The sequence below is a fragment of the Hyperolius riggenbachi genome, chromosome 3 (genome assembly GCF_040937935.1).
Source record: "Hyperolius riggenbachi isolate aHypRig1 chromosome 3, aHypRig1.pri, whole genome shotgun sequence".
In the NCBI taxonomy this organism is placed as follows: domain Eukaryota; kingdom Metazoa; phylum Chordata; class Amphibia; order Anura; family Hyperoliidae; genus Hyperolius; species Hyperolius riggenbachi.
In genome coordinates, this window is record NC_090648.1 from 353,294,978 (window position 1) to 353,413,461 (window position 118,484).

A 118,484-nucleotide genomic window follows, 5' to 3' on the forward strand; every position below is an offset into this window, starting at 1 on the left:
TTTTTTAACTATTTTATTGTGTATATACAGTAGAGTTATTTTACTCTCAATTAGATACCTATAGGGATTGTCCGTTTGGATTCAGTGTTGCATTTGATTTCCCTGGTATACCCCTCGGCAAGTGTGTGGTAACTTAAGAATTTTTACACAGAAAATATTTATGGACTTTTTTGTATCACCGACATTTTATCGCACTTTACTGACCTTTAGGCCAAATTCACACTTGAGGTAACTCAACTCTCTTCACAAGAGGATTAGCTATAAATAGCGCTAAATATTGTTCAGCTAATAAGTGTTTTTAAAGGTCTAAGCCATGTTCTCTCTCTAAATAACATTACTTATTTTCAGTTTGTAGCCTAAAGGCAAAATTGTGGTGGAAAAAAAAACTGTTTTCTGTGTAAGTGGTTTATTTATTTTTTGCATATTTCTTTTTATAGTGGCATCTAACAATACATGAAATAGATCGTTTGATCATTAATTTATATGCTCTGTAATAGTGGAACATGACAGGAAGTGTGTGTTTATTCTAAACTAGTAGACCCAAGCCTGGACCCTCCCAAGAAGCCTGCGCAACCTATCAACATCCGATAGAGGTTGTTTCTATTGGCTTCTGCTCCTGTCAGTCATAGGTAATCAGTCTCTGCTTCTGTGAGTCCTGCATGGTTTCCGACAGAGGAGAACTGCCGGTAATGGTACTGTGTTTTACCGCATGCTGTAACCTTGATGAATTGACATTTACTGGCATTTGTTGGTGTTTACTGCACAAGCCGGTAATTTACCTCACAGCTCAGTAATTTCAGCTTTTCATGTAGTAACAGCCTTGATAAATTGACGGTTTGCTAAGTGCTCGGTAAAGTCAGCTGTTTTCAGCGTTACTGAATGTGGTAATGCTTGGTGAATTGATGCCTAGATAGAGCAGCAAAACATGCATTCTCTGCACAGTACAGTTTTAAATTTTAGTGCCTTTGCATTATTTTGCCTCTAGCTGTAGTAGAGTGTTAGGGAAATTAGATTGTGAGCCCCTTGGACTGACAGTGAGTAAAATGAATAGTGCAATATACTCTGCAAAGAACTGCTTAAAGGTGCACTATGTCAAAAAATTTAAAATATGTTCAAACATATACAAATAAGAAGTATGTTTTTTTCCAGCATAAAATGAGCCATAAATTACTTTTCTCCTATGTTGCTGTCACTTACAGTAGGTAGTAGAAATCTGACAGAACAACAACAAATAACATTTGTAAAGCGCTTTTCTCCCGTAGGAGTGCATAAGCATGGCTCAGACCATCATGGTAAAGAGGAAGAATTTTATAAGTCTGGAAATGCCAGGCTAAACAGGTGGTTTTTCAGTCTGTATTTGAATAGCTCCAGGGATGGTGCTGTCTTTACTGGGTGTGGCAGAGAGTTCCAAAGAGTAGGGGCAGCATGACAGAAGGCTCTGTCTCCAGAGTTTTTGAGGTGCAGAAGGACAGAAGCGGTTTTGGGCTAGTCTATCACTTCATAGGGGATTCTTGGGGGTTTATTTATTTTTAAAAGCACTTATTGAATGGCAGTGACTCCGTCCAACTGCCCAAAAAATATGTAGTGAGCAGGGAAGCTGGCCAGCATCATTGTTTAAATCCTTTTTAGGGAACATCTTTATAAAGAATAAAAGCCTTGCTGAGAATCCCTTATGAAGAGATGGACTAGTCCAAAACCTGTCGCTTCTGTCAGATTTCTACTACCTATTGTAAGTGACAGCAACATTGGAGAAAAGTAATGTATGGCTCATTTTACTCTGGAAGAAACATACTTCTTATTTGTCTAGGTTTGCACATATTTTAAATTTTACAATTTTTCACCATAGTGCCCCTTTAATCTGTCAGTACTATATAATGTATAATTGCGTTCTCTGGGTCACACTTTTAGACAAAAACACACACATACTGTAGAAAATGTATAGCATATAATCTTAGCCTCTCATACTATAAATTCACCTCTAGATGGCAGCATTACAGCACATTTGATTAAATAATGGCTTCACAAGTCAGATGTTGCTTAATAAATAAAATGCAGTCAGCTTTCTGTCAGACCATTACACGTTTTCAAAAAAGAACAAGAGCCAGAAAGAAAACACCGAAGCACTGTGATGTTTTTATATATTTTTGTTTTCTTAAAAAAAGAAATGTTACAAAGGAACAAACATAATAACCAGGCATTTTGGTGACATTGCAGCAGTGCAGTTAGGTAGTAGTGCCATAATTACAGGTACAAAGGCATCCAGCTGGCTGTCCTCGGAGAGCAGGAGAGGGGATTTCCTAATCCTGTTTAGTTAGGAGCCAGTTCCTCCCTCCAGCCTGCTGGAAGGACACTCAGACACAAGGTGACAGGCACTAAATGCACTCCCAGGAGCGTGCTACTCGGTGTTCTCCACTAAATCGGAGAAGGAGGTCACATTTAACTGGTGGGGAGTTGCATGTAACATGGTTACAAGTGATTGTGCTTCACTGCTTTAATACACAATAAAATGGTGAGGATTCAATTCAATGTGTTTTTCCTGAAAACAGAAATGTTGAAAGGCACAGTGCGTAGACACCCGGGGTCAGTTTCTATGGTGGCGACACACAGCTACTCTAAAGCACAACAGCAGGCAAGTCACTCATTACATACATGAAATATACAGAGAGGAACTTTCTACCAGCCCAAGAACTTGTATTGCTGGCCAGTAAGCTCTCCACCACGCTACACAGCCAGTCAGGGGGCACCTTTCTTGGTTAAAGTAAATCAGAGACACTGACAACGCAAGATTTAATACTTACCCGGGGCTTCCTCCAGCTCCATAAGCACCATTAAGTCGCTCGCCGTCGTCCTACTCGCCTCCGTTCAGCCCCAGTAACTGGCTCATTAACGTCAGTCGGGGGTCCTCGAATGCGCAGAGGTCCTGCACATGCACAGAAGACCCCAACTGATGCGACTTAGCCAGTTACCGTGGCTGATTGCGTCTGAATGGAGGAGCGCGGGAGGATGGCGAAGGACTCACCCGGGGCTTCCTCCAGCCCCATAAGCACAGCTAAATATCAAATCTTGCATTGTCAGCGTCTCTGGTACACTTTAAGCTTTGCAGATTCCCGTTACCATCATCTTCAGCAGACAAGAGAGCAGATCAATGAAAACCAATGTAAGAAAAACTGGTGTGAACATGGAGAAGAGGCTCAGAGTGACCAATCACAGTCCACTTTTGTATCAATGTCGCTTGCACTGGTTTTGACATATAAACTTCAAGTAGTCAGCACTGTTATGAAATTGAGGCCTCCTTCCCACTATAAGTGTTGCAAAACACGTAAGCTTAAAGCTCTCCCTGATCAATTGCAACACAATGTACATGTTTTTATGTACGTTATCCAGAAACACACTGTGTGGGCTAACAGAAGCCATGGCTGTGCAGAGATGTGAGCATGAGTGGCGTTATCAGCTTACTAGGATGGAGTAGGAGACTACTTACACCAGTCAACAACTGCAAGCAAACTATCCACCTCCTACCTTGGAAGTGGTAGTGACCCTGCAGGTTAATGGGTACCTGCAGACTTAAAACAATAATATACAGTATGCTAGATACTTTCTTTAGTAGGTGAGAGCCTCTGGATGGTCCAGACATTTCCCTGGTCTCCCTATACCCCTCAGCTACTAAGAAGAGGCCTGAGCTTGTGCTGTAGCTCTGTACTACTACACAGGCACGAGCCCACTGGCATTTGTGCTCATTTATGAGGGGAGCGTGACCGCGGAGATTAAGTGGGTCCTGGCCAGCAGCAGATGGGTCATGAAGCCTCTGGAGGTTCCAGGAACTTCCCTCTTCAGCAGTAAGTATCTAACTTTTTTTAATGACTACAGGTGTGTCAAAAGACTAAGTAGACAAATACCACAAAACATTTTCATTTAAACATTGGCATTGCTAAAGCAGTTGCTCACCTATAAACAAGGCCTTAGCAGCTGTGTTTCAAGCAGACCTAATCTGTGAGCTTCAAATTAGAAAAAACAACAAGAGTCCTTCTGGCTGATAATTCTCCCTCTTTCTTATGTAATGCAGCAGTAGCCAACCTCTACATTTAGCAGCAGGGAAGCACCGTGGCAGCTTTGGAAGGACTCATGCTGGGACTGGCACTGTAACTACTGTAGTTGGCACTCCCATCATCTTTCCACCTCTCTGTGACATCTGACTCAGTGATACAGGAACAAGCAAAGGCCACACCTACTGCTAAGATTCACCTCCCACCAGCCCCAGCAAGGTGGAAGGCCAGGATTTTGTGGCATAGAAGATTGGTATTTAAATATTTATGCTATTCTATTATATCTTCTTCTGCCAATACAATCGGCTTAAATTTTATTTTTACACTTTAGGCCCGTTTTAAAGGCAATGCAACAATGCTAACTCCTGTAGCTCTATCGCAACAATTTAATGTATTCTTCCCATAGAGCAGGCACTGATGAAAGACAAAACAGCTTAAAGTGTACCAGAGATGGTACACTAGGCTTAATTTATACTTACCCGGAGCTTCTTCCAGCCCAATGAGCAGTGCTGAGTCCCTCACCATCCTCCCCGGCCCCTCCATTCTTGCGCTACAACTGCTGGTAATCTGGTCAGTCGTCGCCAGTCGAGGTCTTCTGCACATGCACGGCTCGGCCATGTGTGCAGCTCCGTGTTCACGTCCCCTGGAGCCTTCTGTGCAGTAATACTGCACAGGCGCAGAACGATCCAGGGGATGGGAGTGCGAAGGGTGTGAGCGCAGAAGCCCACGACTGCCCAGATTGCTGGGAGTCATAGCGGCTTAACAGAGGGGCCGAGGAGGATGGTGAGGGATTCAGTGCTGCTCATGGGGCTGGAGGAAGCCGCAGGTAAGTATAAATAAGTGCTAATGAATTTTATGGCTTTGTACAACTCTAGCTGTGTTTTAAATCAGCCGTTCATCTGTCTCCTCAGTAAATGATCTGCATATTCCACTCCCTTTCCTCAATTTGCACATTACGAGTTTAGCTTCTCACTCCGGTGAAGGGGAAGTTTGCAAATACCTTCTGTGAGAAGACAAAACACCTTCATTTCTACCCGGGGCTTAAATGTGAGCTTTAAAAGTGCCAGTGTGCCACCACCATATGAATCCATCCCCTTTTATTTTTTGTGAAACCACTATTATAGTGTCTCTTGGTTGTTCCCATTACACCCAATGTGGCTCTAAACAATAATAAATTATTTGCGTTAAAATGACACATCTACATGCAGGATATGATCAATTTCTTCTAGAGCTATAGGAAAAATCACAGGCTAAGATAGGAACAAGAGACACAAAATCATGTGACCATGACCAGCCAATCAGGGAATTATATAAATGTGGCTTTGAAGACAGTTTCGTTTACCTCACAGCCGCTTTTCTGTCTATGAATGGTTGCTTGTAGTTACACCCCAAGATGTCATTTCCCATTCTTGTTTTATCTTACATGACCTCCCCTATAGGAAAACTGTAGGAAATCAATCATATCTGCTGAAAGCTAAAAAGTAGTATTTCACATATGGATTTATGTTAACATTCATTCAGCTTTACAGAACATTGAAAAGACAAACAAAATACATGCACGTGTGAGGTTTAACTTAAGAATGGGCGATGTTGGGCTATTCCTTTATGTATTGAAGTACAAAAAAATAAATTTTTAAAATAAAAAACATCTCTTAGCACAGGTAAAAAGAAAGGACTGTGTGAAGTATTGTGTGGTTTCCGTTGGCCAAGCCTTCCCCAGAGGCCTTTGCAGTCCTGAGGCCTATGGCAGCAAGGGAAGGTGTCCAGAAACCCGCGGGGGGCAAAACGCTGAAAAATATATATTCCTATATTTATAGATTTCCATTTATACAGAAAATATTTGGCACATTTCCTTCAGCAGTCACTCAATGAATGCGCTATTCATATAGTATTGTGTTTTTACTGCCTTTCTGCAGAGGAAATGTGTGGTAATAAAAAGGTGCACGAAAAAAAAATCCTAAACAAAAAATAAAAAAAAATTAAAATATGTAAACCTATTCCACTTCAAAGAATTTTGCAGTCAGGCAAAACTATAGACGAGTCGGCTCATCTTCACTGTCACTGCAGTTGCCACAACAGTCCTGTTAGGAGAGAAAGCAGACAGAATTAATGCAGAGAAAAGCCCCCTCACTACAGAAGAATGGTTTATAAGCTGAAAGGCTGGTTTAATAAGACAGCTACTTACTCAGAATAATCAACTTTTTACCTCAAACAACTACAGTAACCTAAAAGGCATTTAAAAGTGTTTGCTGAGCAGGGAGGCTGGCCAGCATCTTTGTATAAATATTTTTCAAAGAGTGTCTTTATACAGTATTAAAGGACCACTGTTGCAAAACTCTTAAAATTTAAAATATATCTAAACATAAACAAATAGGAAGCATGTTTCTTCCAGAGTAAAAGGAGCCATAAATTACTTTTCTCCTATGTCGCTGTCACTAACAGTAGGTAGTAGAAATCTGACATAACCGCCAGGTTTTGGACTAGTCCATCTCTCCATAGGGGATTCTCAACATGGCCTTTATTCTGTATAAAGACACTCCTTGAAAAATATTTATACAAAGATGCTGGCCAGCCTCCCTGCTTAGCAAACACTTTTTAGCAGTTGGACGGAGTAACTGCCATTCACAAAGTGCTTTTGAAAATAAAGAAATCCCTGAGAATGCCCCATGAGGAGAGGGGCTAGTCCAAAACCTGTCACTTCTGTCAGATTTCTACTACTTACTGTGAATGACAATAATATAGGAGAAAAGTAATTTATGGCTCATTTTACTCATATGTAAAGATGCACAGATAAGTGCATTTTCCCCAATTTTAAATTTTAAGATTTTTGTGACAGTGGTCCTTTAAGGTACCCATACACTAATGAATTTTACCTGGCAGATCGATGCCCCAACATAGCCAACTGATTGCAATTTTGTTCGCTTTCTGTCCTAAATCGATAGAAATGATCAATCAATCGTCTGAAGGCAAGATCTTGCTTGAAAAGAAGTGGAGGTACATTATAATTGTCTGGGGACCCTCCAGAATATTTATATTTTGTTTTTCTCCTGGTGTACTTAAAGTGTTTCAGGGCTTCAGCCACTTAGGGAGCGCTACACGGCAGCCAGGATCATTAGGGAGCCTTGTCCATAGAGGCCTTACTGGTTTAAGTACTGGCTTTAGCCGGGATTTGACCCCTGGTGAAAGGCTAAAACCCTACATCAAAGGCAACAGCTTCGAAGGACAACTGAAGCAAGAGGGATATGGAGGCTGCCATATTCCTTTTCTTTTCAGCAATATCAGTTGCCTGGCTGTCCTGCTGATCATCTGCCTCTAATATTTCTAGCCATAGACCCTGAACAAGCATGCAGCAGATCAGGGGTTTCTGACATTTTCAGATCTGGCAAGATTAGCTGCATGCTTGTTTCTGGTGTGACTCAGACACTACTGCAGCCAAATAGACCAGCAGGGCTGCCAGGCAACTGGTATTGTTTAAAAGGATATACATATGACAGCCTCCAATTCTTCTCACTTCAGTTGTCCTTTGACCAGTACACTATCCAGCTGACCATTCATTATTAGTGCTCCCTCGAGGCACCTGCGGAGTACTTGCAGCAGAGTGCACACGTCTGTCCGGCTGGCGTGCTCCCACCAGTCTGTGCACCTCTGTCACCATCTCCTCAATGCCTCTTCTCCGTAACTCGGCAGGATGCAGGTACATGCCACTGGGTAATGTAGAAGTGTCATTGTGGAGAGGAGGGAAGGACACAGGAGGCAGGGCAGCCACAGCTGGACATGTGACTGGTGTGTGCACTCCATTGCTAGTACTCCGCAGGGCCCCTAGAGGAGCACTATTAATTCGGGGGATACCTGGGGGGCCTGTCATCCAGCTCTAGGGCCCCAAAGTGGGGGTTATTACAAATGGGGGGTGGGGGGCAGCAGTATATGTATGTATATATATATATATATATATATATATATATATATATATATATATATATATATATATATATATATATATATCTCTACTAGTGTATGGTCACCTTAACAAATGGTCACAGCTACTTCCTCTTATGTGACAAATATTATCCACCACATCGGCTAATAACAAAGGCACACTAGAGCAGCTTGTTGCTGCAGCTCTGAAGGGGCCACATTTATTAGCAGCTACATTAGATAACATTAGCAGCAACTATATAGCGATTTCTCACAAAGACTAGCTGAAGCAACTGAAGGACCTGATGAACTAAAGGTTCTTCTAGACTGGCCTGGCAATCTTCCCCTGGGCCATAGTGAATCACAGTGAGGATTGCTGAAGGTGAGTGGTTGTGCGAACAGATCTCCACTGAGAAGTTTTCTACTTTTATCTTCACTGCAGAAACCCATTAGAATTGACTCATTTGTATCACTAATGTGTTTTTACATAAAAACAGGCTTTCATATGTAAAGTGAGACCTTAGAAAAGTTGTGGGAGCTTAAAAAAATGTGGTATTGGAGTAAGAAAAAAAAAAAAAAAACACCAAGCGCATGAAATTATGAACACGTTAAATATTAATGGTGTATAAGTGGACAAAAGTAGGGCCAAAACTTTATTGTGCAACAAACACCACATTTCCTGGCTCAAGACAACATGTGGTTGTCCTGGCAACCAGATGGTGACGAACTAGTGACTTCTTAAATGTTAAGTGTGTCATTTATATTTAGCATTTTACTGATTTTAGTCATTTAATTCCCTGGGTGTTTTACATTTTCAAGACATAAATTTTATGCTGCAGAAGCCTCTTTTCACAAGAAGTTAACACAGAAGTTTTTAGATAATAAATGTAATAAATAATACATGTAAATCTGTGCTTGAAGTTGGGTTTTGAATCCAAGTCTAGTTTGCTAACATCAAAATTCATCTTGCAGGTCTATGTGATAACGCATATTTAAAGGGACTCCAAGCACCTCTCATGGGCATGCCTTTAAGACTCTGACCAGTACTGCAAAGTACATAAAAGATGCACACCTTTCTGTGGCTTGTACTCTCCTCTTTCATTTGATGCCTGAATCGCCGTTCTACACCAAATAGTTTTCATTCGATTTCAATTCAAAAATTGCAGCTGCAATCTTGGCTATGTTATAACGTCCAGGTCACCCCTGTCTTCTCTGTTAGAGAAGTGCATCACTGAATGAAGCAAGAAGAGGAAGTGACACGCATGGCCATTGCAAGAGGCTCCTCCAGAGGGGTCATAGCACGACTTTGTTGGAAGTCGTCTGGCTTAAAGGCTTGCCCATGAGAGGTGCTCAGAGTCCCTTTAATTGCTTTATTTTGCTTTTTTAACAAAATTGTCAGATGGGAGTGCCAAGCCAGATGCAAATAACTTAATTAGTGCAGCTGTACAATGTGTGGCAAGGGCTTTGTGCAGCAAACTACACAAACAAAAAAAAGGACATTTGTAGGCGAAGCAGTTCATTTTGGCATGTGGCGCTGATCGACGAAGCTGGGTGCTGTCATAGCAGCAATGCTATGCTCGCAAGCCGTGTAATGGTAATTCGGGGCTCTGGCGGTTGCCAGACCCTGAATTACATCTCCCTCCAATTTGCTACAACTCAGAGGGGGGGATTAGTATGCAACGGTGCTGGGAGTTTAGCAGCAGCAGGGAGAGACGTCATCCGGCTTGCTCTGCGCCGCGATAAGATGTACTCATTTCTAATTAGTCCATATTTCAGGCTAGCCAGAAGTGCAATTTGAGTTTATATATTCAAGCCAGATGGTAAAGTTAAAGAGACTCTGAAGTCTCCCTAAAATGAGGTTTTTATTTTTAAAACCTCATTAACATTATAGACTCTCTTAAAACGCCACAGAACTGCGTCTGAAAACCCCCTCGATCATCCCAAACTCACGGGGGTACAGGGCAGGCAAAATCCAGCGCTTATCTCCGCCTCTCCCCCGCTCCTCTCATGGAAAGTAGACAGAGGGGCGGGGGAGAGGCAGCGATCCGCGCTGATTGACGCGCATAGAGGCAGAGTCGCGCTGCCTCTATACGGAAGTTGCCTGCGTGTACCCCTGTGAGTTTGGGGTGATCGAGGGGGTTTTCAGCCGCGGTTCTGCGGTGTTTTAGGTGGGACAATAATGGTAATGAGGTTTTTAAACTAAAAACTTCATTTTAGGGAGACTTCAGAGTCTCTTTAAATTGTAGGATCATTTTTATAAATGTTAAACTGTAAACAGACGTTATACTGATCTACTGTATATTTCTAGCTTTTTATTTTTTAAAAGTGGCACCTCATTTGAAGTAAAAAATTGCTTCTCTTTTTACCTGTCTGCTGAAGAGTCTTTGTAGCAGCCCTTTCTTAGGTTCTGGGGAAGGAAGACCTCTCCAGTCCAGGTCAGGCGGGACCGGTCCATCCATAGGTACTGCACTCAGTTCCGCAAAACACTCTGTCTCGATCATCTAAAGAAGGACATGCAGTAATATTAGATTGCAGCCGTTTATTTCCATCTTCTAAAGCAGTGCTGTCCAACTGGTGGCCCGCAGGCTGATTCTGGTGTGCGGATAGGTAAGAGCATGCATTGTAGCTTGCAGTGTAGTTCATGTAGCTGGGAGTGTAGTAACGGTGGCCATACACTGATCAATATGGTCAGCAGATAGATCCTATCCGATCAGATAATAAATCAGAGATGGATCTACCTGCTTGATTGCCCCCACACACTGCACACAGATTTTCAATAGATTTCAGCATGAAATCTTTGAAAATCTGTGTGTCTGCTAAGGTCTCAGCCCCCGATTCTCACCTGTCCGTTGCACCTGCGTGGTTCACAGTCTCTGCTGGTCCCTGCCAGCTGCTCTCGTCACTTCTTGTCCCCAAGCGCTTGTGTAGTGTAATGCAGAGGACAGGTACTAGGGGCGCTGTGAGGCCTAGTGTCTATCCTCTGCATTACGTCACACAGGCGCCCAAGAAGTGAAGACGACGCTGAGGCGAAACAGAGACCGGGACCAGCAGAGACTGGGCAGCGGACAGGTCAGAGTACCTTCTTGTTGCCTGACAAATCGTACACTGCTAGTGACAATTTTCTGCCTGGACCGACGTACCCAATCGAGCAATTATGGCTTGGAAATGGCACAATCAATGGACTGAGCAGGCCAAATGCTGCACCAATTTCTCACCAATTCGATCAGAGCATATAAATCGACGGGAGAAAATCGATGCCGTATGGCCTGCTTTAGTGTAGCTTGGAGTGTGGCGAGTATAGCCGGAGGGGGTTGGGGGAGGAGGGAAGCTGGGGTTAGTGCAGATGAGCAATGTAGCTTATATAGAGACAGTTGGGGGGGGGGGGGGGGCGAGGGAAAGTCCACAAGATGCCCTTGCACCATAGACTCCCCAAGTTTAGTATTTCCCCCCCAATGTTTGCCCTCTAATCCTAGGTGGTTCTTATAGTACGGAGCGCGTCTCAGTATACAGTATGTCTCTTGGTCGAATCTGCCCATCATCGCTAGATGTATGGCTAGCTTTAGACACTGTATAGACTTTGGCCTCATGTCACTGAGTTCGACTGCCTATACTGGGGGGCACCCTCTCTGGCCATCTAATACTTGGAGCTCCACAGGCAACTTATACTAGGAGGACACAGCTGGCTACATGTACTGGGGGCTCCATCTGGCTGGATACCTAATACTGACAGGGAGGGGGGCACCTCTAGCTGCAACATCACAACAGTGTGCTAGTCACATACAGTGCAGGGGTGGTGGTATTTTCCAATTATGCCCTGGCAGTTATTGGGCCTAAAAACTGCCCTGCAAAAGAGAGAGACAACCCGCCACTTGACAAGCTGCTGCTACAGCTCTGAGACCCACTGCTGCAGGAAGGAGCTGCAGACAAAGAGACCTGCCTCTTTAGATGCCGCAGGAGTAATGTATAATTTATTGTAAAGCTGTGGAGGCATGATATACTGGAGTGGGGGGGTGGGCATGACCGATGTAAAGGTGTGTACACACGCTGTATTTTTTTTTTTTTTTACAAACGACGGGTCCGTCAGACCCTCCCGCAAGGCGGTCGTTCTGCCGACAGTAGCACGTGAGTACAGGCTGTCGGCAGATTGATAAGTCAAAAACAGTCTTATCAGTCTGCCAAAAGCCTGTACTCACATGCTACTGTCAGCAGAACGACTGCCCCACGGGAAGGTATGACGGACCTGTCGTTTGTAAAAATACGGCATGTGTACGCGCCTTTAGAGGGCATTTTATAGATAGGTAATCTAACACAGATCAAAGAATTTCTTATGTATAGGATTCAAAAGATTTGACCTTTGAGAGGTTCAAAATATTGGAGAGCCTTATATGATTCGGACCCAGATTAAAGAAAATGTAAGATTTGTCCCATCTCTATTATAAAACTATCAGATGTTCCTTTAGCAACTCTTTATTATTCATTTCAACTTACCTCATTCTGCCAGGGTATAGGCACACAGCCTGTAGACACCTTGTGGTAAAAGTCACTGTCTGTTTGCTCTAGTTCCACCCCTTTCACTGTGGAGAACTGTTCTATATCCAGGACATCCTTGCAGTAGATTGCCTGAGGCTGAAAGACAGGAAGATAGATTTGAAGAGCTTCCCAGCAGGTCATAGAAAGTCCATCACTGACAACCACATGATAAGCAGAAATGTAAGATGCCCCACTGCCTCCTCCATAGGTGTGTGTGTGTGTGTGTGTGTGTGTGTGTGTGTGTGTGTGTGTGTGTGTGTGTGTGTGTGTGTGTGTGTGTGTGTGTGTGTGTGTGTGTGTGTGTGTGTGTGTGTGTGTGTGTGTGTGTGTGTGTGTGTGTGTGTGTGTGTGTGTGTGTGTGTGTGTGTGTGTGTGTGTGTGTGTGTTATATATATATATTTTATATTAAATAACAACAACAATAACATAGTTTTCTTACATCTGGTTTAAATGGGGGCTCTAGTATTCCAGCTTCAAGTCTCTTAAAATTCATATATCTGAATAAAGGGTGCCCTTTTACTTCCTGTGCGCCACCACCACAACATCCCAATCGCTGTTCCGGATCTTTCTGTAGAAGCTGTGTAAAAAAGAAAAAAAAAGTAATTTATGAACTGAGTTCTAACATGACACCCACTCATACAGAAACAAAGTATGGGTGTGTGGGAGGCTTTTTTCCTACAGTACACTTTCCATATCACTGCTAGGTTTCTAGTATGTCAAAGTATTTGCTTCTATTAGGGAATCAGTACAGTACATATCTACACTGAAGGACAACTTTGCCATTTTTTTCCTCCAAATTCAAAAGTCATCAAAAAAGCCATGATCACAATGAAAATGTAGGAGCTGAACATGTTAAAGTGTACCTGTCAGTCAGGAAGAGAAAAAAAAATGATAAAATACATATCTCAGTAGGGGGAACCCTCTGGATCAGCCATTCTCAACCAGAATTACACAGAACCCAGAGTTTCCTTGAGATCTGAGACCCTTACATGGGACTATATACTGTAGCCCTACTTCCCCCCCCCATAGCCCACGATGCTTGTATCGCTCACAGCGGCTGTCTGCAAGCCCTAGAGGGATCCCTGCTGCAATTCTGTAGGCAGGACAACATAGTCTTGTCCTCACATCCCTCACTGTGGCTGCAAGTGGTGGAAGGATTCCTGCTGGTGCCGCATCTCCTGAAGGCAATCCTGTGATTTTGTACCGCTGTGGAATTTCAAGCAGGACTGAAGAAAAGGATGCCTGCTGGTAAGGAGGTGTGTTTTATAAGAGAAGCATTCCAGGGAAACTGCTCAAAATGGGCCACAATTTTTTTTATAAGGGCCCATATAAACTTGCCGCAATTGTTTAAAGGGGAGCACGGGGGCCACCGTAAATTCAAGGGGAGCACAGAGGCCACCGTAATTTCAAGGGGAGCACGGGGGCCACCGTAAATTCAAGGGGAGCACAGAGGCCACCGTAATTTCAAGGGGAGCACGGGGGCCACCGTAAATTCAAGGGGAGCACAGAGGCCACCGTAATTTCAAGGGGAGCACAGGGGCCACCGTAATTTCAAGGGTGTTCGTAACTTGTTAAGACTTCACCAGAGGTGTCAGTAACTATCGTCAGGCTTACCGCTTGTTGAAGGCTTTATGAATTGAGATTTGCTGACAATTTACTGACGTGTTGGAGGCAACTACAGCCAAGTCGGCAATTTTCCTCACTGCTCGGTAATTTCAGTTTTTCATGCGGTAACAGCCTTTATGACACATTGCAAGAAATAATGATATAATTCATATAGTTGAAGAGTGGGGCTATTTCTAAAGGCGATAATCAGTTTGAAAAGTGTTGTTCCTTATGCAGAAATCACTCACATCACCATATATAAAAAGATCACTACATTTCAGACTTACCATCCCCTTTATAGGATTACCATTTTCAGCAATCACCACCCTAACAAAACCACAAAGACCCTATTTATAAAGTGGCAATCAGTCTGATCGCATAACAGCTTTTTCCCACTTGAATTGTGGTGTATGGCAGTGATGGAGGAGGGTGGTCATTTTTCAAGCGCTATTTGCTACTTTTGTCGCAAACGCCACATTAAGAAGAATGATACAGTGAAGAAAGAGCAGAGGGTCGGCATTTGATGCGACTTGGTCTGACGTATGAGGGATGTATGTTGCTGTGCCTTCGGCTAACAAGATCATACGTATCATTAAAGTAGAGCTTGAGAGATCCATGCACTTAAAATTGCAGACACCTTTAATTCAGCTTCAAGAAAAAGGCTAGATCTTGAGAAAAATACTGCATATTCAGCAGTGATGCATTGTGGGTAACCACAGTTGCCAACTTCAAGCTGAATTATTGCAAATACCTTCTGTTTTAAGAAGGCAAACTACATTCAGCGCTGCTTTTTACTAGGACTTTTTCGGCCTCAATTAGTCCCCCATACTTTCAGATTCAAATGCCCTAAATATAAATGGGCCAATAGGTCCTGGTAAATAATATTATCCAATAAAGTAACATATAGGCATGTTCCTTTTAGCTCTCATAAGATGCTAATCTTGATACAGGCAAATAGGGCTTTTGGGGACAACCAGCTTCTCAATGTATTCAGAGATATAGAGGAGTTTTGAGTCAGATCATCGAATAATTAAAACACATTTTATTATAAACACATAAAACATATTTAAGACCATTCACATATAGCTAGAACAGACAAGCTGATATAGCCATCACAGTAATCAGTGTTACATACAACAATTCTTCATACAATTTTTCGATATCTCCCCTGTATGGGGGGGCTTTTGAACGGAATTTGTTCCCAAGTAGTGACCCCCACTATATAAACTAAAGTGGGGTCACACTGGAATCAGTGTGTCCGTATATACTCTAATAGCAATAGATAAACAATGGGCGAGATATACTCGATGTCTGAGAGCGTTTCGTGAATAAGACGGTTGTATAATTAACTTCTTTAGGAGTAGCATATTATTCTCGGCTTAAAGCCACAAATACACTGTAGGCTGGTATCCCGTGGATTAAAAGGTAGATCTCATATTTGTAAGTCTCATTTATATTGCAAGTTTTCAGATGTCAAAATCACCACAATTGGAAGCAAGGAGCATGTTACTTGTCTGTAGGTTTTAAATCAGAAAAAAACAGCAGGTCCTGTCTGAGCAGTTCTCTGACAAAACCACATGAAGTGAATGGAGATTTCAGTGTGCGTCTCCTATACTTTCCTAGTGGTTTTGGGTCACCCCGAGTTGCTCGAGTATTCTGATAAAATTTTACAGAATTCTAAAATATATTTACAACTGAACAATGCTGTGCTTTAGGCTTCTTCCCCACTAAGACGTTGCGTTAGATGCTATGTTAAGGTCGTGCACCTAACGCAACGCATAGTGGGGTTGAAGATGGACGTCAGATCGAGCTGCGTTATGCGGCTCTTCATGCGTCCTGTGATGCCGTGATGCATACTTTTGAACGCATGCGGCATCACGTGGTCCCGCCAGCCAATCGCCGCACAAAGCGGCGCTCTAGGAAGTAAACACTGCACGTCACACCGTGCAGTGAATATTAAATTAGCCATGTGGCTGGCCGCGGAGGAGGAGGGGATACCTCCTCCTCCAACATCACGGAGCATGTGCAAACAGTCTAACGCGGCTTAGCGCTTATAACGCACAGCATGCAGCACTTTGTTTTTACCTGCTGCGTTACAATGTAACGCAACATGGGCACTGTGAACAGCCCATTCATTTTTCATTGCTGTGCGGTGGGGTGCGTTAAAGGCTGCACTAACGTGCGTCTGTAACGTCTAACTGTGAAAGCAGCCTAAGAAATAACAGGCCAGTCCACTTATTGTGTTATTTTTTTAACACTATTTAAATCATGCTAAAATAATCCTCATTTAAATCAGGCTTAAACAAGAAATAATCTAGGATTGAATATTTGATATAGAATGTAGATACTGCAATAATAGTGAAGGGCCTTGTAGAACTCTCCTTCCATTTTCCCCACTTTTATTTTAAAGAGCGCAGTGGTGATTTACTTCTTTGAATTAATTTTTAAAATAACCCAGTGTATAGCTTATTTCCTCAACAAAAGTGAAATTTCGTTTTAAAGTGACTCTGTAACAAAAATTACAACGTTTTTTTCTACCATCCTACAAGTTCCTAAACCTATTCTAATCTGTTCTGGCTCACTGCAGCACTTTGTACTATCACGGTCTCTGTAATAAATCAATGTATCTTTCCCCTGTCAGACTTGTAGGCCTGTGTCTGGAAGGCTGCCAACTCTTCTGTGCTGGTCTGTTACTCTATGCACACTCCAGTGCGTGTTTTATTTACATAAGCCAGCAGCTTCTATGCTATCTTATCAGTGATAGAAGAGAGCTGGATAAAAATCCTCCTCTGTTAGGCTGTGAAAGTAGCTGGCTGACACATACTGAGGAATTACAAACACAGGCACAGGCAGAGCTGTCTGCAGGAAGCCTGTAATGTTCAGTGCATGAGAAGAAGGGGACAGAAGGTAAACACACAAATGATCTTTTGAGATTCAAAAGGAAAGCTGTATACAGCCTGCTTGTGTATGGATGTATTTTCTATGTGTGGACTTATTGTACATCAATCTACTTCCTGTTTTGGTGGCCATTTTGTTTGTTTATAAACAAACTTTTTAAAACTGTTTTTGACTACTTTTAATGCGGCGGGGAGCGGCGAAATTGTGACAGAGGGTAATAGATGTCCCCTAACACTACGGTGACCATACATCCTGCTTTACCCAGGACGCGTCCCGCCTTCGGGGGGCGCTGTCCCAGGCTGCATGAGGTCCCGGGAAACGTCCCGCTTTTAGCAGCGGGACGTCCCGGCCTCGGGACTCTGGCCACCGTACAATGAACTAGCCGCAGCGTCTACTAGACGCTGCGCTAGTTCATACCCCGCAGCCCCGCTCCAGCCTGCAATGTTCTCCTCCGGCAGGCACAGGCAGAGCAGGGCTACGGGAAGATGGCGTCCGGAGGCGGAGCCCTGTATTGGAGACTATTTGTCTCCAGTACAGGGCTCCGCCTCCGGACGCCATCTTGCCGTAGCCCTGCTCTGCCTGTGAGAGGCTGAGCGGGAGATTGAACATCGTCCAGGCCAGGGGGAGCTGCACCTGAGGCACCAGAGGCCGGCTGCGTGAGGGGACGTCTTCTGCCAGGTGAGTAAATGCCTTTTTTTGCAGGTGAAGTGTTTGGCCGCATTGCGTGTATTTTGTACTGACATGTTTGCCCGCAGTGCGTTTATCTTGTACTGACATGTTTGGCCGCATTGCGTGTATTTTGTACTGACATGTTTGCCCGCAGTGCGTTTATCTTGTACTGACATGTTTGGCCGTATTGCGTGTATTTTGTACTGACATGTTTGCCCGCAGTGCGTTTATCTTGTACTGACATGTTTGGCCGCATTGCGTGTATTTTGTACTGACATGTTTGCCCGCAGTGCGTTTATCTTGTACTGACATGTTTGGCCGCATTGCGTGTATTTTGTACTGACATGTTTGCCCACAGTGCGTTTATCTTGTACTGACATGTTTGCCCGCAGTGCGTTTATCTTGTACTGACATGTTTGCCCGCAGTGCGTTTATCTTGTACTGACATGTTTGCCCGCAGTGCGTTTATCTTGTACTGACATGTTTGGCCGCATTGCGTGTATTTTGTACTGACATGTTTGCCCGCAGTGCGTTTATCCTGTACTGACATGTTTGGCCGCATTGCGTGTATTTTGTACTGACATGTTTGCCCGCAGTGCGTTTATCTTGTACTGACATGTTTGCCCGCAGTGCGTTTATCTTGTACTGACATGTTTGCCCGCAGTGCGTTTATCTTGTACTGACATGTTTGCCCGCAGTGCGTTTATCTTGTACTGACATGTTTGCCCGCAGTGCGTTTATCTTGTACTGATATCTTGTACTGACATGTTTGCCCGCAGTGCGTTTATCTTGTACTGACATGTTTGCCCGCAGTGCGTTTATTTTGTACTGACATGTTTGCCCGCAGTGCGTTTATTTTGTACTGACATGTTTGCCCGCAGTGCGTTTATTTTGTACTGACATGTTTGCCCGCAGTGCGTTTATTTTGTACTGACATGTTTGCCCGCAGTGCGTTTATTTTGTACTGACATGTTTGCCCGCAGTGCGTTCATTTTGTACTGACATGTTTGCCCGCAGTGCGTTCATTTTGTACTGACATGTTTGCCCGCAGTGCGTTCATTTTGTACTGTCATGTTTGCCCGCAGTGCGTTCATTTTGTACTGACATGTTTGCCCCCATTGCGTTTATTTTGTACTGACATGTTTGCCCCCATTGCGTTTATTTTATGCTGACATGTTGCCCGCAATGCGATTATTTTGTGCTGCAATGTTGCCCATTGCGTTTATTTTGTGGTGTCTGGGGTAACTGTTGCTGCATTTATTATTTAATGTTCATAGTTGGCTGTGTTTGCTGCTTTGGGGTTATGGCATACTATTAAATAGCATCACACAGTTTCTGCACACCTATGATGTGAATCCACGTTTGACCACATCACGGCGTAAACACTGCTTTCTTATGCCTCGCTGTTGCATCATTCTGTTAGCTCCGCCCATAGAATGTCATGACCACGCCCATTTTTCGCACGCACTGCAGACACCAAATTTTTCGGTGCGGCGCGGCACCCCCTATTTTGCGGCAGCCCCCCCCCCCCCTCCCCCAATTCACCCCGTCCCAGGTTGAGCCTACAAAAATCTGGTCACTCTACCTAACACACTGGTATGTTTACTTTTGTGCGATTTTAACAATACAGATTCTCTTTAAAGGACACCTCAAATAATAGGGAAGAGGAGGCTGCCATATCCATTTCCTTTTAAACAATGCAAGTTACATGGCTTCCTGCTGATCTCTTTGGTTGCAGTAGTGCCTGATTCACACTCCTGAAACAAGCATGGGGCCAAATTAGTCAGACCTCAGTCAGAGCACCTGATCTGCATGCTTGTTCAGGGTCTAAAGCTAAAATGTTTTAGAAGCAGAGGATCAACAGCCAGGCAATTTGCATAGTTTAAAGGTGAACTTCAGCCTAAACAAAATCAAAAATCCGATCATGCTTTGCACAGCATCAGGGGAAAAATGCCCAGGCAGTTTTCCTCTGTGCAGCTAAAAATGAGGCTTGGGTAAGAAAAAAACAAAGTTCTGATGCTGTGAAACGGTTAAAGAAACAGAAAGTCTTTTCAGTGCTGCTGAGTAGATTTTTAGTCTGGAGGTTCACTTTAAAAGGAAATAAAAGTCAGCCTCCATATTCCTGTTACTTTAGGTGTCCTCTAATCACATATCTAACAAGCTTGTGAGATGTAACTAATAGCTGGATTTCAAGAGCATCAGTAATAATTACAACTCTGGAATACACTAATAAATTTCCTTGTGTGTTATACACAAGTTACCATATTTTTTTTGGACTATAAGACAAAAGTGGAGGGAAAAGCCAGTGCGTCTTACGGTCGCCTTCCCTACAATCCCTATGGCAACTGCTTCAGATGTTAGGTATCTGCACTTAGCTGCGGATTGTGGTCTAGTTCCTGTATAGAAGCTGGGGCCTGCATTTGTGTCCATGGGCCACCTGCACCTGGGTTCTGGCGTGGTCGTTACCACGAATTTGCAGGGCTCTTTGGAGTGGCAATCTCAGTTTGTTCAATCTGTAAACGGTACAGCGTGAATGGTATTTTTTCTCCCGTGGGAATAAAGTTTATTATACTTACCTGGTGTCCTGATGTCTGGGCTTCCGCCCAGAGCTCCACCCCAGCAGATGCTTCTAACTCCACTCAGAGAAGCGCCTGTGACCTCTACCGCTAAGGAGCAGGGCTACAGGTGGCAGGCAGACACGGGGACACCCAATAAGTAGATTAAACTTTATTTAAATATAATACAATCAGCTCACAAATTGTAACAAAATCGTTTTTGAAAAGCTATACAAAAGTGATTTTTCGTGCCCGTATACTTTTTATTGGAGCGCTCACAAAGTGCTCACAAAATGATGCTGGTCATGCAACTGTGATTTGTTATAACAACAATTGCTCATGTTGGTCCCACCTCCATAACCAACATTGGCAAAGCACTATTTGGAGTTGATGGCGATTGAAAGCTATCAAAAACGCTGGCAAAAGTGCTCTAGTGGGTCCCAGTCCTAATCCTGATTGTATCACCGCAGCTGCTAGCTTTTTATGGTCTGATGCCATACAAAGGTACAAAGAATTTCGATTGCGTACTGCTCTGGGCGATGGCCCCTCCCCACCATCATATAGACTGAGTAAGGAACTGGCATTTTTGATCAACATTTAATTGGTATTTTTATTGCAATATGGATTGTAAACCCCACTTTTTAATAGATTTGCATTAGATGAAATACTAACATTGAATACAATGTCTAATCTATCAAGATTATTGTGTAGTATATGGGTACCTTTAGAGGGTTACTTTAAGTAATGGAATTGCTGACTCTAGTTATAGAGTTACTTTGGGAACAACATTTTTGTATTTCTTAACGATTTTGTATACTCTGCTTACACACTACAAAGACCTCTGCAAACAAGAGTCCAAGGAACAAGGTAAGAGACCTTCAGTATTGCATGACTACTTAAAAAAACACATAGAAAGAAGTTATTACTAAGTAATTGGTTATTTATTAATGTATACTATTATAAGTGCTCATCTACTTACACACTAAATCTATAAATTTGGGTAATTCTATTAGTATGTATTTACTACATTAGCACATAAACCACATGTTTCTTTTAATTGCTATTAACGATTAAAAAAAAAAGAAGATATCTTTAGCACACCAGTTTTTTTTAATGACATACATATAATGGGTCATTTGGAAAACATAGGAAACATACAAATCCACATGAATTTTAAGCATCTGTATAGTATTAGTCTGAAGTTAGATCTGATTACATGCTCAGGTGTGTATAAAGATAAGTATGCAAAAATATAAATCACTTTCAGCCCTGCACTCCCAACCAAGGGAGCGAGACGGTACTGTCATTTATGTACAGTATCAGAATACAAGTGTGGTGTACATGTAACAACAGCACTTTGGAATTTTGTTGTAAGGATGCATCAGACAGAATACTGGTAATGTTGCCAATATCTTACTATCACCTATCATAACTTAACTCTCACATTAATCCTCTCCTAACACTTACAACCTCCCCCTGCCTCTACTTTGTCCTGTTGCATCATGCTGAAATGCTCCTTGCCCTAAGATATCCACTGGATTTCACATGTGAAGTTAGAGAGTGACTGACAGTGCCACTCCCCCTTCACTTTCCCACAATTCCAGAGACTAATTGACAGGATGGACAGCCACTGAAAATGCACTAGAAGGCTCAGTCATTCATCAAGCATTTACTGCAGTGTCTGGGGAGAACACTGCCAAATACTATGCTACTAGGAGATAACTAGCTCTGAATTATCAGCAGCTGGGTGCAGTATCACTACAGGCCCTACATTTCACTATTGTACATACACGGCTGTAATCATAACTTTTGTAAAAAGAGAGGAAGTGGTGAGCCTTTAATTACAACTCGTGAGTGAAATCTAGGTCATGTCACAGGTTACAGGACCCACATACCTTCCTATTTTCTGTGGTATTCATGAGAGAAATCAGCCTACGTAAGCTGGAGCTTCCTGTCAGTGAGCGCTGTGCAGCTGCAGAAGTTTACCACACCCACATCTGTGCTAATCAAGTCATATATGAAAAGCACAGTGTGTTCCTCAGTACTTATTGCAGTCTCTCTCACTGCTCATTACATTACACAGACCACTTGTGTCAAACTCAAGGCTTGCAGGCCTAATGCGGCCCGCCTACCCATTTTATGTGGCCCTCGAGAGCATGTGCATGATTGTAAATAGTAAAAGAAAGGAGGAAATGAGGAGCACCAAGCTGTGTTGTATGCGTGCTCACAGGAAGCTGGATGTTGCAACACCGTAGGAGGCCTGGGTGCTTGTAACAGCAGCATCTGGGGTTACCTTGGGGAAGGTGGGCTGCAGTCGATGTATGCATCTTGTAACTTTTTGCCTTGTGCACATTCATGCAGGTTCCTTCCCCTTCTCCTGTTGTCATTGGTCATATACAGGTCCACAGTTAGCCTGCATGTGCGCGGAATCTGGGGGCAAGTGTTCTTTTTATGAACAATAGCGGCCAGGAGCTGCCACCCCCATTACTAACCTGCCTGGGCATTCTACAATAAAAACGTAACTTCCTGTTTGCTACATTTTAAGAAACCCGCAACAGAGGGTTTTTTTTAGATTTTGGCCACTTATGTGATTGTGTGACACCCCTGATCTGAACAGTGGGAATAATAAACATGGAGGTGTTTTTATAACAGGATCCCATTAAATTATGGGGCCATTAGTATGACATGATCAGCTATGTCTGGCCAGCAGAAGGTTATAGCAGGTGTAAGTTGTACCATGCTTCTCCTATACCCTCTACTGCATAAACAGTATGTCACTTACCATCGTGCAGATGGATTTTGCTTCAGGAGAGAACTTGGCTGAATACTCTTCCTGGCCTTCCTTTACTAGCCGTTCCACCTCCTCCCTCTTGATCTTCCTCTTTCTTTGCTGGAAGGGGGATTGTCCCTCAATCATCTCGTACAACAGACAGCCAAGTGCCCACCAGTCCGGGCTGAACGTGTAGCGTTCATTTCTCACCACCTCTGGTGCTGCAACAGAAATCAGTGTGAAAACCCTACCCAAGTCACTGGTTTTCATGGTCCCCTTCATAATCTTACTCACCCATGTATCCTACAGTGCCCACTCTTCCTTTGATGGTCTGCTCCGGAGGGATGTGTACAGCAAGGCCAAGATCTGAGATCCGGATGTGTCCTGTACCAACATAACAATCAAGTCAGCACACAGGAGCTGAACAGACTCCTACTCAAGTGTAAAAATATACCGTTGTGAAACCAGATAAATTATTGGTTTCAAGTATAAAAATAATCTTTGTAGGAAGTAAACGATTTTCAAATTTGCTTTGTGGCTTGCCATGGGGCAAATCATTTCCGATACATTTATACATATTTCTGTTAAATCTTTCTTTAATAAAATTAATGTGGAATGCAATATGCAGCTTTGGCATGCAGTTTGCAAAGAATCATGGGATATGTGATAATGCACACATGTAGCCCCTCTGTGTCCTCATTGACTGCTTCACATACAGTCCCTGCAGGGCCGGGCCGAGGCATAGGCTGGAGAGGCTCCAGCCTCAGGGCGCAGTGTAGGAGGGGGCGCACAATTCATTCAGCTGTCATTCCTAATTGTGTTTGAAGCAGAAAGAAATAAGAAAGGGGATACATAGCAGTGATTGCAAGCCAGATAACTAGATATTAAGGTGTTGGGGAGGTTGCGGGCCCTGTGGCCCTCTTAGTCTAATAGCAATCAGTGTGTGACAGCTGGGGCGGCAGGGATGGAGGGGCGCACTTTGGTGTCTCAGCCTTGGGTGCTGGAGGACCTTGTCCCGCCTCTGAGTCCCTGGTATTTTCATAAATCTGAAAACTGGCGGTTCGGGGGACAGGAAAGGATGGACAATAATACAAATTAGTGAGGGACAAAAAATTATGTACTTGTTGCCATACATGCCCCATCATACACCCTCCATCCCCCCAATAAAACCAAATGTGACTAAACAGGGGTTTAAGACTGATTATTTAAATGTGTTGAAGTGTGAGTGCGGTTCCCACATGCTCACTTTTCACCAGGAGTGGGAGAAGTTAAGCCAAGTATACACATATCCAGTCTTTATTGGACAATGTACCATTTTCATGTAGTATAATAGTTTACCTACACAATCTGCTCAAACCATTCAAAATAGGGTTAGGCATAGGTAAAGGGAGTGTTCTGTATGAGAGTAGGGTTACAATAGGTTAAGACATAGTAAAATATCACTAAAGATTACTAATATGTTACTATTGGAATTAAGTTGTAGAATATTGATAATTTTACCAATATTCTACTAGCGACAAATGCCTGGGCCCTTTTTTCCCCATGTACACAGCCCACACCCATTTATATTTCCTGTTCTATAGAGATATGCACAAGGCAAGTATTACTGATTTGGGGCAGTCGGCTGAGATACCGAGGCTGGTTAGTTGTGCAGGCACAATCTGATTAACCTTTTATGTTCAAGGGGAATTTAGTATTTCTGCCCACTACGGAATACACAGGAAAATGCAATGCATCTTTGCATGCCTTTTTATGCGCACTTTGACACTCCATTAATTTACTCTGAATCTCGAACTTCCATTTTGGGCAAGTTAATTTTAGATATTTTTATATTCAGGTGCCGAATTGCCTTTAAAGTGGACCTGAACTTTTGCACTGGACACAAGACAGACAGAGAGAAACACACCCAGTGTGTTTTTAGAGAGAAGAGCTCGTCTAATTCCCTCATCTGTATGTAATCTGAAGTGTAATTTGCTCTCAGCTGTGTCAGCACAGAAATTCAGGAGTTCCAGCAGACAGAGCTAATATGTAAACACAGGATGGACCCCTTGTCTGCTTCCATGAAAGCAGGAAGTAGTCACACTGCAGATTTACTGCAGGAGTTCTTTCTGTAAGCTGTAACAAAGAAATGTTTTCTTCTTTAAAGTGATCCCGAGCCGAAGCTCGGAATAAAAATAAGATACTTATCTGAAGAGAGGGAAGTGTCCGTGCAGTAGCCACGTGAGTGTGGCCACACATGTGCAGTAATACAGAGATCCTCGTACAAGAGCGGCTCTGGCTTACTGTGCATGCAGGCAGGCTAGCATGGCCCCAATATGATTAGTGACAATGCCTTGTCCCTAATCTTCCAGGCTGCCGTGCTCAGCGACGGGGGACATCAGAATACCGAGGGGCACTTCAATAGGATCCTGAGGCTTCTCTCAAGGCAAGGACCTCATTTTGTACTAGAGTTTCGGCTCAGGTACATTTTAAAGGCCATTATGTTGTTGCTTATCTTTTAGAGCAGAGGAGGAAGTTCTGAGTTCAGATCCGCTTATAAAGGACCTTATCCAATTAACTTTTTCTCCTAAGTTTTCTCTCAGGAGATAATTTTTTTCATTTCATTTAAAAAAAACAGTACATAGTAATTAAAAAAACACTAAAATAGTAGGTGACAAATGAATATCAAACTCATATTGAGTATTTTCTTGCATGGTGGGAGCTTTAAAAGTTATTTTGTTGGTATAGTTTGAAAATACCTCACTGGAGAAAACTCAGGGAAAATACGTTAATAGGACATGAGCAAAAATGTGTGTCCAAAATCATATAGTGGGAGCAGGCTACCATAAGGCTCCAGCATTGTGAATTGTATCTTAACGGGACACTGTTGGGGGGTCAGGGGAAAATGAGTTGAAGTTACCCGGGGCTTCTAATGGTCCCCCGCAAGCATCCTGTGCCTGCGCAGCCACTTCCTAATGCTCTGGCTCCGCCTCTGGTTCACTTCTGGAATTTCAGACTTAAACCACTGCGCCTGCGTTGCCGTGTCCTCACTCCCGCTGATGTCACCAGGAGAGTACTGCACAGGCCCAGTATGGTCTGTGTCTGAGCCGTGCGCTCCTGGTGCCATCAGCGGGAGTGAGGACACGGCAACGCAGGCGCAGTGGTTTTCAGACTTTAAAGTCTGAAATTCCAGAAGTGAGCCGGAGGCGGGGCCGGAGCATCGGTGAGTGGCTGCGCGGGTACAGGATGTCTGCGGGGGACCATTAGAAGCACCGGGTAAGTTCAACTCAATTTCCCCCGACCCCCCTACAGTATCTCTTTAACACCTCACTCCTGCTGCTGCAGTGGAAAACCAGTGAACAATATCTACATAAGTGGAGAGGACACCTTGCATAAATCTTGCTGAATTATAAAGCATTTAAGCATAACTTGCTTTTAGAAACTGCTGAAACAGGAAAGATATTCGCACAGGAAATGTTATGTTGCAACATTTGTTGCAAGCATCCTTTGCCACCTATTCTTAAAGCAGACCTGAACTCAGAACTTCCTTTCTGCTCTAAAGATACCCAACAGCATAATAAACTTTAAAGAAAAACAATTTCTTTGTTACAGCTGATCCAAATCCTGCAGTAAAACTGCAGAGTGTCTACTTCCTGCTTTAATGGAAGCAGACATATTGTTAACATCCCGTGTTTACAAAATTAGAAGCTCTGCCATGGCAGAGGAGATTCCTGAGCTGGCACAGCTGAAGAGCTCTAATTACTGTGGTGATTAGTCACAGATGAGGATGAATAAAGCAGGCCATACACTGGCTCGATTCGCGGCCGTTTCGACAGCAGATTCGATCCTGGGATCGAATCTGCTGCCAATCGTACGTGGTAAACGCAGCCGCCGATCCGATTTCCTCCCGAAATCGGATCGGTCCGTCGATCGCGCCGTGCGGGAAATTACCCTCGATTGCCCGCGGGTAAAGTGCGCGTCGCTAGCGGCGGCCGATCCGATCAAGTATACATTACCTGAGGCTGGCTCCCGGGCGTCTTCTCCGCGCTGCACGGCTCTGTTCCGGCTCCATCCATCCCGGCGCTTCCTGTGTCACTGCAGTGACCAGGAAGTTCAAATAGAGGGCGCTCTATTTGAACTTCCTGGTCACGGAGTAACACAGGAAGCGCCGGGATGGAGCCGGAACAGAGCCGTGCAATGCGGAGAAGAGGACCCGGAGCCAGCATCAGGTAATGTATACGGGGGGGGACAGACGGCAGGAGCAGCTCAGCAGATGGTGAATCGGTTTCAGGCTGAAATTGATTCACAATCTGTTTGCAGTAAAGGCAGCCATACGATCCCTATCTGATCAGATTCGATCAGATAGGGATCTGTCAGCTGGTCGATCTAATGGCACATCGACCAGTGTATGGCCACCTTTAGACAGGCTAAACTCTCTAAATACATACATGGTGCATTTCTCTATGTTTTCCTTCTGTCCTGTGCAAGATGTCATGTCCACTTTGAGTGCATTGTGCAGTATCTGTGCATATGAGGCTCTGTATAAGTCAAGGATATAGAGGCATCACATACCGTGGTCATCCAGCAAAATATTTTCTGGCTTTAAATCTCTGTCAAAAAAGAAGAATGAGAATCATGAACGTGATATATTATTTACAGTGTTATATAAAGAAAATATATAGAGACCGTACACATCAGACAGCCCTTTTTAGGCAGCTACAATCAGATAATCCTCTGTTTGCCAACACTGAGCTACAGAGACTTCTCACAGATCAATCTGCAGTCCCTAGAGGGAGCACAGGTGTTAATGTGATCCAAGTGTGCCAATTCTACCCTTGTGATTTAGCAGACTGTGGAGTACACGTTAATAGTCTCTGGAGATCAGAGGTGGAAATGGTTACCAGCCTAATGCATGTTCTGCAGCAGACAACACGCCAGAGGCTTCAGCACACACCGACACAAGTAAAGATGCTTCATCCCAATTCCCCAGCACTGCCATTTCCTGACTGGGGAGGGGGGTTAAAGGACAATTGAAGTGAGAGGTATATAGAGGCTGCCATATTTATTTCCTTTTATGCAATACAAGTTGCCTGGCTATCCTGCTGATCCTCTGTCTCTAATGCTTTTAGCTATAGGCCTTGAACAAGCATGCAGCAGATCAGGTGTTTCTGACATTGTCAGATCTGACTAGATTAGCCGCAAGCTTGTTTCTGGTGTGATTCAGACACCACTGTGGCCAAATAGACTAGTAGGACTGCCAGGTAACGGATATGGTTTAGACGACAATAAATATGGCAGCCTCAATATTCTTCTCACTTCAGTTGTCCTTTAAATACTTACCTGATCAGCCAAACTTTGTTCAGGCAGGCGTTTGCTCTGTCCACCACAGAACTGCAGACGTGACAAGTTTTTTTCAAAATATCTGCCGAGGCTCTGGCCATGTTGCTGCAGCCTGCCCCCAGCTCCGCAACCGTGGCTTAATTGGAGGTGGCTGAGCCTTAGCAACACAAGCGGAGGTTTCCGAAGAGTTTTGGCAGATCTTGGAAACATCTGTCATGACTGTGTTCTCGAGGGGGAAAGGAGCGTCACCTGTTTACCACTACGGTTCCCACCAAGTCTGCAGCAAGACAATGCCTGTCATGACAGGCTCTATCTTTTTATACAGGAGGTACTCTTAAAAGGCTGATTCATTATTGTCACAGGAGAAAAACTGCTGTTCCATCGGCTGATACATCACCTGATGTATCATTATATGATATGATATATGACCACAAAAATGAGTGGTGCAGCTCTGTACTGCGATCCTCGAATCCATCATGACAACTATGACTGTCTGGTTTGGCTCATGATCAGTACTAGAAAAAGGTGAGACTGCAGCGCATCATCCGATCAGCAGAAAAAATAAATTGTCTGTAGCTTACTATAACTGCAGGACCTTTAACAAAAAGTTTGGTTCTGTAACAGTTCTGTTGTATAGATCTAATCTTAGTGAGGCGGGGAATACAAAAAAAGTATACATGCCTGGGGCTTCCTCCAGCCCTCTTCAGGCTGTTTGTTCCTTCGCCTTCTTCCCAGGCTGCCTGGATCCTCTGCTAGGTAAGTCCTCCAGTCTGGGCGTACTGTGCATACGTGGCCTGGATGTGCGCGCCCCCTTCACGCTCCTGCGCCTGGGAGCGCGCAAGCGCAGACAGACTGCACATGCACTGACTGGCCTAGACTGAAGTAATTACTGGGCCGGCTAGCAGAGAATCAAGTCAGCCCATGAGGAAGGCAAGGGAGCAAAAGGCGTGCAGGGGGCTGGAGGAAGCCCCAGGTACGTATATATTTTTTTTGAGTCCCCTGTCTCAGGTACACCTTAATGTGAACCTGAAATGATAATATACTAATGAGATAAACAAGGGTATCTGTAGACCCAATCCTATTTAGGGTGGAAAATCTAGATTTTTTTTGCACATCTTTGTGACATAGCAAGTATTCCTCTACTACAAAGAGAAGTAATGACCTACTGAACTTTTTATCTCTATTCAGTAATTCAGCTTTTCTACAGTAACAGAAGTTTTATAACCACAAATTATTTTATTTATTTATTTAACCACTTGAGGACCACAGTCTTTCTACCCCTTAAGGACCAGAGCCATTTTCTCAATTCAGACCACTGCAGCTTTCACGGTTTATTGCTGTCATACAACCTACCACCTAAATGAATTTTACCTCCTTTTCTTGTCACTAATACAGCTTTCTTTTGGTGCTATTTGATTGCTACTGCGAGTTTTAGTTTTTATTATATTCATCAAAAAAGACATAAATTTTGTAAAAAACAAAAAAAAAATGTTTTTTTTTTTTACTTTCTGTGCTGACATTTTTCAAATAAAGTAAAATTTCTGTATACATTTTTGTTTAAATTTATTCTGCTTTATGTCTTTGATAAAAAAAAATCCACTCAGTGTATATTTATTGGTTTGGGTAAAAGTTATAGCGTTTACAAACTATGGTGCAAAAAGTGAATTTTCCCATTTTGAAGCATCTCTGACTTATCTGACCACCTGTCATGTTTCATGAGGTGCTAAAATTTTAGGATCGTATAAATACCCCCCAAATGACAGCATTATGGAAAGAAGACATCCCAAAGTATTCACTGAGAGGCATGGTGAGTTCATAGAAGATATTATTTTTTGTCACAAGTTAGCGGAAAATGACACTTTGTGACCAAAAAAAAAAGTTTCCATTTCTTCTAACTTGCGACAAAAAAAAATGAAATCTGCCACGGACTAACTATGCTCCTCTCTGAATACCTTAAAGTGTCTACTTTCCAAAATGGGGTCATTTGTGGGGTGTGTTTACTGTCCTGGCATTTGGGGGGTGCTAAATTGTAAGCACCCCTGTAAAGCCTAAAGGTGCTCATTGGACTTTGGGCCCCTTAGTGCTGCAAAAAACTGCCACACGTGGTATTGCTGTACTCAGGAGAAGGAGTATAATGTGTTTTGTGGTGTATTTTTACACATACCCATGCTGGGTGGGAGAAATGTCTGTAAATGACACTTTTTTTTTTTTTTATTATTATTTTTTTTTTTTTTTTTTACACACACAATTGTCCATTTACAGAGATATTTCTCCCACTCAGCATGGGTATGTGTAAAAATACACCACAAAACACATTATACTACTTCTCCTGAGTACGGCGACACCACATGTGTGGCACTTTTTTGCACCCTAACCTCGCTAAGGGGCCCAAAGTCCAATGAGTACCTTTAGGATTTCACAGGTCATTTTGCGAAATTTGTTTTCAAGACTACTCGTCACGGTTTAGGGCCCCTAAAATGCCAGGGAAGTATAGGAACCCCACAAATGACCTCATTTTAGGAAGAAGACACCCCAAGGTATTCCGTTAGGAGTATGGCGAGTTCATAGATTTTATTTTTTGTCACAAGTAAGCGGAAATTGATTTTAATTGTTTTTTTTTCACAAAGTGTCATTTTCCGCTAACTTGTGACAAAAAATAAAATCTTATATGAACTCACCATACTCCTAACGGAATACCTTTGGGTGTCTTCTTTGTAAAAATGGGGTCATTTGTGGGGTTCCTATACTGCCCTGGCATTTTAGGGGCCCTAAACCGTGAGGAGTAGTCTTGAAACCAAATGTCGCAAAATGACCTGTGAAATCCTAAAGGTACTCATTGGACTTTGGGCACCGCCTTAGCGCACATAGGCTGCAAAAAAGTGCCACACGTGGTACTAGGTGTGTACTAGGATAAGTAGTATAATGTGTTTTGTGGTGTATTTTTACACATATCCATGCTGGGTGGGAGAAATATCTCTGTAAATTACAATTTTTTTTATTTTATTTTTTTTATTTTATTTTTTTTACACACAATTGTCCATTTACAGAGAGATTTCTCCCACCCAGCATGGGTATGTGTAAAAATACACCCCAAAACACATTATACTACTTCTCCTGAGTACGGCGTTACCACATGTGACACTTTTTTGCAACCTAGGTGCGCTAAGGGGCCTAACGTCCTATTCACAGGTCATTTTGAGGCATTTGGATTCTAGACTACTCCTCACGGTTTAGGGCCCCTAAAATGCCAGGGCAGTATAGGAACCCCACAAGTGATCCCATTTTAGAAAGAAGACACCCCAAGGTATTCTGTTAGGAGTATGGTGAGTTCATAGAAGATTTTTTTTTTTGTCACAAGTTAGCGGAAATTGACACTTTATGAAAAAAAAAATAAACAATACAAATCAATTTCCGCTAACTTGTGACAAAAAAGAAAATCTTCTATGAACTCGTCATACACCTAACAGAATGCCTTGGGGTGTCTTCTTTCTAAAATGGGGTCACTTGTGGGGTTCCTATACTGCTCTGCCATTTTAGGGGCCCTAAACCGTGAGGAGTAATCTTGAACCCAAATGTCGCAAAATGACCTGTGAAATCCTAAAGGTACTCATTGGACTTTGGGTCCCTTAGCGCAGTTAGGCTGCAAAAAAGTGCCACACGTGGTACTGCCGTGCTCAGAAGAAGTAGTATAATGTGTTTTGTGGTGTATTTTTACATATACCCATGCTGGGTGGGAGAAATATCTCTGTAAATGACATTTTTTGAAATTTTTTTTTTTTTTTTTTTACACACAATTGTCCATTTACAGAGATATTTCTCCCACCCAGCATGGGTATGTGTAAAAATACACCCCAAAACACATTATACTACTTCTCCTGAGTACGGCGATATGACATGTGTGACACTTTTTTGCAGCCTAGGTGCGCTAAGGGGCCCAATGTCCTATTCACAGGTCATTTTGAGGCATTTGTTTTCTAGACTACTCTTCACGGTTTAGGGCCCCTAAAATGCCAGGGCAGTATAGGAACCCCACAAGTGACCCCATTTTAGAAAGAAGACACCCCAAGGTATTCCGTTAGGTGTATGGCGAGTTCATAGAAGATTTTCTTTTTTGTCACAAGTTAGTGAAAAATGACACTTTGTGAAAAAAAAACAAAAATCAATTTCCGCTAACTTTTGACAAAAAATAAAATCTATGAACTCGTCATACACCTAAGGCCCGGTTCACACTTGCGGTGGCCCTCCGGAATCACCGTGCCGGAGCCGAACCGCCTGCAGAACGGACGGAACGGACGCACGGCAAAGCAATTAAAGCCTATGCGTCCGTTCACATGGGTCTGTTCTGCAGAACCGGAGCCGGACCGGATCCGGGCCGGATCCGGACTCCGGCCTCCGTTCCAACATGCGCTATTTTTTCATCCGGCCCCTCCGGCAGCCGTATCCGGGGCGGAGCCGGACTGCACCATCCGGCCAATACAAACAAATGGGAACCGGAGGCCGCACAACACACTGGCTGAGAAATCCGGATGTTCTACCCCACTTCCTATGCGGATTTTTGCGGCGATATTGGCTGGGGACACATGGGCAAGCATTTTGGAGTGGAGCAGCACGAGCTGGAGGTGTTGGCAGGATGTTGGCAGCATGTCGGAGGTGGAGGTGAGTGCTAAACAGCAGAGGGCCTGATTCCACAGGTCCCCCTTCTGCTGACCTCCCAGACCCCAACATTTTTTTTTTTTTTACGTTAACTTTGCCAAACGGATCCGGATCGCATCCTGATTACCACCTGATGCAACCTGACCGGATCCGGATCGGATCCGGATCAGAACCGTACGGTTCCGATCCGGATCCGGTCCGGATCCGGTCAGGTCATCCGGTCCGTTTGGCAAACAACCGCTAATGTGAACCGGGCCTAACAGAATACCTTGGGGTGTCTTTTTTTCTAAAAAGGGGTCACTTGTGGGGTTCCTACACTGCCCTGGCATTTTACGGGCCCAAAACCGTGAGTAGTCTGGAAACCAAATGTCTCAAAATGACTGTTCAGGGGTATAAGCATCTGCAAATTTTGATGACAGGTGGTCTATGAATTTTGTGGAACCAGTCATAAGCAGGGTGGCCTTTTGGAGGACAGGTTGTATTGGGCCTGATCTGATGGATAGGAGTGCTAGGGGGGGTGACAGGAGGTGATTGATGGGTGTCTCAGAGGGTGGTTAGAGGGTAAAATAGATGCAATCAATGCACTGGGGAGGTGATCGGAAGGGGATCTGAGGGTTTGGCCGAGTGAACAGGAGCCCACATGGGGCAAATTAGGGCCTGATCTAATGGGTAGGTGTGCTAGGGGGTGACAGGAGGTGATTGATGGGTGTTTCAAGGTGTGATTAGTGGGGGGAATAGATGCAAGCAATGCACTGGCGAGGTGATCAGGGCTGAGGTCTGAGGGCGTTCTGAGGGTGTGGGCGGGTGATTGGGTGCCCTAGGGGCAGATAGGGGTCTACTCTGATGGGTAACAGTGACAGGTGGTGATAGGGGGTGATTGATGGGTAATTAGTGGGTGTTTAGAGGAGAGAACAGATGTAAACAATGCACTTGGGAGGTGATCTGATGGCGGGTCTGCAGGCGATTTGATGGTGTGGGTGGGTGATCAGATTGCTCGCAAGGGGCAGGTTAGGGGCTAATTGATGGGTGGCAGTGACAGGGGGCGATTGATGGGTGATTGATAGGTGATTGACAGGTGATCAGTGGGTCATTACAGGGAAGAACAGATGCAAATAATGCACTGGCGAATTGATAAGGAGGGGTCTGAGGGCAATCTGAGCGTGTGGGCGGGTGATTGGGTACCCGCAAGGGGCAGATTAGGGTCTGATCTGATGGGTAACAGTGACAGGTGGTGACAGGGGGTGATTGATGGGTGATTGACAGGTGATCAGGGGGGACAGATGCATACAGTACACGGGGGGGGGGGGGGGTCTGGGGAGAATCTGAGGGGTGGGGGTGAGGTGATCAGGAGTCCCCAGGGGGCAATTTAGGGATTTTAAAAAAAATAGCGTTGACAGATAGTGACAGGGAGTGATTGATGGGTGATTAGGGGGGTGATTGGGTGCAAACAGTGGTCTGGGGAGTGGGCAGGGGGGGGTCCTGAGGGGTGCTGTGGGCGATCAGGGGGCAGATCAGTGTGTTTGGGTGCAGACTAGGTTGGCTGCAGCCTGCCCTGGTGGTCCCTCGGACACTGGGACCACCAGGGCAGGAGGCAGCCTGTATAATACACTTTGTATACATTATAAAGTGTATCATACACCTTGTAGCGGCGATCGTGGGGTTAACAACCCTCCGGCGCTTCCGAACAGCCGGCGGGTTGTCGTCGCGGGTGGGCGGAGCTAGTTGCCGGGGAAGTGCGCGTCACTAGTGACACGATCAATCCCCCGGCATTCCGAAAGGACCCAACGCCGATGGGTGTATTGTGGTCCTTTCGGCGTCCACTTTGCCGCCGCCCATCGGCTGTGGGCGGTCGGCAAGTGGTTAAAGTGGATCCGAGATGAACTTTTACACATTGCATAATTGGGTTCCTTTCCTATTGTTTATAGGGCATTCCTCAAGCCAAATACTTTTTTGTTTTTGTTTTAATACTGTAATTCCCTATAACTAAACAAGCCACACCCACAGGTTTTCAGAGAGCAAAGGCACTTTCAGACAGTAGCAAGGGCTCATGGGAGCTCAGTCTGGGCAGGAGGAGAGGGAGGTATTACTAGCCAGAGATTTCAGAGGCAGAGGGGAGGAGGGGGATTAGTTTTTTTTGCTCAAGATGCAGATAATTTGGGAATGTAAATTGAGGAGCGGAAATATTTTACAAAGTACAAACAATAACTAAAGAGCTTATAAAGTAATAGTGTTAAAATAAGCAACTCTATTCATTACGCTATATTCAGTAAGTTTCTATAAGTGCAGTGAGTGCATACCTGTAGACTATTCTCTCTCGGTGTAGATCTCCAAGACCACAGCAGATCTCTGCAGCATAGAATACTGCACGCTCCTCATCAAATCCAGCCTCACCCATGTGGTATATGTGGAACTTCAAATCGCCTCCATTCATTAGTGTTAACACCAGACAGAGAGCGTCCTTTGTCTCATATGCATAGGCTAGGCTAACCTGCAAGCAAAACAAGGACCTTGTATATATGGGGTGTTCCATTCACCTTCATACTGCACCACACATGCATTTGTGTCTACAAGGACTAAATGAATACATGACCATATCAAACTTAATAGAAGGCAGTTTCAGCTAGACACGTTTGTGTTCTTAAAGATGTTTTATCACTCAGACAAAGAATCTTCATCAGTTCTAATGAGGTGAATGAGATACCAAGGACTTGATTAAATTTACACTGATCGCTAGGAATAAGAACTAGTGGTAAAAAAAAGGCATAAAAATATCCACACAATGAAGGATTAAGAAAAAAAAAAAACATCTGCAAGAAAGAAGCTGTCTTTAACGGTCAGATGATCTTCTCTATCGATGCCATTAAGGATTTCACCTCTTATGTAAGCCTTTTGAACCCTTACATGCATACATTATGGATGGATATGAAATTAATGCAATGACAGAAAGACTGGGTCTCCACGTGGATTTAGGCCGACTGGCCAGTTTATTGCAAGTAACAGTGCAGAGCACAATGTTTTGACCAGTGCGGTCTTTATCAATCACTTGATAAAGACCACACTGGTCGAAACTTTGGGCTTTGCACTGTGTTACTTTATTATTATTATTATTATTTATTGTATTTATAAAGCGCCAACATATTACGCAGCGCTGCACAATAGATAAATGGGTTAACATACAGGTAGAACATACGGAAACTCACAACAAAACAAGATCATGCAAATGATTTGATAACAATACAGTGTCATAGGTCAAGATAGAGACTGTTCGAGTCTACAAGAAGGGTGGTTGTGAGTAAGATTGCATAATCAAGATGGATACATTAGGGAGGATGGCCCTGCCAGAGGCTTACAATCTAAAGGGTGGGGTGGAGACAATAGGTGCGTCTTTTGAGAGGGGGTCTAACAGAACATATTATGATACTGGTGTAGGGGGGTATGCGAGCGTGAAGAGGTGAGTCTTGAGAGCTTGTTTGAAGGTATTAAAGGTGGGGGCGAGTCTGACGGCTGGTGGGAGAGAGTTCCAGAGAGTAGGGGCAGCCCTGGTGAAGTCCTGCAATCGTGCGTGTGACTGAGTTATGCGTGGTGCGACTAGGCGCAGGTCATTGGAGGATCGGAGGGGGCGGGCTGGTATGTGCCTGTGGACCAGATCAGAGATGTAGGTCGGGCAGGTCTTGTGCACTGATTTGTAGGCCAAGCACAGGATTTTGAAATTGATCCTAAAGCTGATGGGGAGCCAGTGTAGTGCTTTACAGAGCGGAGTTGTAGAGGCACTGCGGTGAGAAGAATGTATCAGTCTGGCTGCCGCATTCATTACCAATTTAAGTGGGTCAGTACGGTTAGAGGGGAGGCCAGATAAAAGAGAATTGCAGTAGTCTAGGCGGGAGATGACAAGGGCATGGATAAGGAGTTTAGTGGTGTCAAGTGACAGGTAGGAGCGGATCTTGGAGATGTTGCGGAGGTGGAAGTTGCAGGATCTGACAATACCTTGGATGTGGGCTGTAAAGGAAAGTTCAGAGTCCAGAGTAACGCCTAGACAGCGGGCTTGGGAGGTAGGGTGGATAGTAGTATTTTCAATAGTGACGTGCAGATCTGGGAGGGGTGCAGCTGTGCGGGGTGGGAATATTAGAAGCTCAGTCTTGTCCAAATTAAGCTTCAGGTACCTGGCAGCCATCCAGGAGGAAATGGATGTGAGGCAGGCAGAGACTTTGTCCATGGTAGAGGAGGAGATATCTGGGGTGTGGAGATATATCTGGGTGTCGTCGGCATACAGGTGATAATTGAAACCCATGGAGGAGATGATTTTACCAATTGAGGCAGTATAGAGTGAGAACAGGAGTGGTCCTAGGACGGAACCTTGAGGAACACCAACTGAGAGGGGTGTAGGAGCGGATGAGGAGCCATTGAAAAATGTTGTGAAGGAGCGGTTGGAGAGGTAGGAGGAGATCCAGGCTAAGGCTAGGTCCTGAATGCCCATTAGCTGCAGGGAGTGGAGGAGGAGGGAGTGGTCGACAGTGTCAAATGCCGAGGAGAGGTCCAGGAGGAGCAGGATGGAGTATTTACCTTCGGCTTTGGCAAGGGCAAGGTCGTTTACCACTTTGGTGAGGGCTGTTTCTGTAGAATGGGCTGTGCGAAAACCAGACTGCAGGGGATCGAGAAGGGAGTTGGAGTTAAGGAAGTTGGTCAGGCGTTGTTGGGCCAGGCGTTCAAGAATTTTTGAGGCAAAAGGGAGGAGAGAGATTGGGCGGTAGTTGGATGGCAGAGCAGGGTCAAGTGAAGATTTCTTTAGCAGGGGAAGCACAGTGGCCTGTTTGAATATGGAGGGGAAGATGCCGGTGGAGAAGGAGAGGTTGAACAGATGGGTGAGGACAGGGGCCAGATCAGAAAAATGTGGGCGCAGAGAATCAGATGGGACCGGATCTAGGGGGCAGGAAGTGGCAGGTGAAGTTGCCAGCAGCTGGTTGACTTCCTCCACCGTGACAGGATTGAAGGAGGTAAGGGAGGAGAAAGAGGCAGGAGTCGGATGTGGTGGGGAGGCGGGGGCGATAGAGTGGAGGAGAGAAATATCCCTCCGGATTGTTGTAATTTTGTTGATAAAGTAGTTTGATAGGTCAGTGGCTGAGAGGGTGGAGGTTGGGGGGGGAGGTGTGGGGTTAAGTAAGGCATTGAAGGTGGCAAAAAGACGACGTGGGTTGGAGGCTTGGGTAGCGATCAAGTGAGTGAAGTATATCTGTTTACTATCAGCGAGGGCAGTATGGTACGTCTGCAACTTGGTCTTGTATCCCAGGAAATCATTGTTGTGGCGGGATTTCCTCCATTTGCGTTCTGCAGCTCGTGTCTCATTTTGTAGTTTTTTTGTGAGGGCAGTGTGCCAAGGTTGGGGGTTGGGGCGACTGTTGGTACGAAAGGTCAGGGGAGCCGCATGGTCTAAGGCTGCGGAGAGGTTACTGTTGTATTGAGCTGCTGCTTCGTTGGGGCAGGTTAGGCTGGGGAGGGAGGAGGAGAGAGAGTGGAGGGGTGTGGCTAGTACATTGGGGTCAAGGTTGCGTAGATCTCTCTGCCAACGTCCAGTTTGGGGAGGGAGACAGGGGGTGCTGGATGGAGTGAGGGTGAAGGTGATGAGGTGGTGGTCGGAGATGGGGAATGGTGTAATGTCCAGGTTGGTAAGTGCGATGGCTTTGGAGAAAATTAGGTCCAAAGTATTACCAGCACTGTGGGTTGTGGCATTAGTATGCTGAGTGAGGCCAAGGGAGTTGGTGAGTGAGAGAAGCTGAGTGGCAGCAGAGGTGGTAGGCTCATCAATTGGAATGTTAAAGTCTCCGAGGATGATTGTTGGGAGGTCGGAGGACAGGATGTGTGGGAGCCAGGAGGCAAGGTTTTCTAGGAAGTGCGATATTGTACTGGAGGGGGGGCGGTATAGGACTGCAATAATGGCTGGGAGGGGATGATAGAGGCGGATAACATGGGCCTCAAAGGAGGTAAAGTAAAGAGACGGGGGAGGGGTAAGGACACGGAAGGTGCAGGATGGGGAGAGGAGTAGGCCCACCCCTCCCCCAGGCCTGTTATCTGGTCTTGGGGTATGGCTGAGGTGTAGACCCCCGTACGATAGGGCTGCAGCTGCAGGCAGGTCAGAGGGGGTGAGCCAGGTCTCGGTAAGGGCAAGAAAGGTGAGGGTTTTTGAGATAAAGAGGTCATGGATAGTTGTAAGCTTGTTGCGGATAGATCTGGCATTCCAGAGAGCGCCAGATAGCGGAAGAGATTGTCTGAGTATGGGGCGGATGGGAATGAGATTGGGGCGAGAATGTTCGTGGGTATGGGGAGGATGGGAGGTGCGGCAGGGAGAGGGGCTTGGTGGGTGAATTTGGTTGTGGTGGGTGAGGGAGGAAGTATGAGGAGGGGAATGGGGGGGCTGGGAGACTGGAGTGGGCCTGGGGTTAGGATGTGTGGTGAGCAGTGGACAAGGGGTCAGGGGGAGGAGCAGATGGAGCCAGAACATGAGGCACCAATAGGGCGGGTGATCAAGGGAAAGAGGTGGTATGAGGGGGGTCCGCATAATGATGTGTTGGGGATACATACTGTTGCAATGGGAGTGGTGGTGAAAATAGGTAGGGAAAATGGTGTAGCAGAGGTTGGAGGATATACTTGGTGGTGGGCTTACCTAGGGCAATGGAGCAGTGTTTAGTCGTTATCAGTACAGTTTGTGTTTATTTGGTGGGGTGGCTTGTAGGCTGTGCAGTTCAGAATCAAAGGCAGAGATAATCTAGATAGACAGCAATAGTGTGCTGCAATATAAGCAAGTTACAACAAAGTTAATGTTACCTTGATGTGGTGCTTATTTCTGCTGAATTACTGGTGAATTCTGGTAAATTCGTTGTTGCCCTTTGAAAACTGCCCTTAGAAAGCGAACCGACTTGTCGAACCGACAAGGCCTTTCTCCCTATATACACACAGCTATAGCATTAGCAATGTGTAATCAGGAAGGAAGGCCCAGTCAGCTGGCAGACAATATGCAAATTAAGTAATAGGGGTGGTCTTATTTCCTGCAACTTCAAACAGATCTGTATGTGATACAGGCTTTGATGGAAATTGCAGATCACACCTTGTTTTCTGGTGGCTGAACAAAAGCCAGAATTCAATAGCAATTACAATACTGTCTGTAAGGAACTCAGGTGCTAACACTATTACAGAGGAAATCAGGAAAGCAAAAAGTGTAGCAAATTAAAAGAAGGCAGAGATTACACATACACAGCAGATGCAGCAGGAAATTAAGCGTTTGCTTGCAGATATTTTCAGAGCAGTTCAGATTTAGAGATTACACATACACAGCAGATGCAGCAGGAAATTAAGCGTTTGCTTGCAGATATTTTCAGAGCAGTTCAGATTTAGAGATTACACATACACAGCAGATGCAGCAGGAAATTAAGCGTTTGCTTGCAGATATTTTCAGAGCAGTTCAGATTTAGAGATTACACATACACAGCAGATGCAGCAGGAAATTAAGCGTTTGCTTGCAATGAACTGGCCAGTAGGCCTAAATCCAGGTGGAGAGAGACACTCTTTCTGTCATTGCATTGGCGTTACACCCTAGGTCAGTGATGGCTAACCTTGGTACTCCAGCTGTGGTGGAACTACAAGCCCCATGAGGCATTGCAATACTCTGACAGCTCTAAGCAGAACTAGGGGAGGCAGAGACATGATGGGATATATTGAGCTGGACACACTACACTTTACGAGTCACTACCTGCGACCTGGATCCTGGCCCAACTGGATCCTTAATGCAGTGCCCAGAGCTGATCAGGCCAGCACTTCACAAAATCACTCAGTGCTCCTTGCAAAGTGGTATTTTCCCAGAAGAACTAAAGAAAGCAATCATAAAACCCCTCCTGAAGAAACCATCACTAGATCCTGAGTCTGTAACCAACTACAGACCTGTGGCGAACTTACCATTCCTATCAAAAGTTATCGAGAAAGCAGTCGCCAACCAGCTAGAAGCCAGGCTTACAGATAACAACATCTTTGATACTTTTCAGACAGGATTCAGGAAAAGGCACAGCACTGAAACAGCATTAGTCCGAGTAATGAATGATCTACTTACTGCAAGGGACAAGGGTGATTGCTCAATTCTGATTCTTCTTGACTTGTCAGCAGCATTTGATACTGTGGATCATGAAATTCTTATCCAGCGACTGAAGAATTACTGTGGCCTAAGGGGTACTGTTCTTAGATGGTTTCAGACCTTCCTATCTGGCAGGACACAGCAAGTATGTCTGGGCACACACTACTCTAATCCAGTGCCACTTGCCTATGGCGTTCCACAGGGTTCTGTACTATCACCATTACTCTTTGCAGCCTATATGCTCCCACTGGGCAAAATAATCCAGAACTATGGCCTAGGATACCATTGTTATGCAGATGACACACAACTGTATCTGTCCTTCAAGCCTGGCACCCAAGACCCATCAGCATCCATAAATGCGTGTCTAGTGGATTTACAAAATTGGATGAACACCAGCTGGCTGAGGCTGAACTCTGACAAAACAGAGGTGTTGGTGGTAGGTGGTCCACACATGATGGATAAAGTTCAAAACGCTCACCACCTCAAACTAGCAATTGGGGGAGATACTGTACAGTATAAAGACTCTGTGCGAAACCTTGGGGTGATCCTGGATGGAAATCTAAAACTCAGACAGCAGGTATCAGCTGTCGTCAAGTCTTCCTTCTTCCATCTAAGAAATATAGCGAAAATCAAACACCTTATCCCAGCTGAAGACCTACCTGCCCTGGTTCACGCATTTGTATCCTCCCGCCTAGACTACTGCAACGCCCTGTTCATCGGATCTACAGATAAGGCTCTGCGCCCCTTACAGCTAGTACAGAATGCTGCAGCCAGACTCCTAGCCAATGCCCCCCGCAGCTCACACATCACCCCAGTACTGCAAACTCTTCACTGGTTGCCAGTAAAATGGAGAATCAATTTTAAGATCTGCCTGCTGACATTCAAGGCTCTACACCACATGGGACCCAAATACATAGCGGATCTATTGGAACTTTATGCCCCTTCACGCACCCTCCGCTCTGCCAACAAGATGAAGCTGGTTATTCCCAGGATACACTTAACATTTGGTGCTCGGGCCTTTTCCTACGCAGCCCCTACTCTATGGAACTCACTTCCACAATCAGTACGAGAGGCTCCTTCTCTGGACAGCTTTAAAAAAAGGCTTAAAACTCACCTCTTTTCCCGAGCCTTTGAGACTGCATAATGCAGGGTCACAGCGCTTTGAGTCCCCAGGGAGAAAAGCGCTATATAAATATTATTGTTATCTGACCCTTCCTCAAGGAAGGGTCAGATGACTCGTAACATGTAGTGTGTCAAGCTCAATAAACCACAAACGCAAGTTTGAAGCCTGTGGGGTGCCTTTCTCTATATCGTTGGAGTATTTGGTTGGCAGGAGTGGTGTACCTGCAGGGAAAGATCACCTGCATACGCTACCTATATAAGTATAGCAACCTTCTGAGTACCAAGGTGTACACTGAAGCATGGTGGGATTTGTAGTTTTGTCACAGATGGAATGCCAACGTTAGCCATCACTGCCCTTGGTGGATAAGGGTGGTGACTAGTTGACTCCCTGGTGGTGGAAACTATTGGATTGCAGTGTTGAGACATCCTTTATTGCTTTGGATATGAAATTAAGCCTACTATCACTGTCAACGGTACAATTTTTTTTTTGCGATCTTTTGATGTGATCTGAATGATCAAAACTAATCTGAAGGTAAATATCGATTGTTCACATTTACAGAATGATTCTTTCTTCAAATTCGATCATAAAATCCCACTTTTGGATTGATTTTATCTTATTAAGCAATCGACCAAAGAATAGGTTCTTATCGATTTCCTTCATAAACTGCAAATTTTCGATACAATTCGGTCATTCAAATAGCATCGAAAGATCGCATTTGGTGAAATTTTTTTTTACTGTTAATGGGCACCTTTTGTGTAATTACTCCAACTACCACATACACATAAAAGCATTCCCATGGCTGTGTAATATTGTTGCAGTAAATCCTGAAAACCTGAATGGTATTCAGTTACAAAATGTTTTTATAGTGATGATATAGGTTATACATATGTACTACGGTATAAGCAACCAGTACATAAGTAGAGGGAAGCTGCTGGATGATCCAGAGACTTTCCATGCCTACCACTAGCCCACCGATACTCTCTTTACGGCTGTGCTCGTTGAGGTGTGTTTTTGCGTCCGCACAGCACCTGCCTGAGTTCTGCCTGCTCCTGGAACAGCTCATGCATGGAGGAAAGAGCACAGTACAAGCGGCTGCATGCTGCTGCACAGGCACAGACAGGACTCAAGCAGGCCCAGTGCGGCTGCGCTCGTACACAGGGGAACACGGCCATGAGAGCAAATCCTACAATGCCTTTAAGGTTCCAGCGCTGGACCAGTGGGGCCGAGGACAATGGGGGAAGCCTCGGGAGTATCCAGAGCCTTCCATCTACTAAAGGTAAATATGTAACTTTTACTAAAAATTTCACATGGATTACTTGCATATAGTGATGTTAGATACTCGAGGTTTAAATTCGGTAGCGTTGGCCGCAGAAGAGGGGGGTTAACTTACCTATGCTGCCACCTATAGCCGATGCGTTCCCACACAACGGCACTTCTTCCTCCTTCCAGGTTTGATGGAGGAAGTAGTGAAGTTATGTGGAAGGCATTAGCTATGGGCAGCGGCATAAGTAAGTTAACCCCACTTTGCTGTGGGCAGCGCTATCTAATGTAAATTTTGATTACGAGTAGCTGCGTACTCCTAGCCAGGGCTGTGGAGTCGGTACAAAAATCCACCGACTCCAACTTCTCAGTTTAGAATTCCACCGACTCCGACTCCTCGACTCCGACTCCTCTAATTTGCATATTACAATCTTGTTGATTGAAAGTATGTAACATAAAATTCGTCTCTTAACTGCCAACGCTTAGGAATTTTAAGGCCACTGAAGCGAGAAGGATATGTAGATTGCCATATTTATTTCCCTTTAGTCATAGACTAAAACTGGTAAGAGTATTTATAAAAAGGTACCGACCGGAACAAAGAACATCTATCAGGCCCTAGGCAATGTAACTGTGGGTACATGTAAGGGCTCGTTTCCACTAGTGCGGCGTGCGTCTGCACTGAGCGGGAGGGCGGGATCGCAGGTGAATCCCATGAGCCGTGCCATGCACGGCTATGGGATTCGCAGCCTCCACCGCGAATTCTGCGGGGGGTTCCGGCCGAATCGCTCCCGCAAGCGATTCGGCCGCGGCGCCGCCATCCCCTATGGCAGAGTTTCCCCGTGCGATTCATGTGCGGGGAAACTGCGGAATCGCGGCGGAAACCGCGATAGTGGAAACGGGCCCTAAGAGTGATGTGCTTGTACTCTGCAGGAGAATGAGGCGATTCTTCCTCTATCACACACTCTGCAGGTACAATCTGAACAAGGTTTATGGGTGACAGACAACACCTCTGTGTTCACTGTGCACAACATTCTCAGTGGACTCCCTGCAGCTCTGTGGGGAGTGCATATGTAGAGTATAGTACTACTGTGTAACAAAGTAAACCTGAGAGATGAAATTAAAGTTTTATACATTCCTGGGGCTTCCTCCAGCCCCCTTCAGGCTAATCAGTCCCTCACTGTCCTTCTCCACCACCTGGATCTTCTGCTAGGAGTCCCGGTACTTGATCCAGTCTGGCGCAGTGCGCATGCATATACGCCGCCGCCGGGAGCGTACTACACCTGTGCAGCACTATTGCAAAAGGTGCGCTGACTGGTTGAATTACCGGTACTCATACCAGAAGACCCAGGTGGCGGAGGAGGACAGCGAGGGACTGATTGGCCTGAAGGGGGCTGGAGGAAGCCCCAGGTATGTATAAAACTTATTTTCGTCCATCTCAGGTACCCTTTTATTCGTAGTCACCATCAAACCAAATTTTAACAACATATCAAATTAGTTGATCAAAGGGAGTGCATACATTTGCATAAATCAGCATCAACGCAGAATTATTTCCATCTCATTGACCATCTCTATTAGTGACACGGCTACACATCAGGCTTTATTCTTACAGCATAGATGTTATTTAGTATATATAAGAGATTACTGTGTACACATCATATATACTGTACAGTCACAATCAGATGTGTATATCTGACTTTAAAAATACAGGGAATGCTTTATTGAAGCAGCACAAGTAACACATTTTGATTGGTTTATTTCATTTTTGCGGACGAAGCACGGCTATTACTGTATATATAAATTATTTATGATGACTATTATCTGAGAAATAGAACATTTTATCATATTTTCTATTTTAATTACAGTTTAAATTCAGTAGGAGTCAGTATTTTTTCCCTGACTCCAGGCACCCAAAATTGCCCGACTCCACGACTCCACAGCCCTGCTCCTAGCTAACATCACTACTTGCATATACTGTATAAGTGGCTGGGTATTATTATTATTATTATTTATTATTATTATTTAGTATTTATATAGCGCCGACATATTACGCAGCGCTGCACAGTGTATATATATATTGTCTTGTCACTAACTGTCCCTCAAAGGAGCTCACAATCTAATCCCTACCATTGCCATATGTCTATATTATGTAGTGTAAGTACTGTAGTCTAGGGCCAATTTTTAGGGGGAGCCAATTAACTTATCTGTATGTTTTTGGAATGTGGGAGGAAACCGGAGTGCCCGGAGGAAACCCACACAGACACGGAGAGAACATACAAACTCTTAGCAGATAGTGCCCTGGCTGGGATTCGAACCAGGGACCCAGCGCTGCAAGGCGAGAGAGCTAACCACTACGCCACCGTGCTGCTATTTAGAACTGAAGATGTTGGTCTTCAATTGTGATGAGGCTAAAAGCTAAAAAAGGTGTCCAGCTAAGGGTAACATCTTTACTTTGAATAAACCAGGATCTGGATAAATAGGAACTGTCCCAGAAATGCTGACACATGAGTTACAACACACAAACTTCATATTCCCTTTAGACACACCTCATTGTAAAAGACTAAAATCTCAGTAGAAAAAACAAAAACTACTGGCTGTCATGGAATATTTTGGCCACTTGATTTGGTTCTGACCGCAGGAAGGCCTGCAGCTTCAAATCCCCCCTCTAGTCAGTTGCGCAGCCCATACTGCTTGGTCTGGCAGAGCAGGCATTACTATTCATGATCGTTTTAGGCAACAAAGACTAGTCTCTATGGGGCTTTAGTTATTTGGGTTTTCTTGCCTCACAGCCTCATGTTAGTGGTGTTTTTTGTATACATATAAATGCATACTTGTGCAATGTAAGCAAATAAGAAAATTGTAAAAAAAATAAAAGTAAAATGCACATACACAAGTCATACTTACCTCCTGTGTTGTCTACTCATCAATCTCTTCCTCCTCTCCTGCGTCTTGTTTGTCCACTGTGATCAATGGAATCCTCTGTCCTCCATTTTGAAAATGGCCATTACCCTATAACAGCTTCATGTACAGCACACTGATAAACTGTAATATCGCCCACTTGAGCCATAGAGAAACATGGACATTACTTTGCTCATCAGTTCTTTCAGTTAAAACCGACAGCAACTGATCTATAACTGACAGCAACTGATCTATAACTGACAGCAACTGATCTATAACTGACAGCAACTGATCTATAACTGACAGCAACTGATCTATAACTGACAGCAACTGATACATTTCACTTCTGAAAAAACCTTGTCAGAAATGAAAGGAATCGTAAGAAGAAAATGGTGAGCTTTTGAGAGGAACGGACGGTGAGGTAGGTATGTAATAATTTGCAGGTACATCACGTGTTTATTTTAAATACTGTAATTTTTCTCGGCTCAGGTTCACTCTAAGCCTTGAACGTTCATTCAATAAAAGTAATTTCAAACATTCACTAAATTTCACAGTTTGCAATGACAAATTAAAAAAAAAATGTAGCTAAACGACAAGTGACCGATTTCAGGTATTCTTCCCGATCCATTCATATGGATTTTGGGCAAATATGGTGTAATCAGCTGGTGTGTACAAGTCATCCAAACAACAGTGTGTGGACCCTTCAGTCACATCTGCACAAGCATGCAACCAGCGAAGTCACAACACCTGACCTGCATGTGCATTTGGGGTCAGTCACTCAAAAGATTTTAGAAGCACAGCAGCCAGTCAAGCCAATTCTGTTTGAAAACAAGGAATGGCAGCCACCATATTCATGTTTACTTTAACACACCCAGACAATCCAACCCCTGAACAATACCCCTGGACCTACAGATGGATCTGTACTTACTACAAACCTGCTGTTGACTCTCTCTAAGATCTGCTTCTCGTTTAAGGCCATGGATTCCCCTTTCCGCTTCTTAATGCGTTTCTTCTCCAGTTTCTTGCAAGCGTACATCTTGCCGGTTGCTCGCACTTGGCAGGCACAGACCTGGACATAGTAAATTAAAGAAAAGGAAATCAATTATTTTAAACTTTATTTAGCAAAACTCAAATGCAAGTCAAAATAAATCTCAGGACAAATCAATTTATTATCACATTATAAGAGAAAAGTAACACTAATCAATATACTGTAATTAAAAGGGCACTATTGCTAATTTCATATTTTTCAGACCCTTTAACATACATATGTCTTTTTGGAGTAATGTTATGGTACAGTATATAGTTTAATATAAATGTAATTGTTCACTGCCAAGAATGATTTATAGCCAGGCAGTCAAGTCAGCAGCTTTCCCTTTTCGACGCCAATGCAGACTATACCATCGTATAGTAGGGAGGCATCTGTTATTGATTGTAGAGCTGCCGTTATGTAAATCCCCTCTGGCCAGCTCATTTACCTTTTTCCACCTTGTAACTGCACTAGGTGCAGTTACTCTGCTCACTGTAGCCGCTGTAAAGTGTAGGACGCAGCCTCCTCCATACAGCGCTGGCTGTGTGTGCTGTGTGTTGATACGCTGCCCGGCCACCAAGGACTGCGCAGTTCAGAAGCCGGTCGGGTTGCCATAGAAACGGACAATAGGTGTCCGTTTCATTGCCAGCTTAGCGAAAGGGGTTCTTGGCGGCTGGGCGGCGTATCAATACACAGCCAGCGCTGTACGGAGGAGGCTGCGTCCTACACTTTAAGGCGGCTGCTGTGAGCAGAGTAACTGCACATTAGTGCAGTTACAAGGTGGAAAAAGGTAAAGGAGCTGGCCAGAGGGGATTCAAATAACAGCTCTACCATCAATAACAGATGCCTCCCTACTATACAATGGTATAGTTTGCATTGGCGTCGGAAAGGGAAAGCTACGGACGTGACTGCCTGGCTATAAATCATTATTGGCAATGAACAATTACATTTATATTACATAGCTCCCAACTGTCCCTTTTTCGGAGGGACAGTCCCTTTTTGGGAGCCCTGTCCCGCTTTCACCCTCATTTGTCCCCCTTTCAGGACTTTGTCCCTCTTTCTATGTAAATATATATATTTCTATACTAAAAATGTGTTTGATTGACTCTAAACTTTATTCCCAACCTTTAAATTGATATATTACTCATTTTAAAATGTTACTATGAAGGAAAATGAACCAGGATAGAAAGGACCAGTGTGGTTTGAATTATAAAACATATGTTTCTTATGAAATCTTTATGGTGAGTGTGTGGCGTGGTGAGCGTGGTGAGGGTGTGGCCAGGGTTGTGACAGGGGCGTGGCTTAAGTGTCCCTTTTTCTCATCTCAAAAAGTTGGGAGGTATGATATTAGACTATATACTGTGCCATAACATTACTCCAAAAAGACATGTATGTTAAAGGGTCTGAAAAAGATGAAATTAGCAATAGTGCCCCTTTAATTGTATGAGATAATACATTTGCATTAATAGATATGCACTGTGGTTTTACTGCACACAAAAATGTACAAAAAAACATCAAGAAAAGCGTATTTGCCAAAGGCAGCTCTACATTTATTGCACCTATTACAATCATAGCTGTCTATTCCATCCCTTCTATACAACTTCTACATAATCAAAGCTAAATGGTGATCTAACAAAATATTAGAGTGGCTTTTTTTTTTTTGGACACCCAAAATGAATGTTAATGATAGACAGTCTACCGTGCGACATTAGTGGGCTCCTCTTCATCAACATCCCACGCTGGAATCAGATACTTGCCTTGGTAGTGGAAAGTCTCTGGATCCTCCAGAGGTTTCCCTCGGCCTTCTCCAGACCACCACCCGGGACCCTCTGAAAGTTCACAGCCACGCTCCAGTCCATGATTGAGCACCGCCACACTGTGCAGCTGATGGCCCACACTTGTGTGCAGTAGCACAGAGCTGCTCATGAATGGCGTAAAAAGCCATGCATGAGCGACTCCATGCTACTGAGCAGGCCACCTTGCACCTGCACTGGTACACAGACGGTGGCATGGCGGAACTCTTTAAAGTGGACCTGATCTCTAGCACAGGACAGAAGGAAAAAAAGAGAGAAATGCACCCTGTATGTATTTAGAGAGTTTGACCTGTTTAATTCTCCCTCACTTGTGTCTAATCACAAGTTGTAATTTGACCTCACCCCTGTGTCACATGACTGCCAATGGCAGATAAGCTCATTTGAAAGCACAGGCTGTTAACAATAGGTCTGCTTCCATGAATCACGAAGTAGAAACAGTGCAGATTTATTGTAGGATTTGTATCGGCTGTAACAAAGAATGTTTACTGTTTAAAGCCCCATCTACACGATACGATTCTTTGTGCGATTGAATTACGATTCTATTTACGATCCGATTAAATCCGACATGTCCGATCTGGATTCGCTTCAATTCGATTTGCCATTGTTCTGCAATGGCAAATCGAATCCCGATCGGATATGTTGGATTTAATCGGATTGTAAATAGAATCGTAATCGAATCGCACAAAAAATCGTATCGTGTAGATTGGGCTTTAAAGTTATCATGCTGTTGTGTATCTTTTAGAGCAGAGAGGAGATCTGAGACTTCAGTTCCACTAACAAGCCCTTGAGGTTTGGGGAAGGGGGGGGTGGGGGGTGGCAGAAAGCTGGAACATCAAAAGGTGATAATCCAGAGGCTTCCTTCTTTTCAAAGCCCCATACACACTCAACAGCGGTCTTTAAAAGGCTCACAACTGTTCTTGTGAAACACCTAAAAAAATCTCTTGCTATTGTTCAAGCAGCAGTTAAGACTGATAAGGAGTCAATTCAACATTTGGATTGACTTATCAGCTGCTTGAACAATAGCAAGAGATTTTTTTTAGGCGTTTCACAAGAAAAGTTGTGAGAGCCTAATGCTGGATATACACGGTACGTTTTTGTACCGCTGAATCGAGCCGCTGATAACTCGATCGATAAAATCCGACGTGCCCGATCACCCGCCGGCTCCATTACGCACTCGATACCGCAGGCAGAACAATAGAAGAAAACGAATAGAAGATAAGAAGCGGGGACGGACGGGAATCGATCCAGGCGCCCGCGGAGACACGCCGGAATCGAGCCAGCGGTACAAAACGTACCATGTATGCCCAGCATAAGACCGGTGTTGAGTGTGTGTATGGGGCTTAAGACAACAAGTATTGTACTTGGGCACTTTTTCCCTACAGGGGTAAACTTAAAATCAGCAAAAAAAAAATATATCAATGTCTATTTACCACAATCTATATTAAAAACGATTCATTTTCAATACCTTAGCAGCACTGCAAAGCTAATCTCCATTTACAGAACATCTGGAGCAGGTCTGAACTCTTATGCACTATGAGTGTCCTGAGCAGCCAGCTGGCATAAAGACTTAATAGTCACTGGTGGTTCAGTGGTTGCATTAAAACCTGCATTATGAATGTATGTCTTTACATCTGCAGCTCACGGTTACAGTCAACTTGATTTGTGCAGCGACAGAGGCTTGCGACTCCCTTTGTCACAACAGAGAACAGACCAGCACCATTGTACTATGAATGATACTAACTTTATTATTAGTTATTCTGCACATTTCAGGAATATTGTAAATAAAACCAGAAAAAGACTACGAGGTCCAAATACCACACCAAACCACAAGGTAATATCAATATAAATATAATATTTAATAATCCATCAAGAAACAAAAAAACAGTTCTTTTTATGCATTAACCAGCACACTGGGTCGTCTGATGCACATGATTATAGGAAGAGGATAAAAGAATACTACGAGACCTCAAGTTCAAAAATTAGAAAAAAGCTTTATTTGAACCTTCAAAATGACACAGAACCACACTAATAAAAAGGTATTAAAATCAAGGGTTAAGCTCAACCAGACCTCTACCATTCCCATTCTGGGGTCCTCCATTCACACCTACACACACCAGCAGCAACATACACAACACATTGCTCATGAGCTACACAAAACCGGTTATCAATCAATCACTTGCATGCAAAAATTACAGCACTTAGTGTAACTAGCATCAATGAATGGATATACGACATTGCAACTCGTTGGAGCCTAAAAAAGAAAGACATGCAGTTCTTTGCAAATATTCCAAGGGAGCACCTCTCATACTCCACTATCATTAGCATTAAAGCCAGTCCAGTCATGTTAGTAAGCATTAGAGAGCTAACCGGGCAGCACGGTGGCGTAGTGGTTAGCTCTCTCGCCTTGCAGCGCTGGGTCCCTGGTTCGAATCCCAGCCAGGGCACGATGTGCAAAGAGTTTGTATGTTCTCTCCGTGTCTGCGTGGGTTTCCTCCGGGCACTCCGGTTTCCTCCCACATTCCAAAAACAGATAAGGATAAATTAATTGGCTCCCCCTAAAAAATTGGCCCTAGACTACAGTACTTACACTACATAATATAGACATATGGCAATGGTAGGGATTAGATTGTGAGCTCCTTTGAGGGACAGTTAGTGACAAGATAGATATATATATATATATATATATATATATATATATATATATATATATACACACTGTACAGCGCTGCGTAATATGTCGGTGCTACATAAATACTAAATAATAATAATAATTAGTAAGCAAAGTTGCGCCAATGTCCAGTTCCTGAAGGTTTTAGCTTTAAATTGTGCAGCACATTTAATTAGTGTTCATCAATAGGCTCACAGCGTTGGTGAAGTATAGTGACATGCAGCAGCACTCATGATATAGGCATGGCAAATCAGCTTGAGTGATCAAACATTGCTTGAGCGGGCAGTGTTTCCCTGTTTATACCCGCTCACCGCAGTCCAGCGATTGCCTTAAGTTATGCGTACTCACGCTTCCATGTGCGTCTGCTGGCTGTGTTGCTCGGGTAGGGGATCCCCTGTGGGTAGCAGTACTTCATCCCGCGATCAATCCGCGTTCTAACTGCTTCTCGCCGGAGATCAGCGTGGGACACAGCTGTGGATAGGTCCGGCGTCTTAGGCTCCGCCCACCTACATGTTTCGGCCAATCACGGCCTTCCTCAGGGTGTAGGGCCTGAGTCTGATGCACATGCCTCGTGTCTGTCCGGTTTGATCTCTGTGCTGCGCTGGTGGACTCTACTTACCCTGAGTAACCAGCATGTATGTGCAGAACATACCCGTCAGTGTGAGTATATATGATTAATACTGAAGCCCTTCTATACATTTTCTGTTGGGTATGTTATCTTGATGTTTAACAATTACATGCCGACTCTTAGGACTCATCAGGCACACTATAAGCGCTTTACTGAGCGCTTGTGATTGATTAGTGCTTTATCAGCATGCATAAAAAAAAAAAATAAAAAAAAAAAAAATCGCTCCCATTCACTTTAATTAAAATCGTGGTAAAAATAGCTACGATTTTCTCGTACAATCGTGGCGAGTTTTATGCAATTTTTACCGCGATTTTAATTAATGTGAATTGGAGCGTTTTTTAAAACGCGCTAATCAATTACAAAACGCTCAGAAAAGTGTTTATAGTGTGCCTGAGCCCTTAGAGCCCGTTCAGACTGCACGCGTTTCCAGCCGCGTTTTGGGAACGTGTGCAGGAGGCCGACACGCACGACATCAGACAGTGCATAGAGTGCACTGTCTGATGTTCACACTGCATGCGTTCCGGACCTGTGCGGTCCGGAACGCATGCTGCACGCAGATTTTGACAAAACGCGCGGCTGACCCATTCACTTTTCAGTGATCGGATCAGCCATGCAACGCACACAAACGCGGATGGCGTGTGTTCGTACGCGTTGTGGTCTGCACGCGTTCCGCACGCATGGCCATCCGCATTTGTGATCTGAACGGGCCCTTACTCATTACTTAACATAACTTAAGTTCGTACAATTACCATTGTACACCCTTATCATTGAGGTGATTCATCATTGCTTTAAAGGGAAGGTTCAGGGAAACCTTTAAAAAAATAAAAATCCATATCCACTTACCTGGGGCTTCCTCCAGCCCGTGGCAGGCAGGAGGTGCCCTCGCCGCCGCTCCAGAGGCTTCCGGTCGTCTTCGGTGGCCGACCCGACCTGGCCAGGCCGGCTGCCAGGTCGGGCTCTTCTGCGCTCCAAGGACGGGCTCTTCTGCGTCCCACGCGGGCGCGCTGACATCGCAGGCGCAGTAAAGCCCGGAGGACGTCCGACGACGTCAGCGCGCCCGCGTGGGACGCAGAAGAGCCCGTCCTTGGAGCGCAGAAGAGCCCGACCTGGCAGCTGGCCTGGCCAGGTCGGGTCGGCCACCGAAGACGACCGGAAGCCTCTGGGGCGGCGGCGAGGGCACCTCCTGCCTGCCACGGGCTGGAGGAAGCCCCAGGTAAGTGGATATGGATTTTTATTTTTTTAAAGGTTACCCTGAACCTTCCCTTTAATGCTCCACACTGAGCCCATCCAGTTCTCCCTCCACAGTCAAATGTACCTCTAAGGTTGCCACTAATTATCCAATCTTTTTCATCCAATCTTACCTGAAGTATCCATTCAGTATATGGACTCAATTTACCTTTATACTACATAGATTTGGTAAGATTGGATGAAAAAGATTGGATCATTAGTGGCCACCATTAGGCCCAGTCAGGAGAAGCAGCTGAGCATCTGCATTGCTATAGCAACACAGCGCTCTCCTAGCTCTGCTTGGCTACAGTTGCATGTTCGCTCCCTGCCCACTCCTCCTATTTTGCTTGCTTATTCAAACGGGCTTAAAGAGAATCTGTATTATTAAAATCACACAAAAGTAAACATACCAGTGCGTTAGGGGACATCTATTACCCTCTGTCACAATTTCGCCGCTCCCCGCCGCATTAAAAGTGGTTAAAAACAGTTTTAAAAAGTTTGTTTATAAACAAACAAAATGGCCACCAAAACAGGAAGTAGGTTGATGTACAGTATGTCCACACAGAAAATACATCCATACACAAGCAGACTGTATACAGCCTTCCTTTTGAATCTCAAGAGATCATTTGTGTGTTTCTTTCCCCCTGCATCTCTCATGCCTGAAGTTTCAGGCTGCTCAGTTCTTCCTGCAAACAGCTTTGCCTTTGTCTGTTATTCCTCAGTATCTGAAAGCCCAGCCAGCTCAGAGGACGATTTATCCAGCTTGTAAAAGATAAGAGAGAAGAGAGAAGCTGCCCTAATCTAAGTAATATACAGGCAGTGTGCATAGAGGGGCCTGGAAGGGGGAGTTCATAGCAGAACCACAACACTGAAGAACTTGGCAGCCTTCCAGACACAGGCCGACAAGTCTGACAGGGGAAAGATACATTGATTTATTACAGAGCCTGTGATAGTAGAAAGTGCTGCAGTAAGCCAGAACACATTAGAATAGCTTTTGGAACTTGTAGGATGATAAAAAACAGGATGCAATTTTTGTTACGGAGTCTCTTTAAGCAGGGCAAGAGCATGCACCTCTGATGAAGCCTTCTTGATGGCAATATGCGTTAGGAGGTGGTGTGGTTTGGTGTCTGGCTGTGTCTCCTCCTTGGTTAGCTCCTCATTCTATTGCAATCTGGCACTGTTTCTCCTCTGCAGTCTGACTTTTGTTGATTACTCAGGTCACTATCCCACTTTCTAATTTGCACTGCCCCTTTATTTTTCATGCTACTGTACTGTCTTGCAGGAATTCTGCAGTGCATTGTATGCAGCATGCTCAGGGGCGTAGGGGCCACGGTCGCAGCAGGCACCTGTGCGACTGGGCCCGCTCGTCCTCCCCACGTGCTGCCGCTGAGGGGTCATCAAATACTCACATAGCCACGATCCACGCACTGCATCTACAAATTTCTCCCTGTCCTGCGTTCCAGCTCACAGTAAGAACTCCTCTTAGGGGCCCCTAGGGGGCGCTTTTACTGTGAGATGGAACGCAAGAACAGTAAGTAGATGCAGCGCGTGGATCGCAGCAAAGTATTTGATGACTGCTCAGCCGCTGCTGGTCCGTGCCGCTGCGTCTCCGCCTGGCTCTGGCTACCTATACCGAGGCACCTATTCCTGGCTATCTATACCGAGGCACCTATTCCTGGCCATCTGTACTGAGGCGCCTATCCCTGGCTATCTGTACTGAGGCGCCTATCCCTGGCTATCTGTACTGAGGCGCCTATCCCTGGCTATCTGTACTGAGGCACCTATTCCTGGCTACCTGTACTGGAGGCCCATCCTGGCTATGTAATGTAAATTCCGCATTGGGGCCCCGAGGTTTGTAGCTACGCCACTGAGCATGCTACTGCCCTTACAGTGTGGTTCCTTCCACCCTTGCACTTTATTGAGCTCAGAAGCACTTTCTCCATTTTAATACCTCTTTGCACTCAACGCTGTCTTGCATAAATTATCATCATTCTCTGCAGCGGTATACCATTTTTACACATGCATAGACCACAAACACTTCATGCACTATATAATCCTGATTTGCTTTACCTAAGGAGGTTATATGTATAGAGGATTTTCTCTTCTAGTTGCTACAATGCGACTTCCTACCTGCTGATTATGGAGTACTTGATAGTTGTTTCTTGTTCTACTGATTTTTTTTTTGTGTGATTTTAATTGTTTTTATGTCTTGATGGATTAATAAACATGAATTTATACTGATATTACCATTTGGTATGGTGCTGCACTTGGACCTCTTGGTCTCTTTCTGGTTTGCAACTTCCTTGACTGATTGTGTCAGTAGGAGGATGCTGTGTGAACACCTTCCATGTTCTGTACTGGATGAGACCATGCAGACTTGCTGTCACGGCAAGAGGTGGGCAAGCAAAGGTCGGCTTCTCCTGCCCTTAAACAACATGGCCCTATTGTGATGGGGATGAGACAGAAAATAAATAGTTGTGGGAGTAAGAAAAACACAGAGATAACTGAATCATTCAGTCCATCACAGTAAAGGCACTTATTACTGCTATAAATAAAAACTATTTATCTCACTAAATAACATTTCTAGATAGAGCCCCCTGTGTACTGAGATTAGACTTGTTTTTCTCTCATTCACAGTTGCCCCATTAAAAAGCATGTCTTTTGATGTTTATCAGTGTATAAAGAAGCATAGTAAACACATGACAGACAAGGAACAGAGGCCTATTCATCTCTGAATCCAAAACACTGTTCACACCCTTCACATCACCTTTCTGGACTCCAAAGTACAATTTTATCTTCTTCAAACAGAAGGTTTTTAACACATTTCAACTCCACATAAACAATAAATAACATCCATACAGCAGCTCAGGGCAGTGAGTGAACATTCCAACAGTTTTCTTCACGCCCTTGAGAAGCCAGCCATGCATGAAAAACTTGGTTTATTGCACTCCTATATATTTTATTACTGTACTTTTTCAGAGCCATATAATCCCACTTGCAGGCAGCAGCTTCCTAACCAGTGAAAGGTACAGACCACATACACCTCCACTATGGGGCATTCAGTAGGGGCATTACAGCGAAAGAAAAGGAAGAGGATCGGGGGGGGGGGGGGGGGGGGTACCTGATTGGTACTTCTACAAGACAGATAGGGACTGCAGCTACATTCTTAAAAAGGGGACCAAGCAGCATTTTTATGATGAGAGGATCAAAACGCTCATAACCCCCTACCAAATCAACCAATTGGTGCAGGATCTGGGAAGCCAAGCCAATATAGGAATTTGCACAAAAGGATCCGCAAACCATCAGTGGTAGAAGAAATGCTGGTTGTTCTTTATTCAGATAATCCACATGGCAAAGGTAAAAAAATCACAAGGTTCAACTGACGCGTGTCGGGCTTACAGTCTGCCCTTAGTCATAGTTAAAAACTATGACTAAGGGCAGACTGTAAGCCCGACACGCGTCAGTTGAACCTTGTGATTTTTTTACCTTTGCCATGTGGATTATCTGAATAAAGAACAACCAGCATTTCTTCTACCACTGATGGTTTGCGGATCAAGCAGCATTTTTAGCACAAAAAAATGCATGCTAACAATTTGGCTTATTGATAAAAAAGAAAGCTTCCATCCTACCTCTTCTTTTTACATTTAAATGTTTGTTAGAGGCTTTTATTACTCTACTTTTGTGGACTGACAGGGCCTGTGGTCCCCAGAAATAGCAGGCAGATAAGAACAGCTGTAATTAGCAGTAGCAATGAGCAAACAAAAGCTTTCATCAACAGGGGGTGGGGAGATGGGACACTGTTCTTCAAACAGAGAGAAGTCATGCTTTGCTACCTTCACATCTTCTCTCTGGATAAGGGCAGAGTGAAGGGGAGGGTGGAAACTGACAGCTCATACAGCTATTCGAAACTACGACAAACTGCAGAAGAAAAACACTGTCATCTCTCTTCTCCCTGTATCTCTTTTATGTCCATTTGCCTCCAGTGTCCCACTCTGTGTTACCTCAGTTTTCCGTGCCTTCAATACCTCCCTCTATGCCACCTCTGTTCCCCCCTGCCCCTGTGTGACATCTGCCCCCATGTGCCTACAGTGTACCACAGCAAAATGTCATTTTACCAGCTAAGTATTTTAAAATAGATTTTCTCAAAAACTACAAGGTGTTTTTGAAAAAAAAAAAATGTTTTTGACTTGTTCCCACAGAATCAAATTTCAAATTTTCAGGCCGTTCGTATCAGCAAGTCAGTTGGATATTTGTAAGCCAGGGACTACCTATATTTCTCTTATTTATTTATTTATTTTAAATACATATTTATTGTCTTCCAAAACAAAAGTTGTACAGACATTTGCCAAATATGTAATACAGATTAGTATACAGAAAACAGGACAACAAGGCTATGCGTAGAGATACGGCACAATTACATTCTGGGTAAAGGATCTCTAATAAACATCATGTATAAAAAGATAAGTATATAGGACTGATTCCATATACCTGTTCAGTGGGTATATAGGTCTAATTCATTGGAACTTTTTTCAATCCCAAGAAGAGAGGAGAAGAAAGGTAAGTGACAAAAGAAAGACATTGTCAAAAACCTGAGGGTTAAAGGGGTGAAGCCCCAAGCAGAAAAGGAACAAAAAAATCAAAGCAAAGATCACTACCAGCAGCTGTCTATGTCTCAGATGCTGGGAATACATGGTTCGTTTTTGAGCCATTTAGATGTCTGATCTCCTGCCCGATCGTTTCGCCGCTTGATTTGTGATAGCAGGGACTGGAAAAAGGTAAGAAAAATTAGCAGAAGATAAAAGAATCGATCGGCGAAACGATCGAACAGAGAAACAAGCGGCAAAAACGAGCCATGTATGCCCAACATAGCATACTTATGTAGAGTTTATGAATTTTCAGCCACAAAGGTTAAATGGGGAATAATGTCTTAAATAACATCTTGTGTAAAGTGGCTCTTCCCTAAAACCATCTAGCCAAGTGATCACAAATGTTTTCATCCTATTTTGGGTTGAATGGATTATTTCCTCCATCTGCATGATACAGTATAGTTTAGTAAACTTGCTAGGTCAAAAAGGGTGGGAGTAGTAATTTTCCAGTGTTTGGCAATGGATTGCACAATTGCAGTGAGAATGTGTCTCAAGGGGCCCATACACTCAGCCGATTTTCTGGCCGATCGATTGGTCTATTGCAAATCGGTTGGCCGATCAACGGCCGATTTCGATGGATTTCCATCGAACTGGCAGGGTGGAAAATCTAGGCTGATCTGTTGAGATTGCTTATCATTTTGCATTGGCCCTAATGCCATCAGATCGATTTTCACTAGATTTCAAACTGAAATCTATTGGAATTCTATCCTAGTAAAAAATGTTCCTAAAACACATCAGATAGATAAGAAATCTATCTGATGATCTATTTGCTGCTAATCTGACGAGTTTATGCTGGGAATACACCATACAATTTTCTGTTGGATTAGATTTTTCTGTTAGATTTTCTGTAATTAGATTATTTTCTGTAAAGTACTGGTAAAGACTGGTCATTATCTCTGGTGCATGGTCTTCTGGTTATCTCCTTAGTAGAACAATGCCTAATTGCTCGGCAGGTAGATGGTTAGATAGATAATTTCCAACATGTTGGAAATTATCTATCTGGCAGGTAAATTGTATGAAGTGTATCTAGCAGAATGCTGGGAATACACAGTACGTTTTCGCCGCTCAATTCTGACGCCCGATTGATTCCTCCGCTCGATTCCGCGGGCGATTCTCTTGCTCGTTTTCCTTATCTTTTTCCATTGTCCCCCATGCGGAATAGAGCGCGGAATCAATCGGGCGGGTGATCGGACATGTCGGAATCAATCGAGCCATCTAAATGGCTCAATCGAGCGCCGAAAACGTACCGTGTATTCCCAGCATTAGGGCCAGTGCACACCAAAAACCTCTAGCAGATCTGCAAAATGCTAGAGGTTTTTGAAGCATATTTTCAAGCGATTCTAGGCATGTTTAGAGAGATTATCTAAACATGCCTAGCGTTTTTTGGAGCGTTTTTGTGTAGCAGATTTCATATATTGTTACAGTAAAGCTGTTACTGCACAGTTTCCGCAACAAAAACGCCTGCAAAACCGCTCTGAAGTAGTGTTTTTCAGAGCGGTTTGAGCTTTTCCTAGACTTTACATTGAGGCAGAAACGCATCTGCAAACCGCAAAAATGCTGCAGGAGCCACATTTGCGGTGTGCTAAAAACCTCAAACCGCTGGTGTGCACCATCCCATTGAGATACATTAGCCAAGAGTTTTCACAGGCGGCAGCAGTTTTGCAAACGCTATTAAAACAGCTTGGTGTGCACCAGCCCTTAGAAAAGATTTTGGGGATTTGGATATTGGGCCTGGTATATCAGACAGCAAGGCTATTGCAGCTGCTGGAAAGTATTGTTTGCCTGACACAGCGAATGCCATCTTCCACCCTGGTTGAATTAATTCACAGTCCCACCACATATGTTTATACCTTCCTTTTCTCCAGCAGTTTTCTGAGATCTCTGGGGAGAATGGATGTAGCAGGGTTGGGTAATAGTACCATCATGATAGGATTTATGAAACACATTTAAATTCCCATCCAGAAAGGACTAAGTCTTTATAGATTTTCAATACGGCTCTGATGAGTGCAGCACTGTTTTATATCTTTTTTTGTATTACTAACACAAAGAAGAATCAAAGCCATGCAATACATCGCAGCACTTCAAAAAGACACCGGCCTCCTGAGATCATCACTGTATATGGGTCACACATGGCGAGACTGTCCTAACCTGAAACTACAGCTAAAATCTCTGTATCCTGGAACGGAGGTAAAATCAGGGCAGTGAAGTCATGGTGTTTGCAGCAATCATTTGCACACTAGTACTAGGCCATTGTTTTAGGTTTACTAGTTGGTTTTTGGTTTACATAGCTTAACTTTAATCTTGTTTTAAAAAGAACAAAGGAAGTGGTTTATATTTTTGAACTGAAATGTTGTTCTTGTTTTTTTATATAAGATATTCATTTATAGCTTTTTGATAAAGAAATATAACCATGCCACAGGAATGGCATGGAAGAATAGGACGGAGCGCGAACTGAGAAGGCTTTGTGGTACCCAGAACCTTCCACTTAGATATGAAATGTGTATAAAAACTTTTTTTTTCTCTTCTTTTTTCGGCTTTAAAGAGAATCTGTATTGTTAAAATCGCACAAAAGTAAACATACCAGTGTGTTAGGGGACATCTCCTATTACCCTCTGTCACAATTTCACCGCTCCCCGCCGCATTAAAAGTAGTCAAAAACAGTTTTAAAAAGTTTGTTTATAAACAAACAAAATGGCCACCAAAACAGGAAGTAGGTTGATGTATAGCATGTCCACACATAGAAAATACATCCATACACAAGCAGGCTGTATACAGCCTTACTTCTGAATCTCAAGAGATCACTTGTGTGTGTTTACCTTCTGTCCCCAGCTTCTCTCATGCACTGAACATTACAGGCTTCCTGCAGACAGCTCTGCCTATGTCGTTAATTCCTCAGTATGTGACAGACCAGCTCCTTTCACAGCCTCCAGGGGAGGATTTTTATCCAGCTCTCTTCTATCACTGATAAGATAGCAGAGAAGCTGCTGGCTTATGTAAATAAAACACACACTGGAGTGTGCATAGAGGAACAGTTCAACACTGAAGAACTTGGCAGCCTTCCAGACACAGGCTGACAAGTCTGACAGGGGAAAGATACATTGATTTATTACAGAGATGGTTATAGTAGAAAGAGCTGCAGTGAGCCAGAACAGATTAGAATAGGTTTAGGAACTTGTAGGATGGTAGAAAAAAACGTTGTAATTTTTGTTACAGAGTCACTTTAAAGGGAACCTGAAGTGAGATGCATACGGAGGACGACATATTTATTTCCCTTGAAGCAAAACTGTTGCCTGGCAGTCCTACTGATTTTTCTGGCACCGGACTTGTCTGAGTCACACACCTGAAACAAGCATGCAGCAGTCTTCAGTGAAAGCACCTGATCTGCATCCTTGTTCAGGGTATATGGCTAAAAGTATTACAGGCAAAGATCAGCAGGACAGCCAGGAAATGTGGACTGTTTAACCACTTAAGGACCACAGGCTTAACCCCCCCTAAAGACCAGGCCATTTTTTGCTAATTAAGCCACTACAGCTTTAAGGCCCCGCTGCAGGCGTACGTTAAAAAGGGGCGCTGGGAAAAAAGGGCGCCGGGTTTTAAACGATAAACATGGATAACGTTTAAAAAATATAATGTACTATATTTCGTTTAAAAATAATGTTTTATAAAGTTATAAATCATTAAATAATGTGCATGAAATTGGCAATTGTGAAAACGTTAATCTTCCGTTTAAAAAGTGAAACGTATAATAACGTTTAAAAAAAAAATAGTAAGTAACCCTCCCTGTACCTACCCCTAACCCCTGGACCCCCGTGTTGGTGCCTAAACCTAAGACCCCCCTGGTGGTGGCTAAACCTAAGACTCCCCTGATGGTGCCTAAACCTAAGACTCCCCTGGTGGTGCCTAAACCTAAGACTCCCCTGGTGGTGCCTAAACCTAAGACTCCCCTGGTGGTGCCTAAACCTAAGACCCCACTGTTGATGCCTAAACCTAAGACCCCCCTGGTGGTGCCTAAACCTAAGACCCCCCTGTGATAAGCATTAATAACGTGTGAAAAAAATATTGTGCTGTTTTTCGTTTAAAAATAATGTTTTAAAAAAGATTGTACTGTTTTTCGTTTAAAAATAATGTTTAAAAAATTATAAATCATAAAATAATGTGTAATCATGAGAAGCAGTTATAAAACAGTAAAAGTCTCCGGGCGCCGCTTATAAAACGTTATTTTTCTCCGGCGCCCTTTTTTCCTGTCGGGCGCCCATTAAACGATATTTATTATGGGAGTGAATGGCGGCGCCCGATTTGTCCACTTGCCTCAGGCGCCCGAATTTACTGTTCCCCCGCTGCAGGGCAATACAACTCAGCACACAAGTGATTTCAAAGCTCTCTGTTGGTGGGAAATGATAGCTCCCAGGATGTTTGTTTTTTGCTTTTCTTTGTTTTTAATAAATATTTATTTTAATATTTTTAAAATAAATAGCCCTATTTTTTTTTTTTTTTATAATTACCCTCCCTCCCTCTGCCAGCCAATGAGTGCGATCAGTTGTCATAGGCTTTAGCGGATCGCTGTCTTGCCACTCAGGGGGACAGCCGTGTCACACAGCTGTCCATAGTACAGCGTTGCCGTAGATCACAGCGCTGTACTATGTAAATAGACGGTTTCACCGTCTGTCTCCTAGCGGCAATCGCCGCTGGGAGACTGATGGCAGAGCGGAGCTCCGTCATACAAGCGGAGATGTGCGCGCATCGGCGTGCTCGATCTCCTGCAAAACACGTCCCCAGGACTTTACGTTGATCGGCGTGACGAGGTCTTGAAGAGGTTAAGCTCCATATCCCTTCTCAACTCAGGTCCCTTTAAAAACTTTTGTCACTTAAAACAATGTTTAGAGATAATTTCGGACCGTAGTTTAGTGACAAGACTTGTATAGGGATGCTCCCCACTGAGCAGTGTACTGTATTCTGTTCTATGGACAGGTAGGAGGAAACTTTATTGGAAGTTCATGAAGGATGAAAAGGAATTGTGTAAAAGTGAGCCACTCTGGTAGATTGCTATAGGGATGACCAAGGAAAGCAGGGGACATCTGAACATCGTAAAAAATTTAAAAATATCAAGAGTGGTCACTTTGGCCAAGGAAAAAACCCAAGTGCATATATAGCTTTACACAAATATCTGTTTCTTTAAGTAACTATCTATTGACTCTAAACAGGCAAGTGAGCAAACTTTGACAATTCATAGCATGTTCCTTTAAGTCCCTGTAAAAGATGAATTACAACGGATCTTACCTCACCGAAACCGCCTTTGCCCAGAACTCTATATTGGCGAAATGTATTCTTTGTAACCGGCTGCCTGCAAATAATGACAAGCAGAAGTTGTGGAATGAATTTGCTACACTGTGATGTTATTGCATGTGTCATTATTCACACCTATCAACAGTCCTGTCACATGTAGGCCTCAAGGAGCATGGCCTCAACAGAAGGGGATTTCACAGCAATGGATTACTGCTCACCTCTCCAGCCATTTCCATTGCAAAAAGCGGTTGTAATACTGGCTGTCCAGGTAATCTGAAAATGGAGCCATGCTGAGGAAATCATGGACAAGTCTGAAATAGAATGAAAAAAAAAAAAATGTGATTAAGCGATGAAACAAATAATACCACTCTGTACAATTTAATGGGTACAAATGATGGCATATAACAAACATACATAGACGGAGAGTACAAAGCTAGGACACAAGAAAACAGGATCATCTACAAAAGAGCATACAGTCAGTGGACCAGAAACAGAAGAAGATGAGCCCTGCAAATGACGATGTGGTCACATGATGTGGAAGACAGAAACCGGAAGCCTGGAAGAAACCCTCTCTACTGCCCGGCTGCAATGAAGAAGATACCTGGGTACGTTTTTAACCCTCCCTCGCCTACCAGGCTGCTGCACCCGTCCTCACCTGCTGGAGTGGCAAACGGAGTGAAAATGGATCTAATCGACCGGTGATCGGATTCGTTTTCACAGATCTGTTTGCAATTGTGGACCAAGCCATACAAATCCGGTGAAGCAGAGACCGGATCTGCTTTACCGGATCAGTTTTGCCTAAAATTATAGTGTAAACCGGCCCTTAGGAAATGGCGTACAATTAATAGGATACATGAGATTTGGGTTAATAGTAATGAAGGGTTAGAACTTAAGGTGGACACACACACCATACAATTTTTAAAATATCTTTTCAATTCAAGAACTGTAATCAATTTTTCTGACTAACATTTCAAAAATCTGACCAATGTACCACACACACACACACACACACACACACACACACACACACACACACACACACACACACACACACACACACACACACACACACACACACACACACACACACACACACACACACACACACACACACACACACACACACACACACACACACACACACACACACACACACACACACACACACACACACACACACACACACACACACACACACACACGTTAAATTTTGACCCAATTATGATAAAAATGATTGGAAACTAAGAAAATTGCTAGGGTGTGTACATTAATAAATTGACAAACACACACCATACAATCTTTAGAAAAATTGAAGAAAAAATGTCCTGCATTCCGGATCGATAAAAATCGAAGAAAAAAAAAAAAAAGCGGAAAGCCTGATTGTATTTTTTTAGTCGAATGAAAAAAAAAAGCCTTACATTTTTTTCAGAAGATCAGATCATATTTATCGAATTCCTGTAAAATCTGATCATTTTATTGTATCGTGTGTGGCCACCTTAAAGTGAACCTAAAGGCATAAAAAAAAAAAAAATGAGATGAACTCACCTGGGGCTTCCCTCAGCCCCCTGCAGCCGATTGGTGCCCTCGCAGCTCCGCTCCGATGCCTCTGGACCCGCCGGCGACGACTTCCGGTTTCGCCGTCACCGGCCAACAGGCATGGGAACGCGAGTGATTGTTCACGTTCCCAGCCTATACAGGAAGAGAATGCATTGCCAAAGAGAAGTCTTTGGCAATGCATAGTAACAGGTTGTGATGGATTCATTAGCAGATCACTGATGGAACAGAGAGGGCAAATACAGGTGTATTTACATAGGAGATTGGGGATACAAGTGCATACAAGATGCAAGGCCATCTAAAGGAGGTTTCTAAAGGCTGCCATACACTGGTCGATTGCCACCAGATCAACCAGCAGATAGATCCCTCTGTGATCGAATCTGATCAAAGAGGGATCTATTGGCTGCCTACACTGCAAACAGATTTTAAATCGATTTCACTATGAAACCGATTCACAATCAGTGGAGCTCCCACTGCCCCCAGTCTCCGCTGCCTCTTCTCCGCGCTGAGCTCCACTTTACTTTCTGTCATGGGAAGTTTAAACAGTAGAGGGCACTCTACTGTTTAAACTTTCCCCGACAGGAAGTGAAGCCAAGCGGAGTCCAGCGCGGAGAAGAGACAGCGGGGACAGGCGCCTGCGGAACCAGAAATGTATTTCCGCTAGCGTCGGACATTCGAATGCCGCTATCGACACACTCCCGACCCGCCGGCGATCGAGCGAAATATTCAGCACAGACAGATTAACGGGAATGAGCGATTTCGGACAGAAATCGTTCAGTCAGCGTTTGCGCAACGATTTCACAGCAGATTCGATAGCACCGCTTTGTGAATCAAGCCCTAAGTATTCTATGTTTAATAGTAGTTTAATACAATATCAGCACCACACCAAACATGTTCCATCTCATCTTACTTAGAAGAGTCTTTAAAAAGTTCCTTGCATGGGTTGTTCTCTAAACTGTCTCTACAACCAGCGACCATCTGCTCAGGGACCTCTGTGATGTAGTCTTCACTCTGTAGAGGGGGAAAACGGGTTTATTATTGTTAGTCAGGTTACAAAGTAAACATACATTTATAAACACATATACAGTCCTCATTGTAATAGCACACACACAGATATTACAAGTCATGCCTCCTGGGTGTTAGGCATTTCCCTGCCTGCCATGGCAATCATGTGAAGGTCATTGGTGAAAGAAAGCTTCTTCACGAGAAGATTGGGTTTGCATTCATGAGGTCAAAAAGGGACGTAAACCAATGTTTTCTAAAGACTGAACCGTGCACGCGCAAGGCTCTTACGGCGGCCGGCGTGATGGCGCAATAGGTACGCAGCGGGGGCGACCTTGCACAACTTTACTTCAAGTCTGCACATTACCAGAGCTGCCAGCGGGATAGCGGAGAGGGCCAGGGGATGCCGGAGACCTTGCGGGCTACAGGGGGCTGGAGGCGGCCCCAAGTAAATTCAGTTTTCTTTTTTAAGATAAACCTCAGGGTCCCTTTAAATGCAGACATCAAATTTGCCGTAACTACTTCCGGTTATAAAATATTGCACATTTTAATCACTTACTGTAAAGAACCCCTTACTAAACGGATAGCAAAACCTTTTTCCTCCATACGCAGAACATGTACCCTGATCCTCTATACAAGCTTAGGGACAAAAGGCTCATCTGCCAAGCGTCTGTATTGTGCTCTGATATATTTATACATGTTAGGGCCTTTTTCCACTAGCCAGCGATTTGATTCTGATCGCAAATCGCAAGGTACATTAAACTAATGGAAACTGCAGCAGCAATTTCCATTAGTGCGATCCGATTGCGATGCAATTTTGGTCAAAGCGCAATCGTTGTTCTGCCGCGTTTTGTATGCGATTGAGCTGTACTATAATAAGTATAGTAGCTCAATCACAATCGCATGGTGGAAATTGAAATGCGATTGTGATCGCGATCGGAATCGCGATCGCATTTCATAGTGGAAAAGAGCCCTAATCAGGTCACTCCCTCAGCGCCTTTTGTATAAGCTAAATGAGTCAAGTTTATCCAACCTTTCTTGGCAAGCGAGAAGAGAACCTTTCATCCCTGGTTAATTTTGTTGTTAGTCTTTTTCGTGCGATAACACTAACTTTCACGTGAAAACGGCCACGATTTCGCTCGCAAATTTGCGTTTGCGTGCGGAAAACATTACGCGCGTTATAGAGTGCGCAAACCGCTAGCGCGACCATGATAAGAGTTATCTCCGCTTTGTGAATCAAGCCCTATGTCTGCCAGTAGTAAAGATGATTAGGTGTAGACTGATTTTTGATCAAACAATATGAACAAATTACATAGCGAATCGCAATTTCTTGATCTCTCTTCTATTTTTTTAACTTCTCACTTTGCAATGTATTTATCTATTTTTCCCCTTTTCACTAAAGTTCTTCTTTAAAGCGTGTACCTGAGATGGTGTCCCTTAAATGTATACATACCTGGGGCTTCCTCCAGCCCCCTTTGGCCTGATCGTCCTCAGTCGCCTTCTCCTTTGCCCACAACTGGCTCTGAAGATCCTCCATTCGGGGCCAGTTGGAGCATGCGCAGTGCGGCCAGGTGCGCTCCCCCATCTCGCTCCAGTCGTCGGCGACGCGCAGTTGGCCCCAGACCGGAGGACTTTCCAGGGCCAATTGCGAAACAGGGAGGCGGGAGAGGACGGCATGGGAGCGATCAGGCCGGAGGGGGCTGGAGGAAGCCCCAGATATTTTTATTTGATTGCTGTGGCCCCATCTCAGGGTCACTTTAAGTACCTCTTGACACAGATATATTTAGTACATGGTAATGGTTTCTTAACAGTTCCCAAACATTTACTATTGATTCTAATTAGCCAACATACTAATTTGGTGGTGTTGTTATCCTTGATTAAATATATAAAGCCCAAGGACCCATCAGAAGTACCCCCTGGGGAATGTGTAGCGCATGTTAAGAACCTAGGCCTTAAACTGTATCCAATACTCTAGATGTGGCCTCAGAAGAGATTTAGCAGTATTCTAGCATTTTATTTTTCATGAGGCTCTCCTCAGAGCTACAGCAAGCCACGCTCACCATTAGGCAAATCAAATGCACTTCGTTCACATTCTGACTGGACCAATTCCAGGCTGCATTAAGATGGCATGAAAGCTGGAATGGATTTGTATCTCATTGACTATCCCTGACAGGCTATCCACTGCAGTTCACACACAGTTATGCTTTTCTAAAGGAAAACAGCTTGTGGTTATCGCAACCCTCTGCACTAATGGATGCCTCCATGGAGCTCATCAAGTTGTTTGATATATTCACTCGGCAGACTCTGCAGAACTAATGACAAAATAGTTCCACACAGTATGCTCATGTCACGCTTGCAAGACTGGATAATTACAGCAGCGCCATAGATTATCACATTACACACACATAAAGGGAAGACTAGAGAGAGAAGCAAATGCTGAATATGGACCCATGACTTACATAAAACAGTGCAGCAACCCAGACTAATTGCTGTGCATTGCTTACTGCAAATACAACCAAGCCTGAAAAGAAGAAGAAAAGGTAAAACCTCCTGCTGGGTTTTGGGGCTTTTACCTCAGAGACCCAAATCATATAAACAGAACAGAACCCAGGACTGCTGCACGGTCTCATCCTCCATCTCTCCCAGCCTTTCCGGGAGCCATATTCTCTCAGGGTTTGAAGAAAGCTGCAATCTTAAAGCACACCTAAACTGAGGGGAAAGCGGAAGCTGATATTTATTTCCTTTCCCTAAACAATGCAGATTGCATGGCAGTCCTGCTGATCCTCTGCCTCCAATTCTTTTAACCATAAACCCTGACCAAGTGTGCAGATCAGGTGTTTCTGATTAAAGTCTGACTGGATTAGCCACATGCTCGTTTCAGGTGTGTGATTCAGACACTACTGCATACAAAGAAATTAGCAGCACTGCCAGGCAACAGGTATTGCTTAAAAGGAAAAATATGTCAGCCTCCATATCCAATTCAGTTTAGGTGTACGTTAAAGGAAACCAGAGATTGTTTCCTAGCTGGACCTCCCTCGCCGTCCTCGAGTTCCCCGTTCTGCCATTATGAGGCCTCACTCACACTTGGTGCGCTTCTCTGCTTTTTATCAGCACATCAATGTTACAGAGTGATACTCGTTGCTGAAAAGCAGACAGAAGCACACTAGTGTGAATTAGGCCTAACTCTCGGTAAGCCAGGCAGACGTGGCCTTCTGCGCATGCGCGGCTCGGCCGCACACCCCTCATCACGCTGCCGTCCCCTGGAGCATTCTGCTCCTGTGCAGTAGTATTACGCAGGCGCAGAACACTCCAGAGGATGGGGGTGCCGCAGCAGCGCGCACGTGGCCGAGCATGCACAGGAGACAGCGACTGGCGGCAACTGACCAGATTACCGGGAGTCGTAGCACCAGAACGAGGTTCCCGAGGGCAACGGCGAGGGAAGCCCTGGTGCTCATGGGGCTGGAGGAAGCTCCATTTTAAAAACGTACAGAAACTTTAAAAAAGCTGTAAATATCCTGATGCAGCCCATCAGTGTGACCATCAGACAGTGGTGCCTATGCACTAGGCTCATGTTCTTGTGCATCTCCCGGAGACACATTGCTGTAAGGTGATCAGCAACATAGCTGTGTGCTCAGTCTGTAGTTCTGCTAGCCATCCCCCGACAATGAAAGGAGTAGAATCACAGTAACAATATCACTAATAAGCAAACATTTCTTTTAACTGCTAATTAGGCATGCATGCAATAAAGATGCCTGAGGGGAAAAAAAAATAAATTAAAAAAAGGTGCAGGGGATTGCCGCTAGTAGAATATCGCTAAAAATTAGCGATATTCTACTGCCGGATTTGGATAGTAAAATATCTAAGTTTTACCAATATTTTACTACCACTATACCTAACCCTACTCTCACACAGAATACTCCCTGTACTCATTCCTAACCTTACATGCTGCAAAGAAGTTACAACTGGGCACCCAGAGACTCCAGATTACCGGAAAACAGAGCAATTGTCCGTACCTGATTCTACTGGGCGCCGGGGGTATGGTGAAATGCTAATTGCGCAAACCCACTGGCGCCCCGCGATTCTATCGGGTGCCAGTGGGAGCAGAAATTTACTCTGCTACACGTTCTCTTGCTTTGCAGGCAGGGCTAACATACGGTAGCACCACACAGGAGCATCACATCGTGGGCACTGTGAGTGTGGAGAACAATGTCCTCAGCCAGAGTTTAGTTGAGTCGATACAGTAGGGAGGTCACTGGCCAAGACACCAAAGAAGGTTGTGGGCTGCTGTACAGTTGCAACCATCTAGCGTGTGTATAAGGCTTTAGAGTAATGTGGAGCTAAACAGTTTCCCACATAATCAGTCCTTTTATATGCTGCCAACACACACGTCAAGCAGAGAAACTAGTTGCTACAATCATTTAATTGACCGGAATGAAATCTGAATGTTTTAAAGATGATCTATATCTCAATCAAATACTGCTTACATTTTTTGATAAAAAAGAGAAATTGATCAGAAAGGTGACCATCAGCAATATTGAAAACAAACCAAATTGCTATGCAGAATGCTGTACATTTCTTTTTAACTGCAAAATGCCAAAACACACATGAAGAAGCGAACTTATTAACATGGGTTGACAGTTGTTATTCACTTCCGCATTGAGGCAAAACACAAAAAATGCTTGTAGTGGAAATGGGCCACTTGGATACGTTCAGACTTGTCAGCAGTAAAAGCACACCGGTTTTTACACAGATGTCTGCACATCCTGTCCAACCATATGCATAAAAAAAAATAAAAAAAAAAGTACCTTTCTAGCAATAGACAATACATTATAATGGAAACCTGTGCAAGGTGTCCGGGAACAAAACACAAGTATCCCCATTTTAGTTGTTTATACGCAAATACGAAAATGCATTGGGTGCGAATGAGCCTTTCAAGGATAATGTGTTTAAAGGACAAGTGACGTGAGAGGAATATGGAGGCTGCCATATTTATTTCCTTTTAAATAATCCCAGTTGCCTGGCAGCCCTGCTGATCTATTTGGCTGCTGTAGTGTCTGAATCACACACCTGATACAAAAATGCAGCTAATCTTGTCAGATCTGACAATGTCAGAAACACCTGATCTGCTGCATGCTTGTTCAGGGTATATGGCTAAAAGTATTAGAGGCAGTGGATCAGCATGGCTGCCAGGCAACTGGTATTGCTTAAAAGGAATAAATATTGCAGCCTCTATATATCCTGCTAACTTTAGTTGTCCTTTAACCTCCTGGGGACCGCCCATAGTAAATCCTACATCGCACTTGTAGCTGCCTAAGCCTGATGTGGCATAGGATTTACGCCACCTGCTTTTTCCACGAAAAGATTAGCAGACATCTCCCCTCACTGATCAGGAGTCATAGCGACTGGCTCTTGATAACTACGATCACGGCCAATCGTTGTATTTACTATAAGCAGCGGCAGTAGCAGGAGAAGAAGAGGACCGGGACTTACCTTCCTGGCGTTCCCCCGGCAATCATCGCTCCCCTCCGCTCTGCCTGTAAGCCCTGCTCACTCTGCCTCTAAAGTCAGGTGATGACGTCATTTAGCAGGGACCCAGAACCTAGCGGCAGTACAAGCAGAGATGCCGGGCAGAGCAGAGGGAGGGGGGGTTAGGGTAGAGCTGCTCATTGCTGGAGTTGGGGAGGTGCGTAATGGCTGCTGGCTATACTGGGGACACCCATGCCTAGCTATTTATACTGGGGATACCTAGGCCTGGAAATCTTAACGCCCCCCTCTCCCCATGCAAAAATGGGCTGGTCTTTAAGGGGAGTGGAGGTGCTAGTCCTGAGGAGGTTAAGCACTGCTTAAAAAAATGCAGTGTGAAATAATTTTACAGTAAACAATGAAAAAAAATTCTAATCGTTCTGAGGCATAACACCTCCTCACATTTCATGGTCATTGGCTCTAAATAAAACCTGTATTGCAAGGGGTCATACAGTTTGTGCTATTTTTTGATCTTTCCACAGCTTTTGTTTAATGGTCGGCTTACGATGCAATTGATTCCCATTTCCTATTCCCAGCCCATGATAACAGAGAAGCTAAATGAAGCACAACAAAAATGTGTGCACGCTAAACGTGTGTTATGGCAGCTGTGTTAACTGCAGCTACCAATAGTGGGCACAAAGCATTGACCATTTTTTTGTTATGGTGGGGGTGGGGGGGGGTGGGGGGGGAGTTTAAAGAGTAACTATCGAAGTAACTGTCCTTCTGTAAACCCCACATATCTATAGAGCTTTTAGCCAGCAGCAATGGAAAGCTTTTTAGAGGGCTACGATCCCAGCTTGTGTGAAAAAAATGCCATGTTTATTAGCCTGAGTATCAGCTTTTTGTAGCAAAGTCAGCGTCGGGGCTAGAGCTGTACCATATAGATAGGTTTCACTTCTCTGTCATCTGTCACTATTCACAGGAATCATTTATTGTTTGTTTCCTCCCTGCTCACGCACACACACTGTTAAGGTTAAGGTTGTTAATTGCATTATTTTCTCCCGTTGGAGATCACAAACAGCAATTGTGCCATATACCCGATGAATTGGCAGAAAATTGCAGTAGAATTGCTAGAAAATTACAGCAAAACTGCTGCAGTGGAAAGTGGAGCAACACAATTGAATCATAGCATGATTGCGTTTCTCAGTGGAAACAGCCTCTGGGATCCTTTCACACTGCATTAGTTGCATTGTAGAATAATTCTGCACGTCAACTCACTACCCATACAAATCTATGGGCCTCTTAACATTTCTGCCTTGTAACAGATTACATTATTCTAACTGCTGCATGCCGGCTTTAAATTAACATCTATGTCAAGTCTCCATTGCAGTTCACACTCATAAGGCGTGCTTTATGCAACACGCAAAGTGTGAATTTAGCCTTAGACAACATCGATGAGATGCTATTTTCAAGATGAATTTGTTTCAAACTGCACCAAGTGTGGAAATACGCCAGTCCTAAATCAACATTAGTCTAGCTCATTTCCATGTTGCATGCGATTTCTACAGAACTGCAATGAACTTGGACAATTAACATGCCACTGATCATCTCTATGCAACCAAAAAAGCAACAGCAGATTTGTATACAGCCCACAGACCATTTGTGGTTAAAATATGCAAACATCTGGAAACCATACTGGATGTTGGCTTGCCCCTCTAGAGTACATACACTACATACTTTACATATACTTTGCCTGATTAGGGACCTTTGAGATCTCAGACTACAAGATAAATATACAGTATTTGTCTACTGAATGTGACCTTTTCAGTGATAAATCAGTCCATATCGCTTCTCAGCTGGCAGTCGTCCTAATCAAACAACTGGAACAGTTGAAATAAATATATTTTTTATCTCGCACACTCAATCATTTTTGCTAGGAGTGAATAGGAGAAAGCTACATAATAGCTGTGACTGTACAAGTCCCCGCCGCAGCTGACAGATTACTAAACTAGAGCTGGCACACTTGGCAATACTTGCTGCATAACTGGCAACTTGCGATAAAGGTAGCGAAGGTGTGAATAATAACGTAATAGTTTTACTGCATTTGGAATACAGTTCATTATCAGCTGCAGCAGGCTACTGTTCTCTCCTTACACAATCACCGCTAGAAACAGTTGTGTGAGGAGACAGAGACAGACTGTTCTCCACACACAAAATAAAACATAACATTTCACAGTTCAATTATCATAGAGTACAAAACATTACCTTTTGACGTGAACCACAGGATTCTGCAGTTAAAATTTGTAACTGAAAAAGTTGGTTCCGTAGCAACCAATTTAATTAGTTGATGTCAGGCTCTAAAGGTGCCTATTAATGGTACAATTTTTCACCAAATACGATCCTTCGATGCGATTTGAAGGATCGTAAGTAATCTAAAGGCAATTATTGATCGTTCACATTTACTGAACGATTCTTCAAATTCGATAATAAATTCCAACTTTCAGATCGATGTGATCCTATTTAGCAAATGACCAAAGAAACGTTCATTATAGACTGCCTTCATAAATGACGAGTTTTCTATACAATGTGATCGTAAAAATCGCATTGAAAGATCGCATTTGGTGAAAAAAATTGTACAGTTAATGGGCACCTTAAAGAGAAACCGTGACCAAGAATTGAACTTCATCCCAATCAGTAGGCGATACCCCCTTTTACATGAGAAATCTATTCCTTTTCACAAATTGATCATCAGGGGGCTCTGTATGGCTGATATTGTGGTGAAACCCCTCCTACAGGAAACTATGAGGACCATGGTCTTGGCAGTTTCCTGTCTGTGAACCTTATTGCATTGTAGGAAAGAACAGCTGTTTTACTGTTTACATCTGTTTCCAACTGCCAAAAAAGCAAGCAGCATCTCCTGTCACTGACACCTGCCAGCAGTAAAAAATGTCACCATGTGATAAATGTCAGAATGTAAATCAGGGAGAAGAAAGAGTAGTGTAACAAAAGTCTGCACTGCTGGAAGTGGATGGTCATTGGGCTTCTGAATAGGCAGCTGCAGCTAAAGGACCTGTATACACAAAACACTGTGCAGAGCTCTAGAATGCTCAGTTACAGCTGTTACAGCTGCAGGCCTCCCCTCCCCATCTTTCATTCATGAAGAGGGAAAACAAAATGTCTTCCCACCCACCTGCTAGACACGTGTACTGAATAAGGCTGTTGGACATTGAGCACCACTACCGGTGGCAGAAGTGGAGATGCTGTGCCTTGCTCAGTACAGATGAATTATTTGGCATCAGCTGATCAAAAAAAAAAAAACCTGTATACTGTATACCTATACATACTGTACATATTGAGCGTAAAGTGGGTTTGTCAGCCACAAAATCAAATTCCATTTACCCACTGCTCTGTGTTAATTATGCAGCCTGCAACTTGAGGCTGCATTGCAATCTAATCATAAATGTATCTCAGTCAGCCTGGATCTATTTGGTACATTGCTAAAAGAGGTAAATCTGTCATCTCCCCTCCCACATTTCGGCTCCTCACTGATTGGCTGAGGGCAGTTTAGTGTGAAGCTGATGAAATATGATCTGCGCTATGCTCACATGTGTTTACAAAGAGAGCAAAATATGACAGTGCAGTTTCTAGGAGAGGAAAAAAATGAATAAGGGAGGAAACGACATCAGGATTGGCTTCAGTTAGAAGAAGCAAAAATGGAAAATGCCTGAAACAGGTTTATCTTTATTTACTACCATATATAAAATTCACTAAAATCAAAACATGCACAGTACAATACATAAGGTATGTTATGTAAGCAGAACAAGTATTTCTGTACTTATACAGTATATGGGTTTTTTCTTCCTGGGATAGTATGGTTGTCCCTGCTGCTTTAAAGCAAACCAAGCAAGAAAATTCACTTCAGGCATGATACTTACCCGAGTAGATTAGAAAGGCTGGATGGTACGACACCTTTCCATTCCACCACCCGGCCCATCGTTCAAGCGCTGTCCAACATATAAACAGGGTAGTCAGAAGAGATCAGGGTTTCATGATCTGATCACTAACTGGCAACGATGAACCTTAAGTCATTTTTTCCTTTAAATTATTTTTATGATTCAGTCCCATACTGTCTGTCATTTGAAAACCACACCATTTATTTTGATGAGTGGTTCAGGGACCACTGGTGGGACACAGGATAATTTTGCATTTTATACGCTCAATATTTTTCCTGTTCGTGACACAACATGTTGTATGGAAGCTCCCAGATTATCGGATGTAAAATAAATCATTTCTAGAGTATCTAATCAGATATCTACTACTACTTGAAATGATATTGTAGGAGTCCCAAACCCTGATCTCAAATGGTTTCCCACAAAAATCTATTTCTGAACAGAAGGCATTTTGTAGCAGAATGCCATTTAAACCCTGATTTCCCTCAAAATGGTTTTGTTCTTAGTAAAGGTGAATATGGGACTATGTAATCACTTCAAAACAACTTTAATATTTGATGCAGCGTTTCCAGAGATTCCCTTTGGAAAAGCCAGTCATGTGGGGCAATAATCTCTCCAGCAAGGATGCAGCTGGCAGCATGGTGGGAGTTCCTAGCTAGAGGGCAGCTCACAGTCCACCTCCCTCCCCAGCTGCTGAGAAATGGCCAGCACTGCAGCAAATCCACAAATAGCTACTCCCTTACCAGAACAGGAAGAGGGTGGGCTTGGTCATTTGTTCTGTGCTGACAGGGAGACACTTGCATGTGCTCCCTCCCTGTCTCGCGTTGATGCAAAAGTATATCGGCCAGCTTTACCGCCAGTAAAATTACATTGTTATCGCAACAGGAAAGGGACTATGGCCTTTGACATGGGAGGCTGAACTGGGCACTTGAAGGCAGTTTTGCCTCCTAGGCTGGCCACAAGGTGCCATTCTGGGGTTACAAATGCTGCCATTAAATGCACCGAATGGCAGAATTTGTAACACCACACATGCCAGTGTGACAAGTGGTGGTGTTACCCAGCGGCAGAGAGCTACGACATGTTGCGCTTGGGCATGACCATGTTCAGATGCTATTCCATGGGGGTGGCTCTTCACTAAGCGCCTGGCACACAGGAGCAGCTGACAGGAGGTGAATTCATCACCCCCCTGTGGAAGAGGCCTAAAGGAGGCAGCCAGACAAGTTTAATATAGTCAATGTAAAAAATACAGACATACAATGCACACAATTTTGGGCATTGCTAATTTTAGCACATTTACTATCATAAATCGAATGCAGTGTTCTCCCCAGAATTTTTTTGACAGCCGGGTGGCATGAAAATGTAGCCGGGTGAGGCACAATTGGGGAATGCAGGTCCGGCGCAACTCTGCTTACAGCATAGGAGGAGGATGAGGTGGTGAGCCAATGACAGCTGGGTGCTTACCAAAGTTAGCCAGATGGAGCACCTGGCTATTAAAAGAGCCAGGGGAGAACACTGGAATGTATAAATATAACTAGAATTCTCCTCTCACATGGTTTGTCTCAGTAATACACAAGTCTCCACAAATCAGGAAACCACACTTGCTGCATCCCTTCACACCCTGATCACTTTGCTGGGTTTACAGCAATGACAGTTATTGCACAGGGAGGTGGGATCTCAACACATCTGTATAGATTCTGTGTAACCACTCCCCCCTCACCATCAACTGAATACAAAGCAAGGAGGATTTTGCAATCACACGTGCAGATTTCTACAGAAGTAACTTGAACACTAGCGTGATCACAGATGTGCGTGTAACAGAGTTTGTTTAAATGCGTAACCTGATGCTATGATAAGGATTGCTTTTTCTTTCTTAGAAGATACACTTTAAAGAGTACGCGAGCCAAATCTCGGGTACAAATTTAGATAATTTCCCTTGAGAGGGAAGCCTCAGGATCTTATTGAGGCTTCCTCCCTCCCTGCTTTGATTTCCCCGGCCCTGAGCACTGCGCAGCTCCTCTTCCTATATAGCCTGGCCGTGCACTAGCCGCGTGACCCCGCCTGCGCAATAAGCTACTGCGAATGAGCCGGCAGGCTATTGCACAGCTACGCTATAGGAAGAGGAGCTGCACCTCCACTTCGGAGCCGTGCTCAGCAATGAGGGACAGCGGAATAGCGAGGGAAGCCGCAACAGGTCCAATTTTGATCCCAAGCTTCGGCTTGCGATCACTTTAAATCCTTTAACCGAACAAGAGCATTTAAAAAAAAACAAATATGATTTGTAAATGCATTAGCCAAAAAACATGAAAATTTGAAAGCTTCGTACCTATTGCCTGGAGCTGGGCTTTAAAGAGGGTATAAAAAGCTGTCAAAAAGGCATTAAAAAAAAATGTATACAGTAATTGGAGTCTAAAAGGTTAATATTCTTACACCCTTCCTGTTGCTGGCTGAAACTAAGGTTAAGCCACACCCCATAAAGAAAGGAGTGGCGTGGCACTGCCTTGTCGGAAATATGTAGGCTCCTTATTAGCAGTCTTTCTGCTATTGCTGTGTTTGAAATAGGAAAGTAGTAACTGGTTTCTACTGAAAGGGGCAGGAAGAGAGGACACCTGCTGTGGCTGGGGTGGGAATATACTGAGTATTGATGTTGGGTGCTGGGGGTGGGGGGGGGGGGGGGGGGGGACTATAGGTTATTGATGAGGGATAGACCTTTGCTTGGGAGAGTGTCAAAGGTTTGTGGGAGGGGCAGAGCTTCACTGGGTGAGGAGTGGGGCTTTGCTCAATGAGGCGCAGAGCCTATGAAAAACAGGGAAGGGGCATCTGTGACTCACAACAGGGCCAATACTACATCTTGCATTCACATGAACTGGTAACAGGTCACAATTTATATCATGTCTATGCCTCTATGAGATTGATGCACAAAATCGCGGTAATACTGCCATGCACAGATAGCGCATGGCAGTATTACCCTAATTTCCAGCAGAAAGTACCGTGGGTTATGCCATTAGCGCGACCCACATTATTTAAGTGACTTGCTACGGTAATGTGCGTTACTAGCAGTCTGATCCCTGGGTACTATTGGCATCGCGTTTTTTCACTGATGATCCACTTTAGCCAATATAGCCAGAAAGCGTATTCAAGTTAAACCAGATAGCAGTGCATTGCTACTTACAAATCAAGTGCATTATTGCAACATCCTGAAGAAAGGAGGAAGTATGGTATGTAAAAAAGTTATGATGCTAGTTAGCAAATACGAGATCTGAACTGCTTAGTGCTGTAACCACTAAATTCATAGTCTATAGCGATGCTTACAGCAGGTTGCGGTTTGGCATTTAGTAAAATTATATGAAGAGGTTCTCTGGGCAGTATTTAGACACTTGTTTTGTGCCTGTGTTTTTACTTTTCAATCATTGTGAATTAAAGTAAACAAATGCATCTATCCTCAAAATGATTTTCAGACTTCTGTTTATTGGCAATTATTCCAGTGTCCCAGAAGCTAAAATGACTTTTTTTTTTTATCTATGCCCTGCACTCAGAAGCCATTCTCTGCTAGGAAAGTTTTTTTTATGGCTGTAAGTCTATCAGTGAGGGATATACTTTTGTCAGACTTGAGAGAAACTGTCACTTGCACTTTTAGTCAGAAATAGGAAAGGAAAGGGAAAAAAAAAAAAAGAAGAAAAGAAACACTGCTGTGTTATTTGTGTGCTCAGCTATATATATATATTTTTGCAAAAGCCCCCTTGACTGTTTCCACATTTTGCCATATTACTGCCACAAACGTGAATCAACCTTATTGGAATTCCACATAAAAGACCAATACAAAGTGCTGTACATGTGAGAAGTGGAACGAAAATCACACGATTCCAAACATTTTTTTTTTTTTTACAAATAAATAACTGCAAAGTGGGGTGTGAGTAATTACCCAGCCCCTTTGGTCTGAGTGCAGTCAGTTGCCCATAGACATTGCCTGATGAGTGCTAGTGACAAAATACAGTGCACCTGTGTGTAATCTAATGTCAGTACAAATACAGCTGTTCTGTGACAGCCTCAGAGGTTGTCTAAGAGAATATTGGGAGCAACACCATGAAGTCCAAAGAACACACCAGACAGGTCAGGAATAAAGTTATTGAGAAATTTAAAGCAGGCTTAGGCTACAAAAAGATTTCCAAAGCCTTGAACATCCCACGGAGTACTGTTCAAGCAATCATTCAGAAATGGAAGGCAAGAGGCCCATGGTGACTCTGGACGAGCTGCAGAGATCTACAGCTCTACAGCTCAGGTGGGGGAATCTGTCCATAGGACAACTACTAGTTGTGCACTGCACAAAGTTGGCCTTTATGGAAGAGTGGCAAGAAGAAAGCCATTGTTAACAGAAAAGCATAAGAAGTCCCGTTTGCAGTTTGCCACAAGCCATGTGGGGGACACAGCAAACATGTGCATGAAGGTGCTCTGGTCAGATGGAACTTTTTGGCCAAAATGCAAAACGACATGTGTGGCGGAAAACTATCACTGCACATCACTCTGAACACACCATCCCCACTGTCAAATATGGTGGTGGCAGCATCATGCTCGGGGTGTGCTTCTCTTCAGCAGGGACAGTGAAGCTGGTCAGAGTTGATGGGAAGATGGATGGAGCCAAATACAGGGCAATCTTGGAAGAAAACCTCTTGGAGTCTGCAAAAGACTTGAGACTGGGGCAGAGGTTCACCTTCCAGCAGGACAACGACCCTAAACATAAAGCCAGGGCAACAATTGAATGGTTTATAACAAAACATATCCATGTGTTAGAATGGCCCAGTCAAAGTCCAGATCTAAATCTAATCGAGAATCTGCGGCAATATTTGAAAACTTCTGTTCACAAACGCTGTCCATCTAATCTGACTGAGCTGGAGCTGTTTTGCAAAGAAGAATGGGCAAGGATTTCAGTCTCTAGATGTGCAAAGCTGGTAGAGACATACCCTAAAAGACTTGCAGCTGTAATTGCAGCAAAAGTGGTTCTACAAAGTATTGACTCAGGGGGCTGAATAATTACGCACACAAGAGATTTTAAGGTCTGTACACATGTTCAACCAAACTGCCTGATTGTCGTCTGATTCTGGTATGTTGGATGACAATCCGGCGTGTATGTATGGGTGGCAAGAAACTAGACAACCAACTGATAACAAGCTTTTTGCCCGATCAAACCGATGGAAATCACTCGACTGTTGGGCTGATATCGTGCAGTTGGCCATGTGTAATCAAGTCATTTGAACGTCTTGTACTTGTTTTCAATGCAGCCATATCGTGCAGTCAGTCATTGCGCTTGCTTGCACAGTACATAAATGAGTGAGTCATTCAGTTGTTTGGTGCATGGAAAATACAAGTCGTGTAAGAGCTTGGTCGTGTGGACAGTCCGGTCATAGAGTTGGTCGTGCACTTTGTTGGACGCCTTAAGCCTCGTACACACATAAAAGTTAGGGTTGGTGCTATCTCTATGACAATACAATGGGGTTGATTCACTAAGCTTAATGACAACAGCGCAGCCTACTGGGCCAATCAAAGCGCAAGAAATATCGTTCTTTGAAGCTACTGGACTTGCCGGGCTTCGGGCAGGCTCAGTGGAACACTCGTTAAGTTTAACAAAGCGCTTGTTAAACTACCAGAGAGCGTAATTTAGCAGTGCACGCTGTGACTGCATAGCGTGCGCTGAGAATTATTACCAAGCACTGTTGTCATTAAGCTGTGCTGGAGTGGCAGCGCAGCTTAGTGTATCAACCCCAATGAGTGGTTGCTCCAAGGCAGGAAAGCCCATACGGCCTAACAGGGACGGGATGGAAGGAAGCCCTCAGGAGCTGTATTCAGCTCAAGGCATTCCCACTGCATTACATCAGGCCAGGTGTGTCAGGAAGAGGTTTGTTTAACATACTGCTGTGGACAGGTTGCTACCAATTCACCTCCGATTACCATCCATTGGATATTAAGGTGGCTAAACTCAGGATGCCACCATGATCAAATAATCAATATTCCCATCTGGAATTTCAAATGGACAGTAGAAGTAAAGGCACGTACACATGCCCAATTTCTGCAAACTCTGACGACAGTTTGCAGGTGTGTACAAGTCTGTCGTCAGGCTGATAAGGCTGGTTTTGACTGATCCGCTCGGCAGATAAGTCAAAATCAGCCTGATGACAGACTGTACACACCTGCAAACTGTCGTCAGAACGGCCACCCTGCGGGCAAGTCTGACAACCCGTAGTTTGCAGAAATCTGGCGTGTGTACACGCCTTAAAATGTGTGCGGTAATATTAAAAATGATTTATTAATAGTTCAGTGTTCTCCCCAGGCTCTTTTAGCCGGGTGCTCCACCCGGCTAGTTTTGGTGAGCACCCGGCTGTCATCGGTTCACCTCCTCCTCTGCTGTAAGCAGAGAAGCTCTGGGCCTGTATTCTCCCATGTCACCCACCCGGCTACCTTTTCATGCCACCCAGCTGGAAAAAATTTCTCGGAAGAATAATTTAACTCCATCAGTTAGCCATTAAAAGGTATTACTTTACAAGACTGTTTTTTTCTTCCTACATAATTGGACACTACTAACTGATGCTCTATACCAGGGGTGTCAAACTCAAATACAAAGTTGGCGAAATTGTACACTGGGACCTAGTCGCGGGCCAAACTCAATATCTACTGGCCACCTTCCTACTTTATACAGTTCCCAGGTGTCCCCCTCCCTCCCCTATACAGTTCCCTGATGTTTAGTGCTTTCCCCCTCCCTTCCCCATATGGCTTCCCAGGTGTTCTAGGGCTTCACCTCCAATATAGCTTCCCTGGTTGTCTAGAGTGGGCCAAACATAATGCAAACTGGGGAAACACTTGAGGGCCAAATTTCATGGCTCTGAAAGCCAGATTTGGCCCGCGGGCCAGAGTTTGACATGTATGCTTTATACTGACCAGAGAGGTTAGATCAGTCAGGACTAGGATGACCTGATAAGCTGGCACCATTAGTATTTGTCTGCCTTTTGCAATGAATAGAACTGCTTGTTTAGAAATTGGCACACATTTGTACCTATACAACCAACAATCTTTAGGATGTCTGTAGATTATCTCTAGAACGCCAATAGTTTAGTAAAAAACAAAAACAAAAACAAAGCAGCAAAATTGTAGCAAACAGATAAGCCTCTGCAATGCCACAAGTTCACAAGAAACGGTCTCTGTGATGTCACTAGATTACAGAGTACAGATAAGCTTGTGAATGTCTGCATGATGTTATTACCATTCGGTGAATATAAGTCTGACCATCTATGTGATGTCACTCATTTACAGCAAGAAATCCTCTATAATAAAAACCTGTGTCCCTGCGTGTGCCGTCTCTGTGTAGCTGGGTCCGTGCTTTTTGCTACTGCGTATGTGCGCAGCACGGACCCAGCCTCACAGAGACAGGAGGACAGGGATGGGGCCAGGGAGTCAGGTGGGCGTGTGAGCGGGCGACCGGGTGTGCGCGCGCACGTGTGCGGAGAACATGCAGTGGCGAGAAACACAGATCCTAGAGCCCGTTTTTAAACTGGCTTGGGTCTGCTAGTACAGTAGAATCTCGTTATAGTAAACTCCAAGGGGCCGGGAAAAGTGCTTTACTATATCAGAAGTTTACTATATCTGAAATTGTCCTATAAATGGCCCAGCATGCTCTAATACATTCTCTGCTGCAAAAGAGGAACGCTTTGCAGCAGAGAACAGTACAAGCACTTGCAGATTTGGTGGACTGCAAGGTTAAGTATAACTTAGGGCTGCATAGGCCAGGCTGGACATATTGCTGGTACAGTAGCCAGGGCTCCTTAAAAATTGCAGTCGTCACTAAATAGAGGCAGCCACCCACTTCCTGTGAGAGGCACTCAAACCTTCATGGGCAGGATTTGCAGCACCAGCCTGAAGAATGCAGCAGAGCATGGATTTCACGCTGACATATGACGCATTACTTTTTACTACATCCAATGTCAGAATCCCATAGGGGACAAAAAAAAACATGTTTACTAGCACAGAATTTTTATTTTATATTATTATATTCCCCTCCCACAACTCTGTTCCTCTCTGATTGGCCAATATTTATCATGCTGAGACAATACGCTTTCTATAGTGGAGGGAAGGCAATGAATACATTATCAGGCAGTGGAGAGTAAGGGAGGAAATGACATCAGGATTGACTTCAAAATAGCCACAGTTAAAATGGGAAATGCTAAGGAGGATTTTCTTTTTTTTTTTCTACAAGAAAAAATAAATACATAAAAACGTGGACAGTGCAATAAATGTTATGTAAGTAGAGAAAGTATTTATCTACTTATATATGGGTTTGTTTTTTTTTGTAAGATAGTATGGCTGACAGCTCCTCTTTAAAGTCCTTTCCCTATTGTGCCCTGTAATTACTGTGAATTGGATCCTGACCGAGTTGTGGAAGGCTCTACTGTCTCAGTGAGCGGGTGCAAGGATGGAGGCGCAAACGGATGAGGACAGCGTGAGTGCGCAGCGGTGAATCGTATACATCCTGTCAGTGCCACATAGCCACCAGCAGGATGTACAATCCAACTTTGTCGGTCCATAAGCGGTTAAAGGTACCTATACACATTTCTACCAGTTTGTATTGACAGGTGGTTCGTATGTCATGGACTAGGTCCACACTAGACACAGTTGCAGGACGGACACTGCAGTCCGGATCAGGGGGAAGTACCACCGTACTGCAAACTGATGAAAGTGCATCAGTTTTGCATCAGTTTCCGTTCAGTTTTTCCCTGACAGAAAACATCTCTATCATTAGGAAGGAGTGGGAGGATTTTTTTTGGGCCAATCATAAAGCTCAGGCTATCCGTTTTCACATCAGTTTTTTGCCTGTGGAGCTGGAGATGCGTTTTCTCATTGCTTTTCACTACCCTTGCGTGTATCCATGGTCCTGATCCATTGCTTGAAAATGCAGCAGATCCGGACCTTCCGTTCAGGTTTTGAAAACGGGTCCCCGCAAACGCAGATGGATCCGTTTTTTACTTGGGTGAGGCTGGCTGCTATTTTGAACATTAGTATCCGGGACTCCGTTTTTCATCTGGTTTGAAAAACGCAGCCACGGATACGTTTCCGGACCTAGTGTGGACCAGGCCTTACTGTATATTCAACCCAGGATGCATAGGAGCTGGGCAAGATTGTTCTCTCCCCTCATATGATCTCAGACAAGAGCACAGTCTCAGAGGCACGGAGCACCGGCCTGCATAGCTGTACATGGGGTGAGTTGATTGATTATATTACAAACACACTGACGCTATGAGATTAAATAAACATAATTACTGAGATAAGAAAGCAGCACTGATGCATTGTTGACATTACAGCTGAACCTTGAATGGAGTGAATATAGAGAAAACACCTAGCTAAACAAAGGCATGGGAACCCTTGGAGAAAACTTTGGTTGGTGTTTGTTAAGCTCATGGTATAAGAAAAATCACGAGTCGTACAAAGGTTGCACACAAAGGAATGTATTGTAAAGCAGTTTAACGCAAGAGCTTTTATTTCCTACAACTTTTTAATGCATTCATATATTCCCTGACAGCTAGGGCAGAGCCTATGAACCATCTACGTCAGCCCATAAATGTTGACTTCAAGTGACATTATTCAAGCTGTATAATCTATGTGGTATAAGTTTCTATCTTGTAAAGGTTTTTTTTCCCCCCTTTTCTTTACAGACACTGTACCTGAATACTCGTAACTCATAGTTGGTTCAAACTTGTCAAAAGCCACTTTATTAGTAGCCCAAAACATGGTGTACAAATTAAATAGGAGCCAATCAAAGCTCATCTGTTAATGCCTCTAAACACTCGCACCTTTCGCTGGTGGCACACAGATGACCAATGTAACCGAGAAATGCCAGTGATGCAAAAAACTTCAAATCAAGGCCTCACAGAAAGCACTCCGCTAGTCACTATGCTTTGTTAGCTGATGGAGTGGTTATATTGGCAAGCAAGATTCTGCTGTGGTTAATCGCGTACCAATGCAAAGTGTTGAATAAGTAACGCTGAGGGATAAAATTACAACTTGCTTGTGCTTAGTCACAGATGAGGGGGAATTAGACAGGCTAAACTCTTTAAATACATACAGGGTGCATTTCTATAAGTTTTTCTTCTGTCCTTGCAAGAGCACAGGTCCACTTTAAAAGAAAATACATGTCAGCCTCCTTATCCCACTCACTTCAGATTCCCTTTATTATAATTATTGAATGAATCATGTACATGCCTGGAAATAGGTGTTATAAATACAGCTGATACTCTCTTGCACTGAAACTAAAGCATTATTACAGTGAAACCCAACTTCTAGCTGATACAGCATTAGCTATGGATAAGCACAACATAACATTCCTGTTATCTAGATAAAAAAAAGAGCTATTGATTAGAACTTTCAGTTTTCCCCATCTATTAACATTGTGCTTTTTTTTTTTAGTATCTGTGATAAGCTCCTCTAAAAGGCTTCATGCCTAGTGTTGAGCTATGTGAAAGTGTGCGAGCTAACGATTAACGGTTGTCTTAAATTGCTATATTACAATAGGAGCCGATACTCTGACACCTCCTGGAAAGAGGTCATAAACCTAGCTTGCTACAGTCAGCTCTCATTATAGCAAGAAAATCATAAAAGACTTTATTTTACCGATACGTATTTACAGCTACGTTTGAGTGACACAAAGGTAACAGACATAAGTCTACAAAATTGAAAATGACAGAAGAAAAAACAAGAGCTCTGGTGTTAGACACATCTCATCCTATCCATGTCCAAGTGACCTGACTTGTACTCTGTAAAGCAGGGGTCCCCAACCTTTTCCGGCCCGGGGACCACTTTCTGACCAAATTTTTCTCCGGGGACCGGGGGGGGGGGGGGGGGGGTGTCCTAGTGAATAGTGTTGTGCGCAGCTGGTTACGGGGGGGAGGGCTGGGGTGTGGCGGCATAGCTAGCATAGTTGCCCCAGTATAGGGAGTTTACTTACCCCAGTATAGCTAGTATAGTACCCCAGTATAGCTAGCATAGCCTTAGTATGGGTAGGTAGTGCCCCAGTATAGCTAGTATAGTGCCCCAGTATAGCTAGTATAGTGCCCCAGTATAGCTAGTATAGTGGCAGGAGGACAGTCCCGCGGGCCAACTGCAAACGTCCCGCGGACCGGCAGTGGGCCACGGACCCCAGGTTGGGGACCCCTGTGTAAAGTACTGCGGAAAATGTCAGCGCTACACAAATACACATTTTATAATGAGGATAATGGTTTCTTACTGTGCAGAGGACGCTGAGGCTTTATTTTATTTTTTTCTAAAATTCTTAAGACTCTAAATACACTTGTTGGGAACAAATGGCATGCACAGACCGGGCTTCATTTATCTAGAGTGGCCTGTTTTAGAATACCCATTTAAAAAGCGCCTAAGCTAAAAATGACGTAGCCTATCATGAAAGGCTCTACGCATGCGCGGTCCTGACTGACGCAACTGAGCAAGGTACCAGGGCTGTTCATGGCAGACCGCATGGGACTCACACGTGTTTATGGGGCTGGAGGGAGCAACAGGTAAGTATCGCTTCTTTAAATATTGAGATCTCTGGTACACTTTAAGTACAGGAGATCACACAGTTTGCATGGGAAAACAATTTTTGTGGGCTTGTATGGGCCTCCACTGGACTTTTTGGTGGCAGTTGAACATGCTACATACACTACTGGTGGTATATAACTGAGCACCGTTTGGGAGATATCACATTTTGGCATTATTAGAGGAATGCTTTCTTTCCCTTTGAGTCTAAAATGGCCAAAAATCTCACTCACAAATATTGCCAGCATCCAGTCTGGACAGTAAGCTTTTCAAAATGTGCTATAGAATTCCAATCATACCAGCAGTTTCCCAGTGTCGGTGTCATTTTCAGTGTGGTTATTATTATTGATTTATAAAGCGCCAACATATTCCGTGGCATTGTACAAAGAAAGAAAAACGTTGTACACAATAATACAGACAATGGTGTACACCAATATTCAAAATTGGTAACAAAATGCAGAATAAATACAAAATACAGAATTGGTAATTACAGTGACAAAAGTAACATGATGAATAAAATATTCCAAGACATAAAAGGGTGAGAGCCCTGCCCTTGCAAGCTTACAATCTAAGGAATATGGGGGAAACAAGAAGTGGGGTAGTATACAATAAACATACCTAGAGGCAGTGGGTTTTTAGGATATCTAGTAGTAGTGCAACTTGGTCTTAGGTCAAAGGGAGAATGGCCTAAGGTAGAGTGTATGCTTGTCGGAAAAAGTGAGTTTTGAGGAAGCGTTTAAAGATATCAGGTTGAAGAGTGACAGATGTGTTGAGGAAGGGCATTCCAGGGGAAGGGTGAAATGTGTGAAATCTTGTATACGTGAATGCAGGAAGGTAATTCTAGAGGAGGAAAATAGAAGGTCATGTGCAGATCTGAGATTGCGATTGGGTTGGTATCAGGAAACTAGTGAGGAGATGTACAGGGGAAGAGGTTGTAGAGAACTTTGTATGTTAGGGTTAAGAGTTCTAACTGGTTACCAATGTTTCACCACCCACTCCCAGTGAGTGAAGAGATGCTAAGCTGCTTTGCTTGATATAGCTCTAGTTTCAAAACGAGAGTTTTATTGAGCAACATGGTCAGTTTAACAGAGACTGTATTTAAATTCCCCCTTGGTGGGGGGGGGGGGACGATGACAATAAGGCACATTTATGAAGAAAACAAAAAGAAAGTCAACAAAATAATCATCAACATTGACAGCTGTTCCTAGTGCGAATAGCAGTCAGAGAACCAAAATACAAATAGAATAGACTTGTCTTAATAGGTAAGGACCAAAAGGTCGAAGACCAGGATTATCAGCATAACTAGGCGAAAGCTGCCAAGTTTTGGTAAATACATCCGTGGTGTCGTTTACGAGTGCAATTAATTGTTTAAAAATGAGAATATCAGTAATAATAGTTTTAGTCATGTCAAGTGAAAGCATGGCGGATAACCACTAGCTACAGTATATGGAGCTTGCCAGCCTTAGCTATGTGCTGGGCCAGACGGTGTGATGGGAATTTACATCCCAGCAGTTTATCACCCAATAAGAGAAGGATCAGGGGAGACCATTCTATATAAAAGTGGGCTAATACTGTGTATGAGAGGCAGCACACCGTCCAATGAGACAAGAAGGATGCGCCCTGGCTATTCGGTCACCAGTCAGATGTTCAATGTAGAAAAGTGCAGCCAGCACCATCCAGTAGTATCATGCTCTTCTATTGATAATGCATAGCAGTCACAGATAACACAGTCTGTGACTGCTATGCATTATCAATAAAAGAGCATGATACTACTGGATGGTGCCGGCTGCACTTTTCTAGAAGTGTGCTAATCAGAGCAGCAATCTCTGACCAAAATCGCAAAACCACCAAATGTGAGCACAGTGTCCTTCCCTTCTACATTTTCTGAATCATTCACTGGGTTTACGGTTATCTATTCGATGTAGCATGGTAGGGGCAATGTGCATCCTGTGAATGACCTTGAGGCTTGTCTCTATGTGGGAGAAATAGCTGCTTTCTCTGTTAATAGTGAGGCAGCATTTAGTCCAATGCGAGACAAGATGGACAGTGTTTGCTTGATATAGCTCTAAATGCATAAATAAATCAAATGAGCGATATCTCAAAAGCCAAGGCTCTCCATGGGTGCTTATTTTTTATAGTAACCCACCTAGTCCCATCTGCATAAAAAAAGCATCAATGGCCAAATTATTCAGTACAATGTCAATGGGTACAGTTTAAATGCCTTCACTGCTTACCGTACTAGTGAGATACTTCTCAATCAGCTGCTGACCACATTCTTTACGCTTTTCATCTGGAGACACCTCATATTCAGCCTTGGAGAAGAAAAGATAATGAGAAGTATGGCCTTGGGCAAGGAAAGGGCCTGTTGTGTAAGCAGAGCATAACACACTTACCACAGCATCCAGAAAGTGGACACAGCGCAGCAACTCCGGCCGAGTTTCACAAAACTGGCGGAACAGGAGACGACCAATGGGTTGCCGATCACAAAGACTGTGATAATCTCGTTCTATCAGACACAAACAACACGTTTATAAATGTAAGGTAATGCCAAGCTTTATTCTGTTAACATTCTCATGTATTCATTCATCAAGGCATTCCATTCAAAATAAGGGAGCGGCAACTGAATACCTTACTATGTTATCTATCTAGAAGATGTTTCAGGACTCAGAGTGAAGTCGGTACTCAGACACTTATAAGTACAGCTAAATCTACTTATTCCAGCCAGTCCACATAATTTAAAAACGTATTATTCAGATGTAATTGCTTAAAGCAGAACTGTAAATTAGTTAAAAGCAAAAAGTTTCACTTACCTGGGGCTTCCCGAAGCCCCCAGCAACCGTCCTGTGCCCTCGCCAGTCCTGCCCAAGCCTCAGTTCTTCCCCGCGAGCTACTTTCATTACCGCCAACTTACAAGTCGACGGCAACTGCGCCTGCGCGCCCCCTGGTAATGCGACGCTTTCTTTGTGTTCCCACCTGCTAGAGCAGCTATAGCGGGCGGGAATGCGAAGAAAGCGCCGCATTGGCCGGGGCGCGCAGGCACAGTTGCAAGTCGGCGGTAATGAAAGTAGCTCCCGCGGGAGAATGGAAGCTCGGGCAGGACCGGCGAGGGCACAGGACGGCTGCTGGGGGCTTCGGGAAGCCCCAGGTAAGTGAAACTGTTTGCTTTTAACTAATTTACAGTTCCGCTTTAAAAGTTCCATCCCAATTAAAAATGTGCTATAAACATTTTTTTTGCCATTTACCCTTATTAAAAATGACCTGACTGTAATGTTGGATTTTGTAGTCTGTGTTGCACTAGTTTTCTATACATAAGCCCAAGTTTTTCCTCTTCCTGCACAACTTATTTTCTGTATAGGGCAGAATAACTGTTGCTCATTTTCCACAAACTGGTAGGAGGCTCTGCCACTTCTAGTCTTCACTGAGTCTGTTGTGATTAGTGTGGAGAAGCTGAGTATTTTAATTCATTTATACAAGGCTAGCGATTTAAAATATTCTGTGCCAATAATACTTGTTAAAAAAAAAAAAAAAAAAACTAACTGAATGGATTGCTTAGCTAAATAAAAATGGAATTTTATTTTAAGTGTCTAGCAAAGTTTGCATCAGTTAAAATAGTTAGGTATGCATGATAAAGAAAAAAAAATGGATTGCATGTTGATGATAAATGGTGTTGAAGGTGCCTTCTTGCTTGTTTAGGGATAATTCAAGTCTTTCAGTCCTCTTACAAACTAGCTTTTCTTCCATTTGAATGGTGAAAATAAATTGATACGATGCAAGAGTATATATTCCTTTTGTGGAGCTAAATTAAAATAGCTTTGTCAGGCCGGAGCCATAATACTACTAGTACTTACTACTGGCAGAGGCAGCGGCAGGGTCAGGTCTATTTTGGATTACAGTTTCTGTACTAGGGCACATTGGCGATTTAATTCACAGCACTTTCTAGTAGTTTACCTGCTCACTCAGACAGGGACATTTCATCTATAATTAGAACTTTATTGCAGCTATAGATTTTTTCCTTTTTCTTTGCATGAAGTTTTTAGATATTTGTGTACTTTGCTATACGTCTCTTTATGAGCTGTGCATACCAAGAACGGATCTGAGTTTTTTTAAACGCTTGGGGGTAAAAAACGCTTGGCTACTGTATTTCAATGGGCTGGTGCACACCAGAGCGGTTTGTTTTTTCCGCGACACGCAGACGCGGGTCCTACAGCATTATTTAGATTTCTGAGGGGTTTCTGCCTCAATGTTAAAGTATAGGAAAGTGGAAAACTGCTCTGAAAAAACGCTAGATCGGACCAGTTTTCCAAGCATTTTTGTTACAGAAGCTGTTAAGTTACAGCTTTACTGTAACAAAATATAAATCTGCTACACACAAACACTCCACAAACCACTAGGCATGTTTGGAAAATCGCTCTTAACATATCTAGAAATCGCTGAGGAAAACCGCTTCAAAAGCTGTTAACGGTTTTTGGTGTGCACTGGCCCTTATACTGGAATTGCAACTTTTGAATTTGTGAGTTGAGTCCCGGTTGTAGGGCTTTCGATATCTTCCTCAGTGTCTAATTTTGGGTTGTAGGTTGCCACAATTGGGATATCGAAGGAAGATATCGAAATCCATAGAACTGATACTCCACAAAGACAAACGACTGAAGGAAGGGTTTCCTGATTTACTACTGCTTGCTTTCAGACAACCTCCTAATTTGAGACAAATGATTATCAGAAGTGCATTATCTACACCAGAAACTCAAGGCACATTACCCTGTAATAACACAAGGTGTTAGACCTGCCCTTTGTATTTGGCTTGTGCCCAAGATATAATACCAAACTCACAGAAATATCATCAAATACCAGATCAATTTTCCTGTGAATCATCCAATGTTGTATACATGATACACTGCATTAAACGCCGCTCAAGAGGAATCTATATAGGAGAAACAGGACAAAAACTGCGCACAAGAATGAACTATCACCACTTCAATGAGGGTAAAATGGACACACCAGTGGGCCAACACTTCTGTGAACCAGGACACAGCAAGAAAGATTGGAGTACAAATTTATGAAATTGTTTAAGTCATTAACAGAAGGTTTAAATTGTGGAACAGGATTCATGACATCTTATGTAACATGATTAATTTGGCTTCATGATCTTCAGAAACCTGCTGGATTTCATGTATGCTTGCACTAACTCACTGGCTCCAGCCTGCTGATCACCCGACACCTAATGCTAGGCATACACGGTATGTTTTGTACCATGTAATCGAGCTGCTGATGGCTCGATTGATAATTTCCGACTTGTCCGATGACCAGCCGGATCGATTCCGTGCTCGATACCGGAGGGCAGGACAAAAGAAAAAACGAACCGAAGATAAGGAAGTACCCGCGGGGACGAGCGGGAATCGATCCGGGCGCCCGCGGGGACGTGCCGGAATCGAGCCAGTGGCTCGATTACACGGGTGAAAACGTATCGTGCATGCCCGGCATAGTGGATAAACCGTAACCAGCACAACTGTCATCTTCGTGTTTACTATTTACCTGCATCAGTGTTTTAATTTAGCTAACATCTGGAAATATGCCTGAAGACATCCGGAGCAAGCTTTCCGGACTAGATCCCAGAAAGCTTGCATAATTTAACTATCAGGTAGCCATTAAAAGGTATTTTTTACAAAACGTTTTTTCCACCTATATAATTTTTTGGCTAACACGGTACAGAAACTTTTTTTGGTACTACAGTGTTCTCCCCGGGCTCTTTTAGCCGGGTGCTTCACCCAGCTAGTTTTGGTGACCACCCGGCTGTCATCGGCTCATCTTCTCCTCTGCTGTATGCAGAGAAGCGCTGGCCCTGCATTCTGTTACCACGCTCCACCCGGCTACTTTTTTATGCCACCCAGCTACAAAAAATTTCTGGCGAGAATACTGTACTATACTCAAAAACGTATTACTTGTTCCCACAAATTTCACATTTTCCAGCATCTCCGTATACAGTTTACCCTGCCTCTCCTTTTGCCATGACAATCTCCGACTACACCACTGTCAAATTCTGTGAGAGACAGGACTTTCTTACATATCGGTCATCTTCTTCATAGGGAGGGATAAAGCATGTGATTGGATTAGCAAGATCAGACCTGAATAACAGCTCACAAATGTGTCAGGGCTGGTGCACACTGGAGCGGTTCTGAAGTATTTTTTAAAACGCTTGCAGAGGGAAAGCCGCTTGGCTAATGAAAGTGAATAGGATGGTGCACACCAAAGTGGTTTGTTTTTTCCACAAATGCACAATCAGGGGCTGCAGCATTTTTTAGATTTCTGAGGCGTTTCTGCCTCAATGTTAAAGTATAGGAAAGTGGAAAACCGCTCTGTAAAACGCTAGATTAGAGCGGTTTTCCAGGCGTTTTTTGTTACAGAAGCTGTTCAGTAACAGCTTTTACTGTAACAATATTTGTAATCTGCTAGACAAACACGCTCCAAAAAAATGCTAGGCATGTTTAGTAAACGTTCCTAAACAAGCCTAGAATTGCTCTGAAATCTGCTTTAAAAACCTCTAGCGTTTTGCAGATCTGCTAGAGGTTTTTGGTGTGCACTGGGCCCAAGTCATTTTTAACCCATGAGGCATAAGTTGGCAAATTTATACTATACATTTGTTTACCCTTTGATCTGAATTGTGAATGGTGCTAATAGGTTTATTATTACGTGTTCACCCTCAGTATTCTTATAGTGCTGACGCCACACAGTGCTTTACATAGTCTATATTCATCAGTTTCTGTAGCACAAAATAATTTGCATATGTGCTCTACTGTTCCCCTATAGAAATGTCAACAGAGTGTATTGACATCTCCAAAGTTTGCTTATGTCATATGCATTTTCAGTTAAATTAGGTGGGCTAAAACACAAAGAAGCTGCTGGAAAGCAATGCCATTAGAAGCTGCATACAGAGGGTGGGAAGAACAAAAGGCCACAGAGTATGTGTGAAGCAGCAGCGGGAACTGTGACATTTGCAGTATGAAACATCAGCCCGTATAGGCTCATAAATATCTCAGCGTGCCTTTGTACCCTCCAGAGGCTGAATACCACAGCATGAAGCATTATGTAATTGGGCAGTGCAGTGAGGGAGCGCAGAGGGCAGTAACCCATAGCAACTAACACCTCCTTGGGTTACAGCTTATAAAAAAAGGACAGAAGAATTCTATCGGGAAAATGCAAGTCATTCATTTCAGTGGACAGCTTTGGTGATATGGAAATTAGTAATTGGGGAAAAAAAAAAAAAAAAAAAAAAAACTTGGCATACCGGAAATGTACATCTTTTGTGTGTGAACACACCCATAGAAACACAGACAAAACTGATACTACTGCACCTGCGCAAAACACTCCAGACAACGTGAGAGTGAATGACAGCGGCGCTCGTGCAGGCGCAGTAAATGCCGACATGGGGAGGTCAGCATCTGAAATGGAGGGGATTCCAGGACTCCGAAACTGCGGCGAGGGACACATCAGCTGCCAGAGGCTGGAGGAAGCCCCAGATACGTATATATCTCATTTTTTTCGTACCTCGGATGCTTCCTTTAAAAAAATGTCACTTGTTATATATGCAAAAGAGCTTCTCTGAGCTCTCAGACTAATTTAGTCAGAGAGCAGTGCCCTTTTTTGAAGCAATAATACAACAAAAACAGTGAAAGACAACTTCAGATAAAGTTTTACTGCAGGGGAGGTCAAAGGGTCATTCGCTCTGCCCTGCTTAACAGTTTAAAATGCAGAGTGCAGTTTATAAACTGCAAATATTAGAGAATGATGCAATATTATAAAAAACTGAACTGAAAATAAAAATATGAGACTCTTTGCTACTAATGTTAATTATCCGTACTACACTTACAATTCATATCATACTTTTTTTAGCTTCAGTGTCACCTTTAAAGCAAACCCGAGGCATTATAAAAAAAAAATTAAAATTAGATACTTACCTAAAAGGGAATCCTCCTGAAGCTTCCTACGCCCTCCTGTAGACCATGGCTGCTGCCCAAGACATTGTGAAATTTTCCGGCCAAGCGCCTCTTCATGCACAAGCATTGTCGTACTGTGCCTGTACTTGAGCAGGCGCATGCTCATACACGGCAGGAAGCACAGCCATGAAAAAACCATGCATGGCAAGCTCATGGATATATTCAGAGGGTCCATGGGCTGCAACGGTGGGGGTGAGAAGTTAGATAGCCTCTGGACTATTTAGAGGCTTCCTCGGTATGTACTGTAACTAAGTTTTTTTTTTAACCACCTTGGGTTTACATTATGCATTTTCTTATATCACTGAGTATAATGCTGATAAATGTATTATCAGCTACCTCTGCTTGTTACAGTCATAACTTCCATAAACTGCTTTGGGACTGCTGAAAGGTTAAAACTACATCCCACTTGTGGCTGCCTGAGCTTGGTGCTGCATAGTTTTAACACCTGCAGCTCCTGCATGGGACCAGATTGTGCGTCCCTGTTGGCATAGAACCCAGCTGGAGATTTCAGTGGCTCCTGACCATTGTGAGCCAATCATAGTGATCAGGAGGTTCTGGGAAAAAAAAACGGAGGAAGAAGAAAAAAAAAAAAAGAAGGGAGAAGGAGCTCTGGTCTTTAGGCCGGTTTAACACTGCAAACTGGTGTCAGCGGTGCGCCCGCCAAAACAGGCCTTTGGGGAATACCACTTTACTACGCTGTATTCCCCATCTGGCCAAGCAGGAAGTGATGCGTGCTTGCAGCCACTTCCTGCTTCAGGTTATGCGGAAGAGCACGGAAGCGTATTGTAAAAATACATTTCCATTCATGCGAGTCATGACGTCATGTAGGAAAGTGTTTAAAAATCCCTGCTTCGCCATCGACTAGCAACTTCCTGGCCGACACAGATCGCCGCAAGACGTGCGGTTACGTAGTGTTGGAGCCTTGTCAGATCGAGGACTTCCAACTTCCGCAACACAGGTGATGTGATTTCCCCATAAGTTTGCACTGGGGCGCGGTAGTAGTAGTACGTCAATATGACAAACCGCACCATCCCAGTGTGAAAGGGACCTTAAAGCGGCAAGAGCCTGTGGTCCCAAATGAGTTCAATTCCTCACTCCAAAGTTGCCTCTATGTTGTAGATAAAAAACAAAAGGGAAAAAAAAAACCAAACAAAAAAAACAAAAACAAACTATATGCTTCTATATTTGAAGAATAAGACTAGTTGCAGATATTATGCAGTACGATTGTCCTGCGGTGGGAGAGCACAGGCAAGACGATTACACCATACAATGTCCCTGTTCATATTACCTTCAGGCAGAATGCTCCGTCAGGGTAATATGCACAATGCCGCCCCCTGCTCAATGCATACGCCTCACTGGACAAGATGTCACTCGATTACTGTCATTCAGTGCAGGAACGCCATTACCGCGATCGCTTGTGGACACTTATTGCATTGCCGCATAATCCGTGCGGTAGGCAAAGATCACGCAATAATGCACAGCAGAGTTTGCGTCAATTTTGCCATTTCTATTGCACCGCATCACATCACCATAGTGTATAAATCTGCATAGACATAGGGCTGGTTCACACTACAAGAGCTTATCTAAAGCTGGCCACTAACGGTCCAATTTCTAGCGAAAAATCGTTAGAGCGATCAGAAATTCTGTTCGGATTGGTTGTAAATAATCTACATTGGTGGACACAATAGATTATGAACGAGTGAAAAAAATGTCGCCCGAATGAATTTTCGTCGAACGAAAATTTGGATTTTCTTGGTGGTCGTGATAGATAGGAAGCAATGATTGGTTAGTTGATGGTGTAGTGAACTTTTTTTTTCGTCCGATCAGAATTTCTGATCGCTCGAACGATTTTTCGCTAGAAATTGGACCGTTAGTGGCCAGCTTAAGCGCTTTGTGATTTTAAAAGCTTTTGCTAATGTAAATCTGGATTCACTGGATTGATGTAATTTTGTAAAAATTCCCCCATAGCATTGCATTAGCAAGAGCTTTTCATATCACTAGATGTTAAAAAGCTTTTGCAAGTTCAGGGCTTGTTTCCACTGTTGCGACGCGATTTCAGCCGCATTCCGACGCTTGTAAAAACGCATGCGGATGCGTTTCCACATGCGTTTTTACCCGCGATTTCGCCTGCGATTTCGCATGGCAGGGTGCCATGCGAAATTAACCATGACACTGCCAGGGCTAAATAAAATTGAAAAAGGTGCGAAATCGCACGCGAAATCGCGGGTAAAAACGCATGTAACAAACGCATGCGTTTTTACTATTAAATACATTAGCGGCGATTCGCACGGATTCCCGACGCAGGCGAAATCGTTGGCTCTTTTGTGCGTTTTTTTCACGCTGAAAAAAACGCACCTTAACAACGCTACAGTGGAAACAGGCCCATCCACTTGTATTACATGTGCGGATCTGCATGCGTTGGACGCATGCAGATTCGCGATAGTGGAAACGAGCCCTCAATCAGCCTTTTCATTGTCCTCGCAACGAGCTGTGGGGGAGAGTACTGCAATGTGGCAAGTGTGAAAGTAGCCTAAATAATCAGCTTCCTCTACAAGAGAAAACATGGAGAAGCACATGACTGATCTGCATGTTTCTGATTAGATCACATATTCCATCTGCTTTGTGTTTTAGCTTATACCAAAGGAGAAGTGCTACAAGATATATTCTGGCGGGGCAAAGTGGGGAAAATTACAGTTAGAGGACAAAAACACAGTGCAAAATGTTGGTGGATACGTTTACAAGAAGAGACAACTTAATCTCTACTTCCCTATAAAGTTTACAATATCGTTACATTATGTAGAGCTGCATTTGTACTTTTGATTCTCACCAGAAGCTATCTTTCAGTATCATTTTGTTCAAAAGCCCAGGGTGCATACAGGTGTACCCAGATTTCCTGCAGTGACTGAGCAAGTTGGGTCATTCTCATTCATCCAGTCATTATGTTTATTCCATTGAATTCCCCATGATCCTGCTCACTCATTTCCCCCCACCCCTGCATAGAACAGATCACGGGCCAAGCAACGTGTCTGTACAGCACTTGTTCCTAATCTGCCTCCCGAAATGATAACTAGGGCCTCTTTCAAACAGACAGCTGAACTGGTGCTTGTCACACAGTGCAGTCTCCAATCTGCCAGCCAAGCAGCGATTTCAGCCTGCATTTTAAAGCAGACAAATGACATTTGACACGCTGTGCAGTTACACAGCAGCGATATACTTGCTGCATGTAGTGTCTGAATGCATCCAACCTCTGAATCACTACAGCTGTCCATATCTGAAACAGGGGAAGGTGGGTGTGTGGGGGAAAACCGTGAGGAGGATAAGAGAGTGGGAAGCAGAGGGGACATGACAGTAAACCTATGTATAGATGGTAGAGGAAGGACTGTTCTTGATCATGTGATGCAGCTTGCTCTGCCCTTTGGAGGGGCAGGAAGGAGGAGTAAGAGATGTCCGGATGGAAGCTGTAGTGTAAAGTACCATAGCAAGAAGATCCAACTCAGCAAACTGCTAGGAAGAGGCCTCCATGCTCATGCTACTTTGTCACCTAAGAGTATCATTAACACACATTTTCACTAACAGATATCCAGTGTGAACATGACCTTGGCAGTTGGCTGATGGTGTAATGGTTAAGGGCTCTGCCTCTGACACAGGAGACCAGGGTTCGAATCTCGGCTCTGCCTGTTCAGTAAGCCAGCACTAATTCAGTAGGAGACCTTTGGCAAGTCTCCCTTACACTGCTACTGCCAATAGAGCGCGCCCTAGTGGCTGCTGCTCTGCTCTGGCGCTTTGAGTCCGCAAGGAGAAAAGCGCAATATAAATGTTATTTGTTAATTACAACAGAGAGAGAAAATGTGTGCTTCAACCAAGTGAACCTGACAAATCTGGCTTTGCAAATTTGGCCTATTGGCTAATCACGAGACATTGCTCATGCAAATAAGCATTTGCTTTCGCATGCCTAAATATGCAGGGTCAAAAACCAAAAACCGCAAAACAATCGCCCTGCGGGAATCAGTTCATGCTATACAGCACTATCCAGGGGCGCCACGAGGAGGCTTCCCAATGCCCCCATACAACCGGGGGGCGCGGGGGTCCCAGGCACTCTCACCGCCTGGAACCCACACAGTGGCACCCCGGAGGCGGAGGCTGTGGGGTGCAGGCGATCTCCCCAACGTGATCAGCACCGGGAAGAGCCGCCCGCACACACCTCCCAGAGTTAAAAACAGGCACTTACCTTGGCGTCTATTGCGTTCTGCTATATGCAATGGGGGCAATGGGAAGCCTCCTCGTGGCGCCCCTGGATAGTGCTGTATAGCATGAACTGATTCCCGCAGGGCGATTGTTTTGCGGTTTTTGGTTTTTGACCCTGCATATTTAGGCATGCGAAAGCAAATGCTTATTTGCATGAGCAATGTCTCGTGATTAGCCAATAGGCCAAATTTGCAAAGCCAGATTTGTCAGGTTCACTTGGTTGAAGCACACATTTTCTCTCTCTGTTGTAATTAGCATTGCATTTCTTTTCTTTGGAGGCAGGTGGTGAGTGGCTTGTTCTAGGAGGTGTGAGCCCTGGAGCAGGCTATTTGCGCCTGTCCTCCCCTTATGTGTCGCGCCCAGGTTATGCGCATATAGCAGAACGCAATAGACGCCAAGGTAAGTGCCTGTTTTAAACTCTGGGAGGTGTGTGCGGGCGGCTCTTCCCGGTGCTGATCACGTTGGGGAGATCGCCTGCACCCCACAGCCTCCGCCTCTGGGGTGCCGCTGTGTGGGTTCCAGGCGGTGAGAGTGCCTGGGACCCCCGTGGCCCCCCGGTTGTATGGGGGCAATGGGAAGCCTCCTCGTGGCGCCCCTGGATAGTGCTGTATAGCATGAACTGATTCCCGCAGGGCGATTGTTTTGCGGTTTTTGGTTTTTGACCCTGCATATTTAGGCATGCGAAAGCAAATGCTTATTTGCATGAGCAATGTCTCGTGATTAGCCAATAGGCCAAATTTGCAAAGCCAGATTTGTCAGGTTCACTTGGTTGAAGCACACATTTTCTCTCTCTGTTGTAATTATAAATGTTATTTGTCTTGTCTTGTTAGAGATATTTGCATCTCATTGATCATCCCTAATATCGGAGTTCATGAAGAAATTTGTAAAAAACTTTATGCAAATATATGCGCCTTGAAAATGGGACCAATCCAGTTCCACCCAGGTTTTAATTGATTGGTCTATTTTCAAGCTGCATATGTTTGCATAATAATTTACTTAATTCTGCATGCACTCAGAAATATTTGCATCTCATTGATCATCCCTATTAGATATAAGATTTTTCCTATTTTTCTGGGGTGTGGTGGCTGGAAAATAGGTCAGCCTAGGACCAATTTAAGGCATAGGTGTTTACAGTAATATACTGATAGTGTCTGCAGTAAAATACTGACTCCTGGCAAGCCTATACTTTATCCTAATGTGGAGAAGTGCTGCTAGCAATCTACACAGGGATGATAAGTAGTGAAGAGGGGCAAAAGGGGAGGTGAGATATTTTTATAGGAATAGCAGGAATATTTTTAAAGAGAATCTGTATTGAAAAAATGTTATATACATAAACATATCAGCCTGTTCGGGGACATCTTCTAGCTCCCTCTGTGACATTTTCGCCGCTCTCCGCCACAATATTGGCAATAAAATAACAGTTTTATGAACTGTTTCGTAAACAGTAAAGATGGCCGATGAAACAGGAAGTATACTGAAAAGAAAAAGGATGTATACTGCCTTATGTTTGCATGACAAGTTTGTATTATTACACAGTTAATGCAGCCTTCAGATGTTATGTGTAAGTTTAGAAAAAGTTTTACCTTCTGCGGCTCTGTGCCACTGAAGCGTGACAAGAATCCTCAGACTCCTTAATAAACACAGCTGTTTATACTGAGCCAGGAGTCTGGGCTCTGCACTTGTGTCTGGGTAACAAATTGTCAGCAGCTCCCTCCTCCCACAGCCTCACAGACACAGCTGAGACTGAGAGCAGGGACCTGTCTGTGAGAGAAATAAACAAAGCACACAGGAGTGAGCCTGGAGGGGGCGTGCAGGGAGCGTGCATTATTTATCCCCATCACAGCAGAGGCAGCTCCTTCCACTCTAGGTCGACAAAGCTTGACAAAGAAAAGATAAGATATATTAGAGAGACAGTGCAACTAGAAAAGGCTGCAGTAAGCCAGAGCACATTAGAACAGTTATAGGAACTTGTAGGATAGGAGATAAGGCTGAAAATTTTGTTACAGAGTCTCTTTAAAAAGAGGAACTTCAGCCTAAATAAACAAACATACTGTCATTAAGTTACATTAGTTATGTTAATTAAAATAGATAGGCAATATAATCTCCTATCCTCCTTGTTTTAAAAGAACAGGCAAATGTTTGATTTCATGAGGGCAGCCATCTTTTTGGTTGAAAGGAGGTGAAAGGGAGCATGAGATACAGTTCCAACTGTCCTGTGTTCTGATCACCCCTCCCAGTTGCTAGGCAACGAGAACATCATCATCAGAAATCCCCTTATGCTTTGCACAGTATCAGGGGAAAAATGCCCGGGCAGTTTTCTTTGATGGGGCGGCGCTTAGCTTCTGTGTAGCCAAACATGAGGCTTGGATAAGAAAAACAAAGTTCTGCTGCTGTGAAACTGTTGAAGAAACACCAAGCCTTTTCAGTGCTGCTGAGTAGATTTTTAGTCTGGAGGTTCACTTTAAGTAAGGATTTTAGGGTTCTCCGGTACATAAAAATAAGCTAAAACTGACACTTACCTGGGGCTTCTATTGACCCCTTGCAGCTGTAATGTCCAGCACCGTCCCCCGCCTCCGGCACCAGGCTAATAATTCATCTAACTAGACGAATAGAACTGCAGCCGTGAGCGTGCTCGCTCCAGCACGCATCAGCTGGAGCTTACTGCACAGGCGCAGTATGAAGTTTTCTTATACTGCGCTTTCGCTGTAAGCTCCAGCTGACGTGCACGGGAGCGCGCACACGCCACAGTTCTATTTGTCTAGTTAGACGAGTAATTAGCCCGGTGCCGGCGTCGGGGAACGGCGCATCGGAGGAGGATGGCACAGGACATTACAGCTGCAGGGAGCCGATAGAAGCCCCAGGTAAGTGTCAGTTTTAGCTTTTTTTTTTTTTTTTTTTTTTGCATCACACAACACTAAATTTCCTATTAGCATGGGCACAGTACCATCTTGTATTCTACATACTGGGGATAAAACATCAGGTACTAAAATCAAGAACGCAAGTATTACTGAATAGGGCCTCATTTAGCCACACTTAAAGCAAACTTATACTGTACCTGAAAAAGATAATCTGGATATCTGTTATAAGGATGTAGTGAAATGAATTCCAACTACCCTTAAAATGAACCTTGGCAAGGCTTGCAAACAACAAAAACTGATTACTTCTGTCATTCCTATAAGTTTGTCCTGGGCTCATTCTTCCCCTCCTTTCTCCCCATACTGTACATAGTTTACATGTTAGAGGAGATCACTCGCCCACAATGCCGCTGGAGGGCAGACCTTGCCATTTTTACCTAGGAAAATATCCCTCATGGAATCACCAGGGTTTTTTTTTTTTAACCAAACATATCAATTCTTGGAACAAACTGTTAGGGCTTGTTCACACTACAAGAGCTTTTTTAGCGCTAGTGATTTTGTAAAGCCCTTGCTAATGCAATGCTATGGGGGATTTTTACAAAATCACATTGCTCCAACACACATAGGATGACATTAGCAAGAGCTTTTAAAATCACAAAGCGTTTAGAAAAGCGCTTGTAGTGTGAACAAGGCTTTAGTATGTATTGTGATATCAGGGTAAATGATACATGCAGACCTGGAATGTAGGGCCACAAGTTCAATGTTTTGAAGTTTTTAAAATGCAAACCTTCCACCATGGTAACACTCAATGCAACAGCATCTTGTTCAGGCGAGCAGTTTAATAGCCATGTCTTAATGACAGGTTTGTTTCAAAAAGCAGGAAACTGTTTCAAAATGAGGAAGTTGTGACTTTACTAAACATCGTTTTGCAATTTACGGATAAATAACAGTAAAATGAGCATCTCTCCAGTACCTGACAGTCACAACGGAACTACCATAAGGCCTCATTCACACCTAAAAACGAAAACATTTGGGGTTTTTGTGCGCTGTTTTTCCCCCCTCTCGGCGCTCCCCTGAGCGTTTTTTGGTAAAAGCGCTTTTCTAAGCGTTTTTCCAGAGTGGTTTTGTCATTCACTCCCTGATGCAAGTCAGGTAGTGAACTTTTTGACCCGGAAAAAATAAATACAATGTATTTATTCTAAAAAACATGAACGCAATCGCCGCATAAAGTGGTTTTGTGAGCGTTTAGCACCCTTTCTATACCTTCCATTCTAGCAAAAACGCTCCAAAAATGGTACAGGCACCAATTTGCTGAACGCACAGTGCACGAACAGCGCTGATATGAACCTTCTCATAGAGATATATTGCACAAGCGTTTTGCGGGCGACTTTAAAAATCGCCTGTGCTTGAAAAAAGGCCGAAAACTCCCCTAGTGTGATCAAGCGCTTAAAGCGATTACCACTTAAAACCTCAACTTTTGCATGGTAATTTGAGCAATTGTGCAGTACGGGTAGTCCCCGACTTACGAATGCCTGACTTACAAACGGCATGGATTCTCTGTTTCCATGGGAACACATTTTTTTCAAATTGGACTTGTAGTTTTTGAGAAAATCTATTTAAAAAAAAAAACAACAAAAAATGGCTTTTAAACTTGTTTAAAGGAATACTATCGATTCACATATTTTTTTCAATTGACAAAGGAATTGTTTGGGAAGTGCTGCTAAGTACTGGTGTATACATTTTATTAGCAACTTCTTTGTTTACTGTTAACAAAATACTTTCAAAGTTTACTGACGCCAAAACTGACCGCTGACTGAGCCATGAGGAGAGGGGAAATTCCCCTCACACTTGATCAGTTAACTCTGTGTAACTGTGTGTGACAGAAGAGAGAGAGCTCCCAACAGCTGCAGATCCTGTGTCCGGTGTTTCTGACTGAAGTGTCTGAAGAGAGCAGAGGAAATGTAACTAATTCTCACAGCTTTTCATACTGTGTTTGCTTTCAGAGTTTGATATGTTTGATATTTGCTTTCTGTAGTCTGATATGCAACTCTGGCTGTGCATTGAAGCACACACCCCTTCTGCAATTGATTTGTCCCAATATAGCTAAATCCTACCCTCAATAAATTACAGCTTTTGCCTCTGATATTTAACATGAAAAGTAGGAAAATGTTCACACAGCTACTTAGACATTATTTGTACATTGTCATTTTAGAACACTTGGGTATCGATAGTATTCCTTTAAGCATGTACAAGGGGGAGAGGTTACACAGAGGGGGACACTGGAGGCACAGAGGAGGTACAGGGGACAGAGATGGCACAATGTTCCGACTTAAGAACAGATTCAGGTTAAGAACGAACCTACAGTCCCTATCTCGTTCGTTAACCGGGGACAACCTGTACTTTCTTCTTTATCTTTTGTGCCCAAGTTCACCTTGCCCCCCAAAAAAAAAAAAAAAAATCACACGGTGTGGCAGTCAAAGGAGCTAAGAGCTGTTGACTAATGGTGGTGTTGTAATATGTAGTGGAGGAGCTGCCCTTGCTTCTGCTTAGACCATGCAGAGAAAACTCCCAGTGTTGAACAGTTATTATATGGACTTCGATGTGGGGCTTATCAGACTGAGAAGCTTAATGATCAACACCTCAAAACGGAATAATAAGCAGTCATGTTATTACTAATCCGCTTCTGGGCTGGTCACCACAGGAGGTAAACACAACATTTTACATTCAAATGAGTGGAAGCAGTTTTAAATGACCGTGACAGCAGTTGGCATTGTTAGTGTAAATGATGCGGTAGATCCCATAATCTTGGAAGCTACATGTAGAAGCGTCAACTGCGTTTGCGCAGTTCTGTGTTCCCCTATGTGGCGCAAAACCCATGACGATGGAATGGCAATCAATTCCAAGCGTTTCCCTGCACGGAAGTAGAAAAGCTTGTAGCATCAGCTAAATCAGCCATCACACCAGCTGCCTGTGTAAACCAGCTAGGGCAAATTCACATGGATTGCTGACCAGCTAGCTGCATATCTACTGGGTGACATGCCCCATCCTGTTGCTGTGTAATACAACCAAATAGCAGCGTTTATAACCAAATGTGTGTCAGTGACTGTAAGAGCCCTTACCCTATTCAAAGTTATTGCCAGGGGAATTCCACTGTAAGGATGACTTTAACATATTCCTACAGCACATGGGAACAATTCTCACATCTGCACAAGTGTCAGAAAAAATGGGGCATCATATGTGCTTGGCCCTTTCTGATAAAGTACTAAAATGTGGCTAGAGGGAATCAGTGTTAAAGATTTAGGAGAATCATGCTGTAAAGCCACCACTAAAGACTTATGCTGAAATACGTAGATGTTTATTACACTGCACACAACACAGGAAGTGGTGAGAGTACCACAGCAAGAGGAAGCTATGCAATCATATTAGTCAACACTGTGACAGCAAAGCACCACATATCCGCCATTGCTAGGGACATTAATGCACGGGTTGCAGATTGCAGACTTGGGGCGAGCTGAGATATAATGGAGAACTCACCAACGGTTCGCCTTAGCTCCTCGCATTCACTGATGTGTGGAAACTGGAGCATCTGCCGCCATTTTTTACTTTTGCCTTTTCGGTTTCCCCCGCCACCTGTAAACAAACAAAACACATGACAGGGCGTGCAGTACAGAAGATGATAAATGCTGTGTATGTAGGCAAATCTATGACTAGGTTGGACTAGATCTCACATGAGGTTTAGGAAAATACTACTGTCATGCAAATAGATGAAAATGATTACATTTTTCTTTTCACTTTTGAAATTCAGTTAATATACAGAATAAAGTAATTTGACAAGACACGGAACTTTACTGTATATTCCGGCATATAAGATGACCCCACAACTTTTCCAGTTAAAATATAGAGTTTGCGATATACTCACAGTATAAGACTAACCATCTTCCAACACACACTAAATAAAAAAAAAAAAAAATCATATACTGGTGCTATGTATGAACAGATACTGGTGCTGTACTGTATGTGGTACCCAGTATAGAACAGTATATAGGCAATTGACTGGTGGGATTGGTCAACTCTCCCTAAGTGGATTGGTCAGCTCTCCTTGTCTACCTGTTTGGAAGAATAGATTGCGCTGTGCCCATATAAAGCACGCCTCTTTTACCCTTCTGGCCCACCCCTGTATCCCATTTACCTCTTTCTCTGCCTCTCAGAACTTGCACAAGTGCACCTGCGCCGCTTCACTACAGTCCTCACCAGCGAGATCTGAGAGTCGGTAACAGGATAGGGTGTATCACCCAGCATCAATGACACCTGGCGTATAAGACGACCCCTGACTTTTCAGACGAATTTCACATTTTAAAAGGTAGTCTTATACACCAGAATATACAGTATATTGCAGTTTTCTCCTAGAGCTGCAGCCACTAGGATGCGCTCTATAGGCAGTAGCAGTGTTAGGGAGTCTTGCCCGAGGTCTCCTACTGATTAGGTGCAGGCTTACTTAACAAGAAGAGCAGAGAATCAAACCCTGGTCTCCTGTGTAAGAGGCAGAGCCCTTAACCAGTACACTATCCAGCCAATTTGGGTAAAAAAAATTCCAAAGCAAAAAAAATAAATAATAATAATAATAATAATAATAATAATAATAATAATTCTTCCAGTAGACTGATAACCAGCTCAAATGTAGAGTTATATGATTGTCAACTAGGCTGGAGAGGGTTAGTTTTTTTCACAATTTCTATTAAATATATAAAACTAGCTGGTGGCAGACACTACACTGGACAGGGCTGGAGTATGCACACAATCTCTCTGGACATCGCGTGCACCATGCACTCAAAGCAGCAGCCAATCGCATTAGGGTGGGGCGTGTCGGGGCGGACAGACACATATACATACAGCTTCAGAATTATTGTAGCTCATCATATGTGAGTGCTTTATAAATAACAAAACAGTACTGCAAATACTTAGGCCAAGCAATATCCTAGCAGAAAAACAATATAATAATGTATAATACAGACATTATGAAATGTATGTTCGATCCAAAAAATATATTTTTTCCCTGATCTAAAAGTCTATTGTTTAATCGCGTCAACCACTCAATTACAATATGATTTCAGCAGATATGTGATATTAAAAAAAATGATGGAAAGCCAACTACTACTAGCTTTTTACTACCAAATCCAAGTGGCAGTCAATCACTTGAAGTACCTGTACATGTTTAATTGATAAAATAATGTTCATCCTCAATCAATGTTTGGATTTTCTTGGAGAGGGGACTGAAACCAAACCAGCCCAAGTTTTCAAACATTTTTATTCCAAATGATCAAACTAAACATCTGTTTACTTTTTATCAAATTGAGTATCTATGTAAAAACATTGCATAGTATATAGGAAATAAAACTGCTTAGTCTGAAAGCATTTTCTGCACTACCGCCTTCGTTGATAATGGCAATGACAGACAATTTTTTTCCTTCCCTAAAAATCTGCATTGCATTGCCACCTATTACAGTCAAGAGCAAGTGAGGTTAAGTTATGGATAGGATTGATGCTAAGCTAAAAGCCACTTAGCCAGTAAGATGCACAAGAGCACTCTTTGCTTCTCTAATTACCTCCTTAATGATATTTCCTCAGTCTCGGTAATGCTACTGACAACCTAAACTGATCAGTGACCATGATCCAAAAATACTTTTCTTTTTTTTAAAGCAACACAGAAGCAGCACAAAGCAGATAAAAGTATATATGTGAGCAGTGTGCAGCAGCCAAAGATCAGAGCATCTCCCCATCAGCTGCCCATCTGCAGCTAGAGGTCCAGCACTCCATTCATATGCTACAAACAGTCCCAAACATCTGTAAAGCTGCTAGCAGCACTCATGCATGATCTCTGCATCCACAGCTGTGCACAGGGCAGTGTGCCTCCTCTCCCTCCTCCCCATGCTACTGTCCCATTGCAGCTCACACATACACACCTTCCCTGGCTTTCAGCAGCACAGTGTTGGCTACTATGTTCTCGAGCTCCATAGGTCGGCCTGGCCGGGGGCTGCGAACCTAGGGCGGCCACTCACTCTCTGCAGGACTCTCTCAGCAGTCAGCACCCTGCTGCCAATGACAGGCCACGCCCACCCCATCCAATCCCCGCTCCGCCGCACCCCCGAACAAGACGCCTATTGGCTGAACTTTCCAAGCCGCTCTAACTGTACTCCCGTCCGCACTCCTTTAGTCACTTTCACCATTGTCAGGGGGGCTTGCCTGCCGATTGGACAGTACAGGGTAGGTGGGCGGGACTCTGAGTAAAGCTTTGCAGTCTGATTGTATGGCTAACGTGTCACTCAGCACCGCCCTGCTATCTCGGCAGAACCCACAGAATGTGCGTCCCAGACTCTGCTGATGAGAGAGTGTGTCGTGACGTCATGTTGACCATGTGTTGGCTGGCGGAAGCAGATAGGCTGTCACTGTCAGTGGTTGGCGCCTGTCACTGTATCGCTATTAGCTGAACTTGCACTGAGAACACAATACACGTGAATACATGTTTTTTCTAGTCCACAGATTGCTAAAATGTAATACCATAGCTCCTAGTGATGGGAATTCCGGCTCTTCTCGGAGAATCGGCTCTTCTGAATCGGCCCCTATTAAAGAGCCGGCTCTTAGGGCTCTTTTCCACTATGAAATTAGGGTTGCCAGGTGTCCGGTTTTAGACCGGACAGTCCGGTTTTTGGCCGCTGTGTCCTGTCCAAAAAGGCATGTTAAACCGGACAATTAAGATGTCCGGTTTTATGCCTTTTGCCACTTGCCGCCACCCGTCCGCCAGCGGCGCTGCGCGACCGCTGATTCGCTGGCTGGCTGTCAGTCAAAGGCACAGCCAGCCAGCTTACGCGGCGTAAGTTACGCCAGCTTAAGTACCGCCCCCGAGCCCGCGCTTCCCGACGTTGCTACGCAACGCCAACGCTGCGTTGCCAACGCACGCATGACGTGCGTCACTCACGTCATTTGCAATGCGATTCTGCATCTGCGAAGGAAGCAAGGTAAGGTCAGGAGTCTGGAGATATGGTGAGTGAGTGACCTATAATTCTCTGGTTGTATTTCCGCTCTTTGTGTGCATTGGCTCCGCTCTATCTCCCCTCCGTATAGTCCAGGCGTGACTTTCAATCTCATTCAATCTCGCCTGAGCCCGCTGCTTACTATACTTTACACTTGAATTCATACTATTGTACAATGCAATTTATACTGTTATACTGTTATATTTGTTATATTTGCTCAAAATGTGTACATACATGTATGCGCAGATTTATATTTTAACTTTATGCCTATGTATGTCCACTTTATTGTTCTCAATAAAACATTTTGGTGGGAAAAAAAATAAATTTTAAAACTTCCCGCAAGAAATCGACCACTTCACTGTGCAAAAACGCCATAAATGCATTGCATTATTTGCATAGTTTTCCAGTTTTGTAATAGTTTTCTGCTCTGTCTCTTATTATGTGCATTTACTGGTGAAAAGCGGTCTCTTATTATGTGCATTTACTGGTGAAAAGTGGTCTCTTATGTGCATGTACTGGTGAGGACAGTTAGTGACATGGCTATGTACTCTGTAATGTGCTGCAGAAGATGTCAGTGCGATATAAATACTGTAAAAAACATTTTTAAAAAAGCCCATTGCTTAGCCCCACTCTACATAAAAGTGCGCTTCTGACTCCGCCCCTAACTCCACCCCGTCCGGTTTTCTCCATCAGCCGACCTGGCAACTCTATATGAAATGCGATCGCGATCGCAATCGCGTTTCAATTTCCACATTGCGATTGAGCTACTATACTCATTATAGTACAGCTCAATCGCATACAAAACGCGGCAGGACGACGATTGCGCTTTGACCAAAATCGCAATCGGATCGCACTAATGGAAATTGCTGCTGCAGTTTCCATTAGTTTAATGTACCTTGCGATTTGCGATCAGAAGCAAATCGCAAATCGCAGGCTAGTGGAAAAAGGCCCTTACGGCTCTGAATCGGCTCCTCATTAAATATCACTAGACACCACTCAGAATCGTAGTAAAAGCCCCTCCCCCGTCTCCATGACAATTCCAGACTGCTTCTCTGACTGGGGCAATCCCTCCTGCCAGTGGCGTAGCTAAGGAGCTGTGGGCCCCGATGCAAGTTTTGCAATGGGGCCCCCCAAGCACTCTATACATAACAATTGATACGGCGCTCCACAATCTGCCAATGGCAACCACAGTGTCAGAGGTGCAAGAAGGGGATGGGAAACAGTTTGTTAATGATTACCACTATTCAAAGTATCTATAGAAGTGATTATTATGAGTACAGGACCGATAGTGAGCTAAAACTGTAGTTGAAGGAAGGCCCCTTGGGGCCCCTCTGGCCCAAGGGCCCCGATGCGGTCGCAACCTCTTCAACCCCTATTGCTACGCCCCTGCCTCCTGCTACTGCTCTGCTCTGCCCCGTACACTCCTACAAGCTGCAAGAGGAGGACTACATCTCCCAGCATGCCTCAGCGCCCTTTATTACACAGCAAATCAGAGCTGTGTGGGGCAGCTGAGGCATCGGCTCTTTCAAAACAGAGAACCGGCTCTTGTCGTTCGCGAACGACCCATCACTAATAGCTCCTGACTGTCCCTTTTTCGGAGGTACAGTCCCTCTGTGGGAACTCTTCCTCATGTGTCTCCCCTTCAGGACTTGTGTACAGATCTATGTAAATATTAGATTTTTTTCTACAGAAAAATAGATTAATATACGCTAAATGTTATTTCTATCATTTAAATTAAATTGATATATTTTTTATTTTTATCCACTTCACCACTGAGGGGTTTTACCCCCTGACCACCAGAGCAATTTTCACCTTTCAGCGCTCCGTCCATTCATTCGTCTATAACTTTATCATTACTTATCGCAATGAAATGAACTATATCTTGTTTTTTTCCGCCACCAATTAGGCTTTCTTTAGGTGGGACATTATGCCAAGAATTATTTTTTTCTAAATGTGTTTTAATGGGAAAATAGGAAAAATGTGGGGAAAAAAATAATTATTTTATTTTTCAGTTTTCGGCCATTATAGTTTTTAAATAATGCATGCTACTGTAATTAAAACCCATGAAATTTATTTGCCCTTTTGTCCCGGTTATAAAACCATTTAAATTATGTCCCTATCACAATGTTTGGCGCCAATATTTTATTTGGAAATAAAGGTGCATTTTTTTCAGTTTTGCGTCCATCCCTAATTACAAGCCCATAGTTTATAAAGTAACAGTGTTATACCCTCTTGACATAAATATTTAAAAAGTTCAGTCCCTAAGGTAACTATTTATGTATTTTTTTTTAATTGTAAATTTTTGAATTTTTTTTTAATTACAAAAAAAAAAAAAAAATGGGGAGTGTGGGAGGTAATGAGTTAATTTTTTGTGTAAAAATCATTTATTCGTATGTGAAAAATGTGTAGGGTGTAGTTTACTATTTGGCCACAAGATGGCCACAGTAACTTTTTGTTTTAATGCGACCTCCAAGCTTCCTTTCCGGAAGCTTGGAGGAAGTATAAGGAGGCTGGACACGTGAGTTTTTTCTCACAATGATCGCGCTGCCCATAGGAGAGCAGCGGATCATTGTGGGGCTTAGATCAACGAACGGGAATGGATTTTCCCGTTCATTGATCTCCGGGCGAGCGGGCGGCGGCGTGTTTACTAGCGGCGGGCGGCGTGTTTACGAGCGGGAGCGCGGACAGCGTCGGGTACGCGGAAAGTACGGATTTCTCCGTCCCTGGGGGTTAAAGGATGGAAAAAGGGACGGAGAAATTCGTACGGGCGGGGGTAAAGTGGTTAAATGTTAAAATGAAGGAGAACTAATGATAATAGAGAGAACCAATGTGGTCTGCATCTTTTGCTTCTGAATTATTTCTGATGTTAGTGACTAGGGGGTGTGTCTAAAGAAAACCCAAGGCAGATTTGCTACATCGTTATAGGACACAAAGTACTTCCTCGGTCGCAGCTTAGCTTCTGATTGGAGGAAGCTTACAGGGAACAGAGGCGGGAGCCGTGCAATGGGTAAACAGCAGGCTAGCGACAAGCAGATTGTCGCTAGCCTGGTGCTATTTTTCAGGGGGGACTGGCAGCGGCACTGGAAGGACACAGAGGCATGTCACTGTGCAGAGAACATGCCTCTGTGTCCTATAAAGATTTAGCAAATTCGCCTCGGGTTCTCTTTAAAGTGTACCACTACACAAAGAATTGAATGTGTGCATTAAACACCAAGTGAACACCTGACATATCTGGCTAAGCAAATTTGGCCTAATTGGCTTTTCATGAGGCAATGCTCATGCAAATATGCATTCGCTTTCGCATGCCAACTTATGCAGGGCCAAAAACCAATGCCGCAACGCGGTCGCGCCCTACGGGAATTAGGTCATGCTGCAATAGCACTATCCAGGAGCGCCACGGGGAGGCTTCCCAATGCCCCCATACAACCGGGGGACCGCGGGGTCCCAGGCGCTCTCACTGCCTGGGAACCACAGCAGCACCCCGGAGGGGGAGGCTGGGTGGCACAGGCAGCCCCCCCAAGTGTGGCCAGCGCCGGGGAGAGCCGCCCGGACCCACCTCCCAATAATTAAAAACAGGCACTTACCTTAACGTCCATTGCGTTCTGCTACTGAGCATAGCTTGGGTGCAGTGGCGTACCTAGGGCATTTGACACCCGGTGCTGGGTATTAAAAGACCCCCCCCCCCCCAAAAAAAAAAAAACCTGCGGCGAAAAATGGGCATGGCCATGACCAGATGAGGGCGGAGCTAAGTAATTTAAAGTGAACCCGGGATGAGAGTGATATGGAGGCTGTACCCCCAGGAGGGGGGAGCAGGGCTAGATGGAGGGGCTGTGGAGGCAGTGGTGGGGAGGGGCAACATATCCCCCCCTCCCTCACCAGGGACCCCTCCTTCTGCCTCTCTCTTCCCCCTCTAGAATTGCGGCCCCAGTATAGCTAGTATAGTTGCCCCCGATATAGCTAGTATAGTTTCCCCCAGTATAGCTGCCCCCAGTATAGCTAGTACAGTTGCCACCAGTGTAGCTAGTATAGTTGCCCCCAGTGAAGCTAGTTGCCCCCAATGAAGTTAGTATAGTTGCCCCAGTATAGTTAGTATGGTCGCCCCAGCCAGTATAGCTAGTATAGTTGCCCCCAGACAGTATAGCTAGTATAGTTGCCCCCAGCCAGTACAGCTAGTATAGTTGCCCCAGCCAGTATAGCTAGTATAGTTGCCCCCAGCCAGGATAGCTGCCCCCAGTATAGCTAGTATAGTTGCCCCAGCCAGTATAGTTGCCGACAGTATAGCTAGTATAGTTTAGTTGCCCCCAGTATAGCTAGTATAGTTTAGTTGCCCCCAGTATAGCTAATATAGTTGCCCCCAGTAAGCTAGTATAGTTGCCCCCAGTAAGCTAGTATAGTTGCCCCCAGTATGGCTGGTATAGTTGCCCCCAGTATGGCTGGTATAGTTGCCCCCAGTATGGCTGGTATAGTTGCCCCCAGTAAGCTAGTATAGTTGCCCCCAGTATGGCTAGTATAGTTGCCCCCAGTATGGCTAGTATAGTTGCCCCCAGTATGGCTAGTATAGTTGCCCCAGTATGGCTAGTATAGTTGCCCCCAGTATGGCTAGTATAGTTGCCCCCAGTAAGCTAGTATAGTTGCCCCCAGTGTAGGTGCCCCAGGAGGGAGAAGCAGGGCTAGATGGAGGGGCTGTGGAGGTAGCGGTGGGAAGGGGGGGAAAATCCCCCCCCCCCTCACCTGGGACCCCTCCTTCTGCCTCTCTCTTCCCCCTCCAGAATAGCGGCAACAAGTGCGGGGCGGCCGGAGGCGCATGGACAATTACTTACCTGATTTCCGCGTTCCAAGCGTGGAGCGCAGCGTCATGACGTTACAGGTCTCCGCCTCCAATGCCGCCCACTGTGCTTCCGCTAATCAGGAAGCACAGTGGGCGGCATTGGAGGCGGAGACCTGTAACGTCATGACGCTGCGCTCCACGCTTGGAACGCGGAAATCAGGTAAGTAATTGTCCATGCGCCTCCGGCCGCCCCACACTTGTCGCCGCTATTCTGGAGGGGGAAGAGAGAGGCAGAAGGAGGGGTCCCAGGTGAGGGAGGGGGGGGATTTTCCCCCCCTCCCCACCGCTGCCTCCACAGCCCCTCCATCTAGCCCTGCTTCTCCCTCCTGCTGTGCTGCTGTGGGGGGTCGTGGCGACACCCCCCTGGGTGTCTGACACCCGGTGCGCCACGCCCCCCTGCGCCATATTATAGAGACGCCACTGCTTGGGTGCAACACATTTGAAAAGGAAAGGAATGAAGCATGGGTCGCACTGAGCTTTGGAGCTCAGGGCTGGCTCACACACATCACTCCAAGGGGGGGGGGGAAGGACAGGTGCAGACAGCCCACTCCAGGGCTCACACCACCTGGAATAAGCCATCCACCACCCGCCTCCAAAGGGGGGATACAAAATGAACCACTACACAAAGATTTGAATGTGTGCATTAAACACCAAGTGAACACCTGACATATCTGGCTAAGCAAATTTGGCCTAATTGGCTTCTCATGAGGCAATGCTCAAGCAAATATGCATTCGCTTTCGCATGCCAACTTATGCAGGGTCAAAAACCAATGCCGCAACGCGGTCGCCCTGCGGGAATTAGTTCATGCTGCAATAGCACTATATCTCTTTAAAGTGTCCCTCTTTCTTATACCAAACAGTTGGGAAGTTTCGTAATACATGTCATAATGTCAATAATATCAAAGAAGCAGGATTTGCCAATACACGTCTAAAGAAACCTGGAGCAGTAGTAGACCGAGCTATCAAGAATCCATGTGGCATTCAACAGCTAAAGCATAATTATTAAAGTGTACTAGTAAGGGAAAAAAATGCCCCTGGGGGTACTTACCTCAGGAGGGGGAAACCCCTGCATCCTAAAAAAAGGCTTACCCCATCCTCTGCAGCTGAGGGGATCCTGCACTGGGACCCCCAAAGCTTTCCTTGTCAGGAGCTTGTTGGCGTGCGCACATTTTCAGAAGCAGCTCCGCCTGGGCTCCGACAGAAATAGCAGAGCCCAATCGGGTCCGTTCTAAGTGGAGAGGGACCCGATCAGGCTCAGCTATTTCCGCTGGAGCCCAAGTGGAGAGCCGCTACTGCACTGGCAGGCGAAAGTAAATATTATTGTCTGGCACGCTCCGGGCTGCCAGCGCTGGATCGGGCTGGTGAAGGAAGATGGGGAAGCCTCATTAGGATCCAGAGGCTTCCCTTCTCAAGGTAAGTTCCCCCCAGGTGCACTTTATTCCTTACAGGTTTCTTTTAACTGACATCTTTGACGAAGGGTCCTTTTACACTTACCAGTTGCTCTCAGTTTTAACTGACAGATAACTGATTTTCAAAGTAATGTCCATGTTTTTCTATGGCTCAGTTCCCACTATACACGTTTTAACTGAAAGCTTTTTCACAATGCACTGCTATGGAGAAGAAAAAACATGTTCTAATACATTTAGTGTAAAAGGGTCCTAACTAATCCATACCATAGTTACATGGTTATTGAGGTTGAAAAACATTTTACCGAACAAACATACTTCATTTCACTAAGGTCAGACAGCAAGCTGTGATTCTGTGTGCATGAGTCTGGGTTTTCTGTCCAGTGCATCCCCTGCATCCCTTTAGATGTGCTGCAGCCACCTAGTGGAGCTCTTCTGTATAATTGCATTCAGATATTTACAACTAAAGGGATACAGAAAAGCCTTTTAAAAAGTCTCCTTCTACTGCTCTGCCAGACTGAAGTCCCACCTTCCAGGGTATCGGTCCAAATCAGGGTGAGAAGCAGGGCTGTGTGTCTCTCCCTATTGGTTACCTGGCTCTCCCTATATCTATCAATATGTTACCGCATGGAGATTGTGAGCTATTGGCTGGTCAGAGCTGGAGGTAAATACCTAACACTTTTAATTGATTTACGGAATGGGTTAATCTTTCTTAATTGCAATTTCTTGACATCTCTTGATATATTTACTGCACAAGTCAGTAATTGACCTTACTCAACGGTAATTTTACTTTTCAGTGCAGTAATAGGTTTAGGGAATTGGCATTTGGCAAGGTGCTCAGTAAAATCTGCTGTTTCTTGCTTAGTGAATTGAGGCCATTGTGTCTGTTGGAAAAACTAAAGTTATTGGCATTTAACCACTCATCCAAGTTTTGCGGACCCTTCTTTTCTACGTTCTTAGAGCTTGACTGACCAGGTCCTGCATCGACGATGAGTCCTTTTGGGGTTCTGAGCGTTTGGACTTCTCCCTTTCACCTTAGTTCATAGAGCCACAAGGGACAGAACTGTACTTTTCCGTTAGCAGGGCAGCAACGCTAGGGCAAGGTTAGTGTGAGGCATATTCTGACAAAGATGCATATTTTGTCACAAACCAGGAAGTCGCTGCCCTGATAACATTTATGCTTGGCAAGACCTGCACCTCTTTCTCATACTAACCTTCTGCTGGCCTGTGCAGAACACTCTTGGTCTCAGGAGTGAAATGAGAGAGGTGCGAGGAAGATGCTGCTCATGCGCAGTAGCCTTGGCCAAAGTTCTGGTTGAGGATCTTCCTGAGGAGGCAGTGGAACACTAATGGGGATTGGGAGGATAGACTGTGAGACTGCGAGAAAAAGCCCCATGTAATAGAGTGACCAGATTTTTGTAGGCTCAACCTGGGACAGGGCTGGGGGTTTTTTTGGGGGGGGGGGGGGGTTGCCACGGCGAAAAAAAATGTGGTGCCTGCCGCTCCGAAAAATGGGCGTGGCCATAACATTCTATGGGCGGGGCTAACGTAATGATGCAACAGCGAGGCATAAGAAAGCAGTGTTTACGCCGTGATGTGGTCAATCGAGGATTCGCATCATGGGTGAGCAGAAATTGTGTGATGCTATTTAATAGTATACCATAACTCCAAAGCAGCAAACACAGACTATGACCATTAAATAATAAATGCAGCAACAGTTACCCCAGACACCACAAAATAAACGCAATGGGCAACATGTCAGCACAAAATAAACGCATTGCGGGCAACATTTCAGCACAAAATAAATGCAATGGGGCAAACATGTCAGTACAAAATAAACGCAATGGGGGCAAACATGTCAGCACAAAATAAATGCATTGCGGGCAACATTTCAGCACAAAATAAACGCATTGCGGGCAACATGTCAACACAAAATAAACGCATTGCGGGCAACATGTCAGCACAACATAAATGCATTGCGGGCAACATTTCAGCACAAAATAAACGCAATGGGGGCAAACATGTCAGTACAAAATAAACGCACTGCGGGCAAACATGTCAGTACAAAATAAACCCACTGCAGGCAAACATGTCAGTACAAAATAAACGCAATGGAGGCAAACGTGTCAGTACAAAATAAACGCAATGGAGGCAAACATGTCAGTACAAAATAAACGCACTGCGGGCAAACATGTCAGTACAAAATAAACGCAATGGGGGCAAACATGTCAGTACAAAATGAACGCAATGGGGGCAAACATGTCAGTACAAAATAAACGTACTGCGGGCAAACATGTCAGTACAAAATAAACGCACTGCGGGCAAACATGTCAGTACAAAATGTACGCAATGTGGGCAAACATTTGACCTGGAAAAAAAAAAGCATTTACTTACCTGACATAAGTCAGCCGGCCGGCCTCTGGTGTGTGTGCGCAGCTCCCCGGGCTCACAGGCAGAGCAGGGCTACGGCAAGACGGCGTCCGGAGGCGGAGCCCTGTACTGGAGACACAGATAGTCTCCAGTACAGGGCTCCACCTCCAGACGCCATCTTCCCGTAGCCCTGATCTGCCTGTGCCTGCCGGAGGAGGACAATGCAGGCTGCTGGAGCGGGGCTGCGGGGAATGAACTAGCGCAGCGTCTAGGAGACGCTGCGGCTAGTTCATTGTACGGTGGCCAGAGTCCCGAGGCCGGAACGTCCCGCTGCTAAAAGCGGGACGTTTCCCGGGACCTCATGCAGTCTGGGACAGCGCCCCCTGAAGGCGGGACGCGTCCCGGGTAAAGCGGGACGTATGGTCACTGTACATGTAAATAAATCTGAACTTTTTTCTTCCGCCTCAGGTATCACAGCAGCCATCTGTTTCACCTTGACCTTCTCACATCCAGAATCAGACAGACCATCTTCTTTGAATGTTCAGTTTCTTCAATAAAGATTGAAAATAAAAGAGCCAGTTCCTTCATTTAC

General features: G+C 44.1%; 1 protein-coding gene across 2 annotated transcripts; it reads right to left on the bottom strand.

The window, feature by feature from the left end:
- Positions 1–2,129: 2,129 nt before the first annotated feature.
- On the bottom strand, positions 2,130–108,357 carry GRK6 (G protein-coupled receptor kinase 6). 2 transcript variants are annotated; one of them, XM_068277094.1, is made up of 16 exons: positions 108,221–108,357; positions 105,795–105,890; positions 89,566–89,678; positions 89,407–89,484; positions 66,106–66,206; positions 63,860–63,952; positions 63,636–63,699; positions 47,277–47,417; positions 35,255–35,445; positions 27,537–27,574; positions 23,280–23,369; positions 22,998–23,206; positions 12,928–13,065; positions 12,447–12,584; positions 10,325–10,459; positions 2,130–6,124 (listed from the first exon to the last, which is right to left on the bottom strand). In XM_068277094.1, exons 1-16 carry the CDS (start codon positions 108,270–108,272, stop codon positions 6,074–6,076), a joined length of 1,728 nt encoding a protein of 575 aa, XP_068133195.1. In that variant the 5' UTR covers positions 108,273–108,357; the 3' UTR covers positions 2,130–6,073. The 2 variants fall into 2 exon arrangements, with proteins under 2 accessions (XP_068133195.1, XP_068133196.1); XM_068277095.1 differs by lacking the exons at positions 63,860–63,952; positions 66,106–66,206; positions 89,407–89,484; ... (1 more) ...; positions 105,795–105,890; positions 108,221–108,357 and adding an exon at positions 63,777–63,843.
- Positions 108,358–118,484: the final 10,127 nt, after the last annotated feature.

Excerpts from the sequence above, each read along its gene's own strand:
- GRK6 (XM_068277094.1), bottom strand. The coding sequence starts at position 108,272 with ATGGAGCTCGAGAACATAGTAGCCAACACTGTGCTGCTGAAAGCCAGG. Across the intron at positions 89,679-105,794 it reads GGAGCTAAGGCGAACCGTTG|AACGAGATTATCACAGTCTT; the intron begins GTGAGTTCTCCA and ends TGTGTCTGATAG. Across the intron at positions 66,207-89,406 it reads AGAAGTATCTCACTAGTACG|AGTGAAGACTACATCACAGA; the intron begins GTAAGCAGTGAA and ends CCCCCTCTACAG.